Here is a 144,179-nt window from a genome sequence, read left to right as displayed (position 1 = left end):
TGAAGTCTCCAGCTATAATAATAGTTTCATCTATCTCCTTTATAGTCTTTATTTTTATTGATTGATTGATTGAAAGAGTGCATGCAAGAGAGGGGCAAGAGGGAGACAGAATAATAAGCAGACTACACACTCAGCTCACTGCCATCGCAGGGCTCCATCTCATGGTCAAGAGATCATGGCCTGAGCTGAACCCAAGAATAGGATGCTTAACCAACTGAGCCACCAGGCGCACCCATCTTTGTAGTTTTATTGGGTTTGTCTCACACATTCTGACACTGTGTTGTTAGGTGCATGCACATTAAGGACTGTTATAATTTCTTAGAGAATTTGCATCTGTATCATTATATAATGCCCATCTTTATCCCTGGTAATTAATGTTCCTTGCTTAGAAAGCTGTTCTGTCTGAAAATAATACAGCTATGCTTGCTTTCTTTGATTGCTGTTAGCATGGTATATTTTTCTCCATCTGTTTACTTTTAATATATGTGGCCCCATATTTAAAGTGTGTTTCTTGTAGACAAAATATACATAGGTCTTCCTGTTGATCACTCTGACAATCTCTTTAGATCACTGAAATTCAAAGTGATTATATGATATAGTTGGATCATGTCTACCATATTTGTTACTCTTTTCTGTTTTCATTTTTTTCAAATTTTGTCTTCACTCTTATTATGCCTTTTGTGATTTTAGTCAAGTATTTTATATTATTTTCTTTTCTATTTTTTTCTTAGCATATCAGTTATATGCTTTAGTGGTTGTCCAAGAGTTTGCAATTACACATTTACATTATAGCTAATTCAAGCCCACTTTCAAATGATATTCTACCATATCATGGGTAGTGTAAGTACTTTAAAGTAACAACAACAGCAACAAAAAACCCTATTTACTTCCTCTTGTCCTTTGTATCAATGACATTCATTGCATATTTGCTTCTGTATGTATATGTAATATGTATAAGATATATTCTACACACAATATATACAATGCTTATGTAGTATATATATAATTTGTATATATACATATTCTACATACACAACATATAATATATACATACATAAACAAATACATTACTTAAGTATATCTAATTAAATATACAGTTGCTATTTTCTCCAACTGTTATCTGTGGATCAATTAAGAGTAAGATCAATTAGAATTTTTATTTTACCTTAATTTATTCCTTCATCTAGTCTCTTTTCTTTTTGTAGATTTGAGTTTCTGACCTATATTGTTTTTCTTCTCTACATATCTCTTTTTAAAATATTTCTATATGACAGGTTTATTGACAATAAGTTCCTTCAATTTTTGTTTGTTTGAGAAAGTTTTCATCTCTCTTTCATTTTCGAAGGATGATTTCACAGGATGCAGAATTCTAGGTTGTTTATTGTCTCAACACTTTAAATATTTTATTTCACTCTCTTCTTGTTTGCATGGTTACTGAGAAGTCAGAGGTAATTCTTGTCTTTGTTCCTTTATAAAAGAAGTTTGTTTGTTTTTACTTTTCTGACTTCTTTTAGGATTCTTTCCTTATCTTCAATTGTCTGTAGTTTGAAAATGATGTACCTATCTTTAGGGTTTTTTTGGGCAGTTATCCTCTTTGGTGTCCTCTGAACTTCCTAGATCTGTGGCTTGGTATTGGACATAGATTTGGGGAAATTCTCATTTATTATTATTCCAAATATTGCTTTGATTTCTTTCTTTTGTTGCTATTCCTAGTACATGCATATTACACCTCTTGTATTTGTCCCACTCTTCTTGGATGTTCTATTCCATTTTTTTTCAATCTTTGTTCTCTTCGCTCTTCAGTTTTAGAAATTTCTATTGAGATCTCAAGTTCAGAGACTCTGCTTAAGCATTCAGTCTACTAATAAACTTAATCAAAGGCATTCTCCATATCTGTTTCTGTGTTTTTAATCTCTAACATTGTTTTTTGGTTCTTTCTTAGGAATTTTATCTTTCTGCTTACACTAATCACCTGTTCTTGCATGCTGTATATTTTATCCATGAGATAATATTAATCATAGTTGTTTTCATTTCTATGTCTGATAATTCCAACATCCCTGACATGTCTGGTTCTGATGTCTGGTTCTGATATGTGCTGTCTCTTTGAATTAATTAATTAATTTGTCTGTTTGTTTATTGTATGTCTTATCTTTTTTTTTTTCCTTGACAGCCAGACGTGATGTGCTGGGTAAAAGGAATCACTGTAAACAGAACTTCAATAATGTGGTGGTAAGGTGTGGGGGGAGGGGAAGCAATCTGTAGTCTTGTAATTAGCTCTAAGTCTTTAGGTGAGCCTATGCTTCTGGACTATTAACTTCACAAGTGTTTTTCAGGGTTTTTTCTCCCCCTTTAGATGGGAGAGCATGACTAGAGTATGTTGGAGTTGGGGATTTTCCTTCCTCCAGATAAATTATGCTCTGATAATACGGCAGCAGGTTAGAATCTAGTCATCTAGTTTCTCCCAAGGGCAAACCTTGTTGAGAAAATTTGAATAATCCAGCATATTTAAAAATGGCTCCTTTAACCCTCTCCCTGGTGAAAGCAAGAGGGAAATTTTCTCTGATGTTTACCGCGAGGATCTACTAGAACTCCTGGAAGTAAATTTCACAAAATTGTTTATAAACTCTTATGACTGTATCTTCCTGGAATTTTTAAAGCTCAGAGCTATTTACACTGAGCCTCCAATAGTTCCTCAATTACAGTTCAGGTTTTCCTAGGAGTGAGTCTTTTTTCCCATTAAAAGACCCTTGTGCAAAGACCTGGAAAGTGAAATAGAAGCCGGGTTTGTCCCTGCAGCAGTGGTAACCGAGCACATTGCCTCTCGCAGATGATAGAGGTGAGGTTTTGCTGGTAGGCGGTGGGCATCCTCTTCAAATCCCCTGAATGGATGCTGCCAGCAGCTCATCTTATCTTCAGAGACTCCTAGTGATATCTGCCTTTCCTGATTTCTTAAACAGGATTTATAGATTCTTTGACCTTCTCACCTCAACATTTCTCATATTATTTAAGACTGTAATTCCTTATATTACATCCTTGGCAGTTTGAAATACCTGAAGCAGTCTGTTTTCTTAAACCAAATGCACATTCCCTCAAAATTAATAAAAAAATAAAATTTAGAAATAGAAATCCTCACATAATCCAAAAATAATGAAAAACTTTATAGAATATTACTATAAAAGCAAAATTGTATGACCTTTAGAATGAAAGACCTATTTCATTTTCCAAAGACAAATGCTAATTGATGTTCTGCTATTCTAGCTTCACATTGTACTGTAAAATTTTCTGAAGTGATACATATCAGAAAGCATTAATGTGAGAGTCTTGTCAACTATGGATTGATAGTTCAGAGAACCCCATGGATTAAGCTCACTGTCAGGTCTCTATGTCTTCAAAGTGATGTTGACTTTAAATGAGAACAGTTAAAAGAGGCACCTTAGTTGGTTAGAAAATATTTTACATGTTAGATTATTTCATGTGAAACAAACTGAGACGGCTGTCAAATTGATTTTATCTTCTAGAAAATTATGCTACACTTTCTATCACAATACAGACATTTATTATAGAAGCAAAGTGAATCTAGTGCATAGTTGTCATAAGATAATAACTACTCTTGGGATTTACAGATACTTGGTTAAGTTTAGTATCTCTTACTGCCTTAGGGATGTGGTTATATTATGACAAACAGCGCTCATCATTTATTTTTAAAATATATTATTAGTATAGTAGTTTAATACTATTAAATTTTAAGTTTAAATTCCCACAATGGAGCATTCTAGCTGTTAAAACAGTTTAGAATGGTTCCTATACTCTTTAATCTTGCTATAACTGCTATGCTTTTCATAGACTGAGCAGTACAGCGGCATTCTGTTAGTCTAAATTCTCAGTCAGTCCTGGCTGCTGTGTTTTCCACAAACTGCATGCTGATAAGGTTCAAATTTGTTTGGGGAGTTATGTTCAAGCTGGATCCTTAAAATGATACATATATTCAGGATTAGTAATAGCTGCTATTAAAAACTCATTTTCCAAATAATTCCAAATTGATGATGCTAGGACATACCTGAGTGAATGAGGGTGCTGCGTTGTTCAGACCTCCATTAAGTCCATATTCTCTGACAAGCAAGTACTCAATTGTCTTTAGGGCTTTGTATTAGGTAGGATAAGTCTATGGGTTTGCATATTTATAATTAAGGCTGATTTGTTTTCATCCCTGTCACAGAAAGTTCCCTATCAGACAAGTATGTTTAGTGAGGTTGTAAAAATAAAATTAGGCAGGTTCCTACTTCAGGAACCTTGAAAGTCAAGCAAGCACAGTACACTTTTTTCTCTCCTAGTGATTTGGCTATAAAACCTACACAGAGCACATGGGGGAACTAGGTGAGGACTCCAAAAAGTAAATAAATAGTAGCAGACATATTCGGAAGATCAGAATTTCAAATATCATTGAATTCTCACTTTTTCTGTTTTTTTTTTTCCTCAATCTGTTCTCAAGGCAATTCAAAAACTAGACTTGGACATAAGCACAATCAGAAAGAATGGCAGAAGAAGCTGCTCTGTTCAGGCTTAATGTGTAGGAAGAGATTCTTCTGGTGAGGGCAGTAGCGACAGTGGAGGCTCATAAGACCTAAGACTCTGTACGACAGGAAAATTCCTCTTCAATGCAAAAAGCAATCTTACCAGATTTTAGGATAAGTCCCATTGATGTTTTTCTCCCCCTGTCTTTCTGCCACTTTTTCCAGAATGGAGGTGCAGTCAAGAAATTGCACACTGGTGGTGTTCGGGGGTAAATAGTCCTCACTGTCTATCCAAAATACCTAAAACCTGGCACTAGGAAGATGACAGTGAGGGAGCACCTAGGGAAACTAAACTCTTGGTTCATCCCTAATGAAGCATGAGTGACTCTAAATGCTAAACAGAGAGAAATCACTGCTCATTTCCCAAAAGTGGCTACTGGCTAGAGCACACACGGAGCCGGTCAGAATAGCCCTGCAAAATCTCTGAAAATTGAAGTAACATTATAACCAAAACCCATAGGAGCTTAAAAAGAATGTGTTGGCCAAATTCAGCCATGTTCATTGCCAGCCGAAAATAAAAGTGAACATTCCACAGAAATTAAATAAGTCTCAGTATAAGCTGTCACAAAATTTTAATTTTTTAAAAATGTTTTATTTATTTCTAGGAGAGAGAGAGAGAGAGACAGCGTGAGCAGGGGAGGGCCAGAGAGAGAGGGAGTCACAGACTGAAACAGGCTCCAGGCTCTGAGCCGGCAGTCAGCACAGAGCCCGACGCGGGGCTCGAACCCACGAACCGCGAGATCATGACCTAAGCGAAAGTCGGACGCTTAACCGACTAAGCCACCCAGGCGCCCCTGTCACAAAATTTTAAAAGGTCCATGCTGTAACCAAAAATTTCCACAAAAAGAAAAACCAAAAAAATTCTACAAATATCAGAAAACAGACAATCAAAAGATAAGGACAAGATAATACTAATGTTGGAATTCTTTCAAAAATATTTAAAAATAGCTACTTATAAAGTGCTCCAATAATCATTAAGGAAGACTGTTGAACAAGGGTAAAAATGCCAGCAAAGATATCTATCTATCTATCTATCTATCTATCTATCTATCTATCTAAATAGGAGACAAGCAAAGAGTCAGTGCCATTGATATTAAAATAACTTAGATAGATAAAAGATTGAACAAAATAAATAAATAACTGCAGCATTATAATCTGTACAACTATAACAAAGAAATCTAAAATTAATATCAATGAAATCCAAGAAAGAGAGGAGAGAAAGAAAAATGAAAAGAAAAAAAGAATTAATGACCAAAAATACCCCATGTTTAGTGAGAGGGAAAAATCTACACATATATGAAAAATGGGGAACAAACAACAACAACAAGCCAAATACTTGGAACTAAACAACAAACTTTACATAACGTTTCCAAGAGGGACAATTCTAAGGAAAATTAGAGAATATTTTGAATTGGAGACAATAAAAATACAACATATCGAACTGTGTAGAATAAAGCTAAATCAATGTTTATAGGAAAATATATGCCATTAAATGATTCTTGCAGAAAATGAAAGGTCTTAGATAAGAAATGTAATGTTCAATCTTAAGAAATAAATTAAGAAAAGAAGATTGGAAAGGAAGACATCAATAAAAATAGATGTAGGAATAAATGAAATTGAAAACAGAAAGTAGTAACAAAAATTCAGTGAAATAAAGTTTGATTCTTTTATACACTTATAAACTTTTTAACTTCTCACAAAACAGAATGAAAAAATAAAGACATAAATAATCAATATCAAGAATGGTATGGCAAAATCACTAAAGACCACAACTGAAAGCAGTATAAGCATTTGAACTATATTGAAAAGTCTTAAAATTCTAATGTTAAAAATGATTAAGTAATGAAAACGATAAAATAAATGGACTAAATTAACAGAGAGACATTATGAGTCTATTGATTCAAAGATTCAACATAGTAAATAGCTCAATTCTTCCAAATTGATCTACAGATTTTATACAATGTCCATCAAAATTCCAGCACTATATTTTGTAGATATACCCAAGCTGATTCTATTTTTTTTTAATGTTTATTTTTATTTTTGAGAGAGGGAGAGACAGTGTGAGTGGGGGAGGGGCAGAGAGAGAGGGAGACAGAACGGGAAGCAGGTTCCAGGCTCTGATCTGGGTCAAGAACCGTGAGATCATGACCTGAGCCTAAGTTGGAGGCTTAACCACTGAGGCACTCAGGCGCCCCAGCCAAGCTAATTTTAAAACCGCAAACGGAGGGGTGCCTGAGTGGCTCAGTCGGTTAAGTAGCCAACTTCAGATCAGGATATAATCTCATGGTTTGTGGGTTTGAGCCCATTCTTGGGCTCTGTGTTGAGCTGGGAGCCTGGAGCTTGCTTCAGATTCTGTGTCTCCCTCTCTCTGCCCCTACCCCACACGTGCTCTGTCTCTCTCTCGCAAAAATAAACATTAAAACATTTTTAAGTAAAAAACCAAAAGCAAATGGAAAAGCAGAAATACAGAATACAATACGAGAATATAGTTGGAAGACTCACAGTGCTTGAATTGATAACAATATAAACCTACAATAAAAAAGACAGTATAGTATTGGTGATGTGAGAGACACATAGATCAATAGTACAGAATAACACAGATTTCTGAAATTGCTCCACATGAAAATGATCTGTGACCTAGGTGTAAAGGGAAAAACTACTGATACTGGAACAAGTGGGCATAAGTATGTATAAATATGGACCTTAGCAAAATTCTCACATTTTTTTAAAAAATCAACCAATAACAGATAATAATGTAAACCTCCAAATTATAAACATTTAAAAAGAAATCAAAAGGAATTTTCATGATCTATAGCTAGGCAAAGAATTTATAAACATCACACTGATGGTCCAAACCATTAAAAAAATACAAACGGAAGTCCATCAAATATTAAAATCTGTTTTTTCTTCTGAAAGACTCCTTTGGAAAATGAAAAGACAAGCTAAACATAGACTGGAAGGAATCATTTGCAAGCTATATATCTGACAAAGATTTGCATCCAGACTTAATAAAGAACACTCAAAAATCAATAGTAAAAAATAAGCAAACCAATGGGGAAAGAGGAGAGTAGACAAAAAAGACATAGACTCTTAACCAAATAAGACACGCATACATATGCAAGACAAATAAACACAAAGAGAGTGTGAGAATAAATAGAAGGCAAATAAGTAAATTTTCTAAATAAATAAGTAAATAAATAAATAAATAAATGTAATTAATTAATTTATGATTAGATTCTAGTACATAATTGTTTGACTGGCTGAAGAAATAAGAATGATGACAATATCAAGTCCTAGTGAGGATGCAGAGCATACAGAACTCATACACATGGTCCCCTGAAATGAAAATTTATTTAGCCAATATGGGGGCGCCTGAGTGGCTTAGTCGGTTAAGCGTCCGACTTTCGCTTAGGTCATGATCTCGCAGTTCGTGGGTTCCAGCCCCGCGTCGGGCTCTGTGCTGACTGCCAGCTCAGAGCCTGGAGCCTGTTTTGGAGTCTGTGTCTCCCTCTCTCTCTGACCCTCCCCTGCTCACGCTGTCTCTCTCCCTCTCCTATAAATAAATAAAAAATATTAAAAAAAAAAAAAAAAGAAAATTTATTTAGCCAATATGGAAACAGTTTAGCAAATTTTTTTTAATAAAAATTGCCCATACACACACCATATGACTCAGCGATCCTACTTACTACAATTTAGTCAAAGTAGTGGAAGTAATGCTAACTTAAAACAAGTACTCAAATGTTGATAGAAGTTCTATTTACAAGATACAAACCTGGAAAAGACTTAAATCAATGTACTTCAAATTGTGAATGGAATGGATAAACAAAATGCAGTACCTCCATGCAATGGAATAATATTGAATAACCAAAGGGATATTTATGTTTAGATACACCAAATCACTTGACTCCCAACACAAGGTTTTATTGATGCATACAACTTGTGTGAATTTTAAAGACTAATTGAAAGAAGCTGTCTCAAAAGTCACTTACTTTGTGATTCCAGCTACATGGCTTTCTCACAAAGGAAAAAACCTAATGACAGTTAACAGATCAATGCCTGCCAGGGATTAACAAGGCGGCAAGTGATTGATTACAAAGGCATAACAAGAAGGAGCTTTTGGAGGTGATGGGACTGTTCTGTATCTTGATTATGGTGGTGCTAATGTGAATATATACACATGTCTAAAAATTCATAAAAGTCTACTCAATAATAAACTTGATTTTACTGCATTTTAATTTAAAAAGTTATGTGATATTAATTATATATGTGAAGTGATGTTATCATTTTATTATATGAGTAATCTAAAGACTGTCAATTTCCAATTAATATTTCAACTGGGATCTCTTTTCTAAGTTTCACTTTTGAAGAGTCAATTATCTGTTTGACATCTCGAAGGGTCATGGGACTGGGGTATTCATATTTATTTAAATAAAATATTTAAACTCTGAATTAACAAACTATAGTCCCCATTTATAATTTTTCTCCATTCTTGTCCAATTCTAAAAAGAGCAATATCACTACCCAAAATTACACAATAGAAACAGTAAATCCATCTTGGCATCTAGCTCTCTCATCTCACATTGAATCAAAATCTCCCTGGTTACACCTTCATGATAGGCACACACAGACACGAAGTCACACACGCAAACAGTTAATTATCTTCCATCACTAGTATTTATTTTAATCCTAATGACCTATAGTTTTTGCCTAGAGCCTTCTAAGAGGTTTTTGTTTCTGTTGGCTTCATATCTCATTCTCTTTAAATCTATTTTTTAGACAACAGGCTAAGGAATATTTTGATCGTTTCTCAGATATTAGCACGCTAGGGTTTAAAGTCTTTCCATAAATTTCTACTGAGATTTATAATAAAATACACATACACAAATAATAAAAGGATCTAGGAGCTCCTATATGATCTGGCTCCTGCCAGTTTTTCAGGTATCCTTTGATACAGCTCTCTTGACTACTACTTACTAGGCTCTCTCATTCCCTTTTTCATTTTCCTTATTAAAAGAGTTCCTGCTTTCTCTCTCTCTTTTTTTCCCTCTTTGTTAATATCAAAGCCCTCATGTTGGTCCCTTTGCCTATAGGACCTGTATCACCTTCTACACCTCAACTATGTAACTGTTACTCATCACAAATATGTCTGCCTAAATAGTATTTCTGGAAAACCCCTTGACTCCTGCCTTTCAGAGAAGCAACTAATTATGTTCTTTTGTGCTTACCTGTTATTTCCTTTAGAGCCTCATAATTACATGATTATATACAATGTTATGGATTTTTAAAATAACTGAAGTATTAGTGGTTAGTAAGTTCCTATAAGACAAGAATCACAAAGTCTTGTTCTAGCATAGCTCTAGCCACAGTGTCCAAAATCATCTTCATTTAGCAGGTCTTTAATATTATAGTTAATTAATAGATATATTTTAAACATTTGATTACTTGTGTTATAAATTATTATTTTATTTCTTTGGAAAAGACAATAGTGTAGTATATTTTGTCATTTTTCTAATGTAATTTTGCTAAATATAAGTTGATACTATAAATAAATTAATACATAGGTTGAAATCTGCTAAAGCCCCTCCCAGTAACTGACCTGCTGAGTGTCCATGCCAGTTTTCAATGAGTAAATGCTTCTGTGCTTGCAGTTTTCTTTAAATAAAATAATCTAACTTTTATGATGTAAAAACACTCATAAAAGTCAGCAATTTAGAGGTAAATACCTCTTGTGTCTAATTTGATATCTCAATGTCCTTTTTATTATGTATATAGCATGTCATTATGACATGGCATGTAAATGGTCTGCATTTTTTTTTTAAGTCAAACTGGAGAATTAGTTTCATCATGCCTCAGTCAAGAAGGACAGTATATTAGTGAGGATTTTGTGTTTTAAGTGACATAAAACTTAACTCAAAGTACATTAAACAAGTGGAGCATTTAATGGCACATGTTACTAAAACATTTAGAATTAAGACCTTCAACTGGAAAGTTTAAAAACTTTACAGGCTTCTGGATTGTGCTGAGTGGTTCAATGCTTTCACCTCCCAGCTGTTTGTTTCTGCACTTTGCCAATTTTAGCTTTAGCAAATAATTGGCCATCATTTTCCACAAGGGATTAACCAATACAGTGACATTACCTCTTTGCTCGACAAGAAGAGAAAGGGCAATATAGAGAGGAAAAGAAGAGAGGAGGGAAGGAGGAGGAAAGAAGTATGGGGAGAGAAAATGACTCTAATCAATATACTACTACTACTACTACTACTACTACTACTACTACCACCACCACTACTACTACTACTACTATGCCTGCTACTACTACTATACCTACAATTCACTGTGATGGGACCAAACTAAGACAGGCATCCTTACCGAATCCAATCATATGTTTAAGGAAGAACCTTGGGCTAGCTGGGTGAAAAGGATTATGGATTAATATTTAATACCATAGTCTAATGGGGCTTCTCTTAGATCTGAGGTGTGATGAATTTAATTCAAGCTATATGACTGCAATACAATGTGGGTGTTACTTCAAAGAAAGAAAATCTGAGGCATGCAGAAGGGAAGAAATAAAAATATAAATGGTAAAATATAAATGTCAGTCTGGGTAGATGATGCTGCCTATAACAAATCACAGGCAATCTTTTATATATTTGATAAAGTAGCTAATGAAATACTACCTGAAAAATCCTTAATTATATTTAATAAAGATGCTTTCAACATACAGCCATCTATTTTTTTTTCAATATAGCTTTCATTAGGATAGCAACTATGTATTCAAATGCATATGGATTCAAAAGCCCATGAGTTTTGACCCACAAGATGATTGCTTATTCCTTATAAATGCTGGGTTTTCTCTTAAAAATTGCATCTATAGGGGTTTCTGGGGGGCTTAGTTGGTTAAGTGCCAGACTCTTGGTTTCAGCTTGGGTCATGATCTCATGGTTCGTGTTTCAAGCCCCACCTTGGGCTCTCTGCTGACAGCCCAGAGCCTACTTGGTATTCTCTTTCTCTCCCTATCTCTCCGCCTCTCCCAAGCTGATGCTCTTGCTCTCTCTCTCTCTCTCAAAATAAATAAATAAACTTAAAAAATTATGTCTATAAAAAATCATATATTTGAAATTAAACATATTGTATTAGGTAAAAATAACAATAATATTACTCTCTACATCTCCACAAACATATTTCCAATGTATACTGTTACAGTTCTACTTCACATAAAATGAACTATATCACAGGCATCTTGCGCAATGTATACACAGAAAATGATAAAAGCAAAAGACACCCATATAATAAAAAGTGTAATTTCAGTTGTTCTAATTTTGCTAGAGTAAGCTTTTTCTAAAAGGATCATTGCTTACACAAATAACACTATCTACTAAATCTAATTAACTCTGAAAGAAGGTTTTATTGTACTCTTTTATGTAGAAGACTATCCCTAGCAATGATTTGCATGATTCATGTAAACAGAGATGATGTTTCTAAGATTCTCTCCAAAACAATGAGAGATCCGTTCAATACACATTAAATGGAGGACCTTTTGTAGAATTAATCATTCAACATTGTTTGGATGGATATACTTTCTTTCATGCTGAAGACTGGGACCTGAAGACCCTGTAGCAGCTGTTTGCCTTAAAAGTTTGTAGATGTTGGCCTCACACACAATTCAGTTTTGTTGCTATAGCAATCGCTACAGGGAAAGAAAAATAAAAGAAAATTAATCTGCCTTACAGTTTAGGTTCCTAGAGTGCACCCACTATGTGGTGAGTGAAATAATTAAATCTTGTTTACTGTTTTCCTTAAAACCTTTGATGTACCTGATGATATCATCACTGCTTGGTTGATTTTCAGGTAAAGGAAACAACCAAAATTAATTGCCCTAATCTTCACTCAAGGACAACACAGACATTTTAAGCTGAAACAAATTCTGTGTGTGTGTGTGTGTGTGTGTTTTATTTCAGTTTTAAACAGCTGGAGATTTTGAATTTTCTTTTTCATTTCCTTTTCTGTATTATAAGAAAAGACATTCTCAGGGAGGGAAAAATTGTTGTTATCCAGAGGTTGAGATTTTGTATGTGAAGCTTGAAATGGACAGAACAAAAGTGTTTGCTCTTAAATTAATAAAATTTCCCTCCTGATACGAAATGACAGCAGGCAAAGAAAATTCTTTTCATACCAAAAAGCTGTATTTAAAGGTAGACATAGTTTAAGGTGGACCTGATATACTAAATTCTAAAAGCAAATAATTTTTAAAACCGATTTAAATTTTTCCTCAGATTTCTATGTAACATTAGTACATATTTTAATGATCTATGTAAAGTACTATATAGGACTATTCCAGAACAGCAAAAAGAAAAATAACTTACGACATATTATTAGTCTTCTTTTGACTGTACTGCTGTTGTAAGTTTAGCATGAAGATGAAAATTTTCACGTGTCACATCATAGGCATGAGTTTCTATTGATTAATCAAAGAAAGAAGTCTGTCTTTAAGAAAATTATCAACTTTCAGTAGCCAGTTCCATGGCATGCTAACATTTACTGTGATTACCTAAAACAACATAAGATGGTTTTTCCATCCTCCTGTTGATTGTTTCACTCATTCTTAATTGCCAATTTCCTTTTAAACCCTTGATTAATTATTCCTATTTTTTGCCACTATCTTGTTAAATTTATATCCTTTTCATAAAAACAAAGCCTAGCTTCTCATTTTCTAAACAAAATGGAGATTGTTGCTTATGTATTTTCCTACCGTTTGCTATATTGCAATTATTATAGCCAGACACATTTTGTGTCTCCGTTTCTCCATGACACTGGAAATCCCTTCTGCTTTAAGGCAATCTTTGCACCTATTATTGTTAACTTCCCCCCCAACACACCTCAGAGGTTATACCTTCTTCTATTACCCCCTCTCAATTTTAACCCCATCTTACTAGCAACCAACATCCTTTGTTTTATCAAGCATATTTCTAATAATGTTTGCTTCTAAATCCATGGGAAAAAAAGTGCATGTTCCAGAATTTTGTGTTTTCCCTAACAATATTAAATATACTCCTTGTTAATACAGAGTAATTTCTGGTTATACCTTAAGTGTTATTTGAAAATCTCTGCAACCATTTATGTACCTCTCCTCAGTTTGGCCAGTTATCGAGTCTAATTTAAAGTTTACATAAAATGATTGCCTTTTTTTTTCCCTCCTGAATTCATCGTTAACTAGAAGTGGCTTATATTAATTATTTTTACTTAACTCTTGACTTTCCTCCATGTTCTCCTTTCTATCCTCCTGCGTATAAACCCCTCAAGTAAGGAGAAAGGTTTTATATATAATCTTACACTGAGAAAAATCAATATCAATACATCAATATACAAAATGGAATCCAATCTCTGAAAGCAACTACAAGAATATATAGAGGGGTTTCTGAGGCTAACTTCTATTTTTTTCTTATTAGGAAATTGATGATAACAATTAGAGTTCATCTTTCAAACCAGCACACTTTTGAGGAGTGACAAATACTCTTTTAATTATAATGTCAAAGCAACAAATTAACAACAGCAAGTAGTGTGTCTATAATTCTGGGCCTTATATTAATTTCTCTCTAGGTCTAGATGTTCTCTCATACATTTTTCTTCATCAATGAGATTTGTACTAGGATTCCCAGTGTGAACTCATTGTACTTATAACAATTGGTTTTTTATTACATGTTTTTTTAAAGTTTAGCTTTTAAAATATTTTGCATCCATATGTAAAAAAAAATTCTAAAAAGCAAAGGCATATGTATCATGGTGTTTAATATACAACCTCAATAACCTTGTTAGGAGTGTATCATGGAGACACCGTGACCCACAGAGTTATTGAGGTTGAGACTAACAGAAAATTTAAAGCTTGTTTTTCAGGGAACTATTTCCTCCTAATCAGGTATTGTGTCTTTTCAAACCCCACTAACAAATCCATTAGCTGTCTCTGCAGAAGCCTGGACACAAGGTCAGCTGATACACTTCCAGCTTATGAACAAGCAAGGCTCTTCATTCCTGACCCAAGAGAAGGAGCCCAAGTGCCCAACTAGTTTCTAACTGCTCTGGAGGCACGCTCACCGCCCCTTCCCCTTGTCCTAAAAGAACTTTGCCACATCAGGGGCTGAATTTTGCCTTGTTCTGATGCCAAGTCTCTACTCCAAAGTGAGCATATGTTACATACATGTGTGCTCAATGTGCTTGCTCCATCTTTCCTTACGAGTAGTCATGTCACCCCACCCTTTTCATCAATGTTATATAATCTCCATTCTGATTATTACAAACTTATTCGCTCCCTCTTTAGGGAGGTGGATTTGAGGCTTGCTCTCTCCTCTCCTAGTTTGGCTGCCTCTGGAATGAATCCTTTCCTAGAGGCATACCTAATGTCTCAGTGATTGGTTTTGCTCTGCATAGGGGCAGATGGGAGTCACTGTGTATAACAGTCATTAAAATAAATAAACAAGGAGACCATTAGGCTGAAGTGTCTCTAATGCCTTCAAAGCTTAAGTAAGCAAAATGAAACCTTACCCAGAACAAATGCCAAAAAATACGTTAAAATTATGAAATCGCACGCTAAGAATAACTAATCATGAACAGCCAACTCAGCTTTTCCAAATAGGGCAGCCTCTTAAACTATAGTCAATCAGATGATTGCCTTGCTTTGTTTCTGCTCCTGTCAGTAGAGTGGTTCTAGCCATTTTTGGTTTGGCGCCACCCCATTCTAAACCCATGTTTGCTCAAATGAAGTCTTGAAAATTTCACTGTGCCTCCATTTATCTTTTAACACAACATACCTCATAGATGAGATCATATAAAATGGCATGTGATGGCTACCTATAATAGTCTGCAATACTCTAAATGGAAGTGAAAAAAGTACCATTCCAATGATTTTGTTTAATTATTATTTTTTGGATGTGCTTGCCAATGAACTTTTTCCTTTCTTCAAAGGTTTTCAGGCTTTCAGATCAGAACAAAAAAGGTTTCCAATATTTATGTATTGTTTTTATAAGTCTTCTGATTAGCTTCACAGATACAGTTATAGCTAGTTAGCTACACATTTGCAAGCAACACACACACACATATAAGTATATAAGGAGAGATTTTCTTATATATCTACTCATTTATTTTTTAAATATTATTTTTTAAAGTTCTTATTTATTTATTCTGAGAGAGAGAGAGAATGCAGGAAAGAGAGAGAGAGAAAGAGAGAGAATCCCTAGCAGGCTCCACACCATCAGCACAGAGCCCAACATGGGGCTCCAACTGACAAACCATGAGATCATGGCCTGAGCCAAAACCAAGACTTGGAGGCTTAACTGACTGAACCACCCAGGCACCCTTTCTATATATATTTAGTAAGTGTAAACTGACATAAACCAAATCGGTGTATTTACACCTCTGAATTTATATGGCATGATTCAATTTTTATTTGTACAGATGTTGCTAAAATAATATTACATGATAATTAAATTAAGTATGTGTGCCTGTTACTTAACAATTAGGGGTCAGTTTTCTTTTTAAGTTTATTTATTTATTTTGAGGGACAGAGAGAGCGAGCACACACACACACATACTCACATATGAAGTATAGGGGGAAAGGGGTCAGAAAGGAGAGAGAGTGCATCCCAAGCAGACTTTTTGCTGTCAGTGTGGTGCCCAAAAAGCTTGATCTAACAAACCATTAGATTGTGACCTGAGCCGAAATCAAGAGATGGATGCTTTACCCTCTAAGCCACGCAGGCACCCCTAGACATTAGTTTTGTTTGTCAAACATACTAACCAGTTTCATAAGTCCAAATCTTATATACAAACTGCATGTTTTATTTTTTTAATATTTTTATTTATTTCTAGGAGAGAGAGAGAGAGAGAGACAGCGTGAGCAGGGGAGGATCAGAGAGAGAGGGAGATACAGACTCTGAAATAGGCTCCAGGCTCTGAGCTGGCAGTGAGCACAGAGCCCGATGCGGGGCTCGAACCCACGAACCGCGAGATCATGACCTAAGCGAAAGTCGGACGCTTAACCGACTAAGCCACCCAGGCGGCCTGCATGTTTTATTTTTTAACTGAATAAGAAATAATGCAATGACTTAAAAGGTAATAAATTTATCCTTCAATCTATGTAGATGGTCTTTCATGATTTAAAACTTTTTAAGATTAATGTAACAATGTTATATTTTAATATTGAGAATTCATACAGGTATAAGGTACAAAAAGTAAACTTGACTTTTTTCCAAATGTTTATTAGAATAATATTTATCCACTAAAGCTACTTATAAGTATTTACAGATTTTATTAAACATAAACAATTTTTATATCTCAATTGTAAAAAAAAAAGTAGCATGATATTCTGTTTTGAGAACAACCAATTTAGGGACCCCTTGGGTGGCTCAGTAGGTAAAGAGTCCAATTATTGGTTTTGACTCAGGTCATGATCTCACAGTTCATGAGTTAAACCCCACGAAGGATTCTGGCAGTGTGAGGCCTGCTTGGGATACTGTCTCCTTCCCTGCCCCATGAGCTCTCTCCCTCTCTATTTCTCTCTCTCCCTCTTTCAAAAATAAACAAAAAAATAAACTTTTTAAGAAGAACCAATTTAAGAAAAATAGAAGAAAATTTCCTTCATATTAAAGAAACATAGGTAATTTAAGCCACACATTTAAATACATGGTAGGTATCATTTTCTCACACCATGCACAAAAATAAACTCAAAATGGATAAAGGATCTGAACGTGAGACAGGAAACTATCAACACCCTAGAGGAGAAAGCAGGAAACAACCTTCCTGACCTCCACCGCAGCAACTTTTTATTTGACACATCCCCAAAAGCAAGGGAATCAAGAGCAAAAATAAACGATTGGGACCTCATCAAGATTAAAAGCTTCTGCACAGCAAAGGAAACAACCCACAAAACTAATAGGCAACCAACGGAATGGGAAAAGATAGTTGCAAATGACATATCAGATAAAGGGTTAATATCCAGAATCTATAAGGAACTCACCAAACTCCACACCCGAAAAACAAACAACCCAGTGAAGAAATGGGCAGAAGATATGAACAGACACGTCTCCAAAGAGGACATCCAGATGGCCAACAGACACATGAAATGATGCTCAGCATCCCTCCTCATCAGGGAAATACAAATCAAAACCACACTGAGATACCACCTCACGCTAGTCAGAGTGGCTAAAATGAGCAAATCAGAGAACTCTAGATGCTGGTGAGGATGTGGAGAAACGGGCACCCTCCTACACTGTTTGTGGGAATGTAAACTGGTATAGCCCCTCTGGAAAGCAGTGTGGAGGTTCCTCAGGAAACTAACAATAGAACTCCCCTATGACCCAGCAATAGCACTGCTAGGAATTTACCCAAGGGATACAGAAATGCTGAGGCATAGGAGCACATGTACCCCAATGTTCATAGCAGCACTCTCCACAATAGCTAAAACATGGAAAGAGCCTAAGTGTCCATCAACGGAAGAATGGATCAAGAAGATGTGGTTTATCTATACCATGGAATACTACATGGCAACGAGAAACAGTGAAATCTGGCCATGTGTAGCAACATGGATGGACCCTGAGGGTGTTATGCTGAGCGAAATAAGTCAGGCAGAGAAGGACAGATACCATATGTTTGCACGTATAAGAGGATTAGGAGGAACTTATTTGAGGAACAAGGGGGAGAAGAAGGGGGGAAATGGTGGGGGAAAGGGAGAGAGGCAAACCATGAGAGACTCTTGAATGCTGACAAAAACTGAGGACTGATGGATGTGGGGGGAGGGGGGATGGGCATGGAGGAGGGCACTTGTGGGGATGAGCACTGGGTGTTATGTGGAAACTGATTTGACAATAAACTATTTGTAAAAAAAAATTAAAAAAAATAAATACATGGTAGGTTAATGTCTGTGCTTACTGTGTTAGTCATAAAATGCAATTTTGAAAAAGAGACTGGAATCTAATATATCTTGAATCAAATAATAAAAAATATTGTCATCAGAAGAAATACATGAACCTTGATGGTCAATCACATATTTGTTTAATATCTAAAGTATGCTACCTATTGTGCTTAATTTGAAAGCAAAGTAAATGTGATAAAAAAAATTCACTGTGTTTTAAAGAAACAACTGAAACAAATACCAGAACTGTGCCTAAATAAGAGCAAGCTGTGGATTGTGCAGGGGGGATGTACCCATGCTGTGTGTAGAATAATATTAACTAATTCCCTCACAAATATGTATTCATCAGCATCATGAAAGCTTTTATTAATTCCCCACACACCTTACATTAATTCTTAATTAGTAACTAAAAATGTCAAAGCCAAATGGGAGATGCTGTACAAATTAAAAATAAATGAATTATTAGCATTAGTCACCAAAAGAAAACCAGAAGTGTTCCTTATTACATGGTATAGGGTACTGCTAACATTCATAATGAGTTTAATTATGTTTGGATTAGTAAATTTATGATAATTTTTCCAATGGTGAATTGTAATTATGTATGAGTTGGTGATAAAAATAAGTAAGATGATTTGTTATATGAAAATATATCAATCTGAATATCTACAAATCCATGTTAATTTTCTAATAAAAACCTTGGGGACTAAGTAACCTCTTATATGCATAACGTCATTTTGAAAAACAAATAAATGAAAGAAGCATCTAAGGAGGAAATAAGTCTACATATTTGAACTCAAGTGTCTAAATATTATAAATCTACACTATAAGATGTATTATATTTGTGCACCTGAATAAATGTAATAATTTGACTATTTTAAATAATCTTATTAGAAGACACAGAGAGGTGAATTGGCTAAAAGCCAAACAGTAAATTACACTAGGAATGAAAAATGGGAAAAAAACAAACAAGGCAAGAAAACTAATAGTAAAGCAATAAATCTTGAACATCTTAATATATCTGTAGATTCTAAAAGCAGTAAATATTAAATGTGATTAATACAAGGATATTAATGCCAGCGGAAAAGAAGTATGATGCGTACACTTTCAGTCTTGGGCTAGGAAGGGAGGTCCCTGACATACAAAACAGTTTTTAAAGACAAATACTGATGAAATAGAATGCAAATGAATACTGAAAATGTGTGCAGGTAAAGAAATGTATTTAAAAAGGCAATAATCGATTTGGGAGAAAATGTTGCAACAAATTGCCAACAAGAGTTTACATCATTAATGTATAGTTAAGTCATATAAAAACATTTATATATTTATTCATATATATAATATACTTCAATATACTTCTACATATACCGCATACATATGTCCGATAGAAAAAATAGACAAAATCAGAAATGCACACAATTAATAAAAAATACAAAAGTCCAATAAATAAGTAAAAAGATGATATCGTTCATTTGTGCATTATTTATGTGTATTTTACAGATCTTAATTTTTAACATTTAAATGAATACATCAATTAATAGAAAAATCAAGCTCTGGAACATTATGCATACATATTGATAACATTTACCAAAATCATTAGTGTATAAATGTGTGCAACATCAGGTTTTGCAAACCACTGACATAGAGCATCTGTATTAGCATCTCTTTGAATATCTTTGTAGATTTCAGTGTGCAGGTCTTATACTTCTCTGATTAAATTTATTACTAAGTACTTTATTATATTTGTTGTAATGGCTTTAGTTTTGAAATTTTAATTCAATTATTACTGGTCTATAAAAATATGACTAATTTTTGTATGTCAATGTTATATGCTGAGACCTTGCTGAAAAAGGCCTTGTTAGTTCTGGTGGTGCTTTATGACAACTTTACAATTTTAGATATTCAGGGTCATGTTGATTGCAAATAAAAACAGCTCTATTTCTTTCTTTCTGAATAATTTTTAATTTGTTTATTGACTTTTTTTTTTTAACTTGCTGCATGAGGTAGAGCCCCCAATGCAATGTTGATCAGAAGTGACAGGAATCAAAATTTTGCCTCATTCCCAAATTCAGAGAAGAAAATCATTCTTTTGCTATAAATGGTAATGTTAACTGCAAGTTTTTCCATTCTGCTTTTTATCAGGAACAGAAAGTTTCCTTCTATCACTAGGTTGTTGCAAATTTTTATTATGAATGGATTTTGTGAAATGATTTTGTGCACCTGTTAAGATGATCATGCATTTTGTCATTTGTATTATAAATATAATATATTACCTCAATTGATTTCTTTGACCATTAAAGGTATCTTCATTCCTGGAGTAACATCACTTGGTCATTTATATACATGGTCACATATATTAAAACTATGTATAATCCTTTTTAAGATTGCTAGATATGGTTTGATAATATTTTCCTGTATTTTTTCCATCTATATTAATGAGGGAAATTGATCTTTGGCTTTATCTTCTAAATTTCTCTATCTGTTATCCGGATAATATTGGCGTCTTAGAAGAAGTTGAAATGTATTCTCCCTGCCTCCATTTTCCGAAATAGAATATGAAGAATTTATATTATCCCTTTTTAAAATGTTTGATAGAATTCTCCAGTGAAACCTGGATTTTTCTTCATACGAAGTTTTTGTTTTTGTCTTAATAATGCAAACTCTTGTCATAGGTCTATTCATATTTTTCTATATTTTACCTGTTTTGGTATTTTTGTCTTCTTTAGGAATTTATAAATATCATACAAGTTGTATAATTTATTGACAAAAGTTACAGTGTTCCTTTACAGTTTTTGTTTTTGTAGAACATTTATTTATATCCACCTGTATTCTTCATTTTGTTCATTTCTATATTTTTCTTTTTCTATGTAACCAGTCTATCTAATTTGGCAGTTTTTAAAAATTTTTTTTCCAATGATTAGATTTGTATTCAGTGTTTTCTCTCTTTATTTTCTATTGCCTGTTTCATTGATTTCTGCTCAAATTTTTATTATTTTCTTGACTGTATTTATTCTGTGGTTAGATGGCTCTTTTTTGTAGTTCATAAAATTGGATACTTGAGTTAATGATTCTTACTTCTTTTCTAGTATAGATCTTTACAGCTATAAATGTCCCTCTAAACATTGCTTTAGCTACATCTCATAATTTTTGATGTGTTGTACTTTTTATTTCGTTCATCTCAAACTACTCTCTAGTTCCCCTTGTAATTTCTTCTTTGACTGCTTGGTTAATTTTCTTTTAATTCATAAATATTTATAAATATAGTTACAAATATAGCACTTCAGTCATTGATTTCTAAAACCATAAAGATCATACAACATATAGAGTTCTTTCAATATTTTAAAACTTATTGAGACTAGTGTTACAATGCAGTATTATGATTTATCAAGAGGAATATTCCCTGCGTCTTTCAGAAAAATCTTCACTCAGCTGTTGATGTAACAGTGTTCTCCTGATATCAATTAGATCAAGTTGGGTAATTGTACTGTTCAAGTCTCCCATACTATTGCCAATTTTTTGTCCAATTCTTCATCCATTATTGAGAATGTAATATTGAAATCTCCAGCTATTACTGCTAGACTGCCCGTATCAACCTTCAATTTTGCCAGTGTTTGCTTCAAGTATTTTGTAATTCTGTTGTCAGTTGAAAAGGAGTTTGTAATTACTATAACTTTCTGGTGAATTTGTCATTTTATTATAAAGTGTCATTCTTTATCTCTGACAGCTTTTTTCTTAAAATCTATATTGTCTCATAATAGTATAGCCACTTCATGTCTCCTACTGTCTGCTGCATACTGTATCTTTTTCCATTTCAAAACTTTCAATCTGTTCATGTTTTTGAGTCTACATCGTGTCTCTTGAAGACCTCAAAATGTTGGCACTTCCCTATGTTTTTGTTTTTATTTAGTATGGTTTCCCCTCTCCCTTGTGGGTAGGGTATTTCTCCTCACAGTTTGAATGTGTAATGCTGTGCTTCTTCATTTTTTTAAATAAAAAAATAGCGATTAATCATGTGTTGTCCCCTGTAATTGATACATCACTTTTCTCTTGACTTATTCAAGGTTTTATTATTGGTTTCAGTTTTCAAGTTTTGCTATGCTCTACATAGATGTGAATTACTTTCTATTTATTGTAATCAAGTTTTTAAACTTCTTAGATAGGTACATTAATGTTTTTCATCAAATTTGGAAAGAATTTAGCCATTATTCAATTATTTTTATTTTTCTTATGATTTTTTCTCTATTTTCTATTTTATTTTTAACATTCTGAATATGCTGCTATTCTTATACTGATGTACCTGATACTTTCAATTTTCTAATCTCTTCTCATTCATTATTCTTTTTTTTTTTTCCTCTTCTTCAGATAGGACAACTTATATTGATCCATCAAGTTTACTGGTTATTTCTTCTGCCATCTTTAAATATACTTTTTCATTTTTTTTTCATTTATTGTGCTTTTCAACTAAATAATTTTCATTGGCTCATTCAATATTTTTCTTTGAGTCTCTCATTTGATTTCTCATTGTCATTATGTTTAATTTTAAACATCATGTCCTTTATTTCTTTACACATGTTTACAAAAGCTGCTTTAAAGTCTTTATTAAATGCAATCCATGTTTACCCTGCTCCAACTAGGTTTCTGTTAGCTGCTAGCTGCTTTTTTCTTGACTATGTTACCAAATCTGTTTTTTTTTCCATGTCCAATGACTTTCGTTGAAAAGTAGGCATTTTATTTTATTTTTTAATTTTTTTTAATGTTTTATTTATTTCTAGGAAAGAGAGAGAGAGAGAGAGAGACAGCATGAGCAGGGGAGGGTCAGAGAGAGAGGGAGTCACAGACCGAAACAGGCTCCAGGCTCTGAGCTGGCAGTCAGCGCAGAGCCCGACGCGGGGCTCGAACCCACGAACCGCGAGATCATGACCTAAGCGAAAGTTGGATGCTTAACCGACTAAGCCACCCAGGCGCCCCGAAAAGTAGGCATTTTAGATAAATGCATTAAAACTAAATTCTGATCGATGGTAGGTGCCTATGGTGGTTGTTATTTTGTGAATTAATTGTGTTTTAGCTACACGGACTAATTCCATGTAGCCTCTTTACCTTGTCAGAGATAGATGCTGATACCTTTTCAGTTTTAATTTTCTATCTGTGTGTGTGTGTGTGTGTGTGTGTGTGTGTGTGTGTGTGTGTGTGTGTTTTAAGACCTTTCCTTCCAAAGGGTAATTTCTAAGTCAGCTTTTTACTTTTTCCCAGTTTCTATCATGTCTCCTTTGCATTTGCATATGACCTCACACTCTGAAAACAGGTGCTGATTCCTAGGGCACTTTCTGTTCTCTTCTACATTTACAAGTAGAGGGTCAGGATACGTATAAGTTTTATAAAGGTTACCATGGCTGTTTTATGGCCCTCATTTCCCTCTGAATTCGTTGGTTGATCTGCCAGTCTCTTGCTCGCTTTGACCAGGACTGCAACTTCAGTTTTGCTGGGATGTCGGTCTCCCCAGTTCATTTGACATAGAGATTTCAACTGTTTCTGACAAAACCCAGAGGCATCTATTTTTTTGCTACTCTTGCTGCAAATCAGGGAACTCCTTACTGGTGGCAGAGCTGCCTGTTTTCACTGCTTGCCCCAAACTGCAAGAACCACTCAGCTGACAGAGCTTGCTGGGATGGCACTGGGTATTGTAAATAATCAAATTAGACAATAAATTATATTCATAATAATTTTAAAAAACAGAGGTAGGACAACGGGAGCAACCTTCTGTTCTTATTTTCATCATGTCATGTATCTCACGGCTATTGGATGCAAATTCAACTAAATTATCACCAGATTTTAATTTCATTGGGTGTAACACCAGTGTATTAACATCATCGTAGTATATAATAGGTATCTTATAACTATTCAAGGGAAATAATTTCTTGTCATGATCATATGTATTAGGATAACATTCTGGGTAAATTTAACACCAGACAGATCCAAAATTAAAATACACAATAAAAATGGCATTATTCATTTCTGAATATTTTGAAAAATATTTCCAGTAACATCAAAAATTTTCCATACTCAAATATTCCACTCATTATAGCCGTTTTTCCTTAAAAAGTAACAATCAAATTAATTTTTTTTTAATTTTTTTTATGTTTCATTTATTTCTAGGAAAGAGAGAGAGAGACAGCGCGAGCAGGGGAGGGTCAGAGAGAGAGAGAGTCACGGACTGAAACAGGCTCCAGGCTCTGAGCTGGCAGTCAGCACAGAGCCCGACGCGGGGCTCGAACCCACGAACCGTGAGATCATGACCTAAGCGAAAGTCGGACGCTTAACCGACTAAGCCACCCAGGCGCCCCAATCAAATTAATTTAAATATACCTTATTGCTAGATTTTATTCACATGAAAACCTTTATAAATATGCATCTTTCATCACTGCCTTAATTGATATTGTTAAACTTCATCTTCCTTACCTTGAGGATTTTAAATACTCTGTGAGTCATTAAAGGAATCTTATGTTACGACCAGTAAATTTTATTTTTAGTGACTTCTCTTGAACATTTATTGAAAATGACCGAAAATGACCAAAGACTGTATGTTGAGACTGTATTAATCACAGTATCTGATTAACTAGAATATTCAAATTCTAAAACATGCTGGCGACTATGGGTATTTGACTTGACTATTAAACTAGTTTCCTACAACATTTAGAGTTTCATAACTTAAGTCAGAATTTGAGAGCTTAGGTTTTGTTTATTACAATAACCATTTCATACCATACTGTGTGAATATTTGAATTGTTTGGTGAAACAGAAGAGGGGAAACCATCATACATGTGACTCCTGCGTGATTAAGAATGACTTAATAAGTTCGAGTTCAGTTTCATACAATATGCACCTTAGCAAATCATGCATATGAAAAGACTTCTTCTTCTTTAGACTAGGACCTCTTTTGATTATAGGATGAATGCGAGGACAGGAGTCAGCAAATGCCAGTATACATCACTAGAATTGTTGCTACTATTTTTAATCTAACAGAAACAAAATCGATGTTAAGTGGGAAAAATTCCATTTTCCCAGTGCAATAGAGATTTAATATATGAAAATTTTGCATAGGCCTTGAGAATAACCAAACTTCTTAGCATGATGGACACAGAACAATTTGTTTGTTACCCAGGAAGAAGGATCAAAACTGGAAGCTAAAACACAGTCGAAACACTGGAAAGAATCCAGGGAAGAGTGGGTCCAGGCACTGATTTTTTTTTTTTTTTTTAAAAGCAGAATGTAGTTAAAAGAAACTCTAAGATCAGATATTATGGTCATCAAAATTATAAGGGAAATTTAGTGTTTTGTTTTGTTTTATTTTGTTTTGTTCTGGCTTGCTCTGGTGGTACTTTTGCTATGTACTATGTGATATGAATCTTCACAAATGCCAATCAAAGAATTGTTGAGTCAGAATCTTCCTTTAACTAGTATTTTAACATGGCTTCCAGGTTGTATCAAAGCAAATGGCATGTCCAAATAATTACTATATATAATGATATTTCCTTTTTCTTGAGGTGCATTTTCTTCCCTTCTTACTTTTGGAATCATTTTGTCCAAGCCCTTCATCAATCTTGGTCTTGAGGGGTCCTACTGTCAATTCCTGGGCAAGACCTTGAACACAGGTGTTCATTGGGAGGCTGAGAGGGGAGATTACTAATTGCTACTCTTACTATGCTCACATTTTTAAATTCTATCTATGTATAAAATTTATTAATTTAGGGGTGCCTGGGGGGTTCAGTTCATTAGGCATCCAACTTTGGCTCAGGTCATCCTTTCACAGTGTGGGTTTGAGCCCCACATCGGGCTCTGTGGTGACAGCTCAGACCCTGGAGCCTGCTTCTTATTCTTTGTCTCCTTCCCTCTCTGCCCCTCTCCTGCTCGTGCTATGTCTCTCAAAAATGAATTAACATTAAAAAAATTTTTAAGCTATAAATTTATTAATGTATAGAAACTTGGAGATAAAAATAAATTGTCCAGTCGTAGGGTATTTTCACTGGCTATGCTTCCCATCCCACTTCTTTATTTTCTCAGCAATATCCTTGATCCTTGTAACAGATCTGTTTTACTGAGCTTCTAATGTATGGTAGTTTTTATACTAAAAAGTCCTTTGAACATGGTTGGAACATACCTACACCTGTTGAAGAGGATAGCTGTCTCTTATATTTAACAATTGATGAAACCCTTTCTTATTCAGAGAGATTTATTATTAGTTCTTCTCAAAAGTGTCACATGTTTCACAGAGATTTGATAGGTTCAGCTGTACTTCATGTCAGGTTAAGTTTGTTGCGTCCAATGTGAGCAGCAGTATCCAAGAACCAGTGGAGAAAAGATCTTAAATTTCAGATAACACATCTTCCTGATTCTGAGAGATCCTGAAACAAGCAAAACTATGTCAAAAAAAATTTCCCCTTGAAGGTTTAAGTATAGGGCACGGAATAGCCATACCATGACATTTTATCTTGTGACTTTAAAACTCATTTGTCAGAAAAAGTTTGGATTTTAGAGAAAAAAAAATCACCTCATACTTGACGTTTCAATGAACTTATATTTAAATTATATTTTATTCACTCACTGAGCAAAATTGGCTATAAAATTAATTCTGATATATTTTCAGTTGCACAGAAAAATCTGAGTTGTAGATTGTGACATTAACTATATAACACTGATCAGGTTATACAGGGAGTTTCTCAGATCCTTCTTTTTGCAATGATGCTGCATAGTTCTTGCTTTACTGTTCAGATCTGTTCAACTTTCCACTAGGGAAAAACATCTACACTGCATGCTCTATACCATGTCAAGAATATTTAACACAATATCTGGGGCGCCTGGGTGGCTTAGTCGGTTAAGCGTCCGACTTTCCCTTAGGTCATGATCTCGCGGTTCGTGGGTTCGAGCCCCACGTCGGGCTCTGTGTGGAGCCTGTTTCAGAGTCTGTGACTCCCTCTCTCTCTTACCCTCCCCTGCTCACGCTGTCTCTCTCTCTCTCTTAGAAATAAATAAAACATTAAAAAAAAAGAATATTTAACACAATATCTAATGCAGAATCTTTGCTGCAAGGCAAAAGCTTGCAAACTGTGATTCTAGAGGGATAGGACTAACTAGAAATAGTAACAAATTATCTAAAAGTCACCTTTATAAAAGTATTTTGCAATTTTATTGAAAATATATATGTATAAATTGCATAGATCCACTCAATCTTACTGAAAATGAGTTTTTGATGGTAATATTTAAGTATCTGTATGTTTGCCAAACACAACTGTTGAACTACATGTACACTAATGTTCAAGAACACCCGACCTAGAATCACTGAAATAAAGATTCCACCAGGCTCATTACATCTCAAAATCAATGATAATAAAAAATATCCCTGACTCTAATAATATCATATGTACCTTAAGAAGATACAAAGCTTGGTACTCTAAGCTAATATAATGTACTCTAGTAGGACTTTATAAAATACTGAGTATAATAAATTAAGACATCTTTCTATTGTTGGCTCTTTAGATCACAGAAAAAAAAACAGAACTGTGAATAAAACTTTCCCCCATTTTCTAGATATGATGAACTTACATTTAAATTAAAGTAATTAAAATTTGAAAGTTATGTGGTGTCAATAAACATAATTATATTTCCACAGAAAATGGATACAATGTATCTTTTCTCTAACAAAGGTATTTTTCAAATATGCAATTTAAGTTGTATTCTAGCCCAGCACAGAGATTCTTTGTCCAGCATAGTTAGAGAAAATGATAAATCTGAAGAAAAAAAGAAAAGCTATTTTAACTTTAATAAAGAAAGATGATATTGAATAGAAAGTACATTTATAATTGATTTTTGAATCAATTTCACCTTGTGGATATTTAAAACTGAGAGAACAGGTGTTTTTGTATGGCTTCTACTATTAAAATGTGCCAATTAAAATGATTTAAGTGATCAAAGTCCTCTGCACTATGTGGAGTTTTCTCACATAACATGCTTGGGGTTTCTAAATATGAGCCACTTCCTAAGAGAAATGGAATGAAACTATGTTAGAAGCAATTCTTAAAAATAACCATTGTAGAATAAAATAATATAAATTAACAAATACAGCACTACTTTTATATTATAGGAAATGCTTTCATATAAAAACATAACTTTCTTTTCTTATTGTTATTTTTTGAGAGGCAGTGTGTGTGGTAGGTAAGGTGGAGGAGGGGCAGAGGAAGAGAGAGAGAGAATCGTAAGCAGGCTTCAGTTCCAGTGTGGAGCCCAACGTGGGCTTGATCTCACAATTGTGAGATCGTGACCGGAGCAGAATTCAAGAGGCAGATGCTCAACTGACAATATCACTCAGGCACCCCTGAAAACATAATGTTCTTATTATTCCTGGCAGTTCATCAAAATTAAACCACCAGAAAGAATGACTGAATGAGTTTAAAACAATGGGTGTGTTGTTTTCTATCATTATGAAAGACAACACTCTTAAGGATCACCTTGACTGGAAGAATCAGTCTGGATTTTGGATATAACACAATTATTGAAGCTTTTCTTGCCTCATAAAATATAAAGAAATCTTCCAAATGTATCCTCTTAAAAACATGAAAAAAGAAAAAAGGAAATTTGAGAAACATGGAAAATTACTTTGTGAACCCTAGGAGAGACAGTAATTTTCAGATGACAGAATTTTGTGATAAAACTGTTAAGTAGTGAGAGCCATATGTAGGTAGTAAAATTTTAGCCTAAGTTTGTGCCTTTAGAAAGTGTGGAAAGCAAGGATTATTTGTATTAAAAATATATAGTATTGAAAGGATGTAAGACATCCATGAATAATTTCCTGGGTTTCAGCACCATTGTTTTACTCTAATTGTTAGAACAAGTCAGCAAAAAATTAGTAAATATATAAAAGACGTGAATAATACTATCAATCAAATTGACTTCATTGATATTTACATTCCATTCCATATCCATACAATAATATAACACTTTCTTTTTTTTCACTCATTGTATTTTTAGTTTTTTTTATTTTTTTAAAATATAATTTACTGTCAAGTTGGCTAACATGCAGAGTATACAGTACAGTACAGTACAGCATACAGGATGCTCTTGGTTTTGGGGGTAGATTCCTATGATTCATCATTTACATACACATCCATTGCTCATCCCAACAAGTACCCTCCTCAATACCCATCACCCATTTTCACCTCTCTCCCACCCTCCCATCAACCCTCAGTTTGTTCTTTGTATTTAAGAGTCTCTTGTGGTTTGCCTCCCTCCCTCTCTGTTTGTAACTAATTTTTTTCCCTTCTCTTTCCTCATGGTCTTCAGTTAAGTTTCTCAAGTTCCACATATGAGTGAAAATATATGATATTTGTCTTTCTCTGACTGACTTTTTTCACTCAACATAATACCCTCCAGTTCCATCCACGTTGCTGCAAATGGCATGATTTCATGCTTTTTCATTGCCAAATAGTATTCCATTATATATATAAACCACATTTTCTTTATCCATTCATCAGTTGTTGAGTATTTATGCTCTTCCATAATTTGGCTATGTTGAAAGCACTGCTATAAACATTGGGTTCAGATGCCTTTATGCATCAGCAGCACTCCTGTATCCTTTGGATATATTCCTAGTAGTGCTATTGCTGGGTCATAGGGTGGTTCTATTTTTAATTTTTTGAGGAACCTCCACACTGTTTCCCAGAGTGGCTGCAACAGTTTGCATTCCCACCAACAATGTAAGAGGGTTCCCGTTTCTCCACATCTTCTCCAGCATCTGTCGTTTCCTGAGTTGTTAATTTTGGCCACTCTGACCGGTGTAAGGTGGTATCTCGGTGTGGTTTTGATTTGTATTTCCCTGATGATGAGTGATGTTGAGCAGTGTTTCATGTGTCTGTTGGCCATCTGAATGTTGTCTTTGGAAAAGTGTCTAACCATGTCTTCTGCCCATGTCTTCACTGGATTACTTGTTTTTCAGGTGTTGAGTTTGGTAAGTTCTTTATAGACTTTGGATACTAAGCTTTTATCCAGGAGGCACAGAGAACTCCCTTCAGATATAACAGGAATCACGTTTCCATGACATATGATAGTGAAACTCACAAAATACAATGATAAAGAGAGAATTCTGAAAGTAGCTAGGGACAAATGTGCCCTGACCTACAAAGGTAGACACATAAGGATAGTAGCAGACTTATTCAGGCCTGAAACTTGGAAGGCCAAAAGGGAGTGGAAGGAAATATTCAATGTGCTAAATGGGAAAAATATACAGCCAAGAATCCTTTATCCAGCAAGGCTGTCATTTAAAATAGAAGGAGAGATCAAGGTTTCCCCAGACAAATAAAAACTGAAGGCGTTCATTACCCCTAAACCAACCCTACAAGGGATCCTAAGGGGGACTCTGTGACTGGAATGTTGTAAAGACTACAAAGACCAGAGACATCACCATAATCATGAAACCAACAGATAATGCAATGACACTAAATCCATATCTTTCAATAATAATACTGAATGTAAATGGACTGAATGCTCCCATCAAAAGACATAGGGTATCAGAATGGATAAAAAACCAAGATCCATCTATATGCTGTCTACAAGAGACCCATTTTAGACCTGAGGACACCTGCAGAGTGAAAGTGAGGGGATGGAGAACCATCTATCATGCTAATGGAAGTCAAAAGAAAGTTGGAGTAGCCATACTTATATCAGACAAACTAGATTTTAAACCAAAGACTGTAATAAGAGATGATGAAGGGCATTATATCATAATTACAGGGTCTATCCATCAAGAAGAGCTAAGAATTATAAATTTTTATGCACCAAATTTGGGACTATATATATATTAATTACAAAAATAAGCAATCTTATTGATAAGGATATAGTAATTCCAATTATAGCAATAGCAGAATACTTTCAAGTTCACAATTCATATTTACTATCACAGGCCATATGTGGGCTATACAATATGTCTTACTAGATTTCAAAATACTCAAGTTCACAGCAGAATTAAAAGAAATGAAAATAATAAAAAGAAAAAACTGGAAAATTCCTAAATATATGGAAAATAAATATACACACAAATAACCCATTAATCGAAAAAGAAACCAAAAGAAAAATTAAAACTATTTTAACTAAATAAAAAATGAAAACACATTAAAAGTATGTGGGATACAGCTAAACAATATTTAAAGTGAAATTTATGTCTCTAGATTTCTATATGAGAATTGAAGGTCACAAGTCAATGACATCAACTTCCAGGTAATAAACTTAAAAAAAAAAAAAAGTCTAATGAACAGAAGGGAAATAATAAAGTAGCCTCATTTTAAGTGGATAGTAGAAAGACAATATAGATTTTTTTTTTTTAATGTTTTATTTACCTCTGTGAGAGAGACAGAGTGATCAGGGGAGGGTCAGAAAGAGAGGGAGACATGGAATCTGAAACAGTCTCCAGGCTCTGAGCTAGGTGTCAGCATAGAGCCTGAACGCAGGGCTCAAACCCAGAACGGTGAAATCATGACCTGAGCTGAAGTCAGATGCTTAACCGACTGAGCCACCCAGGCACCTCAAGACAGTATAGATCTTAACAGAGATCAGTGAAATAGAAAATGCAAAACAATAGAAAAAATTGATGTCACCAAAAAATGTTTCCTTGAGAAGACACATCACATTTATGGTAATACTTTCTATAATTTAAATAAAAGGGGAAAAATACAGACCACAGAACCGTAGTCAAGATAAAATAGATAAATGAAGATGTTTTGTAGTTATTAAAAATACAATCTTTATTTCAAACAAATAATTCTGTCCAAGCTCCATCAAAATTGTCAGGGGCCAGTTCTGGCCAGGTCCAGGGGTCCCTAAAGGATGGATGGTGTTGGCAAGGGAGGGATGAGAGAGGCCTGAGAAATTATTTCTGGTCACCAGGCAGGCATCTCTGCTCTGACTGGGGCTCAACTTTATTATATAATTGTTTGGGGGATGGCATAGAAGTGGCATTTGCCTTAGACAATGATTTCTGATGACAAACTTCTTTGATATGTAAGAATTTCCCAGAACATAGATTTGTAGAAGACTCCTGCATAACCTTTATCAATAGTGATTGAGGTAGGGGATTTAGATGCTTATCCTATGGGGAAGGAAGGTATCTTTAGCATACCAGCCAATGTTTTTAGCATAAAAATGGTGAAGTTACTTCTTTGTGAGCATGGGTCAATAGCTTGTTTAAGGAGAAGTGTTAAGGAAAACAGGTCTTTCAGGAAACACTTTTGCTCCCATAATCACAAAGAAGAAGTTCAATAGGTTTCTTCACAGGGTGCAATCAGCATTTTCAAGGCCAGAATAAGTCACTCTAAATACTGATCTCAAATGCTTCGGTGGGTGGGGTGTGGTGCTCCAAGCAGAAACAATTGGGTGGGGGTGGATATCTGTCCTTAACTCTAAATTAGGCTCTTTGTCTCAGGGCCAGACTCAATTGTAACTCTTGTGTTCTTAGCCTCCTTTATTATGTACGTCTTGGATCTGCAAGGCCCATAGGAAGAGCCTTTTGACAATCACCCACAATGCTTTCATCTGAAGTCTCTTTTGAAATGGCAGGAATATGCTTTTCCTTATGAGCAATTCGTGTGGGGAATATCGGTCTGATCTGGAATATTGTGAGGCCTGGTCAATACCAGCAGCCTCATTTCCAACATGAGCCAGTAGTAGCAGAAGGAGATACCAGTTTTCGTTTCTCATGGCAGGAGCTGTGCAAACGCTGCCATTTCCTCACTGTGACTGTCATCCAGCAAGGCCAGTGCGGCTCCCAGCACAAAATATTGGGGAAAAGGGACTATTTTGCAGCTTTTTCTATGAAGTCATAATTACACTTATAACAAAAGCAAAGAAGCTATCTACAAGAAAACAAAACCAGAGAGTCTCTTGTATTGATGCAGATGTGAACATTTACTTCAAAAGAAAACAAAAAAACAAAAAAAAACAAAAAAAACCTCTTATAAATAGAATACAGCAATAAATAAAACAGGGTGATTTTTCATGACAATTAGACTTTATCACAGTAACGAAAGGTTGCTTTAATATTGGAAATATCAATGTAATTCATCATATTAACAACTTAAAAAGGAAGAAATTATGTATATTTATATATATATATTTTATGACAACCTGTTTCATAAGGATCAAAAATGTCTTTACATTTTAATATAAATATAATTTATATTAAATTATAAAATGTTCTATTTAAACTATATTGATGCTCATATTATTTACTCAAAAAGTATGTAAGTATAGATATAAGTATATGTATAAGTATAGATATATTAAATACAAAATTATCCATGAGATATTTTCATAATTATGCATGTTTTACAACATAGTGTCTTTTTTAGAAAATGCAAACTTTTAGGGCTATTTTGATGGTATTAAACATATCTAAAATGTTTAAATATTTTAAATTTAAAATTTAAAGCAGATAAAATAATACAATTTTATGATTAAAAAGCATATAAAATATAAGCTATCACACCAGTTTTTCAACTGCAGACCTTGAAGACATTGGAAGCTTCCTGGGGGTGCCATTGGTGCCATTTTGGAGGACATGGATATTTGATAAACTCTAGACCCCACCACCACTTAACAAGAACAATCCATCTTGTGTTTATTTTATTAATCAAATGTCTCTAAAATTATCTTAAAAACATTTTCTACTGTTAAAATCCTGAAAAACCGCTAACCTAATGCTATGACTCATAGGTTGGAGCAGTTGGCCAGAGTGGTTGTTTCATGGCAAACATCTACCAGCCAGACAGACAAGGAACGAGACCCCAAGTTCTTGATTCATGGTTCTGGGTTCCTTAAATTTTAGTTAAATGAAAAAATGTCATTTTGTTATTATTTGAAATAATTACTAAGATTAGCAACTATTGAGTATTCTATTTTAATAATTCTCATCCATTAGGTTTTTGCTTCCTCTAGTTTTGAAAAATAAACCAGACCATTGACGTAGAAATATAAATGACAATTACAACTCTAGGAAACAATTACAGTTGTATTTCTGTGCAGTATATTAAATCAGTAAGATCTTTCTAGTATTTAATTATCCTCGAGTCATAGTCGGTGAACCAGATTCTGTAATAATATTTGCTTTCTTTGATCATGAAATTTTCTATTCAGTAGAGTAATAAAATAGCTTATTAAGAATATCTCCAGCTTGAGGGAAAGACAATAATGAAACTTGTTCCTTAAGTACATTATGCACATACACCATAAGACACTGGAAAATAAATTGCTTCCTTTAGGCTACCAGGTTATTACTTAATAATGCACCTTAAACACTCATGACTTTATTCAACACATATTTATTGAATGTCTGCCATGTGGTAGGCAGAGTGCAAATCACCAGATACACCAAGCCAATCCATATAGGCACAATGCCTACCACCATCCTCAACCTTGTATTTTGAGGGAACAGGATAAATGAACATGTTAATATGTAATTGCAATTCAATCTGTTAAGTGGCCTATAACATAAATGCAATGGTTATCAGCACAGATGGGGCAGGAAGTGAGAATTTCTGGACAGAAAAACATTTCTGGAGGGAATTGCTAAACTTAGAAATAAAGGAGCCTGCCTTGTTGGGCAGTATGTGTTGAGAACACTGAGCCTTTCTTCCTAAAACATTCAGAAATCTGTCTTTATATTTTCCATTTACACATAAGACAGAGAGAGACTGGGAAACATGCCCAAGGTCTCACAGCTCCTAAGGGTAGAGTCTGGAGTCTCAACCAGGACAATCTAATTCTGGAATCTTACTTTTTTCCTACCACTTAGCAAAACACAAGAAGAGAATAATGATAGTGTGTAACAGTAAAACATAGCTAGACACTCACTGAATTATATGTGTGTGTATGTACATATATATATATATATATAGTATTATGATTACACTGATATCAGCAGTTATTTTCATTCTTATTACACATATTCACATTCTATCAAATTACTTTTATCGCTTAATTACTTCCAAATGATTACAAATAAGTGGATCAAAAAGTATTCATTGTTTCATTAATTCTGTGTATTGCTGTTCATAAAGTTGCTTTATGTATATTTAGATTTCCTTATAGATGTTCATATTTCTCTTACTTCTCCAACAATAGATTTAAAGAAAAGTATGCCAGAATAGCTTATTCTTTTTTTTTTTTTCAAGTTTATTTATTTATTTTAAGAGAGAGGGGGAGAGAGCAGGGGAGGGGCAGAGAAAAAGTGAGAGAGAGAACAAGCAGGCTCCATACTGTCAGCCAGAGCTGGAGACAGGGCTCCATCCCATGAACTGTGAGATTATGACCTGAGCCAAAATCAAGAGTGGGGTGTAGCCTACTGAGTTAGCCAGATGCCCTAGGAGAGCTTATTCTTGATTTAATAGAAGGAAGTTTATAAATGTAACAATTATGTAAACTAGTGAGCCTTCTATTCTTCATTGGACATGACTGTAAGAGCCACTGTTCCCTGTGGTATTTCTGACCTCGTAAAGAGCCTCTGAATCTTGAATTCCACATCTACCCTGAGAGATATCCTTATTCAGCCTTTCAAAGAGCTGGAACTATAACTATGGGATTTGATTTTTAGCCTGATTAATTATTATTATATTTACCCAATCATAATAACAGAACATCAGATATAATTTCCTAGAAAATCTAAACTAATCTTTATTTGCTCTAGAATCTTTTAGCAGTAGTGCAAATTTTATATATTTTGTGTAAATAGAAGGAGCACCAATGGACTTTTACTGTCTGCTTCCTTTCCTGGAATTCAACAAAAAGTCTCCCTTTCTGACTTTCTGAACTCATTCTCATTTTCCTTTTTCTCATAAATTGCTCACTGTGAAGCAATCTTTCATTTATTTATTTATTTATTCTTTACTTCAAATTGAATCATTTTAGTTCAGTGGATAATTTAATAATGGCCATACATACAGGATGATAAGCCACTGTTGGGTCTTAAGGGCTAAATCGTGCCACCCCATTACCAAAATTCATCTGTTGATGTTCTAAGCCCCATTACTTCAGAATGTGACAATATTTGGAGATAGGATCTTTAAACGAGTAATTTGTTTAAAATGAGGCATTAAAGTAGATCCTAATCCAATGTGACCATGTCCTATAAACATCATAGGTACATACACAGGGAAGATGATGTGAAAACAGGGCAAAAATGACTATCTGCAAGCCAACCAGAGAGGCCTCAGAAGAAATCAAATCTGCCAACCTCTCGTACTTGGACTTCAAGCCTCTAGAGCTGATAGAAAATAAATTTCTGTTCCTGAGCCACCCAGTATTTAGTACTTTGCTGTGGTAGATCTAGCTCACTAACACATTAGGAGAAGGGGAATATTATGTTCTTTTCGATCATAGCCACTGCTTCGCTCCCTATTGAAGTTTGCCATTGTGAAAAATGCATAAATGTTAGTCCTGTAGCCAGCATTCATGAATGTAATCAATATTCATGCCAAATTATAAGCTCTGCAATAGCATTTATATTAACCGTTCTCACCAATTTCCTCACAAAATGAACATGTGAAAAGAGATCAAAGTGAAAATAAAGAAGCATGTGAATTTTACTTACCTATAATTTTCAAGTGTCTGTCTCTTGACTTTATCTCCAACAATTAGTGCTCATCTAAATTAAAGAAAACAACAGCCTTTAAAATGCTAGTCCTTTTGCAATGCAGGAAGATAAACTTGTGGTTTAGGTATATTCACATTGATGTGATCACACTTGTCAAACTTCATGACTTAAAAAAACACAAACTATTATATGCGGCTCCTTATGTATGTTATGTTTGTGGTGTTCTTTGGATACTTTTCACAAGTGTCTTGTAAATGTCGTAGTCTAGAGGAAGTGTGCAGGCAGGAAAAGGGGATGTTGAAAAGAAAATTAGGCCCACAGAGACACTGGTTCTGATATTTCAAATTGAGTCTACAACTTGAAAAGTTCTATAATTCTACTGCCACATTACACTATGTGAGGAGTTGCTGTAGTTTATATACCGAAGTAATGGAGGAAAAGCATAAATATTTCAACACTTCAATTAAATATGTGCTAAGTCTAATTCTTATTTTTATCTTTTCCCCTGGAGATGTCATCTATTATCTTAGTAAATAGGATTTATTTAAAATACTAATCTGAACAGCAGTCAAATAGGTTATAAAGCATTCAGGTAATTATGCTAGTAACATTGATTTTAAAATAAAGGACTAGAAATAAAACAGAGACAAAAACAGAAATAAAACAAAGACAAATGAAGTTCTGAAAATGTAAGCAAAATATTTCAGACATCTAATAAAATATTAAACAATAAAAGTTGCATTAATAGAACACTAATATGAACAGTTTATTATTAGGACGTTTTGTAAACATGCTATTTCAGAAAGGACATTTTGTAAAGATGCTATTAAATGTTATTGTAAGCAATCATATATTTTTGAAAAATGTATGGGTTTCAAAGACATTGCTAAAAGATATTTGATGCTGGTAATTATTTGATACTCGCATATTTAAAGTTTCTAACACTACCTACAGATTAAATTATTCATTTTTAAATGAAAATGAGTAGGGCGCCTGGGTGGCTCAGTCGCTTAAGCGTCCGACTTCGGCTCAGGTCATGATCTCAGTTCGTGGGTTCAAGCCCCGCGTCCGGCTCTGTGCTGACAGCTAGCTCAGAGCCTGTGAGCCTGTTTCAGATTCTGTATTTCCCTTTCTCTCTGGCCCTCCCTCCTCATGCTGTCTCTCTCTCTCTCTCAGAAATAAATAAATCACACACACACAAAAATGAAAATGAGTAGAAGTACGTAGTTTTATTGTTTCATATAATGATCAAGCAATAATAACAAAATATTATTATTTTTAGTTTTTATCTAAATTCCAGTTAACATACTGTGTAATATTAGTTTTAAGTGTACAATTTAGTGATTCAACACATATATACAACACCTGGTGCTCATCATGAATGCACTCCATAATCCACATCACCTATTTCATCCATCTCCCCACCAACCAAATTAATAATAATAATGAATATGTACTGTAAGTTTTTGATTGACAAACAATTCATGAAGTACTTATACAGATTAACTTAATTACTTCACAGGACAAATAATGAAGTAAGTCATTATTACTATCAACATCTTTTTAGATGAGGAAACTGAGGCACAGATAGATGTAATATCTTGCCCAAAGAACACACAGGAAATAACAGAAATAGGAATGGAACATTACACTTTACTTTTTTATCATTTATACTACATTTCCCCTCTAATAATAATAATATACACACATATATACATATATAAACAACTACCTGTCTATATCTATATATACATGTTTATAAATATGTATACATATATATGATACTTTATACATGGAAAGAGTGTATTTTGTGTGTTATATACAGAACAATGCCGTGCTATCGCTTGTTCATACAGTTATATTCATTTGTTTATAAAGCTAATGAACTGAAATGAAGATATGTAAATGTGTGAATAAGTACAGATACATGAACATACATGTAAAGTATTTATACATTTAACTAGTGAAAATGACTCCAGGCGATTTTCTATTTTAAAAAGGAAACATGTAAACACACTGTGCTATCACATTAAATCATCATAATCAGAATTATTTTAATCACCCAAAAAATACTCAAATAATCTTTCATCCAGTCGATAGTCAAGATTTATAGAGAATATAATAAAAACTAGTCTAGATATGAGCAGTCTCTTATTATTGTTCTCTACAATGAACACACTTTATATAAAAGGGATTTTATTTCTAATACATTTAATATTAGGAGTAAAAGCCAATCCTGATATTTGATATTTGTAAAACATATTTTTCTTGTTTTCATATAATTCCTTAGAGCATTAGTTGTTATAGGCAGCAAAGTTTTCTGTAGTGTTCTTACTAATTCCAATATTTTCTTCAAAAAATTTTTACCGCAAGATAGCCAAGCTGAAAATGATGCCCTAACCAAACTACATTCCATTCACTGATTTCTCCTAAAAATGGACTCATTTCTTCTTCCTCTTTGTTTAATGTTTAGTTTTGAGAGCAACAGATAGACAGAGTATGTGCGGGGGAGGTGCACAGAGAGAAGGAGACACAGAATACGAAAGGCTCCAGGTTCTGAGCTGGAGAGAGGTTCTTAGCGCAGAGCCCAATGCAGGATTTGAACCCACAGAGCAAGAGATGATGACCTGAGGCGAAGTCAGAGGTTTAACCAACAGAGCCCCCAGGCACCCCTGGAATCATGTCTTCTATAATTTCTTTTGATATCAACCTAAATCAGTGGAGGAGTATCAATATCTTTGCAAATTTTCACTAAAAAAATGAGAGTATATATTTAATGGGAAGACTGAATTATTTTTTAAACTTTATTATCTTTTTGGATACCAGACACATAAACCTTTGATTAAATATCAGATAAACAATTCCATAATAAATAGATTAATGTGTAATATCTGTTGATTTAAGAAGCGTTTATGGTAAACCCACTTACTAGTTGCTAGTTTTTAATAGTGTAATTATTTTCCATTTATCATAATGATAATTATTAAACCACACAGGCCCTGTGAAGTCACATTTTACTGCAAAATGACAGTCTTTAACTCCTATTGCTGTACTATGGAGATGGTTAATAATGCCAGATTAAAAAATAACCAAGGGGACACCTGGGTGTCTCAGTCAGTTGAGTGTCCAATTTCAGCGCAGGTCATGATCTCCCGCTTTGTGGTTTGAGCCGCACATCAGGCTCTATGCTGACTGCTGATGGCTCAGAGCCTGGAGCCTGCTTGGTATCCTGTGTCTCCTTCTCTCTCTGACCCCACACCCCTCCTCTCTCCTTTCTCTTCTGTCTCTCTTTTTCAAAAATGAATAAACATTAGTTTTTTTTTAAGTAACCATGGATAAAATAACAGTTGAGTGTTAAAGAGAACATTTCCATGCAGGCCTCTGAGCAGAGATCTCTTCTATGATTAAGAGTCCTCTAATGAGACATCTTATTTCTTTTCAAATTGGTTCTTTGAAATTCACTGTGTATTTTACACTTCTAGCATATCTTACTCTATATTAGCCAGATTTCAAGTGCTCAATAGTCACATGGGGCCAGGGGTTACGATATTACAGAGGACAGATCTAAAACTAAGAAAGCCACCTTCCTATTACAGACTCCTCCAAAAAGGATGACATTTAGCAGTATCTAGCAAACAATGACTTAAACCAAATCACAGGGAAAAAAAAATCACCATTTTAATTAAATATTTGATATCTGCCTAGTAAATTTTCTAATGAAGAAGAAAAATACAACAAGTAGTAAGTATTCTTTAACTATCATTCTTGAAAAGAGCTGGATACTAAGACTATAACACATTAAAAAGTTAAAGTAACCTTTTAAAGTAACCTATTTCTGGGGCACCTGGGTGGCTTTACGTTGAAATGATACTTTGAATTTATTAGGTTAAATAAAACATGTTGAAATTAAAAAAAAAAAAAAAGAGTTCTCTGCCATCAGTTTCTGCAGTACAGGCTTCTGTTTTATGAAAAAGAACATGTGCCCAACAAAGCAATGGGATTACAAATCATGTTATACAAACAAACAAACAAAAAGCCTATAGATATACTCTGAAATTTATTCTAGATAAACTGTGTTTTATGAATATGCCTTATTTGTATTAATAATATTATTATGAAATGTGCTGTAGGCCTACAGCTATGCTGATGGAGCTTTTGAATTTTTTTTAAATCTGCTGGTAGAGAACGATATGAAATTGTTCAAATCCTGCAATTCTATCAAATGCACTTTTAAGCATCAATAAGCCTCCATTTTCTCAAATTCATTCTGATATTTTTTCCAATGGTGAATAAAATAGAATAAAGTTAAGCAATCATCCTAAAAATTGGATTAATAGGAATAAAAGGAAAGAATGTTGTTGCTGATTCTATGTGGGGAGAAGATTTCAGAACAGGTTGGAGGGGGTGAACATATTAGGAATATATGTTGTTTTGTGTTTATGATGAAAAATAAACCAAATTATTTTTGGTATGTAGGAAAAAAAATTTGTATGTTGAAGTAAGCTGCTATACCTTAGAGATTCAAAAAATCAATCTGTGAACACAGTCACTTGGTCTTTGATCTATTTCTACCTTTTCTATACTCTCAGCATGACAAAGTGAAGGAGAAGGAACACTTTTTTAATGGTAATTTTAACACTGGTGTTTGCGTGAAAAGCCATTTTGGACATTTCAAAAAAAAGTAGGAACTGAAATACTGTACTCGACTACTGAAAATTTGTAATTAATGTCATATTTAAAATAAAACTAACATAAATCAAAATTTCAAAATAATAGACATATTCCCTGAAAAATAACACACACATATGAATTATTATGTACTTTTTACTTGTCATTGGCAGATATGACTGCTCTAGTCAGTAAAGCTCTTTTGCAGTGAAAAATGATTTATTAATTTTTTGCTCTATTTTTTGAGGGTGCTATTATAAATTCTGAATAGAAACATAATTGCAACTTTCTTTTTTCTGATGGGTATATTAACTTAATTGCAATAATCATTTAACAATGTATACATATATTAAATCATCAGGTTGTACTCTTTAAATATGTATAATTTTATTTGCCATTTATACTTTAATAAAGCTAGAAAAAAGGCAAGAGTATTTTTCTTGTGAAGAAAAGTTTATTATCACAAATTTTACCTGCTCCTTTAATGTATACACTGTATTATAGGCTTGGGGGCTTTCTAACATTGAAATTTATTTTTCTATACTATATATGAGAAAATGAACAATAAAATACTATAGTACCATGAAACTTAAAAAAATATTTTTATCCTCTTTTAAAAACAATCACGGAAAAGCAATCCTCCATGTTATGGTGGGTAATGTACTTCTAAAGAATATATTCTAATATTCTCTTGGTGTCAAATTAAAAGGTATTGGTCAGTAATATTTGTGCTTTTAAAACACAAATTAAAAAGAAACTTTGATTTGTACATTTCAGAAATCAAGAATCTTCACCAATACCACACACTTCATTCTATCTTTATCCTCCACTCGGAGCATTTAAAATCTTCCTAACAGAAGTACCTATGTCTCTTAGTTCACCAGTACACTTAATTTTACATGGAGCATAGTGTTTTTACAGACCTATGGTCATGTCACTTCCTAGTTTTAACCGATTTAATTAGTTCTCTTTGCTCTTTCATTAAAACCCAAAATCCAACACGTTCTATAATGCCATAAGTGACATAATTCAGTGTCTGTCTATCAAGCCTCATCTCCTCCACTTCTGCCTAATTCTAACTGCCCCCGTTGGCAAGAGTTAAATTAGTTATTTGTGTAAGTGGCACCATTTCCCTTACATTTTTGTATTCTGAGAAGACATCCTAATTACTCTTCAGAACCGAAGAAAAATCAGCATGCCTGACTATTAGTAGATACATTTTCTCTCATCTTTGGAAAGAATATGTGAGCATCTGTGAGATGTATATTTTATAGACCACATAATGACAGCTATTTTTCATAGAACCTTCTAACCTAACAAGGATATCACTGATTTAAAAGGAAACTATGTGAATAATTCCAATTTTCTCAAGGAAAAACTTTAAAATAGAAAATGAGTTAACATAAAAAATACAAAATATGCTAATCTCAGATTTTTGAAAAATATAAATTTTATATTTGCAGAATGTATTCAGTTTTCAAATACTGTTAGAATTTCCCCATAAGATGAAGGGAAGCCAAAATATGTTTGATTTGATCTAGACTATGTTAAGATTACTGAATACAGAGAAACAAGTTTATATATTATAAATAATAATGGATTTATAAACATTCAAAACTTATGACATCTAAAACATCTGAATGATTTTATTTTCAGATTAATAATACCGTTTCTTTTTTAAAAGTTTATTTTTAAAATGTTCATTTAGTTTTGAGAGAAAGTAAAAGCACGGAGACAGAGGATCCAAAGCAGGCTCTGCTCTGACAGCAGAGGGCCTGATGCGGGGCTCAAACTCATGAAATGTGAGATCATGACCTGAGCCAAAGTCAGATGCTTAGCCAATTGAGCCACCTCCAGGCACCCTGATTTATAATACTGTTTCTTCACATAAGCAATGCTACGGTCTAAATGTTTGTGTCTCTCCAAAATTTATTTGTCAAAATTTAATCCTTCCTCAGTGTGATGGTATTTGGAAATGGGGCCTTAGGAAATTGTTCTCTTCACAACCTTGATGGTTGTTAGTATCATTTTTAGATACTGGCATTTCTTATCACTTCCATTTTGGTCAATGTCACACTCATAATTGATTTATCACAAATGTTACTTTAAAATTCATTTGAAGAGGTTGAGGATGGGCAAATGGATGAAGAGGAGTGGTACACACAGGCTTCCAGTTATGGAATAAGTCACAAGAACAAAGGGGACAGTATAGGAAATAAGGTCACGGATACTGTAATAGTGCTGACGGTGACAGATGGTAGCTACACTTGTGGCGAGCATAGCATACTGTATAAATTTGTCAAATCACTACATTGTACAACTGAAACTATTGTGACATTGTGTGTCAACTACACTCAAATAAATAAAAATTATGTGAATACCACAAAAGAACTTTAAGTATATATTTTTACTTTTTTTGGCAGTTGTAGTCTGTCTTGCCATAGATGATTTTTTTAATCACTGACACTGTTTAGAATTACTACTCCAGGGTGGTAAAAAGACACACTTCTAGTCTTTATCATCATCATTATTATTTATCATTACCATTTTAAAGTCTCTCTATACAACATATCTAATTCTTATGTACACTTGAGGGCAGACTGCTCCCACCAGCCCAAAAGTATTACATCCTCCTCACAATTTATTCTTTTTTTGTAATGGCTGGCAACCACATTTAATATCACCTTAAATTTTGACAATTTTTAGAATTATTAATGCATGAAAACACATTCATGAATCTGTGAAATAGAATATGTATATTATAAGGTATAATATAGGGACAAAATTAATGTTAAGATATGTGTGTATATATATGAGCTATATTAAATGACCTCATGTATGATTAGTTTTACTAGAGTCACATTTTGTAAATTTGCATCATACAATTTTATAGGTAAAACATGTTTAAAAAGTAGTGGATAGAGATGAATTTATAAATAGTATATTGCCCAGCACATTCCAAAATTACAGAGCATTCATAATAACATAAGCATTTAACAATATGTTCTAATGGGAATTAGTAAATTTACCATCATGTGAGATCTATGGAGTACATGAATCATTTAAACTAACATAGCAATCCTTTTGCTCTTCATATAGTTAATTCTTCCAATTGCATATGATTTTCAAAACCATCTAATTATTTTAAGGGAGGATATGTGTTCATTACAATAGAAGACTTCTCTTCAACAAACCGTCTACTATTTGTAAAGTTTAGAACCTATTAAATAAATTTTAATTTTATTACTATTTTATTATCTTAATTTTATTGCTATTTAAGCAATTCCGTAAGCAGTAAGTATGAGCTTTCATAGCTTTCTTCTATCTTTTGATTTTTGCTATTTTGAAAAATAAGAATATGTTTAAAGACATTTAATTTCCCTACCTCTATGTAACTTAATGTGGATGCATCATATTCAAAAGTGGTTTTGTGTGGTTTTAAAATTTTTCTCCTACAATGTTAAATTTAATTATGGAAGTTCTGCCAGAAATACAGTTGTAAAATCATGGCTTGAGGTAATTTCCAAGTAAAAATCTTTGCTATACCTTTTCAGCTAACTCTGTGGTTTTTAAAGTTGAAACTTTACCAGAAGAGAAGTTTTAAGTAGCTAAAGACGAAGGAACACATCTTTAAACAAAAAGCCAGATATATATAATTCCAGACAAACTAAAGTTAACCTAACATTCTCACTCTTTTAGTGGCAGAAAGGGGCAGACGAAATAGCCTTTAAAAGTAGAGAGCAGCTGAAACTTATCAGGTATATCTTGATTAAAATGATCTAATAGTAGATCTAAAATGATCTACTATACTGCCAAGAAACTGGCAGCCTTGAATTGCTGTTCAGATTTGTTGTAGTTAATAATTCTGAGTGTTATAGGGTCATCTTTGAAACATATTAACTGTACTACACTATTAAATGCCTATAGATGAAATGCATGTTATTATGAATGAAGAATATGGGTCTATGAGCATTTAGGGAGTAATTTGGTTTCTTTCGCCATGATTTATATGTATGCATAGAGATAACTTAATCCACAAGAGATGTGCAAGTAATTTATTTCCGACCATTGAAGTAAAACTGGACAATAATTTATATGACTTTTAATGAGATGCTGCAGCCAAGGCAAATATGACATTGAGTGATACAGAACTATTGTCACTGCACTGTTTATCTTTGGCCTGGGGCACTTGGACACTTTTGTTGCAGCATCAAATTATTCCCTTTTCATACAACACACACACACACACACACACACACACACACACACACACACACACTGAACATGTGCATTCTCCTGGTTTGGTTTTCAAAAGAAACTGATTAATATTCAGTGTTGGCTGTTTTTACTTACGTTCGATAGCTACCATATTTCAAGGGAAAAATTTATTACCACATTATCAGGCGCTGAAACAAATAAATATTGGTACACCGTCTAAACAACAGATTTCACTTCACAAAAGGTATGATTTTTTTCCTTTCATCCTGAGGCTGTTGTAGAATTTTACTCACAATGTTGTAAAATATTTTTTCTTGTGAGCATTATATATATGTTTTCTTCTATAAGAATGATTATGGGATATTTATATTTGATTTTATTATAGTTATTAATATTTTGAATATTATAATGGACAAAAGAAAATATGAATTAAGTATAATGAAATTTTCAGGAGAAAACATCATTCAGTTTTGTATATAATTAGTTATCCAAAAAAAATACAAATTGAATGTTGATTCCGGAAAAGGGATGCTATTGGTCCAAAAAGAAGGGAGAATTCACCACTGGTCCCTTATTTATCTCATTGTATTACCACAAGAGAAGTACAGTACAACAGTAAATACTGCACAGTAGTCATAGTATATTATTACACTTACCACAGTATTTCAAGGATGGAGTATACTAACATGAATATCAAAAAAGTAATATAGAAAAAATACTATTTTATCCCTTTATCTAAACAGACAGTACAATAAAATATTTGAACCTGAATCCACTCCCATTCTCTTCAACACTATTCCTGTTATAATTCTTCTTTTTTAAGTGTTATTTATGTATTTTGAGAGAGAGAGAGAGAGAGCACACAAGCAGGGGAGGAGCAGAGAGAAGGAAAGAGAGAATCTTAAGCAGACTCTGCATGGTCAGCACAGAGCCCAGTGCAGGGCTCAAGCCCATGAATCATGAGATCATGACCTGAGCTGGTATCAGGAGTTGGATGCTTAATCAAATGAGCCACTGAGGCACCCCTATTCCTATTATAATTCTGTGTGTAGTAATAATATTATTACAATATAAATGTTACCAATTACTTGGCATCTCAGTTCCTTTAACTTTTTTTTTCTCCTGTGTTCTTGTCTTTTACACTGTCTCAGTTATTTCTTCCTGTGTTTACATCTTAGGTGTTAGCAATCTCTCACAATTTTCGCTCTTGCCACTCCAGCCTCTGAACACTGCATTCTATGGCTCAAACTCACTTATTCTGATACATCAATCACTAAAATATATAACCCTATCGGAAACTTTAATATAACCTTAAGCCCCAAGTCTTTTAGCTTCATTCTACTATTTTGAGTAAACCAAAATCCAGCCCTAGACTATTCCCTGCCTAACCCATATAGGTGAATGTGGCTGGAGTAAAATGCAAAACCATAGTAATGAACAAATTGTAAATTCACAACAACTAACTTAAGTTGTGCCCTAATGTTTTACTAGAATCTCCCTAGCCCCTTTACTATCTTACTTCTCTTTATTATCCCACTCTCTAGATATTTTTTGAGGATTATCTTCTTCCCTTAGATCTTTGCTGAGTTTTGTTCAATGATGACCTTGTCACCTATTTTACAGAAAAGTGAAACGTTCAGGAGACAACATTTGCAAGCCCCATTCATTAAACCTATCTATCTGCATCTGAGGCCATGCTGACTTCTCTTTTGCTACTATATTTCTCCAAATTATCTATACTTCTGGAAAAATCTTTACCATCACACGTACTTAAAAATTGCATCTCCTTTATGCAACTCCAAGAGTTCACATTGACAATTCTCCAGTTTGCCTCCTGCAACATTGTTTTATTGACTCTATGGGCATTTCTATGATTCAATAAAAAGTTATTAAGTTTTTAATTTTTTGCTAGTTTTCTTGAGGAGTGATAGACGAATAAAAATTGTATATATTTAGGCTGTACAGCATGACTTGGTAAGGTATAGAACATGATTTATTTACATATACATTGTGAGATTATTACCACAAACAAGTAAATTAACACACTATCTCACATGTGTGGTAAGAACACTTAAGATCTGTAAGCAAGTTTCAAGTATGCAATACAGTATTAAATACAACCACCATGCTGAACATTAAGCCCCAGAACTTACTCAGCTTAAAACTGAATATTCGTATCTTTCCACCCATATCCCCTCACTTCACCTACCTCACAGCACCTGGCAACCAACACTCACTCTACTCTTGGTTATATGAGTTTGACTTAACAGATTCCATGAATAAGTGACATCATGTAGGGTGTTTCTTTCTGTGTTTGGCTTATTTCACTTAGCATAATGTTCTTCTGGTTCATCCATGTTATCACATATGGCAACATTTCCTTCTTTTTCTTTTTTTCAAGGCCAAATGCTATTTTGTTGTGTGTATATATCTTAAAATTAAACAATGACGACAACAACAAATCACCCCATGGTCAATCTTTGCCATTCTCCGCACTGCTTCCAGCTCTGTGCATACAAACAATAAATTTTCTTAAAGATGCTACCTAAACTGACTTTGTCTATTTTTCTCGCACTATTTTATTTTCAACCAGTTCAAATGAAGCTGACACTTTCCTTCATCACTGCATTGATAATGCTTTGTTAGGTCATCAGTGACATTACTACTCTTTAAAAAAATTAATTCTTATTTTTGGAAGAGAGGTGTAGAGTGAAAGCAGGTGAGGGGCAGAGAGAGGGAGACACAGAATCTGAAGCTGCTCCAGGTTCTGAGCTGTCAGCACAGAGGCTGTCACTGATCTCAAACTCATGGACCATTCATGACCAGAGCTGAAGTCCTACGCTTAATGGACTAAGCCACCCAGCCACCCCAATGATACTACTACTCTTAAACTCTATTAAACTACTGTCAAGTCTCAGTTCTCATCATTATTGACCCATCAGCTGTCTTTTAACACAGCTTAACATAAATATTGGGACGTTTCTGATACATGACATGAAATACATTTGTCTTCTTATATTTATTCAACTACTGTTCTTATTAGCTATAGTACACAGTCTCTTTATTTTGATGAACATTAATAAAATGATTCAACAAAAGAAAAATCAATATGACTTAAAATATCCTTGAAATAAATGTTAACAGAATTATGTATTGTGAATATACATAAATATTACTCAGTGTGTTGGTTCTTTGTTGATTTTATACTCAAGGCACATTGTTTTCTGGCAGGAGAAAAGGTATTAAGAATGGCTTTTAGTAATTGGAAAAATATTCAATAGTTATCACTTGGATGTCCTTCAACATTGTCAATAAGGTAACAAAAAATAATTGTTTTTTACTATGTTGTTCATGTTCTTGTGTGTAAAGCTCGTGTTCTTGTGACCTTGAAAACACAAATTTAATATCACATAATACCTTAATAGTGGATATTCTGATCAAAAAGCAAAACAACAAAAAAACACAAAAAACCCAAAAACTACTATTTAAATTCAGCATATTCCCTGAGCTTATAGTAAGTATATGACTGTACTACAAGTCTTCACAAAATATTATTGGAACACATCAATATAGGTTACTTATGCAGCTAGTAATCTTCCCAAAGACTTAATATTATCCGACTGCTTTATAGTATCATAGTATAAAGTAAAATAAAAAATCGGGACTATAAAATCAAGGTTTTCAAATTTTTATTTTATGTTACACATTGTAAACTACAAGGTCTATCTATCTATCATATATCATCTATCTGTCTATTATCTATCATTCATCTATAGCTATATATATCTTTTGCCATGTATAAGAAAATGTAAAAATTCTGTGTATTTCTACAATGGAAATATCAATATAGTCAATGGATATTTCACAATACACATTTCCTGATTTTAATGCAAAATAATTCATAACAAATCATTAATGATTTTGAAATAACCAAGCCACTGGAAAAAATATCACATAACCCTTATTATCATGGGTAGAACTATGTGTCATGTTGCATGAAAGAATTACTGGAGTATGTCACCCGATGCACTCTGAGAGAATGCATAGCCTTAATTTTAATTTTCCCTTTTTAATCTAAATGCATGATACTAAAAAATGTGCAGAACTATTAAGCCAAAATGTGGGGATAGACTTAGTAAAGGAAATAAGTGGAGATACTAGTCTAGTATAGTGAAATAAAAGAGAAAGTATAAAAATATACTTCATTAAACATTATCCTATAAGAGAAAATGTATCTTAACAATAAGTAATGGATGTAATATAATCTCAGGAAAAAAATGCAAGTCCTTTGCATGTATTATAAGCTCAGTCGAATATCTTTTTCTAAATAGTGAAAATTCTATCACGAATTGCTATTGCCATTTCTGAACCTTTACTCTTATAAACTAAATACTAATAATTAATACATTTGTTGATTCAATAATTTGTTTAAAAATATATATTCAATGTCTCATATGTACTCTGATATCTACTAGACTCTCATCATTAAAAATAATAAAAAACAAGAGTCAGAAAAATATATTCACTATGATATCTGCTAGACTCTAATCATTAAGAACAAAATAATAAAAGTAAGAAACAATATATTCCCCAGTTCAAAGGACTTCAGTTTCATAGATCACTAGGCCAAATCTATATTAGGGTTCAAATTAGTCTTTATATTAATTCCTTTCTAGGAAATTGTTCATTACTTATTATGAAATACATAATTCCAGGCAATAAATATGTCTTCAAAAATTTGCAGTTGAATAACAATATATTTGTAAATCTTTATTAATATACTTTGTTGTTATTTTTAGAAAATGAAGTTCTCAGATTCATAAAACTGACTGACTTATACCTTTCAAAAGCCGAAATGAAATGCTGCTTTCTTTTAGTTTTAGTGATACTAATTTATATAGCAGGTACATACATTGATGTAAACTAGCAAAATATGTTGAACTTCTCTAGTAAAATACTAAAATTCTGAAAACGAGTCAATAAAAAAACAACAACAACTGCCCTTTGAAATTTTACCCGGCTTTGTTAGGCTCAAATACAGGGATCTGAAGCTAAACCTTTGAAGTTTTGTTTACTTAACTTCACATAACTTGATTTCTTAGCACTTGAAGTCATGCCAATCCAGCCATTGTAATCAGCCTGATACACAGTTTCAGTTTGTGTGTGTGTGCGTGTGTGTGTGTGTGTGTGTGTGTGTGTGTGTGTTTACAAGATTACTTGCAAGTGAAATTCATTTCTTATTTGGTAGTGGATATTACTGAATTATTCTTTTCAAAATGTATCCCGAGATATAGAGTAACAGCCTCAGTTTCTTTGGTCTTTAATACTTCCTTTCCTTTTTTTTTTTTTTTTGTTAAAATATCAACTTCTAAAAGGTTTCTTATGTTTTAAATGAAACAGTAACAATTTTGTTTGTACTATAATGAATGTATGTCTGTCAATGATCTATAAGAATTTTTAAATCTCTTAACTTTCTTTCGGATACCATCATGGAGAGAATTAAAATATTTAATATACATGTGTTAAGTCTTTCTAATGCAAAATCTATCCTAAATATATTAAGAAAACATAAAAAGCATGTTTAAGTACAGAGAGCTCTTTTGATATAAAGAATGACAAGTCAAAGTACATTTGAGATAGACAATATTTTTAATGAAAAGAGATCTTTAAATAGTAAATATATTAATTTCTGAATATCTATCTTTCAGTTTGATCTCCTTATAGGGCCTGGACACTTTTATTAAGTCATTTATTATGCAGATGGAATTGTGTCTTAGTTTACTTCAACTTTCATAATATTAGTACATGTCTAAAGTAAAAATAAGTAAAAGTTTTAATGATAATCTAATTTAAATAGTCAATATAAAAATATGTCAACATAAAATGTGGATTATTTTACTCTTTGAGATAAATTATGTGGTTTCAAGTTTAGAAAGAGGAAAACAATGATTTATAGTTTAACCAGAAGAGTGATTACAGATTTCTATACTTTAAAAAATTTAAGTGTGTGAAAATAGAAGCTTTTCCACTAAGATCTGGAACAAAGCAAGAATATATCTTGTCGCTATACCTTTTCAACACTGTACTAGAAGTACTAGGTAATGCAATTAGACACAAAACAGACAATAAAACAGTATGATAATAGAGATGGAAGAAATAAAACTGTCTTTGTTTACAGGTGATATGATTTCTCTGTAGAACATCCAAAAGGATCAATAACAAAAAATCTCCTATAACTAATAATCAATTACAGCAAAGTTGCAAGATATTGGGTTAATATACAAAATATACAGATGTCAATCAACTTTCCTATATACCAGGAATGAACAAATGGAATTTGAGTTTTTTTGAAAAATACCATTAACATTAACACTCAAAAAATGAAATAACTAGGTATAAATTTAACACAGTATGTACAAGATGTATTTGGAAGAGAACGACAAACCTCTGATGAATGAAAATCAAAGAGGAACCAAATAGATGAAGATATAGTCCATGTTTATGAATAACAAGGCTCTCTATTGTCAAGATGTCACCTCTTTCCAACTTGATATATAGTTTCAATACAATCTCACGAAAATCTCAGCAAGTTATTTTGTGGATTGGAATCAACTGATTCTAAAGTTTATGTGGAGAGGCAAAAGGCTCAGAATAGGCAAAAACAATTGAAGAACAACAAAGTTGCATCACAGACATTACCCAACTTCAAGACTATATGTAAAGGGTGGCATGTGTGCAGAAATAGTGGTGAAAGAATAGATAAGTAGATCAATGGAAAGAATAGGAAATACAGAAATAGACCCACATAAATATAGTCAATGATACATGGTAAAAGAGCAAGGCTATATAATGGAGAAAAGGCAATCTTTCAACAAATGATGTTGGAACAAATAGACATTTATATGTAAAAACTAAGTAAATAAATCTAGACACAGAGCTTACACCCTTCACAAAATTAATTCAAAATGGAATACGGATCTAAATATAAAATGTAAAACTATAAAAGCCCTAGAAGTAGCATAGAAGAAAATTTAGATGACTTTGTGTATGGTGATACAATACCAAAAGATTGATTCATGAAAGAAATAAATGATAAATTGTATTTAATTAAAATACAAACAAAACAAAACAAAAAGCCTCTGCTCTGCAAAAATAAAACAAAAAACAAAAACAAAAACAAAACAAAAAAAAACACTGTTGAGAGAATGATAGGCAAAGCCACAAAATGAGTGAAAAGTGATTGCTAAAGACATATCTGACAAAGAACTATTGTCCAAAATATATAAAGAACTCTTAAAACTCAACAATAGGAAAACAAACAGCCCACTTAAAAACTGGAAAATAGACCTTAACAGACACTTCATCCAAAAACAAACAGATGATAAATAAGCACATGAAGATGCTCCAGTCATACATCATTAGGGAAATGCAAATTAAAACAAAGAGATACACTACACACCTATTAGAATAGCAAAAATTCAGAATACTGACAACACAAAATGCAGGTGAAGATGTAGAGCAGTAAGAAATCTTATTCATTGCTGGTGGGAATACAGAATGCTACAGCCACTTTTCAAGACCATTCGACATTTATTTATAGAACTAAACATACTCTTACAATTTGATCCAGCAATCACACTCTTTGATATTATCCAAGGAGTTGAAAATTTCTATCCACGCAAAAACCTGCATGTGGATGTGGATGGTAGCTTGATTCATAATTGCTAGGCTGCCTGCACCATTCAGGCCATGATTTTTTTCCTTTAGATTTGGTGGAACTATGGTCCTAAGCTTAAGAAGCCTTCTGAATATACGTGTATTTTTTAGTAAAACCAACAGAGAACAGATAAAGCAGATATCATAGGTAGTTAGACATCAATATGAGCTTTAATCGTGGTCTGCCAGTTATTGACCGTGGAGCCATTTTGTCATAGGTTAAGATCTTATTTCCATTGGTTAAGATCCAACCTATTTCCAACATGGAAATTGGTTGTATGTTTATTTATTTTCTTTGCCTGAAAATCCTCAATAATTGGTTTGAATCTTCTAAATAAAATAAATTCTCATCATTTTCCAAATCATTAGGTCTCATTTCAAAAACAAAAAACAATCCTTGGGGTAGTCAGATGCAATTTTGTTTTTAGGAGTACTTGCGACTACTGTTTTTCTAACATTTTTTAAAATGAATATAGCTGATGCTTTCACACCATACCAGTCTTGGAAAATAATGAATTCCTTTCTTCTTGGCTCCCTTTTTGCCCACTTTTGTAAGGCACTTATGAACTCAGATATTAGTTCATGCAATAGTTTTTTAGATTCATGCAATAGTTCAGTATGGTACTCTGAATAAAATATCAGAAAACAATCATGCTACAATTCAAAGAATAGCAAGATTTTCTATTACTTGATAATTTTAAGGCAACTATATTGAAAAATATGTACTATGTTCTTTTGTGATGGGTAGTTTTTTAACATAAGATGTGATGTTTTTTATGGGTTTAAGTATTTATTCTACTTATCCATTTACTAATAACTTTAAATTTTATTTTATTGCTAGCATATCATTTCAATTTTGGGCATTTAAATAATATCTTTCTCTTTTCCATGTTATTCTAATTAATTGTTTATTTGTATTGTCCATTACATGTTTCTGGCTGTTGTGCACATTCATCACTTTTATATTCTCTAATTAATTTTACTTTGTTTTATTAAGTTCTCCTTGAGGATAATTAGAATATTTTTGCCTGAAAATAAAATAAACTATGTTTCAAAAATGTTTAAACACTAAGAAAAATATACTATATCTCTTAAGAAATCTAGATAATTAGTGAGTTTCAAGTTGATTGTTTCACTAACTCAAAGATTTCAAGAAACCAAGTTCTTTCAATTCCAACATTATTAGTGGTCCTTTCATTCCCTACACAGTAGCAAAACAAGGGAAATTCCAACCTTTGCAAGTAGAATCAGTGGCATTATGACCAAAAAAATGCATGCTTTCTTATAGCTTTTCTTAGCATTTTATTAGCCAGAACTGGCACATGTCCATTCTGCAACAAATAAGCGGCAAAACAATTGGAAATACTTCGTATTAATTCCACCCCTAAAATTGGCTGTGAAGCCAATTATTTTGAAACAAAGAGTTCCTTAAGGAAGTAAAAAATAGCTGAAGCATGTGCTACCATGGTAAATGCTAGATGTTTGGTAGCTAATCAATATTATCTAAAATATTTTCTTTTCCTATACTTACTTTGCTATTATGTTTTTCAATTTTTCTGTTAATGATTACTTGATAGACATCATCAGTACCATCAACATCATTATTTGTTATCATTGAAGAAAAGTTTTAGTTGTCATTTTCTAGTGAGTAAATTTTAAGTTGTGGATTTCAATATATAGTGCTATAATTATTTCCAAATAAATCTTTAATAATAGCTATGACTACATATTATGTGAAGATTCATTTTGGATAGTGTGATTATTAAGATAGATAAATAGACATATATAGATATACATGTATGTAAGTGTATGTATATACATACCTTTTTGTGCGTATAGTAAGCTATATGTGTATATATCTCTACTTGTAAAATTATTTTTATAACTTCATAGATATTGCATTTCTTGTGTTTTGCAGTATATGTTGCTTTAACTACTTAATATTTTATAAATTTATTAGGTGTATTTAATTTCTAATTTGTAATAATTATTCTAGATTTTGTGACCTAATACAATACAATACAAAAATATAATCTATGTTAGGAATGTCTCAGAAGTGATTGAGATAAAGGGGTCATCTCTCTTTCTCCAAAGACAATGATGTATTATGCAGAGTCCATTATAATGGTGACTGAAATGGGAAAGTCCAATTTCTATCCTATTTAGTTCCAGAGCTATTCTATCCCTTAATTTCAGGTGGAATCCATCTTGTCTGCTCTTCAGCAAAGGTAAGTAGGATCCTAAATAAAATGGCAATTGGACTATCCACAGGCAGGGACTCAGCACTCCCCTAGATTTGTGGTGTTGGGGATCCTCTGAAAACAACAGTTTCTTCCTTCACCCTTGGCCCACACTATATTCCCATCTTTAGAACCTCCAGCATGCTTACTAACACATTCTGTATAATTTTCCTTTATAATATATTTAACTACAGTAGGGGCCACAGAAAATTCTTGATGTAGTACTATGTCACTCTGGGGTTAGGTAGAACTTAAGCATTATTTGAGAATAAGAGTTTTCTCACAACTCACCTCACATCAACACACTTACACCAATTGGTCTAAGTTGCTATACCATGAAATCCATGGAGAATTTGCCAATTCAAGGTGCAAATTCTCTTTGCCCTGAAGGTAATAGCCTATAGGAGGGCTCTTTAGTGGCCTCTGACTCTCATACTCAGGCCAAATATTAACAGGAACTAGTGCCCACATGTTTGTATCTTACTATTTTATTTTCTCTGAAAACCAATTTATTTCTCCAACCTTTGAAGATAAAATTGTGTAACCATGCTAAACACAATATTGTATTGTGCCTTTTTATAAGCATGTTTAATCATTTCTGTTTTAAACTTGGATAATGACCTTAGAAGCTAAGATATGCACCATATTTGTTTTCTGACAGCATTACCCTGGAAAAGCTGCAATCTCATGTATCATATCTATAATTATTTGTTCAGAAGGAAGAGTGGGAGTAAAAAAGAAGATAACAAAGAGATAAAGAAAATATATAATTATTCCACAACATTCTTCTTTATGTAATATAAAATTAAGTATCAAAGACCGATGTTTAAGGATAAATGTTTTATTATTTTTTAAAATTTTTAACGTTTATTTATTTTTGAAAGAGACAGAGACAGAGTGTGATCCGGAGAATGGCAGAGAGAGAGGGTGTCACAGAATCTGAAGCAGGCTCCAGGCTCTGAGTTGTCAGCATAGAGCCCAATGCGGGGCTCAAACCCATGAACCATGAGATCATGACTCAAGTCGGAGTCAGCTGCTCAACCGACTGAGGCACCCAGGCACCCCTGGATAAATATTTTAAAATTAAATGATAGACCCAGAATTTTTCCCGAGAAAAATCCCCTCAGCTTAAATGATGAATCACTGAATTCCACTCCTGAAACCAATATTGCACTGTATGTTAATTAAAATTTAAAGTAAAATAAATAAATAAATAAATAAAGTACAACCCCCATACTGTTTAGGAGAGAAAGCTTGAAAGGGAAGTGAGCATGTGCACAGGGATTAGATATTCTGTCTGTACCATACGCCCTCACAGTTGACTCCTGTATCTGGATTTTGAGGTGGCAGTAGAATTGTGACCTACTTTTAGGGATTCTTTAAGAAGAAAACTACAAAATCAGACACCTGTTTTATGGCAGTTTTGAAGGAGCCCTAGATATCTTAGGGTTTCAGGGAAGATATCTGTAGAAACTGAACCCAAGCATTCATTATAAAGGATACAGTAATTGCAGAACCAATGACCCATCCACACTGCGAGGATCAAGAACAGAATCTAACTGTATGAAAACTGTACTTCAGATGATGTTGAGTGAGCAGCATAGGAAGCCTCTTCCATCATAGTTAATGTCTAGATAGCGGCTGCTATGAGACTTTGAATGATACTATCTGGTGAATGTGCTCAAGAACATTGAAATCCAAAACTAACTGAACCCTTTGAACATATAGACATGTCCTCTCCCAACTTGCCAGAGGATGGGAGCACCACATTCATGCCTGAGAACTGTTTAGAATGTCAGCTGGACCCATGTCTTAAACCAGCGCATGACAGTCTCAGGAAACCTTCGCCTGGTGTGGCAAAAAAGCCTCCCCCAAAACAAACAAACAAACAAAAAAACAAAAACCAAACAAACATCAACAAAAAACAAAACAAACCAAATGATTAACACCAAATTTACATGGCCTGACTTGGAAAGAGCGTGCTTAAGTAATTCAGCCCCTAATTTTCTAAAAAGCTTTTCTTTTTTTCCAAAGTGTGTCTAGTCGCCTTGCAAGACCTTAAATGAAGAAATGACTATAATATTTATCCTGAAGAAGTTTAAAATTTTTGAGACTGATTATGACATTAAATAGGAAAATGTGTCAGAATTCAATTTTCAGGCTTAATCCTTGAATCATATCATTTAATCCAGACTGAACTTGCCAGATATAAAGCAATTAATTCTGAAATCAATTTTATTCTGAAGTCCACTCTCTCCATCCACAAACTCATCATTTCAAGGCATTTGCTTTGCTCCCTCGAAAGCTCATCTCTCCCCCACTCACAGCCGTCCCTAAGCTGCTTGCTCAGAGGCCTTCTCTGATCTGCCTTCTTGAAAACAGCTATTACTATCAGCCTTTATTCCCTTGAATCTCTTACCTGATTTTTCTTTATAGCACTTATACCCTCCAACTCTTGGTTTTTATTGTTAGTTCTCCTCACTTCGTTATAACCTCCATGAGAACCATTTTGCATGTTTTATGTACCTTCAACTCTAACACTCAATGGCTAATCAATAAACATTTGTATTTAATAAATCTCTGCTTCAGTATTTCATTTGTTTCTCAAAATAGCAACTTTGGTTCTATAAAGATCCGAGACCTTTTTTATTAAAATAAAAAAAAATAATTCTGGTGTTCCTCAGTTCAGGAAAAATCAGCAGTTCCTCCAAGCTGACCATTGAAAAAATAAGGAATTTATCTCAAAATTTTCATCTTTCTAAATTTACGCTCATTCACCAACTTTTTAAAAATTTTTTTTAACATTTTAAAATTTATTTTTGGAGAGAGAGACAGAGCAGGAGTGGGGGAGGGGCAGAGGGAGAGGGAGACATAAAACCTGAAGCAGGCTCCAGGCTCTGAGCTGTCAGCACAGACTGATGCAGGGCTTGAACGTATGGACTGGAAGATCATGACCTGAGCCAAAATTGGAAGCTTAACCAACTGAGTACCCAGGCACCTCATATCTTCCACCAACTTTTAGAAATTTTACTTCCTAGTATCCATCTGCTTGCCCACACTGCAGCTAAGCAACCTAGTAATTTATAATCCACATGGTAACTAAAGCAATACTGAAATGATGCACAGTGGATTGTTACCCTCCCTACTTAAGTTCTCAGATAGAATCCAAAACATGAATATATGTGTCACATGATATGGCCGTGACTATCTTATCTAAGCTCATGTTGTGAGAATCATCTTCTTTCTTCTTTGATTCACTCTTTTTAAGTTTCTTTCTGGTCTTTGGTATTGATGTTCTCATCCAGTTTTCAACCTGTCAGTATGTTTTATGTCTAGAATGCTTATTCTCTCCTATCTCCAAATCTTTGCTCATTCAATTCCTGTTTTCCTTCTGGTTCAGCTTAAAAGACATTTCCTCTTTGTACAATTGCAGATATATGATTAATTATATGTGGTATTTTCTTTATGTCTGTTTTTCTCTCTTTAATAAGACACAGAAAGTTTTTTCTTTGTTCTCTAATCTTTGGTGAGTATTAATTACAGTGTATAAGAAATGCTCAATAGTTCTTTATATTGTTACTAATCAAGATAATGTGTGCTGGGAATCCTGAATTATTCAAGTACGGCAACTACATTTATTAAAATAAAATTTATTGCTCTCAATAGTCACTTTTTTGGCATTAAGATTTCTTACATTTATCAGTCTTTCTTTTCTAGAATTATGTCATTACAAAGTAATTTGTATTATTAACATAAAATACACAGTGTAAAATACCTTGGAAATTAAGTATGTGATTTCTTGATGTGGGCGATGGGCAACTGAGAGAGCAATAAACTGCATCTTCTATGCTGCCTTGGGAAAAATGGAACTTTAACTAGAAATATGAAGCTATGTGAGAAAAGAAATGTTTACTAGCTGAACAGAGAAAACATTAATGTTTGTGTATATAATATAATATGTCTTCAGAAAAAGCCATATAATAGACTGCGGCAGTAATATAAATATACTAAAGAGTAAGTCTATAAACAAAATTCACACTTGGACATTTGTTCATGAGGACCCTAAAGCAGAGCAGAATTCAGAGACACTTTAAAAATTAACATAAAGTTGGGCACCCGGGTGGCTCAGTCAGTTAAATGTCCGACTTTGGCTCAGGTCATGATCTTGCAGTTCATGGGTTTGAGTCCCAGAGTCAGTCTGTGCTGATGACAGCTCAGATCTTGGAGCCTGCTTTGGGTTCTGTGTCTCCCTCTCTTTCTGCCCTCCCCCACTCATGCTCTGTCTCTGTCTCTCTCAAAGATAAATTAGCATTAAAAATTTTTTAAATTAACGTAAAGTGACCTATAATTTCAGTCATTAAAATTAATATAATTTGGTGACTATGTGACAAGCCAAAAATGTCAACAAATATTGGTCATGGTCCTTCACCAGCATAAAGCACAGATGTATATACTGGTTTATTAATATGTGAGTGAGACATAAACAAAATGACACTAAGTGTTAGTGAGAAAGGCCTGTGGCTTGTAAGGGATTAACTATTGCCATATTTCAGACAATATCACAACTTCAGTTTAACATAAAAAATGCTGATACATGAATAATTTACAGTATTCAGAGTGATACAACAGCAGTGTTTCCAGACCACTGCAAATCTAAAGTGAACGATTTTAAGACTTAATGAGGATAACTTAATCTGCTTGAAAAGAGTACTTATGGAGTGCTCTCATAATTCCGTAACTCAGAAAAGAAACATGATCCTTTCAACAGTCATCTTTTTTATTTTATCAAATCACATTATACCTTAATCAATTATGATTTTTAGTCCTTATCACATTCTGACATATATTGTGATTAGATGTATGTATATTCTTCTCTGAGTAAATTGTGAGCAACTTAAGGAATTGAACTATCTTACCCATTTTTCACGTCACAGAGTTCTTTAAAAAATTCTTTTTTTGAAGTTTGTTGATTTGTTTTGAGAGACAGAGAGAAATAGGGAGAGAGAATCTCAGGCAGGCTCCGAACTGTCAGCATCGAGCCCCGTGTGGGATTTGAACTTACATACCGTGAGATTGTGATCTTAGCTGAAACCAAAAGTGGGATGCCTAGCTGACCAAACCACCCACGCGACCCCAGAGTACTTTTTATATGGAAAGGGTCAATATATTTATTTTAAATCTGGAAAGAAATAGTGTTGAATTAATGATATTCCAAGATGCAAATAAATTTTATAAAAGATTGTTTACCTTCCCTTCCTTCCTTCCTTCCTCTCTCAGTCCCTCTTTCCCTCCTCTTCTTTCTTCTTTCCTTCCTTTTTCTTTATCTCTGTCTTTTTTGTTTCCTTTTCCTTCCCTTCTCTTCCCTTCCCTTCCCTTCCCTTTCTTTTTTCTTTTTCCTCCCCTCCCCTCCCTCCCTTCTCCTCCCCTTTCTCTTCCTTCCTTCCTTCCTTCCTTCCTTCCTTCCTTCCTTCCTTCCTTCCTCCCTCCCTCCCTCCCTCCCTTCCTCCCTCCCTCCTTCCCTCCCTCCCTCCCTCCCTTCTTTGTGATTTTAACAAACTCTTATGGTGCAGACTTTCAATAGATAGCAGTGAGAGAGCTACTCTGGTATGTAAAAAACCTGGAAAAAATTCTGTGTTTAAAATAATGGCATTACAATAACATTATCTCCTCTTCTTTGAATCCAGTGAAACTGAATTTAACATACACTGCAATTCCATCTTAATGAACAGTAGGACAAACTCTCATAATGAACATAAGAATAAGAAGAAATGGTGAGTTCAGTGAAAAAAATGTATTGCAGAATATGAGATGATACAGTGTGGATATCTTATACTTTAAAAATAATGCAATACTGAGTGAGTAGGGGATTTTCCAAATTAGGTATACACTCTAGAAAACCAAAATGAAACCTCCATTACTTGAACAGATAGATCAGAGTGAATGGATCTGACCAAATAGAATATTAGGGAGAAGCTAGTGGAGAAGAAAATGGGTGGAATAGCCATTTGACAGGGCAGAGGAATAACTGTGAATGGTAAACTCTCTAGCTGATATTTGTTACTGCCAGAAAGTAAAGGCTAAATACACACACACATACACACATACACTGGGGGGCAAGAAAAAAAAATGAAGATTTCATAAACAATCTTATAGGAGATACTTGAATAATAATTTAAAAGCAATAACAACTAAACAATTTATTGTATAGTCAGGTTAAAAGAAAATGAAAATTAATCCAGAGATCTAAATGTGTTAATATCAAGATATACAATAGAACTTAAAGTGTTTTTGTTCAGGTTTTATTTAAAATAGTTGTAACAACAAGGACAAATCACAGAATAAATTACACAATGAGCAAATAATCCATGTATACAAAATGTCAAATGCAAGGCAGGAAAAATAGTGACACATATCCATTCTCAGCTAACTTATTTCAAATTGTAAATTCCACATGTGTTTATTTTTATGTTTTATTAACTTATTGTTTATTTTTCTAGTATAAAACCTCATTTCTTGAACTTTTTGTCTTAAAATGTTTTATCAGTTTTTATTAGCCATTCTTGATTGTGTCTGTGTGTGGAATTGTATTCTATTTTCTCTCTTTGAGCCTTTTAAATGACATTAAAAGGACAACTTGTACAAATATGCCTTGTACAATGAGGCATAGTCTTAGGAGTATTTTGCACCAAACTTAACCACGGGGCAAACTCTTTTTATTAAGGTAAAAACAAGGTAATTTAAAAAAATCATGCTAAAACATTTAGACTTCTTATTTATGACTACTTTTAAACATACTAAAATTAAAATGTTAAAGTAATATCTTTAATTAGTTGTGTTTAATTTACTTTCTGAATTACCTTCAGATTTATTACAAAATCTATGAATTAAGAAGGCCATGCTACACAGTAGAAAGTTAATAGTTGTCCAGGTTAACTGCCCTGGCTTTAAATTTTAGATCACTCACTCTCTTTGAAAAGTTGGAAATAATTTTTAAATATGCTATAGTCTCAATTTTTTTATCTTCCTTACTGGCTATTATGACAATTAAATGACTCAGTGCATGTAAATATTTTACCATAGTGAATAATATAGCATGGCTTAAAAATATGAGATAATTGATTGATTTTTATATTCAGTTTTGAAAAAGTAGCATTTTCTTCTATACTATTCTATTTTAAAACTCTATTGTATTGTGGCTCAACACTCCCACAATAAGAAGAAATATCACAATTCTTTATCAACCAGTAAAGTCCAGTAACCTATTTAAGAGCTTAGAGTGAGATTTTAGGTTTACTTTGAACCCAGAATATATTCTTGATATGGCCTATGATTAAATGTGCTACTGACAAGTCCTCACCTCTGATGAAACAAGGAGAGAGCAGTAGTCCCAAGAGATGCAAAGGGTAAAAGTTTTTTTGTTCTTCTTGATACTGTTAGCAATCCCACAGGAAAGGTGAAGGTCTATAACCCTCTAAAAATGAGTTCACACAAAGGGCATTTGGTATGAAATGTAGCAAAGTTTATTCCTGTAGAGTGACTACTCCAGAAAAATAGAAAACTTCTATATATAATCTTTCTTTAGCTGAATCCTTTTAGAAATATTAAATTTATACAAAACTATCACTTTATTTGTTTATGAATCTCTCATTCCAAAGTATTATATTTATTTGAAATCAAATTAAAGGTTAAAGGAATAGGACAACCTATAAACTCGATTTTAACCCATAATTTTCTGAAATATGATTTTCAGTATATATGTACATAGATGATGTAAAAAAGAAAATAAATAAATGTTTACTGAGATTATATTTTTACCGAATGAAAACCAATCTTAGTTGAATAGTCCTCAATTAATTATAGCTTCATATACTGGAAACAGCAATAGTGTAAGTTTGATATTGTGATTTATAAGAGAAATATATATTTCTATCTATTTGGTCTTCTTAGGTGATTCCTGGCTTACAGCTGTAAAAACCCTGGGAACTGACAAAGAACGGAGAGTGATAAAGGTATCTTTTATTATTCTAATGAGGTAACTTTGGGAATGCCTACCAACCATATGATTATAGGTTGTAATTTTCAGTTCCATTCCTCAGCCTTCAGGGAGGAGTTAAGGGCTTGAGATTGGGTTCAATCACCAATGGTCAATGATTTAATCAATACTTTTATGTAATCAAGCCTCCATAAAAACCCCAAAAGGACAGGGGTTCAAAGAGATTCCTATTTCGTGAACACATGGAGATTTGGGAACAGTGGCATGCCTGGAAAGGGTGTAGAAGCTCTTGCCCCATATGTACTTTGCCCTTTGCAACTCCTCCATATGGCTATTCCTGAGTTATATCCTTTTATGATAAGTCAATAATGTAAGAAGTAAAGTATTTCTCTGAGTTCTGTGAGCCATTGTAGGGGGGTCATGGAAACCTCCAATTTATAGCCAGTAGGTCAGAAGTACAGATGATTACCTGGACTTGCAACTGGCATCTTGAATTGGAGTGATTGTTGTAACTTCCAATTTGTAGCCAGTGAGTCAGAAGCATAGGTTATACCCTGGGCTTGAGACTAGCTTTAAAGTGAGATGGTAGGGGGCCTTACGTGACTGATCCTTTAACTTGTAGAATATGATGAGAACTCTGGGTAGAAAGTATCAGAATTGAGCAGAATTGAGGACACCCAGCAGGTGTACCAGCATTGCTTGTTGGTGTTGTCAAATTTTCCTTTACACTCACGCATATTAGAATTGGGTCCCAGAATCCAAAATAATAAATTTTTAAGGATATTTAAATAAGGCAATTCACTATCTAAATATATTTTTTTTATTATTTTTTTTTAAATATTTTTATTTATTTCTAGACGAGAGAGAGAGACAGCGTGAGCAGGGGAGGGTCAGAGAGAGAGGGAGTCACAGACTGAAACAGGCTCCAGGCTCTGAGCTGGCAGTCAGCACAGAGCCCGACGCGGGGCTCGAACCACGAACCGCGAGATCATGACCTAAGCGAAAGTCAGACGCTTAACCGACTAAGCCACCCAGGCGCCCCTATCTAAATATATTTTAATAAAAATCTTATAAAATAAATAAAAGGAAATATTTCCTATACAAAATATACAGCTGATAAAGTCATAGCAGGGAATAAATCTGATTGGAAACTAGATAGGTAGCAATTTAGTGTTTATTTGACCTCTCTTTGGAAGAATTATAAGCTATACTATTATAGTTTATTCACTTTACACTAAGCCTCCCACAGTTATTGACATTCTACTTAAATCATTTGTTCTTTGATGTCACATTCATTAACTTTTTACAAAATAACTAAATGCCCAATGTACCTGGAAAATTACTGGCAGTCATCCATGGTTTTGAAAAATTAATTCTAATGATGCTTCATTGCCATGCACTGCACAATGAGGGAGTAAAATGAGCTTCATGATTTCTAGACATCCTCATGTATACATTGCAGACATTTATATATCTTTCAGGGAACTGAATAAATTTTAATCACCTTACAGAATCTCAAATCAGTAATTTGGTAGTATATTTCAAATCAGCAATATATTTCTTTCCTTATTCTTGAAAAAATACTATTTTAAATATTGAAATTGGATTCTACTGTATAATTTAATTTTAAAAATAAAAAGTCTACTTTTATTTTGTGGCTTTGCTACACTTATAATAAATTAGTATGCAAAGTAAATTGTCGTTATCTATGTCATTATCAGTTGCCTCAACCAACACAAGTAGCAACTGAAACAATGAAAATAATGGTCAAATAATATTTTTTAATTTAAAAAATATTTCTATTTATTTTTTGTAATTGTAAAATACAAAATAAAATTTGTCAATTTAACCATTTTTTAAAATGTTTTATTTATTTCTGAGAATGAGGGAGCATGAGCAGGGAAGGGTCAGAGAGAGAGGGAGACACAGAATCTGAAGCAGGCTCCAGGCTCTGAGCTGTCAGCACAGAGCCCAACTTGGGGGATTGAACCCATGAACCATGAGATCTTGACCTGAGCCAAAGTTGGATGCTTAACCGACTGAAACACCCAGGCGCCCCAGTTTAACCAGTTTTAAGTGTGCAATTCAGTGCCGTTAAGTGCATACACATTGTTGTGCAAATATCACCACTATCCATCTCCAGAACTTGTTTCATATTGCAGAACTGAAGCTCTGTATCCATTAAACAGTAACTCTTTGTCCTCCTCTCCCTCCAGACCCTGGCGATCAAGATCTCCCCTCTGTGTCTTTGAATGTGACTAGACTAGGTACCTCATATTAGTGGAATCATACAGTATTTGTCCTTTTGTGAATGGCTTATTTCCTTTAAAATTCGTTATTTATACCATGGAATACTACATGGCAAGGAGAAACAATGAAATCTGGCCATGTGTAGCAACATGGATGGACCTTGAGGGTGTTATGCTGAGCGAAATAAGTCAGGCAGATAAGGACAAATATCATATGTTTGCACGTATAGGAGGATTAGGAGGAACTTAACTGAGGACCATGGGGGAGAAGAAGGTGGGAAATGGTGGGGGAAAGGGAAAAAGGCAAACCAGGAGAGACTCTTGAATGCTGAGAACAAACTGAGGACTCATGGGTGTGGGGGGAAGGGGGAGATGGGCATGGAGGAAGGCACTTCTGGGGATGAGCACTGGGTGTTATATGGAAACCAACTTGACAATAAGCTATTTGTCAAAAAAAAATTAATGTTCTTATGGTTCATCCATGTTGTAGCATGTGACAGAATTTCCTTTCTTTTTAAAGTAATACTTTTTAAAAATTGTTTCAGGTGTATTTATTTTTGAGAGAATGAGTGCAAGCAAGAGAAGGGCGGAGGTGGGGGTGGGGTGAAGGGAGGGTCAGAGGATCCAAAGCCCACTCTGTGCTAACAGCAGACAGCCCAATGCAGGGCTCAAACTTACAAACTACAACATCATGACCTGATCCGAAGTCAGAGGCTTAACCATCTGAGCCAGCCATTCATTTATCCATCAATGAACACTTTATTTGCTTCCACCTTTGGGCTATTCAATTCTTTGGGGAGTATACCTACAAGTGGAATTGCTCAATCATATGTTAACTCTATTTTTATTTTTTAGGCATTGCCTTACTGTTTATAGCAACTGCACCTGAAAATATTTTTAAATTAGATTCATAGAATACGATGAGTTCTCGAAAGTAAAAAGTTATTTCAGAATCAACTGAAAAAGATATCATAATGCCACGTGAAAGAAAGATGGCAAAACAGATAGAATCCAATGGAGAAATAAGTAAAAGGAAAAGATACATACTAAATAGAAAAGAAATGAAAGGAGTAAAAGGTAAAAGATGTAAAGCTGATACAGATAAAAGCCACCTGCATGTTCATTTATACATATTCCTATTAACATATGGGTGTTATTTAAGGTAGAGTTGTTTACAAATATTTTATGTAATATAAAGTTATTTCCAACATTTTAAAAAGTTTTTCAATAAAAATACTTTGCAAATTTTTCACTCACATTTGGAGATTTTTTTCATTTACTCTGCATTTCCTATTATCACCTCCAAATGGAGAATATGTCTCTCTTTTATACTCTTTTTTTAAAAATTATTTTTAATGTTTTATTTATTTTTGAGAGAGAGAGATAGAGACAGCATGAGCAGGGGAGGGTCAGAGATAGAGGGAGATACAGAATCTGAAGCAGGCTCTAGGCTCTGAGCTAGCTTGTCAGTGCAGAGTCCGATGTGGGACTTGAACCCATGTGATTATGACCTGAGCCGAAGTTGGATGCTTAACCAACTGAGCCACTCAGGCGCCCCTCTCTTTTATATTCTCCACAAATTCTATACACATTGCAACTATTTCTGCCATTAATGCATGATTATAACATTATAAACACATTTTACATAGTCATCATAACTACTGAAAAATTATCATTTCTATATTTCAGTTATTAAATTGAATGTTAAAGAAAGTTGGCAACATCCTCGGGGTACATAACTAGTATCACTTTTTTCTTATTCAAACACTATATTTCATTTCTGTGTTTGCTTAGGAATACATTTTAGCCAGGGTGGAAATATTTTAAAAAATAAATATATTAACTAAAAAATAAAACCTATTTCATCATATAAATATCAAACTATTCATGCATTCAATTACATACTGAAGTTATTATATGAATTTGTAAAATTTAATCCTATAAAAGAATGCTAAATTTCAATATACTAAAAGGTTTGCATAGTAAAAAGAGTCATACTATTTTGTGTTAGAGACCAACAACATTTGCAAAGAATCACAGTAACATATAAGTGGGAGCAACATGGCTTTTTTCTGGTGTTGGAAAAAGAAAAAAAAGAAGAATGGCATCCTGTATGAGGTATGAGTATCGTTACCAGTATGACTATGAGTATAATTACCAGTAACAGCAAAATAGATATGAGTGTAGTTACCAGTAACAGCAAAATATATTCAATTACCTAAGCTAAAGGGAAAAGTGTTTAATCCCTCTGATGAAATACAGATGAATATTTTTCCAATAAAACAATTATGTTAGTTTTTAATTAAGCTATTTTAATTAATTAGTTTTTAATTAAGCTATTAGTTTTCACAGCATCCACCATTATACAAGGTGTATGTGCAGGAAGTCAGGTATGATGATCTCCCTCCAAATCTCTATTGTTGTGTCTCTGTCCCTTCACTTATGTGCAGTGTCACTTCTACAGGATCAGTTAAGGAACATTAAAGCTTGAGACTGGCGGGGTTCCAAAGTCAGGAAACATTAGACTTTTAGTCAATAGTCATCAATTAGTGGGGGGAAAGTGTATATTTTTCACTACACTTCTCTTTCATACAAATGAGAATTTGAGTAACAACATAAAAGCGTAGGTTTGTATTTGGAAGTTCATCAGGTTTTATAAGCACAGTTGTAATTATTTTATTAGAGTTTGACTCTACTCATACTATTTATGAGTTCAATGTTTCTACTTATTGAAGCATTGTTATGACACCCTACCAGAAAGTACTATGAACTCATACTATTTATGAGTTCAATATTTCTACTTATTGCTGCATTGTTATGACAACCTACCAGAAAGTTGAGAAAATATAGTTATGTCTCATTTAAGAAACCATTGAATTTCTTCACAGTACACTGGGTGTCTTACACATTTGTTTTTTGCATACCTACTCTAAGAACAATGCTTACTACAAAGTTTGTTTAATGAAATGTTTACTAGGTAAAGAAAATATAAAACAGATCAGTATATTTCTTTTTAGTTATTAATCCTTGCATGTTATTTGAGTGTTCTTTGTTGAAATTTTGAGAGAATGATAAATATTGATATATTTTATTGAAAAGTTTGGTAAATTTTTCTTTCTTAAGTTAATTTGAGAGAGAGAGAGCAGGGGGGAGTAGAGAGCACACGTGTGTGTGTGTGTGTGTGTGTGTGTGTGTGTGAGAGAGAGAGAGAGAGAGAGACAGAGAGAGAAACAGACAGAGACAGAGACAGAGAGAGAATCCCAAGCAGGCTCTGAGCTGTCAGCACAGAGCCTGATGTAGGGCTCCAACTCATGAACTGTGAGATCATGACATGAGCCAAAATCAAGAGACAGAAGCTCAACCGACTGAGACACCCAGGTCCCCCAGGAAAACTGATAGATTTTTAAAATAGTAATATATTTTATTGGTGTTATTCTATTGCTACATCAGTTGACTATACATGTGTGTCTATATATTATCCATATCTATTTATAAATATATATTAAGAATACATGTATATACAGTTACTATACATGTAAATATACATATACTTTATATATACAATGGCCTCTATTGTAACAAATGCCTATTTTTGCCTTCGACACCAGTGAGACCAATCAATGGTAGCATTTCCTATTGTCAACTGTGACTTACAAGAAATAGTCACTGCTGAGCCTCTCAGGCATGCTAAGTTTTCTTTATCATGACTTTCTTTACTGATTAATAAAGGGGTGTCCTTTGGGTTCTGTTGGGGAACATAGGCAGATTCTTGGTTTTGTGGTCTTACATAACCAATGCATTCTAACATGCCTACCTATCCCTTAAGCCTCCTATCCCCTTCCTTTATTTCCTGCCATTGCCTTCTGGCATCTCTTTCTCATTTGCTGTATCCATAAATATGTCCATGTTTTAAGGAGCAATTCCATCAACAAAATAAGACCATCCTCTCATGTTTTTTAAAAAGCCATTAATTCCTGATTAATGAGAAAGTAATCATTAATGAGAGAGTAATCTAGATGTTAATGACTTCTAGAAATATATAAATTCTGAGACATTCTTGAAAAAGATAACTCAGAGATAAAATAAACAACAAATTTGTGAATCAATACAAAAATAAAAATAAAACACAGGTGGTGAATGCTTAACCCACTTAAATATATAATTATAATTTATCAACTATTAAAATATTGGCTACCAAGGAGAATAAAAATGTTTTACATCTTTAAACACAGATGTGTTGATAATATTGCATAAATAATTTTACAATCAACATCTCAAAAGGAAAGGGGGTAGGAAGATGTAAGTAAATGCAATCTCATGTTTAAATATGCCTTTCTCTATATTTCACACAGAAAATTAATTTTTAAAAAGCACATAAACGTTTTTGGTACCTTAAACCCTGTTGCATGGTATAAAATCATGTTTTAGGAAATAATTCCTAAAGGAAATATTTTTAAGATTTTCACAAATTCTTTTAATTCACAGAAGGGAATTTTTATAAGTGGTAGTAGTACAATTAACTTCACTATTTCTTGGTTCAAATTATTTGGTTCTTTCCTTGTTTTGGGAAGGGCTATTTCTGGTCAACACTACCAACCCAGATGCATTCATTTGCCCTATAAAATAAAGGATAACACTAGGGTAACAGCAGCAGCAGGAAGCAGGAGCCTGGGACACCTCTTGTTGTCTCATGGTCAAAATGGTGACTCAGCAGTCAGCTACAAACAACAGATTAGGAATATTGGGATACACATACCAGAGTGGTTCCCTTTTAGAGGAATACCCCAATGTCAACTCTAAAAGGCAAAGATTTTTTGTTTGTTTGCCGGGAGCCGCACCAGCCTCTCTGGATGGCAGTCACAGCAAGGAAATGGCAGCGTTTGCACAGCTACTGCCATGAGAAATGGAAACTGGTATCTCCTGCTACTACTGGCTCATGTTGTGCTGGTATTGACCAGGCCTCACAATATTCCATATCAGATCAATATTCTGAACACAGATACCTCAAGGAAAAGCATATTCCTGCCTTTGAAAGAGAGATTTTAGATGAAAGCTCTACGGATGATTGTCAAAAGGCTCTTCCTAAGGGCCTTGCAGATCCAAGACTTAGGGTGTTAAGAACACAAGAATTACAACTGAGCCTGGCCCTGAGACAAAGAGCCTTATTTAGAGTTAAGGTACAGATAAGGGCAGAATTTAAGTTAATACTTACACCTTCTCCTAATTGGTGATGTATGAAAGTCCCTTCCCCAAGGCCTACTTTCTGCAAACACCCTCCCTTACAGGTGGCTGGGATGAGGATAGATAAGAGTAGCTAAAGCATTGCCCACAAACAAAAGGCTGACACATTTAGGGCCTCCATGGTGTTCACACATTCGGCATCAAATAGGTTTCCACAAACAACTTATTAACCAACTCAAAAACATACATTTGAGAGTCAGACAGAATGACTCTTAGCCCATCTATACACTTAACCTATGACCTAACTGTAGCGTTACTAACTTAGAACAAATATGTATCCTGTCTTTTACTAAGAATACCCTGCTAAATCTTTAGTTATAAGATTTACTTAACCTTGTTATAATTGGAATAGTTCTGCAAGAATATTTCTGTAAAACCTGCTTCTGTACACTTTCCAAAGCATCTTATCACAAAGAGTTATCCATTGTAAAAATTCCTTTTTCTGATGTCATGTTATCATTTAACCTATAAATAAAGACACCAAAACTGACAGGACAGAGATGCCTGCCTCATGATCAGGAAGAATCTCTGGGGCATCTCTCACTCTCTTTCTCTCTCTTGCCAACACCGTCCATCCTTCAGGGACCCCTGGACCTGCTGGAGCCGGCTCGGCCTCCAGCATTTGTTTCCCCAGCTTTACTGAAGTATTATTGACATATAACATATGTAAGTTGTAAAAGTGATGATTTCATACCTACATACTTTGCAAATTGATTACCACAATGAAGTAGTTAACAACTCCACCTCCTCCCCAAATTACATTTTTTTTTTTTTTGCATTTGTGATGATAACATTTAAGATCTACTCTGTTGGGGCACTGGGGTGGCTCAATTGGTTAAGCATTTGACTCTTGATTTCTGCTCAGATCATGACCTCATTGTTCATGTGTTCGAGCCCTGTGTCAGTCTCCATGATGACAGCATGGAGCCTGCTTGAGATTCTCTCTCCCTCTCTCTCAGCTCCTCCCCATTCAAAATAAATAAACTAACTTAAAAAATCTGCTTTCTTAATAACTTTCAAGTATCATATACACTATTGTTAATTATTGTCACCAGCTATGTATTAGAATCTCAAACTTATTCATTTATAACCAAAAGTTTGCAGCAACAAACCTGACCAACAAAGATTGTTAAACTCCTCCTCCCTCCTACTTCCCTGGGTTGTAGGTGGTCTCCTCCCCTGGGTGTCTTGTTTGTGTTCTCCTGCTATATTCACAAAATATGGGTTATACCTTTCTAATAACTATAATTTCACCTTAAAAACTCATTCTCTGCTCATATTCAGACACTTCCCAGCAATGTCAAATGCAAAAAAGACAAAAGTGTTTTCATAATAAGAATTAAATGTAGGGGCACCTGGGTAGCTCAGTTGGTCGAATGTCCGCCTTTGGCTCAGGTCATGATCTCACGGTTTGTGAGTTAGAGCACTGAATTAAGCTCTGTCCTGAGAGCCCAGAGCCTGGGGCCTGCTTCAGATTTTGTGTCTCCCTCTCTCTCTGCCCCTCCCTGGCTGATACTCTATTTCTCTTTTTCTCAAAAATATATAAACATTAAAAATTTTAATAAACAAATTTTAAAAAAAGAATTAAGTGTGAATCCCCTAGGCCTAGTAGGTGTACCAACAAGGACAGTGTTAATAAATAAAATAATTAATTAATAATAAATAAATAATAAGCCAGCCTATTCCAGGGTTATCTGAGTCATTTAACACAGTCTTGCAAATAAATATGACAGGGAAATAAGATGAGTGCATCACTGGGAAGATTTTAAATGATTTGGGAGATAAGAATTGGAGAAGATAAAAGTCCACAACTCAACAGGTTACCTTTTTCCCATGAACATTTGCTTCTCTCTGATCCAATGGACCCAGGCACAGATTTAAACTTACACATGATAAAGGAAAGAGATACATCGATGTTCAAAATACAATATTGCTATCATTAAATTTGAGTTTATTTTCTTTCTTTCTTTCTTTCTTTCTTTCTTTCTTTCTTTCTTTCTTTCTCTCTCTCTCTCTCTCTCTCTCTCTTTCTCTCTTTCTCTCTTTCTTTCTTTCTTTCTTTCTTTCTTTCTTTCTTTCTTTCTTTCTTTCTTTCTTTCTTTCTTTCTTTTGAGAGAGAGAGAGACGGCGTGAGCAGGGGAGGATCAGAGAGAGAGGGAGACACAGAATCTGGAGCAGGTTCCAGGCTCTGAGCTAGCTGTCAGCACAGAGCCTGACATGGGGCTTGAACCCACAAACCACAAACAAAAGCATGTGAGCCGAAGTCAGATGCTTAATGGACTAAGCCACCCAGGCAGCCCCTTGAGTTTGTATTCTTAAAGGTATCTTAGGGTGGGCCATTTTACCCATGGAACCAAATTAGAGCTAACCATATTGTGGCCCCATTACTAAGTGTCAAGGGCATAACCACAGAATTTCCTTTTTCTGTGGTATCAACAAGTGTTAGGAAGACTGCTATTATTCTTGCCCTGATACGAAAACTTTTTTCTTTTAACTGAAAGGGCAATAAATGGAATGAGAGGAGGCATTAGTCTTCTGAACTTTGTTCATAGTCGATTGTTACTTGTGTGATTAATATATCTTGTTTCCTTTCACAACAGTTCTAAAGTTGAAACCAGCATGTATCAGAGTTTATTTCTTATCCTCATTAGATTGTTTGTAGATGTTAGAGTCTCAGTTTTATGTGGCAATCTCCTAGGCCACCCCCAGGAACAAGACATAGCTTTATCGCATGAGCTGGGTGCCAGTGCATTTGTCAAAAGCAGCTCCAGTTCTCAGGCACCGAACAGAAGTCCTCAGGGCAAAAACTGGTGTTGCTGCTCTTACTGCCAGTGAGTCATGGTTTCAATTTATTTTTCATATCTGTGGTTTCCTTACTTTTATGCCAAATCACCACTGAATTTTAAAGGAGACTTTAAAATACTCTATCATACATTTTATTTGTGGTGATCAGAAAGGTCATTTAGTGAACTTCGTCCACAGAACTGACAGGATTAGAAAACAGAAACTCATTTTTATCTCCTAATTCACCTAAATATCCTTAATCACCTTTATTAAATTTTTGCATGAAATTGTAATAAGTAGTATTTCTTATTTCATTAGATACTTCTAGTTTAACATGTGCTATTTTTTTCTCTGGGTTCTGGACTATAATGATGGATGAGACGTAGAAAGTCTTACAAAAATTCCTGATATATTTTGGCACATGACTGCTCCCTATAGAGAAGTGGAACTACTTATTTTAACCTAACTTTTAACTAAGATATTTAAGTAGATACTACAACTTAAACATATACAATGTAACACTAGAATTTCCAGACTTAATTTTTAAATGAAATCATTTTAGTAGTAAAAATATTTATATAGACCTAACATAGTAAGAATCTACAAAAGCTTCAGTATAGGAACATCATGATCTAAATCAAGGTTCTCAGCTAGAGGTGGAATCCCACCCCCCACCCCACCATCACCCAGAGGCATTTAGTTAACATCTGGAGACACTTTTGCTTGTCATTGGTTTGGAGGTGCTAATGGTTCCTAACGGGTAGAGAAAAGGGATGCCACTAACCACCCAATAATTCACAAGACAGTACTCCCTTCCTACTTTCATGTACCCCCAAAGGAATTGTTAAACCCAAAGTGTCAGTATTGTCAATGTTTGGAAAGCCTAGCATAGATTTATATGACAGATAACCAGACAAGACTTAAGCAACATGGGGCAAACATAAGCAAAGAGGGAATGAAGATGGGTTAAAAACTAGTGAAACAGAGAAGCAATGTTAGCAACTCTAAGGAAGAACATTAAGACACAAGCTGAAAAATGATAGCAAAAGTAGAGAGAAATCATCTAATCAGCCCCAAATTAATACATATATAAAACAAAAGATAGAAAACACAATCCAGAATTAACATAAATTAATTAAAGTAGACTTTTAGCAGTTTTGTTTTTGACTCTCTGTGTATATTTTTACCTCCAAATTTCAAGCTTTAAGAGAAAAGACTATTTAAAAAGTTATCCAAAATCTGCACAGTAAGAAGAAACATAAGAAGGAAAACCAAATTAAGAAGCAAGAAACAATGATTAAATGCTCTATTCCTCTACCAAATGAAAGCAATAAATGAGTATCTCTATTTCAAATATAATTAGTTTTTTCCTCTACAAACTCTATTGTTCAGCATTTCATTTTAGTGCAGAGTATGTTAATGTGTCTTAAAAATTCCTTCAAAAATTGGCTTGGAGTTATATCAGATTTAGTAAGAATATTTTGATACGTTGCTTCTTTCCTATAAGCAGCAAATGGTCACTAGAATTTGCAATCATCAGAATAAGCTCACCTATATCTGTAACTCTAATCCCTTTTATCTGAGATTAAAATGTATGTTTATAATTCTGTGCTTTATAAATTGAAGGTTAAATCATATTCAAAAACATATACTTTCTAAGCTATATTTACAATCAATGACTTTAATCAGTATAATTCCAGTCTCAATAATTTTGTAGAAATTAAATTGCTTTCTACTTTAAACTGCTTACTTCTTATGTTTGGTATACACGTCAAAGGATGAAAATAGCCTCCTTCATACACAAGAAAGTATTATAAGGGGTCATCCTGATCTAGGGCCAGTAGGAAAAGTAAATTATCCTTGCCATTAATGCTGATGTTACGGTGGTAATTACCACATAACATCTAGTGAAATTATACGTGAGAGTAATTTCCTACTGAGTTGATTACCACCTGGATTCTCTGTTCTCTAATTGGTTAAGTAGTAGCAAGCAATGGTTGAAGAAAATAGAAAATAGCTTGTATTCATTTAAGGACACACAGATGATTCAATCCCTGAGAAACAAAAACAGACATGTACTGCCATCTGGAAGTCTTCAATCATGAAATATGTGTATATGAATATGAAAATTATAATTTTAGAATGTACATAGTAGAAGATGTAGAATCATCTTAGTAATGAAATATTTCTAATGAAGTTAGAAAAAGAAATATAACTTTGAAAAATATATTTGGCTTAAGTAGTTCATACAGATGACTCAATCCCTGAGAAACAAAAACAGACTTGTACTTCCATCTGGAAGTTTTCAATCATGAAATATGTGTATATGAATATGAAAATTATAATTTTAGAATGTACATAGTAGAAGATGTAGAATCATCTTAGTAATGAAATATTTCTAATGAAGTTAGAAAAGAAATATAACTTTGAAAAATATATTTGTCTTGAATAGTTCATTACCTTATAGATAGTACTTTTTGAAAAACTATTTGGTTTTTTATTCTTTGGGTTTTCTTTTTTTTTTTTAATTTTAATTCCAGTTAGTTAGCATACTGTATTATATTACTTAATTTCAAGTGTATAATATAGTAACTTAACACTTCCATATATCACCTGGTACTCATCACAAGTGCACTCTTTAAGCCCCATCACCTATTTAACCCATCCTCCATCCACCTCTCCACCACCCACCCATCAGTTTGTCCTCAATAGATAAGAATCTGTTTCTAGATTTGTCTCTCTTTTTCCCTCTTTGCTCCTTTGTTTTGTTTCCTAAATTCCACATATGAGTGAAATTATATGGTATTTGTCTTTTTCTAACTGATACAGTTCACTTAGCATAATATACTCTGGTACAATCCGCGTTGCTGCTAATAGCAAGATTTCATTTTTTGATGGCTAAGTAATATTCCATTGTGGTATAGGTATAGGTAAAGATATAGGTATAGGTATGTATGGACACTTGGGCTTTTTCCATAATTTGACTATTGTTGACAATGCAGTTATAAACATTAGGAGCATGTACCCCTTTGACCTGTATTTTTTTTTATCCTTTGGGTAAATGCCTAGTAGTGCAATTGCTAGCTCATGAAGTAGTCCTATTTTTAAATTCTTGAGGAAACTCCATACTGTTTTCCAGAGTAACTGCACCAATTTGCATTCCCATGAATAGTGTAAGAGGATTTGCTTCCCCTTTTTCTGAATTTTTGCCAATGCCTGTTTTCTATGTTGTTAATTTTAGCTATTCTGACAGGTGTGAGGTGATATCTCATTGTAGTTTTGATTTGTATTTCCCTAATGATGAGTGATGTTGAGATCTTTTCATAAGTCTATTAGCCAATTGGATATTTTCTTTGGAAAAATGTCTATTCATGTCTTCTGCCCATTTCTTAACTGGATTATTTGTTTCTTGGGTGTTGATTTGACAGGTTCTTTATAGATTTTGGATATGTCCTTTATCAGATATGTCATTTGCAAATATCTTCTCCCACTCTGTGAGTTCCTTTTCAGTTTTGTTGATTGATTCTTCTACTATGCAGAAACTTTTTATTTTGATGAAGTCCCAATAGTTTGATTTTGCTTTTGTTTCCCTTGTCTTATATCTAAAACATATCTAAAAAGAGGGTGTTATGGCTGATGTCAAAGAGATTAAGTTCCCCTCTAAGATTTTTATGGTTTCAGGTCTCATATTTAGGTCTTTAATCCATTTTGAATTTGTTTTTATATTTGGTATAGAAAAGTGGTCCAGTTTAATTTTATGTAAGGCTTAATTCATTTTCTATTTTCTTTAAAGGCTATTTCAAAATTGTTTAAGAAATAAGCAATGTAATATATAAATGGAAAGATATTTGATTATAATTTTAAAAACACTTACATGTTAAGGTACTGGAAAAACACTGAAACTATTTGCCATTAGGGACTTTCAATAATCACTAATGTCATATTGATCAAGAGGAACCAGGTAAGTGATTTACATCTATATCTACACTTTATTGTGTTTATGCTAACACAACAAAAATTAAATAACTGATATAACCTTTGCATGCCATCCAAGCATGTCTATAAATATCTATTACTATTATTATTGTTATTGCTATTATTATCATATCTATCTATGCATAAGAGAATTATTTACATTAAGTTTGAATCTCACTTTATAAACACTCTAAAAGAAAAATAGTAACATTTTTTGTAAAATGCTGATATAAGATAAATACTTTAATGTAAGTTATTATGTTTTGTGAGAAGTTTTTGGTATGATATATAATGATTCAGAGGAAAAAGAAATTAGCATGCTTTGGATACATTTTATGTATCAAAAATTAAATTAGATAATTTGTATCTACTAGATATATCATATAGATCTGACTGAACAAAGATAACTATCATGCATTTAATATGTTTCTTGAGTATGTAAATTATCTTAAATGTTAATTGAAATTTGCATCTTTGTAACTAAAAAGATACAAAGATTTTGTAATGGTTTGATATGAAATGAAAAGAATTTCTGCTTTAGCTTTGTGTGGTATAGTTGAGGTCCAGATAAATTTAGCATGAATTTCTACATAATAATCATATATAATATATTAAAATATATGTTAATATATTAAAATAATATATATTAATTTTAACTTGAGTACTTCTAATTTCAAACATTTGGTAAACATTATTTTGTTTCATTTTTATAATAATAAAATATATAGTGTGCAACAATATATTAAGTAAGTTAATAATATTGACAAATATATCAATCATCATAACACTTTTATATTTTGTTACATTAACCATACACATAGAAAGGTTGTTCAGGGTCACATTTGGAGACATAACATCATTAAAACTGCACCAACTTGAAAACAGGTAAGAGATATGTGCTTGAATTTAGGTATATCGATTTTTAGCATTATGTCTTTGGGCAGGAACACAACCACTTTAATCCTTAATTCACCTTTCATAAAGTGGGCTTTTGCTCATGCATTATTTTTAGAATGAAAAACATTTAGGGGCACCCAGTAACTCAGTCAGTTAAGCATCTGACTTTGGTTTCGGTCATGATCTCATGGTTTGTGAGTTCGAGCCCCTCATTGGGCTCTGTGCTGACAGCTCAGAGCCTGGAACCTGCTTCAGATTCTGTCTCCCTCTCTCTCTGTCCCTCTCCAACTTGCTCTCTCTCTCTCTGTCTACTTTCTCTCTCAAAAATAAATAAACATTAAAAGAAAACATTTACATAGAACTTGGAACTTAATAAAATGTAAATAATTAGTAGCAAGTATAAGAATAGTAAAAAAAAGAAAATAGAACAAACAAAAAGAAATATATCTGTTTTTATAAGTTAAGAAACACTTATGTTTGGATACAGGCTTATAGTTACAAGACTTTTCACATATTTGAGTACATCATGGCTATCCATGTTTGAATGTATTGCTTATGTTAACCTATGTCATTTGTTAAGAAAATTAATACCAACCCATGGCATATTTTATAATTTTCTTTCATTTAATGCTAAAGGACTATAGTAAAATGCTACTTAATTATAGCTTTAATTTTTTAAGGGTATAAGTACTAATGGTGTAGAGTAGACAACATGGACTTCAGATTATGTTATTTTAATTGAATATGCATTTCTTTTTTTTAATTTTTAATTTTTTTAAATAGAGAAAGAGAGTGTGCAAGTCGGGGAGAGGGGTAGAGAAAGAGTGAGAATCCCAAGAAGTCTCCGTGCTCAATGTAGACCCCAGTGTGGGGGCATAATCCCATGACCTGAGCTGAAATTAGGGGATGGATGCTCAAACGACTGAATTACACAGGTGTCCTTGAATATGCATTTATACAGCAGCTTGCACACATTTTTAGCAACATTAGTCATGTTTTAGTTATAATAGGTCCTTGATAATATAATAGACTTCTTTATAGTTTGAAGTTTTGAAATTGGATGCATTTAACAATAAATGTGAAAAACAACTTTCTAATTTCCAGGCAGAGGATTGTGCTGATACAGAGTTGTCACTGACTATTCAAAGAATATTCAGCCATACGTGGAAAACTCACCTTCTTATGTTTTGGTTTTTTGATATAGCATACAATGGAGTTTCAATTTAACTTGGTAGTTTAAAAATTGATTGTCAACATGATATTTTGTGACAATAGTTGATTAGTACATACAATAGAAGGCTGACTGTCAATGTAAGAAAATTTAATTGAGAATAGCATAAAGTGCAAGATATTTCAGCATTGTGTGTGTATCATTTAAATATTGTGATAGAATAGAATTTGGGCACTGAGGGAACTTCAACATGTCAGAAAATCTGTTAAATGCCTTTGTTTAAATATAAATTAATTAAATAATTATTTAGAGAAGAGCAGCAACTATCTTAAATACATAAGAATTAAAGATCTATGCCAGGCCTTAATATTTTATTGTCAATCTAAAGGCTCTAAAGAGATTAAAATTGTGAACTGGATCACAAAAAGCAGAAAATTATTTCAGTGTGGATCCTACTTGACTTTGAAAATGAAGTAACAGAAGACTAAGAACTCCTCAAATCAAAACCTAATTGGGGTACTTAAAAAGACATGAGCACATAATTCTATGGAGAAGCGGAGATCATTTTGATTAAAAACAACACAATAAATGAACAGCAAATAAGACAGTATTCTATTTTCTCTGTTCATTAAATCAATTGTGAATTTTAGAATCAATTTTGCCAAGTAAAAGAAAGACAGTATTTTCAGTAGGTGTGTTTTCTTTTACACTGAAAATCATATGAGATAGGGAACATATTTGACTTGATTATAAAAATTAGCATCAGTACAATATAGTACCTGACATATATACATTTTTGCTGTAATTTTTACACCAGCATCAAAAAATAAAAAAAAAAGAAGAAGAGCATAACCCAGCATACAAACTCTTACAACCATTTACAATAGCTCTTTGGTACAACCCTATAAATGTATTAGAAATTTCAGTTGAAGCAGACAGTCCAACCTGTTCTTTCGTGGTTTGTCAGTATACACTTGACGTTCATGTAAATTATTCTTAGTCCATTCAGTCATGGAGAGAGCACTATTATTACTCACCCCACCACTGGATATTTACATAAATATGTTTATCTAGTTAGGATCATAGGATCATATAAAATGTAGTTTTATAGTAAATTTTCTGTGATATTATATTATGAGCTTTTGCTCTCATCATTATAAATTTGTTTCAAGTATGAACTTGGTAGTCTTATAATATTGCGCTAAATGGTTTGGGGAGTTTTATTGAGATATAATTCAAATATAACATACTAGTTTCACATGTAGAACATAATTATTTCATATATACATACATATATATGGTGAAATGATCACCACAATGTCTAGCCAAGATCCATAATTACATTTGTTTCTTGGGGTGAAAACTTTTCAAATCTACTTTTCTTGCAACTTTCAAATATACCCTACAGTACTATTAACTCTAGTCACCATGCTGTATGTATATTATATCCCCTGGAAGATTATACCTTTTGAGCATCTTTATTCATTTTGTTTACCCCCAATGTCTGATACATATATTGATGATTAAGAATGAGTATAGGAAAAAGAAAAGAATGAGTATAGGAGCAATTGGGTGGCTCATTTGTTTGAGTGTCTAACTTTGGCTCAAGTCATGACCTAGCAGTTTGTGAGTTTGAGCCCCACTTTGGCTTCCTTGCTGACAGCTCAAAACCTGCTTAGGATTCTGTGTCTCCCTCTCTCTCTGCTCCTCCCCCACTCACACCTGTCTCTCTCTCAAAAATATATTAAAATTAAAAGAAAAATAATGAGTATAGATTTGGTTTCCTAAGTATAAGAAAATTATTGAAGTATTTTCAGAAGTCAATGCCATTTTAAGATCACTTTTGATGCTACAGGAAGTGGTTTTGGAGGGTACAATAGAAAAGCAGAGATATCAGGAAAGACGTGCCTTTACAATTCCAGGAATATAGCATAACTGCCAGAAATAAGGAGATGGAGATAAACTATGAAAATATGTTGGATTATAAATATATTTTAGATGAATAATGAATAATCAATATGTAATAGTGTTGTATCCAATATGAGAGGAACATGAATGAAATGAGTAACCAAGCATAATTTCTGTACTTCTGAATTACAAAGAATTTAAAATCTGTGTGTGGGACCGGGCCATTGAATATGATGGAGATCGTTTAGCAACTCCAATGTAAATTGGAGAATGAAAATTTAGGGAAGAAACAGAGTTCGTATTTGGATATGTCAAATTTAGATATAATGTGCAAATGAGGGTTTACATTTAGGAATTGGTAAAGAAAATTTAAATATTTGAAAGTGAGATTTCAATTTCCAAATTTGGGGAGAAAGTATGATAATAGAAGAAAATCCATGTTACATTTTGGAAAAAATGCAGGTGAGATATAAAAAGAGGTGGAAGGATATTGAAAAGAGGTGTCCACCCAGGATATTATTAGAGATGCAGAATTCTCTCTCTCTGGCTCTGAAGGTGATAGGAGAAAGAGATGTTATTGTAAAGGCAATGTAGACTCAATATAAGTTAGCTTCAATTTGCTTAGTTTTAACATTAAGAGAAATTAGACCTATTTACGACGACGACAATGATTACAGAAGTGAGCTAAAAGGAAAAGAGTACACAGTATACATACAAAATATATTTGATTAGATTCTGAATGGACAGACAAGTTCTTTTTTTTCCAAATTAAATTGTGGTTAACACTGTGGATTCAGTCTAGGTAAAATGCCACGGATATTGGTAATACTCCATTTATGCATAAAACACTGAAAGTTAGACAAAATACCTTTTCATGTAAGGTATTTAAAATAAACATATACTAGGGCGCCTAGGTGGCTTAGTCGGTTAAGCGTCCGACTTTCGCTTAGGTCATGATCTCGCGGTTCGTGGGTTCGAGCCCCGCGTCGGGCTCTGTGCTGACTGCCAGCTCAGAGCCTGGAGCCTGTTTCAGAGTCTGTATCTCCCTCTCTCTCTGATCCTCCCCTGCTCACGCTGTCACTCTCTGTCTCTCTCCTAGAAATAAATAAAAATATTTAAAAATAAATAAATAAACATATACTTTTTAACTTAAATTTTTATATACAATAACTGAACATACAGAACTCTATCCTAGCAAATCAGTACTGAAGTTGTTAAATTCAAAGAAAATAGACTAGGAAACACAACATAACAAAACCTCCAATTAAAAAGAATAGATTTCCAAATATCTCCAAATTTCCAAATTTTTCCAAATATCTCCAAATCTCCAAATATTTCCAAATTTCACAATCATCTGCCCTGAAATATGGACACCAATTTAAGACACAGTTGCTGGAAGGGAGGTTGTGGGAGATGGATTAAATCGCTGATAGGTATTAAGGAGGGCACTCGTTATGACGAGCACTAGGTGTTGTATGTAAGTGATGAATCACTAAGAGCTATACCTGAAACTAATATTACATTGTATGCTAACTAACTGGAATTTAAATAAAAACTAAAATAAATAAATAATAAGATAATGACAGAGATTGGTAAAATTGATTAAAAAAAACATGACCCCACAATATAATGTCCATAATATATTAATTTCATATCTAATGATATAGACAGATTGAAATTAAAGGAATACAAAATATATCTTGTATAAAATGTAGTAAAAAGAAACAAGGCTGTGGATATATTAATATCAGATAAAGTAGACTGCAGACCAAAAAATAAATAAATAAAAATTTCCCAAAGAAAGAATGGAAAATGAATTCTTTCAATAAATAGGTCAATCTCCAAGAAGACATAACAAACTCAAAACTGTATGCACCAAACAAGATAATATGTGAAGCAAAGCTGACAGATCCTATAGAAGAAGACTACAATTATATATGCAGACTTCAGCACCCATCTGTCAGAAACTGCTGCCACAACTAGACAGAAATTGGCAAGTGGTATATAATAACTTATCAAAACCATCAAAGAATACTATCATTTATAGAACACTCCACCCAGCACTAGCAGAATATACATTTTTTTTTCAGGTGCCCATGGAACACATATGAAAATAGACTATCCTGATGCATAAAACAAACTTTGAATTTTTAAAGAAATGGAATCATATATAGTATATCTGATCATAATGTAATCAAACTGGAAATAACAGAAATGCAAAAGGAAAGTTCTCAACATATGCAGAACAGTTTAGTGACCATGAAGAAATAGCAATAAATTATATGAAATAAAATACAGAAAATAAAAATACAAAATGTAAAGCAATAACAGTATCAAAAATGAACAGAGTATCAGTGAACTATAAGACTACTCTAAGCTAAATGGCTTTTTATATTCCCCACATAAAATCTCTAAATCTATAGATCCAAAAAAATGCACTAACACTAAAGCACAAGAAGCACAGAGTAACATGGCAAAAACAGTTATAAATAGGCAATCTTCAAAGAAGCCAGAGAATAAACAAACTTTACTTCCAGAGGAACAAAGATAAGTACGACCTGTATGAACACAGATGACCTCATCACACTGACATTTTCTCCCTGATGTCCTCCAGTACTTTTCACTGGCTCACTCCAGTCCTTAAAATATCTCCTGCCTTTTGTTCCAATAGGGTTGAGTTCAAACTCTCTCCCCTATTGAAATGGTCTTTTGATTGCTTATTCATTTTGAGAGAGAGAAAGGCAGAGAGAGAGAGAGACAGAGAGAGAGAGAGAGAGACAGAGAGAGACAGAGACAGAGAGAGAATCCCAGGCAGAATCTGCACTGACAGAGCAGAGTCCCATTTGGGGCTCAGACTCACAAACCTTGAGATCACTGAAATCGTGACATAAGCCATAATCCAGAGTCTGATGCTTAACCAACTGAATCACCCAGATGCCCGTCTGTTGAAGGAATCTTCAATAAAGTCTTCCTGTCTGCTTACTCCATCCAAAGGAGTTTATCTCTGACATTACAAAAATATTTTTAAAGCAGAGGAAAAAAAAAAACAAATAAAAAGCCGTTTTGAACACTGGCTATAAATATGTACATATGGTATTAATAAAATTAGCAGTTTTAATTTTTTTTTTTAAATTTTTTTAATGTTTTATTTATTTCTAGGAGAGACAGAGAGACAGCGTGAGCAGGGGAGGGTCAGAGAGAGAGGGAGACACAGACCCTGAAACAGGCTCCAGGCTCCGAGCTGGCAGTCAGCACAGAGCCCGACGCGGGGCTCGAACCCACGAACCGCGAGATCATGACCTAAGCGAAAGTCGGACGCTCAACCGACTAAGCCACCCAGGCGCCCCTAGCAGTTTTAATTTTTAAGTGACAGATTTAATGTGATATAATTCGCATACTGTAAAATTCATCCGTTTACACTGCACAAATCAGTTCTTTTAGTATATTCATAGAGGTTGGAAACTTTCAATTGAATTTTAAGATAGTTTCATCACCCCAAAAGGAAACGCCAAACCCATCGGCAGTTGGTCCTAATTCTGCCCTCACCCCAGTCACTGGCATTCGTGGATCTCTGGATTTGACTATTTCTGGATATTTCATATAAGTGTTATCCATATACGATTATTTTTGTGACTGGATTCTTTCACATACCATAATATTTTCAAGGTTCATCAATGTAACCTATTAATACTTACAAAGTTTGTTACTGAAAGATACTATAAAATATTTTTAAAGAATTTCACTAGATCTCTATTAAATACTCCCACATATTTCATTCTCAGTCAATTCCCACAGTGGGATGGCACAAAGTGTTTAATTTGTATTTTAAATAGAAAAGGAGAAATCAATGCTTATCATCAAAGAGGGAGAAGGAAATAGTTACTGTAAAACTTGAGATGTATGACTAAATCAAGTTTGAAGAAAAAGTAATTCAGTTTATCTCTATATGCTTTCTACTTATATAAATCCTTAACTGTATGTTTAGACAATTAGACTGAGCCAGTTCATTCTTGGATGAATTAAAGCAGGTAGGAAGAAGTGACAGTTCTGGACACATCACCAATATCCAGAGATCCTGACACTTGGGTAGTTCCTTCACACTAGAAGACATTAAGAATTAAAGTGAACATTGCTGTAAAAATCACAGTATAACATATTTTGAAAAATTTAGGAAAAATTGCTGCACAGTGCTGTTAGCAGAGAAATATGCCTCTCTTAGTAAATAGAAATGATTCCTATTATGGCTTAGTATTGCCAATTCATTAATTTCTTTTTTTTTCTTTTTTCTTTTTTAATTTATATTTGAGAGATAGAGACAGTGTGAACAGGGTACGGGAAGACAGAGAGGGAGACAGAATCTGAAGCAGGCTCCAGGCTCTCAGCCATCAGTGCTGAGCCTGATATGGGGCTCGAACCCACAAACTGCAAGATCATGACCTCAGCCAGAGTCAGACACTTAACCAACTGAGCCACCCAGGCGCCCCCCAATTCATTAATTTCTAAACATTTTCCAAACCTATACTCCAATAATCCATTGCTTTCTCTTCCATTGTACCTTGCTAGTGCACAGATCCCTAGATACCATTATCACAAGAGACAGCTCAGAGCCTATTTTTTTAAAAAAATCCATATCTTCCTCATTCTCACCTTAGTTTATTGCCAAAAAATGTCTTTCTGTTTTATTCTTTTCCTTTTAACAAAATGACATCTTTAAAAATGTTAGCATTCCATCTGGATGTTACTTCTAGTTTCCTCTATTGCCTAGGTAACAAAAGAAAAGTCTAGTATTATTTGATAAGGGTCAACAGAGAAGCTAGTGCAACTGATAACACACACATGCTCACCTACATTAAAACAGCTTGTATTTCAGAGTAGCATATTCTCAAACGCAACTTTGTTTTAAGTTTACCAAAGCAGCTAATAGAGTAAGCAACTCACTGAAGCAGCAGCTTAAAAACCTTAGCACTTGGCATAGAATCTTAGACCAGCTTCTAACAACAAAGGAGACAAATACGTTTTAGAACAGCTGCTTCTATGATTTCTCATGGCATGGCTGAAATGAAAAGCAAAGCCCCACTTCCCTGAAAAGCTCTTCTCCTTTGGCTTTATACCATTGTGTTTTCTTTCCTGTCCTCTTCATCCCCTTTCTCTCTACCTCTCTACCATTCTTAATAGAAATCAAAGTGCTTTTTCTAGTCCTAGACTGACTGTATTCCCTAGCCTGCACACCTGGTCTCATGACCACTATGCTGAAGCCAGATAAGCCCCACTTCCCAAACTCCTTCATTGAAGCTTAAAAAACAAACAAACAAACAAATGTGTTTCTTATATTCTGGGAACTCTTGTAGGTGCCTTACATGAGTGTATAATTCTCACAGCAACTGTATACAATATATACTACTGTTATCCCCATTTTAGATTATATTTACAGGAATATTAAACTACTGAATGGGTTAAATAACTTTCCCAAGGTCACCCACTTAGTATGTTCCGAAGTCAAGATTCAAATCCAGGCTGTCTGAATACAGATTCTGTGCTTTGACTATTACTCTATGCTGCCTATCACTAGGGTAAGTGCCTTTCTTTGTATTCCAAATCTTCAGATACATTGTAGCAGGATTCTCACACAGAGAGTGCTGACTCTGCGGCTTTTCTTTCCAGGAAGCAACTTTATTCCTCCCAGCACCACTCAGTTGGGTTTGTACCCAAAGAACTGAGCCCCGAATGACAGGTGGCATAGTTTTTTATGTATCTTTTACTTCTTTGTCTCCCATATATGGTAACACACAAACATGCAGCCTGATTAAGTGGTCTCATATTTCAAGATGGTGAGGGATGTTGTCACATACTCCTATAGCCAGGTTGCCTTGAGATTTTTTTTTTCTTTCCTTAGGGAGAGGACCCTACCACAACATTGCTGGAGACACTGTATTGTTGACACTCTCTATACTCCCATCTTGTATTTTATTTTATCAGTGCACTCTAATGACCCATGATAGATTTTTTTTTTTTTCATCATTTGGACTGCTTCAAAGCTGACTATAAATTGACTACCTCATGTTCGCAGCATATAACCCTATGGTCCATCATTCCCCTTACCTGTATTCACTGCATTTATACTTGATCTCACAATAACTTGCATTTTTCCTATTTTCACTGAGTTATCAATCTAGCTTATATCATATGCTTATGTGGTCCACTATTTCATCTAATCTCTTGCATCATTCTTACAATATTTTTCTACATCAATCATGTGAATTAATCGCATCCCAACTCCCTATGTTTGTTAGTCTTATCTGTATCTGGATTGCTGTAAAATAGTGGCAAAAAACAAAAACTAAATTGATTGTAGTAAAAATTCATGTTTGCATTTATATACAGGGTTACATTAGTGACCTTGGGCCTAATATACGCAGTTTCTTACTGGATGACTCAAAGGCATGCCAAAAAATTATTTTAATTCTATGAACTTCAATGTAGAGATCTCATGGAATTGGAGAGTCTAACATGGTCAAAAACCCATCAAAAATACACTAAATAAATATAAATATAAATAATAAATTTAATCTCTTCTAATTGCTTATTATGTTGATGTGAAAACTTGAATCCTTGAGCACTTTTGTGAAAAGGACTATTAGGCCATGCTTAAGTTAATATCCTTCTTATCTCTCCCACTTCATCTTTTCTTTCCTCTTACTGACTATACCTTATACGCCCTGGTCCCTCAGTTTATCAAGCATAACTCTGTCCTTCCTAAAGTACGTGCTCCCACTTCCCCAAGTATCCTTTCAAGCATGCTCAACTACCTTACCTCCACAGCAACTTCACTTCTCAGCTTAAATATCACCACAGTAGAGAAGTCTCCTATTTCTATTAACCAATAATGTTCAGCAGAGTGTCTGGCAAAATGAACACTCAACAAAATTGGAGTAAACAATAAAGTCAGATGAAATGACACCTGACCCACCCCTGTAGCACTCTCTTAGAACCAAACCTACCACTTGTGCAAAACAGGGAAGTCCAAAACATTCACTTCCTGGCTTGGAAATGGACCTACCAATTACATTCTGTAAATGTGACCCTATTTGCCTATTATTCTTTTTCTTTCAGTGAGTAAATATGGGTGTGAAAGGACCCAACACTTGTGCCAGCAGTATTCTTGTGTGGTACCCTCCTGTGATGGCATTCTTACATGCTCCGTTTTTTCTTAAATAAGAACTCCATGAAGTCATCATTGTAACCCATTTTGTAATCCATTGTGTGATCCACTGTGCCCTGAACACTAGGTTATTCACAGGATCACCCTGAAAGTACAGTTGAATACATGGCTTTATCTGGTTGTCTTTCAAGTTACATATGTAACAGGCATTGCATACATAACATGCAGACCAAATGTTGTCCCTCTGAAAAGAAACAAATAGGGGCACTTGGGTGCCTCAGTTGGTTAAGCGTCTAACTCTAGATTTCCACTCAGGTCATGATCTCGCGGTTTTTGGGTTTGAGACTCAGATCAAGTTCTGTGCCATCAGTGCAGAACCTGCTCGGGATTCTCTCCCTCCCTCTCTCTCTTCCCCTCCCCTGCTCAAATGCTCTCTTTCTCTCTCAAAATAAAACTTTTTTCAATTAAAAAAATTAAATTAAATTAAATAAAAAAGTCTCTTAAAAATCCAGAAAGATTTTAGTAATATATTCATAACATAGGTACAGACATATACATGCCACACAAATATACTGCATGCTAAATTATTTGGTTTTTTTTTTTCATTTTTTGTCTTCAGATTTCCATGTTTCTTGCCATAACTCCTCTTCAGATCATTCTTGTTTCCAAGTGATATCATTTTTATAATTTGATTATTTAGATAATTGTTTTGGTCCCTGTTAGCAGATTGTCTTAGATGCTGTTGTCCTCTATAATAAGCTAACTTTACTTGGAGTTTTATTTATTCTTCAATGCTAGGTCTCATTAAATGCTTTTTCATTATCTGTTGATATAAGTATATGATTCATTCCAATAAATTGACAATTGATAATTTTTTTCTAAAATTTTTAATGTTTTATTAATTTCTAGGAGAGAGAGAGACAGCGTGAGCAGGGGAGGGTCAGAGAGAGAGGGAGACACAGACTCTGAAACCGGCTCCAGGCTCTGAGCTAGCTGTCAGCACAGAGCCTGATGTGGGGCTGGAACCCACGAACCGCGAGATCATGACCTAAGCGAAAGTCGGACGCTTAACCAACTAAGCCACCCAGGCGCCCCGACAATTGATAATTTTTAATGGCAAAATGTCAGTATTAAAAATTCTTGATTAGGCTCTATATTTTTGTTGTATTACTGGATTTTTTCCAAAGATTTCGTTTATTTATTTACTTATTTAGTTATAGATGTTTATTTATTTTTGAGAGCGAGAGAATATGAGCAGTGCAAGGGCAGAAAGAGAGGGAGACAGAGGATCCAAAGCGGGCTCTGTGCTGACAGCAGAGAGCCCAACGTGAGGCCTGAAATCACCAACCAGAGATCATGACCTGAGCCAAAGTCGGATGCTCAACTGACTGAGCCACCCAGGTGCCCCTAAACAGATTTTATTTAGAATTTGTATCAACATTCATAGCAGAGGTTGATTCTTAGATCGATTTTTATTTCACATATAAGGTTTTGGTATTATTGTACTGCTTTAAGAAATTTCACTAATTTCATCTATTTCTTAGTCTTGGAATAATTTAAATGGTTTTGGTATTATAAGTCTTTTCAAGGTTATATGGCTATCACCTGTAAGCCATCTAGTCCTAATAAACTTTTACATGTACATCTCTAAACAGGTTTCAGTCTATTATAATTAATATTTTCTAGTTTTCCATTTACTATAGGCCAATTTATGTAATTCATTTTTTTCCAGGAAATCATGCATTACCTGTGATAAAGATTCCATGTATTTGTGATGGAGTACTTAGTCTTTTTTTAATATTGTATATTAATATGAATACATATATATAGATATATATACATGCATGCATATATTTGAATATGTAAATATTAAAAGATTAATGACTTTGTTATTCATATATTCAACTTTAAAAGTGTGTTTTCTATCTCTTAAACATTTCATTTTCTTAGAAATTCAATTAACTTTCAATCATAAATGGGCTCTCATCTTTTTATGCTCCTTAAAAAAACGTTGATATCAAATTTTTGTCATAAAAACAGATTATTACATGTTGAAACTGTCTTAAACGGTATGCCAATCATTTTGATGACATGTTTAAGTCATAACCCATATTGTTCTAATATTATTACTGTCTTCTCCATTTTTTAGTTATCTGGCATCACTTTCCACAGGTTTTATTTAAAACACTTTTTAAATTACTATAGTGACTATTTTATGTATATATTTTATTAAATACATATACTTTTTGTATTTTTATTTTGCATTTATATATATAAATGTTTATTTGTCTTAGAGAGAGCTCTCTCTATATATATTTTTAATGTATATATAATGTTTGTTTTTGCAAAAGCAAGGTGCTCTTCTCCATGTATATATATGTATATACATATATACATAATTTTTTTAATGTTTATTAGTTTTTGAGAAAGAGTACAAGCAGGGGAAGTGCAGAGAGTATCTTATATTTTTTCTCTTTTCCTTTCAATTACAGATTTCTATCTGTCCTTTTCTGTGTACGTTTTCAATGAGTCCTCTAGAATCTTAGTGATATTTTTCAACTTCAGGTTTAAATCTGTTTTCAGTTGAGATCATTTTCTCCTAATTTTTTATGCTTTTGCTTCTCTCTTTTTAATTTCTGCTTTTGAAACTCTTATTCTTGGTGCACCTGGAGGACTCAGTCGGTTGAGTGTCCGACTTTGGCATAGGTCATGATCTCACAGTTCGTGGATTTGAGCCCCACGTTGGGCTCTGTGCTGAGAGCTAGCTCAGAGCCTGGAGTCTGTTTCAGATTCTGTATCTCCCTCTCTCTCTGACCCTCCCCTGCTCTCTCTCTCTCTCTCAGAAATAAATAAAACATTAAAAAAAAAAAAAAGAAACTCTTATTCTTCTTTGTAATGTAAACTTTGACAATTAGTTTCTTTCCTTCTGTAATGCAAGTGCCTGACTGAAGTTCTGATTGCCAGACATCCATTTCAGAGAGGTATCTACACCAAAGACTACTGTCTTGAATAAACACACTGGCAGCCACAAGTCTAGGTAAAGAGCCAGTCCCTCCCCATGTGGGGCTCCTATGCTGTAGGGATTTTGGTTGATTTTGATAACTAACTCTTTGGGCCACTTTTTTTTTCCCCTCTGTCTCCCCCCACCCCCCGCTTTAAATTCCCACTCTTATGTTTTAAGTTCACCTATAAAGGGTGAACTCATAAATCCCTAGGCCTTTACCCTCGACCCCAATGCCAGCAGAACCCCAGGTCCCTGAGCTCTTTCTCTTTATCCTTAACCTTGCTATGTGGCTTCAGGTGTGCTGTGTAATTTCCAGGTCTTATAAGTAATAAATCTTTACTTTTTCAAAGTTTCATGATGGTTATTGCTGAAGGTTATCTTGCAGGCATGATAAGACTCACAAGGGTTAGCCCAACCACAACTTTGGTTAGTGACAGGCTGAGACCTGCACAAAGCAATCTTTAAAAAATGTTTTGTATTTATTTTCGAATTCTCCAATCTTTTCCTTCACAGTTTATATTTTATTGTATTTTGGCTCAGTGCTCTTAACAAATCTGTTCTTGATCTTCCAGGTCACTGATTAAGGACTCAACTTTGAATAACCATATTTTCCTTCACTTTAGGTATTGATTAAAAAAAAAAATATATATATATATATATATATATATCAGCTTGCTTTGATGCCAGACCAAAATATATTATATTTGAATCTTCTTTAACAGTTTTGTCCTCTGCAGTTTTATTCTTACTTCCTGTCTTCTTCTGATGATCTTATTAGTTCTTAATCTCTACGGGTTTAGATTAATTCATTTTTATAATTTTTTTTTCATTTGCTAGAAAATGTAGTTGATGAATTACTGTATTACAGCCCCAGAAAATGAAGTTGCTTCTTGCACATATGTCTTGGTACAGTGGCCACTATTCAACCTTGGGAATTCAGGAAGAATTCTATCTGCTGCCTGCTCTACCTGAACTCTTACTCTAGGAGTTAGATGGGTCTCCCTACTCATTTTAATGATATGCCATTTTTCTAATTCAACATGGATCAGACAAAATTCTTTCTCTAGGTTGTAAAGTATCTGTTGACCAACCTTGCCTACAGTTCTGCTTCCATTCTTTCCTGACCCTCCTCCATGAGCTCCTTGATGTGAGGCTGTCAGTACACAAGAAAGAAAGCACAGTAGCTTGTGTTGTTCAGGTCCCTACAGAGCCCTATTCTTCACTCACGCTTATCTGTCTTCCAAATAAAATAGGAGCTTGACACAAGAGATGTAGATAATAGGAGATAGCGGCTGGATAAAATCCAGAACCATCTCAAAACTTTACTCATTTCTACTTTTTAATTTTCTTTTTTACATTTATAATTTTGATCAGTGTTTTCATTTTATTTAAATTTGGAGTACATTGCAATTACTTACCTATGTGACTACACAGTTTGAATTTCAAGGGAACAGTATCAATGGACTTACTACTGCTATATCGTGGTACCTTGTACTCTGCTGAGAATTTTGTGTATGTATAGTATGATATATATATAAAACATTCTACTTCACATCTGGTTTCACAGGATTTTACTGGTATGAAGGTAATGTTTATTTTAAAGTCTATATTTAATTATTTGAATATTGGTTGATTTAACAAATGTAAACATCATATTCATCATTCAGATATAAAATTATGGCTTGTCATTTGCTGAAATATGGAAATGACTAATTGTATTATTTTTATTGAGGAATATTACTAAATATAAACAAACAATGTGATTTTATTATAAATTTTTAAATATTTCCCCAGTGATGAGAAAAATTTTAAATGAGTCTCTGGACTTTTTCAGTTTTGTAGGTTATTAGAAACACTACATATACCAATTTTTTCCAATTTATAAAATATGTATGTTTTTGATAGGTAAGATTCTATTTAATTACAAAAATATGATTTTTGCATACTAAGGTGATCGTTAGAAACAACAATCAAATATATGACTCTTCTAACCTTTTAAGACCGTTGAAATAATGTCAGTCTTTAATATTTGCTAGGCATGTATAATGTATCACACTGGAATCTCTATAGTAACCTCTGAAGAATTATTTTTAAACTGGATAATAAAATCCTTAACACAATATGTAATAAATTTATTTTCCTTTCTGTGGAACAATGAAAAAAATGTAATAAAAAGGGATAAGTGCTTAAAATAATCAACATTTTAAAATTAAAGGCAATCCTTAAATAGTGATTATTTTACCTATATTTACCTAAGTTATGTGATTCTCATGTCAGTTACTTTGGGAACATATTATTAGTAATAGTAAGCTATTAGGGAATTGAATACTTTTTTGCAGGTCTGTAATGTTGGTTGTTCAATAACTATTACTATACGAAAAGATCTCATCACATGTGTGCTATAATAACTTATTGTGATTAATTTCTAATTTTTACTAGCTTTATTGAAATATAATTGACATATAATATAGTGTAAGTTTAAGATGTACAACACGTTTACCTGATATACACGGTTTGCAAAATGATTACCACCATTGTATTACGTAACACCTTCATCATGTTGTGTATTTATTATTTCTCTTTGTGGTGAAAACATTTAAGATCTGTTCTCTTAGCAATTTTCAAGTATATAATATAGTATTATTAATTGTAATGCTGTACACAAGATACCCACAACTCATTCATTTTATAGTTGGAAGTTTATACCCACTGACAGACATCTTTCCATTTCCATAACCCCCAGCGCCTGATAACCACCACTCTATTTTCTGTTTCTGTGAGTTTGGTTTTTTGCTTCATGTAAGTGATACCATGCAGTATTTGTCTTTCTCTGAATTACTTCACTTAGCATAATGCTCTCAAAGTCATTGAGTGTTGTCTCTTGAGAATAAGGTTTCAATAAATATAGGAGCGCAGATATCTCTTGGAAGATACTGTTTATGTTTCCTTTGGATATACAGGCAGAATCATATATGATATATGTTGGATCATATATTGATTCTTTCTTAAATTTTTGAATAATTTCCACACTGCTTCCCATAGTGCCTGCACCAATTTACAATCCATCAACAGTGCATGAGAGTTCACATTTCTCCACATCCTCACCAACAGGTATTATCTCTTCTTTTTGATGATAGCCATTTTACATGTATGACATAATATCTAATTGTAGTTTTGATTTATATTTCCCTGATGATGAGTGATATGGAGCATCTTTTCATGTACCTGTTGGCCATTTGTATTTCTTTTGAAAAATGTCCCTTCAGATCCTTTGCACATATTTTACTTGGATTGTATGAGACTTTATTTGTTTGTGTGTTTGTTTTGCTCTTGAATTGTATGAGTTCTTCACATATATTTTGAATATTAGCCCCTTTTTAGATATATAATTTGCAAATATTTTCTCCCATTCATAGGCTGCTGTTTCATTTTGTTGATAGTTTCCTTCACTGCAAAGAAATTTCTTAGTTTGATGCAGTTCTACTTACTTAATTTTGCTTTTGTTGATTTCGATTTTGGTGTCTTATCCAGAAAATTGTTGCCAAGGCCAACTTTAAGGAGATTCTTCTTTGTTCTTTCTTTCTCATTAGCTCCTTCCCTAGTTTTCTTCAAAAAGTTTTATGGTTTCAGGTCTTATAATCAAGTCCTTAATCAATTTCAATTCATTTTTTTGTGAGTGGTGTATGATGTAAGCTAGAGGTTCAATTCATACTTCTATATGTGGTTATCCAGTTTTATCAGCACCATTTATGCAAGAGACTAACTACGCTTTCCCCATTAAGTATTCTTAGCTTCTTTGTCAAATACTAGTTGACTATATATGTAAGTACTTATTTCTGGGCTTTCAGTTCTACTCTATTGCTCTGTTTTTATGCTAGTACCATACTTTTTTGATTACCATAAATTTGTGGCATAGTTTGAAATCAGGAAATGTGATGCTTCTTGCTTTTTTTAAATGTCCTTCCAGAGTCTTATCTACCTACCAGGTCAGGATTTGGTACTCCACTCCAGTCCATCCAAACTCATTCTTTGGTTCCAGTGATGCTCTGGAAACTTGAACTTCCACACAGGCTCTTTCTTATCTATAGTTGATTCTCTAAAATTGTTTACCTGGGGCTCTTCAGCCATTACCAAGAAGGGCTAGAGCCAATTCATAGGCCACTTCAGGATGCATAGCTAGAACCAAGGTGATTGCTTATTACCCAATACATGAATGGTTGAAACTCATTCCAGGGCCCTTGGTGTATGATGTTGGATTCCACAGCTCCTTCAAAGATACCTCTGTCTGTGGATGCATGCTGAATTTCTGTTATTGAGGAGGGTAACAAAAATAAGGGATGTCTGATGCTGCCACGATGCTGATCTCATTCAGATTACCACTAGTTTTGATGTTTCATGGTCTCAGGTCTTATGTAGACCTGAATATGTAGAATATGTAATAACATATTGCCTTGGGTTTTAATATCTAACGTTTACAGACTCAAGCATAATTTTATTTTTTACAAAAACAATTGTAGAAGCTCAAACATTTCAAAACATATAATAGTACATTTTAGTTGAATAATTCATGAGTGCATGTATATGAAAAATATTTTGCATAATATTTTAGAATACCTACCTGCCATGAAAAATGATTATTTTGATTCATACCAATTACACAAAACATTATTAAAAACTACTCTGTTGGAATATATTTATAACGTGCTTGCTACTCATCAAATAAATAACTTATAATTGCTCTCTTCAAAATAACTTCTTAATCCCCAGCACAAAATATACCAAGACATAGATATTTTTATTTTCAAGTGTTCACTTAAATTTCATATATTTATGTCTTAATCATGGTATAACAGTGCATCACTTAATAGCTTACATTAAAGCATATGGTTTGGCTACTTTGATATTTAACTTTAGAGAACATGATAATTTAAGGAACTACCACAGGACTTAGTATTAAAATTTTGATTTAACCATGTAAATTAAAATATTTTCCTATTTTAACAGACTAAACTGCCTTTAAAAAGGTTTTCACAGATAAAATAGCTATCAGATAAAATTCAAGGGAATTTTAACATTTTTGTTACAAATTCTGTTAGACACTGAGTTCAATAACTCATTCTCATTAAACTTACATTGATTTTTAATATGATTATTTTACTAAGAAAACTGTATATAACTTATTTAGAACCATGCAACTGTAATACAAGTTTATGTCTTATTATTTTAAATTCACATTTTACTACTCACATTTTATCTCCCTCACAATCCCCCCACACACACACTCACACACACACATACACAAAGAACTGGAGAAAGCATGATGAAAATATTTAAAGAATTTTTGAGACATTATTCCTCAGGATTCAACTTATCTTTTAACATGCTTACAAAGGAAATAAAGAAACCATATTTGAAGCCTTTATTTGGGTTGAGTGACTTTTTTTTAAATAACGCTTTAAACAATTATAAGTCTTTCAATAAGACTAAAATATTGTTGCAAGCCAATAATGGCCTACCTGATGAAGGATCAGTTTTTGTTCAGTACTTAAGAAAGAACGGTATGTGTTACTTACTTACTGCCTACTCACTTATTCATTTCTAGCTTTACAAGAAGAATTGCAATTAGATAAAATTAATGGATGGTTTATGCAGGAGGATAAATGCCCAGGAATATTTTGAAAATGTTTAAAAAGAATACGGAGAAATGGGTTATTTTACGGTATGACAGAAGACTTACAAAGTCTCATTGTTTAAAACAGAGTAATATTGTTTTATATAGTATAGATAAACCCATGGATGGAAAAAAAATATCCAGTTATAAGTCCTAGTGCATGTTAGATTTTAACATAGAATAGTCAGTTATTTCAATTCAGATGAAAATCAAAAATGTACACAATAAGTTGTACTTACAATGATGAGCAAACCACATAGAAGAAAGTAAGCTAATACTTTCTTGTTATATCACAAATTAACTAAATTTACATATTAACATATTTAAAAATGTTAAAAACCTAAAACAATGTAAATGCCACAAAAATTATTGGTTACTAGCAGATAATATAGTAAATTAGAAAAATGAGTGAGAAAGAAATAAGGAACAAAGAAGATACATATAAAACTTTAGGCTTATTTGACTATCCAAAATTTACAATTTTTAGAATAATACCAACACATCAAGGCTAACTGGTATTCAGAAGAATTAGTGTGCTTTGAGGTTATAATGCAAAATTATGACAAAAGATGCAATGGAAGAATTGAAAAAAATATTTAAAAAGTGTCAGTAAAGATGGAAAGAATAAAAATTGGGCATCTTCAGCTAGTTACATCACAGAAATTTTGCAAACTCTTTCAATCAGTTGTAATGTCTCCCTCCATCATAGCACATTTCTCCAACTTTTACATTCTGATTTTCTTGTTGACTGTATTTTTATAGTCATTATTTAAGCATTAAGGCGTTCACAACTAATAAAATATGTTTAATTTTCACTCTATTTTATTCCTTTTATTTCATTATGGAAAAATTAAACATGTACAAACATACAAAGAATAGAATAATAAATTCACACTTTAACAGCTGTCTAGTCATAGCCAATCTTGTTTCTTTTATATTCCCACTTAATGCCCACACTGAAGAATATTTCAAAGTAAAATCCAGATGTGCTTATAGCTTATATTTATCTATATACATTTTACATTTATTTTAAAGAAATAAAGCCTCTTTAAAAATATCATAATCATAACATTGTCATTACAGCTAACATAATTCTGTAATGCTATCAGATACTGAGTTAGTTTTCAAATTTTCAATTCGATTTCTCCACATATTCCTATTCCTATTCCCTTATATCCTTCAAATGTCTGTCCTCTTTATGTTAAGTGAGTATCCTCTGGAAAACTATAAAGTGGTTTTATATTCATGCAGCTGGATTCTCAGAAGGAGATAAGAGCAGGACTGGAGTCAAGGAGAAGTAAAAACAAAAATGAAGTCATAATGACTGAAAATTCTCCAAATTCAATGAAATATGTAAACATACATTTCTAAGAAATTCAACATGCCATAAACAACATAACCTGTGAATATGAAAAAAAAAACCTCTTGATTTTAAAATCAGTAAACCAAAACCTAAAAAAAAAAGGTAAAATAAATATATATCGCATAACAGAACTGAGCTAATTCATCTGCATCAGAACTGCACTATAAAAATGTTCTGGAGGGGGTGTGGCGCCTGGGTGGCTTAGGTGGTTAAGCGTCCGACTTTCGCTTAGGTCATGATCTTGCGGTTCGTGGGCTGGAGCCCGGCGTCGGGCTCTGTGCTGACGCTGACGGGCAGGCCAGCTCAGAGCCTGGAGCCTGTTTCAGCCTGTTTCAGCCTGTGACCCCCTCTCTCTCTCTCTGGCCCTCCCCTGCTCACGCTGTCTCTCTCTTTCTCCTAGAAATAAATAAAACATTGAAAAAAAAAATGTTCTCTGGGGGCACAAGGGTGGCTCAGTCAGTTAAGCATCTGAGTCTTGACTTCAGCTCCTAGATGTGAGAGGAAGCCCTACATAGAGCTCTGCACCCACAGCATGGAGCCTGTTTGCGATTCATGGTATTTTCTCTCCCCACCGCCCTGCTCCTCTTCTGCTCATGCTTTCTCTCTCCCTCCCAACCCCTCTCTCTCTCTCAAAATAAAAAAAATAAATAAATAAACTTTATAAAATGTTTTTTCAGCAGAAGGACAAAAATACAAATGAAAACATGGATCTAACAGAAGACTTTAGAGGGTAAGCAATCTTCCTATGATCAATTCTTAGGTCTAGGAGCACTTTTTCCTAGCTTCTTTCGAATTTTCTACATAGACAATCAGGTCTTTCATAAGAACAGTCTTATTTCTTTAGTCCAATTAGCATACTTTCTTCCCTTTCACAAGCGAGGACTTTTTGGTACAATGTGGAAAGAGTGTGCTGAGAAAGGATAAAATTGCCTTATTCTCAATTTAGTGGAAGAATGTTCCATTTATCACCATTAAGTATGATATTAGTTGTATAATATTAGTTGATATTTTTTGTTAGGTTTCTTCTTATGTGGGGAATGTACGTAATGACTTCCTTCCCAAAAGTATAGTCTAGAAAGGGTGAAAAAATAGTAATTTTACATTGCAGAAATCTGACACTATTACCCACTGAATGTGGGTAAGTCTACCATCAACAATGATATGTGCTCTCGATATGATGTGATGGAAATGGTACTTTACTTATGTGGTATTCCTCTCTTAAATCCCTAACTCCAGTGTAATCATGAGATGATTATCATACAGGTCGCAAGTGAGAAGCATTCTGCAAATTACCTGATGAATGCTCTTTAAAACTGTCAGGGTCATCAAAAACAAAGGAGAGTCTGAGAAATGGTTATAATCTAGAAGAATCTAAAAACTCATGATAATAAATTATAATATGGCATCATGGATGGAACTTTAGGTAAAAAGTAATTCTAAATTGGGGCACCTAAGTGGCTCAGTAGGTTAAGTGTCTGACTTTGGCTCAGGTCATGATCTCATGGTTCCTGAGTTCCTGAGCACTGCATCAGGCTCTGTGCTGACAGCTTAGAGCCTGGAGCCTGTTTCAGATTCTGTGTCTCCCTCTCTCTGTCTCTCCCCTGCTCATGTGCTCTCTCTCTCTCAAAAATAAATAAACACTAAATTTTTTTAAGTAATTCTAAATAAAAATATAGATTATAGTTAATATTAATGCACTGATATTAACTCACTAATTATAACAAATGTATAATACTAATATAATCTGTTAATGAGCAGGGAACCAGGCTGTGAGGCATATGGGAGCTCTCTGTATTATATGTGTGTTTGTTTTGTAAATATAAATTATTCTAAACATAAAGTTTGTTTAAAACTTCTCAAAAACTATTTTTAGTCATTATATGAAATTCACACCTTACTAATATGAAAACTTAATTGTCATTTTTGTCAGATAATGCACAGTTTGAACGTTTTTAATTAAGCAATGAAGGATTTATAGAAAAACAAAATTATAACATTTCTTATAATCAAGAAATGTGTTTTTATTTTTGCGGTGTATGTGTGTGTGTGTGTGTGTTGTATGTGTGGTTTTTATTTATTTCTTAATTTACGCCTTCCCAATTTAGTATCAACAGTTTTCAAAGAAGTGTATGTTTAAGACATACATATATATATACATATTATAAAATATTATATTTCTAAGATCTTTCATTGGAATATTGGGAGTATTATCCTTAAAATGTTCATTTTCTGTTAAAACACAACATTATGTATTTTACCCACTTGCTTAGCTATGTCATTCAACCTAAATTATATAATTATGAATTTTATTTATTGCTTAAATAATATAATGTTTTTCTAGATACAATTTTTTGTGAAACTAGAATTTAATATTCAACTATTCCCTGTTGTACATGCAAATGAAGGAAATTTTGTAATAATAAATTGACACATTCCCTCAGGAAATATTCTTTTGGGGGTTTAACCACAAATTGGAGGACCTTTGTGAAGTTGTTACTACTCTGAAATAGTGTGACCTCCTGATATTTTATAGGAGAAACCTGAGTACAAGCTAATAGCTTTTCACTCTAGAAATGCTGGGAACAATTTGAATCTGCATATAGTATGAGCACAGTGTGAGGAAAGAGTTATTCCTTCTAGGCTGGTTTAGAATCCAGCTCAAGAGAGGAGGTGGACACAAAGTACGTTAGAAAGTAATCCAGTTCTCTGCCCAAAATGGAAAGAGAAATGGACAACATGGGATACAGGATTAAAGATGGAACACAAATATTAGGACAGAATCCCTAATGTTGGCCTTTTGCATAAAATACTGTGATGATGGGATTTAGAGATTGACAGAGAGAAAATTGATGAGCTGCCAAGTTCTCAATTATAGAAGATGTAGGGGTGAGGTCATGACCATGTGTAATCCAAAGGGAACTAAGGAATTCTGAAAACAAAAAAAATTATAAAATAACATAATAAAAAAGGCAGCTTGGTCTGCAATGAAACAACTGAAAGATTTAGACAAAACATGCCCTGGGAAGTAGGTCATTCGAGTATTAAAGCCCTTCTCTGTCATTGCACCATCTTCCCTGGAAGACATTAAGCCCACTGAGTCCTCAGAAGAGGGCAAAAGATGACACCCATGATTTTTAGAAATATTGAAATATAAGTATTGACAAAACCTCCCATGGCCCTCAATATCCTTTTGTAAACTTGATCCTAATCTGCTATACAACATGCCTATATCTAGTGGGAGCATTTTCCAAATTAAGAATGCCAAAAACGTGTCCATGTACCCTACAATCTTCTTCCCTTAGTACCCAGGGGCATCACTGGATTATATGCTCTAGTACATGTGAATCTGAAAGGGAAAATCTCAGACATTTCTGGGTTTCCTGGTCCCATTTATCTAAAAAGAGCTTTTAATCTGTTCTTTTCTTCTGAAAGAAGTCTTTAATCTGTTCCTTGTGCTTAGTGGAAACCAATTGTCTCCTTAAGGGGAAAAAAAAATGTTTCTTTCGCCCACTATCTCAAAACTGACAAGAGTATTCTTCAGGGCAAAATCATTTAAGGGGGGATAAACACTGGAAAACTATAAAAAAATAAAATAAAAGAATATATTGTATCCAACGAGACAAGCCTGGATCCAGATGCCTTAGTTAATTCCATAATATGTGTATATTCACCCAGTAGTAAAAGACATGGCCCTGCTAACTTCTTCATTTAAACTTAAAGGGAATCAACTTAAAGAGGTCATCATCTACAGTATTTAGTATCTGAAAAAAAAAAAATAAGGTACTTTTCTTCTTGTTCAAAAGAGATTCATCAGAGTGCTTTAACACTCCATCAAAATAATAGTAAAGCATTGTCATTGTTTTGTCTTGGTTATTTCATGTAATAGGCTGAACTCTGGCTATAGCACAGCATCCATAGATTGACTAAATACTCATTAATCATAGGCCATTGCCAATGGCCTAGAGTGGTTGGTCTCTAGGTGATCCAAAGTAGGATTGCTAAAAGCACTATCATACGGCTTATACCTTATGAAAGAAAGTACAATAATCAAATTATAAACTAGAGCTGATATTCCATATATACATATATTGAAAGCTGCAGTACAACATACAGAATAGGATCTGGAACATACTCAGCATTGCACACACATCATGCAATTGATGATGCAAAGGTCCATGCCTAAAACCACTATGGTTACAAAAGTAACATGAAATTTTTGGATTTTCAGGAAAAAAAAATACTGTACACATGAACAAGATCTAATGACACTTACAGAGGCTTGTATTTTGCTATATATATGAATATGTAGCCCAGGGTGAGTTGGGTATATTACCATAGTACCACTGGCCAGCTTACAAGTTATAGATATATTTATTCAACTCTCTACCACTGCTATTATGGGTTCTATAGAATGATTTCAGAATATGAAAGTGCTGTTTTCCTAGCTGGGGAAATTGCACAGGTACTTAGGCACTGAATGATGATCTCTGTCACATAAGATAATATGATATACACAGATTTGATGCGATATAAAATTTGCATTACCTTCTCAGGTACACCATTACAATTACACCCAAATATGGCAAGTGTCATTAAGTACAGAAGTGGTTAATTCAAGGACATAGATTTTTTAAAAAATTCCTTAAAAGATGAATACAGACATTCTGCAAAGGCCTCACTACTTCGTTAAACTCATAGGTATCCAATAGTTTGAGAATGGAAATTTAAAAAAGGGAAGCCCGCTTGGTGTAATAGAACTTAGAGTGGCTAAACATCAACAATATTCTCTTTTTTCTTTTTTTTCCCACTCTGATCCTGGCTAAGATGTGCTACTAGCAAGGCTGACTGAATGGGCACAACTTGTTTTTTTTTTTTTTTCTTTTTAATTTCACAATTACACCTGATGACCATACACACTGAGAGATAACTCTGACTTTATCACTGTCACCCAGTGATTCTATAATTCTTCCATATACCCCATCCAAACTGATTTTTAAGCCTTCTCTTTTTTTAGGGGTCACTTTTAGTGAGAGAATGGTAAATCCTTTTTCAATTTCCTAGGTTAAAGCCCATTCTTCTAGAAAAAATGATCATCTGGCTCCTCTGAGAAGTAGATGACAGATCTTCACTAGTGAGATGAAGGACACTTGTGACCTTGACATACAGACTCAAGCAGGCAACCTCAATAACCTCCTGTGATTGTCCTAGCAGTTTCAGAGAATACCATCACTCTGTCAGATTTGTCTTCATTAAGTGAATACAGTGGTGGAAAACTTCATTATCATCCCACTGCCAGCATTGACTTATGAACTAATACCAACCTGGAAGCAGCTGTCATCATTCCTGGCATAATTTGATGTGCTCAGTCTAAAGCATCAGCTCTCCAGTGTTACTGATGTTATAGGGTCTGGGATGGGTGCACTCATAGAAGAAATCTTACAAGCCCTTACTGGCAGTTCTTTGCCATTTACTTTATGTCTAGTTAAATCATTCTTTTTAAGATTATTTAATTCAACATTCACAGAAGAAATACCACTATGGCCACCTGACTCCATAAAGTCAATCTGATCCAGATAGCAGACAGTTCCCTGTGACTAGTTAGACTTTTTTTCCCTGTCTGGAGGACAAATCTTTGTATTCTTTCGCGTCTGCACAATAGAAGCACCTTTAAAGGAATTGGCTATAAAGTAATGAAGCTTAATCTTCAAAGCTTATCACTTCCACAGTGATCTTTCTAAGGTCTTTCTAATACCTTGTGGGTAAGAATTTCTCAGTTACAATTTTGTATTATTTTATTATAAAATCCCACTAAATTGTGTAAGTGGTGAGTTCCATAAAACTAAGAAATGCTGCTAGTTATTAGAGTAACTGAAGACCTAGCTAGTTTGACTCCTATCCATTCTGTTTGTTATGCATCCATAACAATGTACTTAAGTGTACGGAGACAACTTTTTATCAATTTGTAAAAAATTCTCTTGTGGTCTATCGAACACAAAACATATCATGCATAGCCTGGCTACCTCCCGAGAAGAGGGTGCCAATGAAAACTTCAAGATTCTTCTTATTTGAAATTACTCTGTTCAGAAAATGTATCTTCTATTTTTACCAAACAATGCTAGATTCTCTCAAAGTCGACATAATCCATGTCTCTCACAAGAAGTTCTAGTGTTTGGGTGTCAGAAGAGACTGAAGTAGGAAAAAATAATCCTGAATAGCTCTGTTAACCCTGAAAACACTCATTGCTTCCCTCAAGGAGTCTGAATAAATGACCTTAGAAGTGCTTCAAAGTATTGAGTTGAGGGGCACCTGGGTGGCTCAGTTAGTGCAGCGTCTGACTGGGCTCAGGTCCTGATCTCACTGCTCATACATTTGAGCCCAGTTGAGCTTTATATCGACAGCTCAGAGTCTGGAGCCTGCTTCAGGTTCAGTGTCTCTCTCTCTCTCTCTGCCCCTCCCCTACTTGCACTCTGTCTCTCTTGTTCTCAAAAATAAATAAACATTAAAATTTTGTTTAGGTATGCAGTCAAAACTATCATGGATATGCGCTTCACCAGGATACAGCCTAAGAAAACAATTGGTTGTCACTCCAAAAAGAGTATAATTTCATTGCAAAGCTTAAAGTCTTATGGATTCACCAGTGTCACTTCTCACATGTTCTTGTTATGTTGGTCAAGCAAAACTAATATGTTCAGACCTGGTAGAGAAAAGGACAGCACTTCTTTCAGTCTTAGTAGTGTACCAAAATAGGGAAATCAAAAAAGGCTTTAAGTCCTGCGGTGATTTTAAAGTAGACCTTGTGAGGAGAGGCACTGGTTTTAATTCTCCAACTATGTTATTACAGTTTTGAACTGGGGGGCCCAGAAAGGTGACGATCCTAAAAAGATTCTTGCTCTTGATCTTCTAGAGCAGGAATATTCTGGAGCAAGAAGATTATGTATGTTTGGTCTTAGTCCTATGTAGCAAAAGGAAAGAAAGGTTTGCCTAGTTTCAGGGACTGAGATTTATGTTGGTTTCAGTTTTCACCAGAGACTCTGCCTACCTTTCAGTTTCCCCTGTTTATGTATGGGAACAAAGAATTAGGATCTCACGTCTAGAACTCAGTATGACATGTCAGTAGTGATCAAAGGTAGCAATGCTATGAGTCTGAGTATTTGCATGGATCTTGATAAGCATGCTATTATTAGTTTCTGTGACAGTCTGCTTTGGAATAGAAAAGAAAGAACAATTTCCTTTGGAATTTCAATATGTGCCATCCATTGCTTTTCCCAACATTGTATAAAAGTCAAGCACTCCATTACTGTAATTCCAGTTCTTCCTTTGTTTCTCTAGTGGAGTTTTTACTGCATCATTCCATCAAAATTATTGTTACCAGTCACCTCCAAATCACAGTTAAAAATTAATGTTCCACCTTCGTCTTTGTTCTGTCAACAATATTTGCAAGTTAATTAATTACCTATTCCTTTACAAAAACTTTACTTTGGCCTCATGTTTTACAACTTTATTTTCTGCTTCTTCATTCTCTCCTTTAAAATTTTTTCCTTATGTTTACTATTTTTATATAGAGATGTGCCCTAGGCTTAATCCTAGAATTCACTGCTTCCCTGTATACTTTTCCTCTCTGGTAATCTCATCTATTCCTAGTTTCAATACTATCAGTGTCACAAATTTTTACCACTAACCCAGTCTGTAACTACATCTGTATTTAGATATAAAATGAACATATCAATCTTGCCCTTAAATGAGCTTCTCTTCTTCCTTCCAAATCCAAATTTCCCACAATTTCTACCATCTCATGCCAATGAACTGTCATTCTTAATTCTTTGAACTTGTCAGCAAAAGTACATTTGTTCTACTTTTATAATGTATTTGTAAATCTAACCAGCTATTTGTTATTATTGGTGTCTTATTTGGATTGTTACACTGGCCTTCTCTCTGTCTCTAACCCTTTTACTGGCCATTACAGTAAGGCAGAGAATGCCCATTAAGAGTGAGTTGCATCATTAGGAGTTCCCCATTTCATCTAAAACCCTCCAAAAGCTTCCTATTTCAATCTAAGTAAATATTGAAATCTTTGCAGTTGCTGTGAAGTTAATCATACTTTAAAGTACATACCTCCATCCACTAACTCTGTGACCTCAGATCATTACAACACATACAACACATGCTTTGTGTTTCTGGAATATTCTTCCCTCATACTTATGTATGTTGATGTCCTTCCTGTTCCTCAAGACTTTTCTCATATGTTACCTTCTCAGGGAAGTCTTCTCTCATTCTGTCAGAACATTTTAAATCCCTGGACTTCCTTATCCTCCGTTCCTCTTTTCTTTTTCACCATAGCATTTTCACAATTTGACTTTCTATATTATATTTTATATTTATTTTGTTGCCTATCTCTTCCTTCTGAGATAAGCTGCAGCATTTACCCCTTACCTTAAATGTTGAGCTTTTCATTCTTATTGACTGAATGAATACATGAATGAACAGACTGATAGGTGGTGGTCCCATTAAACTACTGCTGGTAGTCCCATTGCTGTGTTCACATAATTATAAAAATCTTTCAAGAATCTTCTCTTCATATACACAGTACACAAAATTAAAGTTTCCAGGAGAATTATCTGATTTGTTGAGATAAGACTCTTTGGGTACCCCAGTTTTACCATGTAAAAGGAAGAAGATATGTTCCCCTGAGTGTTAAATGGAATTTACCATCCCACACTAACTTTACAAGATGGCAAGAAGTGATTCTTAGTGGTAAATCCTGCACTTATGAGGAATACAGAAGATGGTGGCCATCAAAAATATCTCCATTTACAATATAAACCCAGCACAGTTTTAACGCATGGAAAATCAATATTATTTATTGAATATTTAGTATATACAGTACAACTTACTAAATAATAATGTGCATTATAAAAAAGCATTTATCAGGGTGCCTGGGTGGCTCAGTCGCTTAAGTGTCCAACTTTGGCTCAGGTTATAATCTCACGATTTGGTTCCTGAGTTCGAGCCCCACATTGAGTCATGGGGCTGACAGCTCAGAGCCTGAAGTCTGCTTTGATTCTGTGTCTCCCTCTCTCTGCCCCTCCCCCACTTGCTCTCTCTCTCTCAAAAGTAAATAAACATAAAAAATAATAAATAAATCATTTATCACAACTTTATTGATAACATAATATTCTTATTTCTGTTTTCTAGAAAGAAGGAAACTGGTTCTAAGTTTCAGTAAAAGAATTAAAATTTAAAAAACTGCCTATCTTAACCCCCCTCCTCTCTCTCACTTATTAGTCAAATATTTGTAGACTACTCTTTAAACAGTATTATAGATAATCTTAGAGATATAAATTAAAAATACATGCTTCTTCAAGATCCTGATATCAATTCTTTTAGATCATTGCACCACTATTACAATAGCCAAAATATGGAAACAACTCGTGTCCAACAATAGACGAATGTATAAAAAATGTGGTATATGCAAACAATAAAACATTATTCCATTTTAAGAAAATAAAAGAAAGAAAGCCTTCCATTTCTGACAACACAGATGAATCTACAGGATATTCTGCTAAGTGAAATAAGCCAGGCTTAGGACAAATATTTCATATTCTAATTATATGAAGTATCTAAAAAATTCAAACTCATAAAAGCAGAGGCTTCAATAGTGATTCTAAGGGATTGAATGGTGGTAGAAATAGAGAGTTGTTATTCAGCGGTTATAAAGGTTCACTTATGGTAGATGGGTAAGTTCTAGAGAACTGCTATACAACATAGTGCCTATATCAACAATATGCATTGTACTCTATAAAATTTATTAAGAGGGAAGATCTCATTAAGTATCTTTATTAACACATGTAAAAAATCAGAAGAAAAACAAAGAGATGCATTAGTAAACTATGAGAAGTGTTGGATACGTCTATTACCTTGATTGTGATGATGGTATCACTGGTATTTGTATAAATCCTTATGATTTGAAACTATACATGCTAATTATTTGCAGTTATTTGTTTATCAATTATATCTCAATATATCTGTTCAAATTAAGAATACATGTTAAAAAGTCTCTGCCATCCCAGAATAGTCTACAGAAAGCATGTGTACAACTAGCTATAATGTAAAAACTATAAAGTTTATATAAGTACAATATAAGTGATCCAATATATTAAAAGTTTATAAAATAAAAATAAAACCACTGGATGAATTAATAAGAGAAATAATTAATGGGAAAATAGGTAAACTATAGAGGGTCAAATGTTTGGGATAAAAATATCTCGGGAAAATATTGTATAAGAGCAATAGCATAGTGGCGATTTGGGCCACATGAGACTTAAAAAATGAAAACAAACCCATTTTATTGAATTTAGTGATAGGACTTGAAATTTTTGGAAAAACTCCAGTTCTAAAGTAAATAGCTAAACATCAGACAGTCGGTAGTAAGTTCTTGATCAAGTATAGAATCTTTTTACAGAAGCATCCATTTACCATTAAAATGAGGAAAATAAGAATCTTGAAGGCTGTGGTAAGGTCTGGATAGAGTGCATTTAAGGCATCTGGCACAGCTCCCTCAACAGGGGTGTTCACAGTGTTTTAGCATAAGACATGATCTGATTGAGGTAATATTCTAAAAGAGTGAATCCGAAGGTGATGACATAGGACTGATATATGAGGAACTGCTTTCAAGATACTCTTATTGTAACAAAATTGTAGCATTTTTAGCAAAATTCTCAAATGAGAGAAAATAGAAACAGAAGATTGGTTCCTTAGAAAAATGCTATCCTCTTTTCATGCAAAAGCACCAAAAATATAGAACGGCAGTAGAGGAAATAGAGAACCAGTATGTTATCTCAGCAGATTGTCCATTAGTTACATTTTTCTACTAGCTTTTAATGTGGAACATCAGCAGAATTTTTTTTAAGTATCCTGGAATAACTGCCAGAGAATCAGCAAAACTAAAACTAAAACAAAACAAAAACAACAAAAAAGTACCAGTTTAAAACTAAGATGAAATGTTTACTCTATTACAATGGGCAGTAAAAAAAAGAAAACATTACATTTTGTTTATCACAACATCTTGCCTTCTAAGAATGATTTGTAAAGAGTGAACGCCAACTACTGTGTCCATACCAGAACCTCCATTGTCTGATCAATCGGTTCATCATAAACTGGTGACACTGCTGCTTTATAGCAGAGAAAAAAACTGCTAATTTGGCTATTACTCTACTGCAAAGCAGCTGTGATCACAACCTCCTGAGTGCTGAAAATACTTCCTTCCAGACTCACGTAAAACTTTCGTATGGAAAACTTCCAAAAAAGCTAAATATGCATATTTCATAATTTACTGAGATATATTTTGCATCATGCTGTTATATTCTGCAACTCAGCAAGAATAAATATCATATCCTGGGACTTTTCCACTCATAAAGTATGTAACAACAGTCAAGTACAAGATATACCTTTTTTTATAATCAATATAGTTCTTTTGAGCTTAAGCGGCAATCTGGGGGGAGAAAATAAAAAAGAAAAGCATAGCTAATCAAAGGCTTCCAAAAATGTCATCTCCCCATCCTCCATAAAGTGTATACATTTTAATTTGCATAGCATTTTCTTATTCTTAATTAATTTATCAAAATTCTCAAAAGTTTTATTTTTAAAGTGTTAAGATGTTTACATTTGAAATATATCTCAATGGTATTAAAAAATATTGAAGGAATGTTATGATTTTGAGAACCTAACTTTGGAAATAACTACTACATATAGAAATTGGTATGTGGTAGGGGTGCCTAGGTGTCTCAGTAGGTTGAGCATCTGACTTCAGCTCAGGTCATGATCTCACGGTTTGTGGGTTCAAGCCCCACGTCGGGCTCTGTGCTGACAGCTAGCTCAGAGCTTGGAGCCTGCTTCAGATTCTGTGTCTCCCTCTCTCTCTGACCCTCCCCTGCTCACGCTGTCTCTCTCTCTCTCTCTCAGAAATAAATTTAAAGAAAACATTGAAAAAATTAAAAAAATACATTGGTATGTGGTAAAAGCAAGCTTTATTGTAGTGAGTGATAACCAAGGATATCTTTCTGAATTTTAAAATTGAGATATTAGTGAAAATGGCCTTGTCACAGAAAGAATACTCTCTCTGTTGACAAATAATTGAACCACATACTCTTTTCAAATACTTCTTTGGTTTTTAAAATTTTTGCCTAAGTAAATAAAAGTTCAAAACTATTCATAGATAGGTTAGCGCCATCTTCTCATTTCCTCAATTGTACATTTATGGAACCGGTAAAGCCATATTTGTTTGCGGTAAAATTTGCACCAAGGTCAATGTGTAGGCAGTAAAACCTCAGCATCAAGGTAATTGAAAATGTTGGTTGTTTCCTTTTCAGAAGACTGTGCTCATAGGAAACTCTGTGAACTTATAATTTATCTGAAGACATTAGTAGGTTTAGTGGGCCTAAAGATTTTAAGGTGTTTTAAGTGTTTAAGTCATTGTTGTAGATACCAATACTGATGACCATTTTATGATAACTTAGGTCAGGACACAAACAGAATCCTTTCATATTGCTCTGAATGCTTAATATTTATCATACACAGAGATGATGAGAAATAATATAAATCACAAGCAATTATTGGATCATAGAAGTTTCATATCATCTCAAAAGTATCTAATATATAGTGTGTAATCACCTGACGCTCTGTGCCTGAATGTACTCAGTGGTCTCCCGCCACCATTATCCCCCCATCACAGTCTGTGAGCCTTTTCATTGACTTTACACATAATCTCCATAAGGGCTTTGAAAGGCATGGAAACTGCCATTTTTTTTATTATTATTTTTTTCCCTAAATAGTTTATTGTCAAGTTGGTTTACATTTAACACCCAGTGTTCATTTCAACAAGTGCCCCCTCCATGCCCATCACCCCCTTTCTCCTCTCCCCCACCTCCCCTCAGCCCTCAGTTTCTCAGCATTCAAGAGTCTCTCATGGTTTGCCTCCCTCCCTCTCCCCAACTATTTTTCCCCTTCTTCTCCCGCTTCATCCTCCATTAACTTCTTCCTAATCCACTTATATGTGCAAACAAACGGTATCTGTCCTCTGCCTGACTTATTTTGCTCAGCGTAACACCCTCTAGTTCCATCTATGTTGCTACAAATGTGGAAACTGCCATTTTGACTCAGAAAAACATGAGTGGTCAGTTTAGATTTTAGAGAATCCAGTCATGGAAGTAATAAATCCCCTTCCTTTTTGTATCTTCATAATAAAGTTTCAATCTTCCTGTATATGCGTTTGAATCCAATCAAGCTTCACACAGTCTAGGATTCTTCCCCTTCATTTTGTACCATGTTTAACTCACATTCTGAATCCCCCTTTGCAATCTTCTCTGTTTACATAAAATTGTACGGCTGGATGGTGGGGAGAAATTAATGAAGATAGTCAAAGGGTACAAACTTCCAGCTACAAGATGAGTAAGTTCTGGAGATGTAATGTACAGTATGGGTGCTATAGTTAACAATACTGTACAGTACATTTGAATGTTTCTAGGAGAGATCTTAAAAGTTCTCACCCCACACAAACTCTTACATGTTTCTGTATTTATTGCCTCTGACCATAATTGTTTTTTTTTTTCTTTTTCTCTGACGGATATACTTATTTTTCATGGATATGTCTATGTAAAACTTTGTCAAAGCTTTTATCCCTACTTATCTGGAGATGCTGCCTTGACATTAAAACAATTTTTCCTTTGTCCTTCTTTCTGTACTCATTACAATGGATTGCACTTCTTCATCATGCACTTTTCTTGCCAGAGAGATTGAATACATGCCAAGGGCAAAGAGCATGACTTACTCTTCTTTGACTTTTTCTTAATGCCTATCACATTGCTGACACATAATAGCGTTCCATAAATATCTACTGAATAATTAAACACAATGACTTATTTGACTGCCTTGTTATTGTCTAGCTATATAGCCATTTTGTAAAGCCTGTAAGGGGAAATGAATGAGAAAAGACACATTCAAGATTTTTACTACCCTTTTAAAGGTACTGGGATACTATATATTAAACCCTCTCACTAAACAGGAAGTGTTAATACAGCTTCCCGAACTTAAATTTGGCACTTAGAATTACAAGAATCAGATTATGAATGATTTTGTAAATTTTCTTTCTGAATATGATGGAGGAAAATTTACAGTTAGAATATTCTATATACATTTAAAAATCCCATTGATTTTCTTGTTAAAAAATTTAAAAACATAAGTTGATAGACTAAGTAGTAAATTTTCAACATATTATAATGATGTGAAATATGAAATATAATAAAGATACTGGATTTTGCTGTAATGGTTTTATCAAAATATTGATAGTTGAATACACATAAACAAATTGCATGACAAAATAGCTTGATTATAATTAAATAATTTGAAATTATAAAATAACTAAGATAGGAGGAAGGTATACGTTAAAAAGTTTTTGAAAAGGAAAATAAGTTTTATTTAATTCTTTAATTTATTCATTAAACATACTTAAGTGCATTTACTATTTGTCATTTGGACAAAGCATTGGTGATAGTTCATGAGAACTGGAATTAGGCTTTGCCTTTGTAAGGATGTCTTTATTAAAAAAATAAATAAGACATTATAAAAAATCACTCAAATATATTTCCAATGATAATTGTTGATTTTTTAATTGTAAAACTTCTCCATTTTTAAAATTTATCAACTGAGGTATTATTTACATACGATATTATATTAGTTTCAGGTATACAGCACAATATACATTGAAAAATAGTGACAATAATTCTGCTATTGGGTCTGCAGTTCTTGTTCCAGATGCATGAAAGAACTGGAGGCCCAAGACCAGAATGGGTAAATGCAGTTTATTGAGTAGATAAGTATAGTACACTTTCAAAAGTGAACAAGGGCCACTGCCAGAGCAAGAGTGGCAATGGCATCGAGAAACTAGCTGCATCCTTTTAAGCTTGCTTTCTGTAATTTGGCTTTTATATACATATATATATATATATTTATATATATATATTTGTTCATATAGAAAATTTGGCTTTTATATATATATATAACTATATTTGTTTTATATATTTATTTATTTGAGAGAGAGAGAGAGAGAGAGAATGGGGAAGAGGATCAAGGGAGGGAGAGAGAGAGAGAGAGAGAAAGAATCTTAACCAGGCTCCATGCACAGCATGGAGACGTGGGGCTTGATCTCATGATTCTGGAATCATGACCTGAGCATAAACCAAAAGTGTGGCTCTCAGCTGACTGAGCCACCCAGGCATCCTTGATTGACATTTTTTATTGGCAGATAATGTTTATATAACGTTTTGGCTTACACACATTCACCTACCCATGATGAATTGTTATAATTTTATTTATTTATGTAATGTATATTTATTAGTGTCTAATGAGCTTTTGCTGTGAGCTTAGAGGTACTTAAGGGCAAGGTGCACGTTTTGTGTGCATGCTCAGCTCTCAGAATTCCCCCTGTGGCTTTTAAACCAGCTCCGTAGCTAGCTAGTCCTTTCCTTAGAGGCGGCTCCGAAGGTGTGGCTGTTAACCCTCCAGGTGGCTCCAAAGGTGTGGCCAGCATATGCTTTATCTCTCCTCAGGTACATGTAACTTCCTAACAAGTTTAGTTACCTTCTGCTACTTTACTAAGATAATACAATCGACTACATTTCCCGTGTTGTACATTACATCCTCATGACTTATTTATTATATAATTGGAAGTCTGTATTTCTTAATCTCCTCTACCCATTTCATACCACTCCCACCCCCCACCCTACACACATTTCTTTCCTCTGGCTACCAGCAATTTATTCTCTGTATCTAGGAGTCTGGGTTTTATTCCATTTTGTTTTGTTCATTTGTTTTGCCTTTTAATTCTACATATAAGTGAAATTATGCAGTATTTGTCTTTGATTTATTTCACTTAGCATATAGTATCTTCAGAGTCTATCCATGTTGCAATTGGTAAGATTTCTTTTTTTTATGGCTGACTAGCATTTTATTATATGTATATACCATATATTATTTATCCATTCACTTGCTGATAGAGATTTAGGCTGTTTTCCATCTTGGTTATTGTAAATAATGTTGCAGTGAACATAGGAGTGAATATATATCTCTTAAAGTAGCGTTTTAGTTTTCTTCAGGTAGATTCAGTTGTAGAATTGCTGGATCATATGGGAGTTCTGCTAAGGCCAGTTTAGTAGGTAATGAATTCCTTTAGCTGTTGCTTAACTGAGAAACTATCTTTCTTCCAAATCTGAATGATAACCTTGCCAGTTACAGTACTCTTTGTTGAAAGTTGTTTTTTGTTTTTGAGGTTTTTTTTGTTTATTTTGTTTTTGTTTTTGTTTTCCTTTCAGCACTCAACATGTCATGCCACAACCTTTGGCTTACAAAATTTCTGCTGTGGAATCTGTTTGATAGCCTCATGGAGTTTTTATTGTATTGCAACCGTTTGTTTTCTTCTTGCTGCTTTTAAGATCTTGTACCTTTAACTTTTGACATTTTAATTGCAAATATCTTCGTGTAACTTTAGGTTCATTTTATTTGGAACTCTCTGAACTTCCTAGACCTGGATGCCTATTTCCTTCCCTAGGTTAGGGAAGTTTTCAGCCATCATTTCTTCAAATAAGCTTTCTACCCCTTTATCTCTTCTTCTGGGACCCCAATAATGCAAATGCTATCTTGCTTGATGTTCTCTCAGAGGTCCCTTAAGTTATCTTCATTTTTTTAATACATATATTTTTTGTTGTTGTTCTGTATGGGCTAGTCCATTGCTTTATTTTCTAGCTTGCTGCTCTGTACTTCTACTTTCATCCAATCTGCTGTTGAACACTTCCAGTGTATCTTACAGTTCAGTTTTTGTATTCTTCAGCTCTGTGACTTCTGTTTGCTATTTTCTTATGTTATCAATTTCTGTGTTGAAGTTTTCACTGCATTCATTCATCTATTCTTCCAAGTTCAGTGAACATTTTTATGACCATTATTTTGAATTCTTCATCAGATATATTACTTACTTCTGCATCTGTAAGAACTTTTTTCCTGAATTTTTATCTTGTTCTTTCATTTGCAACCTATTCTTCTGTTCCCTCATTTTGTTTGACTCTGTGTTTGTTTCTATATATTAGGACAAACAGCTATTTTTTAAGAAGTTGCCTCATGTAGAGAATGATCCTTCTCTTTCAACTTTGCCTTAGGTCTTGGTTGTCTCTCAAACCTCTGTAATTGTCTAAATTGCCTAATTTATTCTTGATATGTCCTCGTTGTTGAGGGTGTGCCAAAACCTGTTGGGATCCACGTGGAAATTTTGCGTCTACATTCATAATGGACATTGGTCTATATTCTCCCTCCCTCCTGTCATTCCTCCTGCATGGTTTTGTCCACTTTTGTTACACGCCAATTCCGACCAAATAAAATGAGTTGCTACCACTGTAGGATTATTATGGAACTGGAATATGAGAAAATGGAGTAAAACAACAACAAAAGTAACTATATTACTGCACTATAATATATATATTATATATTACAAATATTTTCCTGTTTATCTCCTCAAGCCAGAGTTAGAGGACTAGAACTAGAACTTACGATGCCACTGAGTTCACTTCAGATTGTAGATTGTATTACAGTCAGACTGAGTATAGCTTTCCCTTCTTTCCTGGAGGGAAAGAAAGGGTAAATTCATGACCAGTTTGGTGATATTTTGGATCTTGATGCTTATTGCTGCTTCACACACTATTAACTTTGCATGGTCCTCAAATAGTTGCTGGATGCATTCCGTCCCATTTGTACCACTGTTATTAAGTGAAAGAAGCAGTTGGAGTGCGCAAAATCCATATTACTCCAAAACAGAACTGCAAGCTACTGTTTACTAGGCTGGAGTGTCATTTGTAATGCAATTCTCTTAAAATACTCAGAGGCTGTCAATCCTCTGAATCCTAGACAGATATAAACACTTTTCAAATCATGGTCCAGAACTCTAATCTTTGCTTATTAAATTTACATTTTATTTAGCAAAATGCTTTAGTGCCTTGCCAAAAGCCACACGTCTCAGCTCTCAGCTTAGAATTTGTCCTGAATGAATATAATGGATATAGCTAAAGTTGCAAGGTAACTTTTATTCCCCCTTGAAACCCCATTTTGCAACTAACCTAGGTATTTAATGGGAAGAAATTATTTCTTTCATTAGGTAGGAAATAAAAACCAGCATGTCTTTTTGAAAGTCTTAGAGGATCAAAATGCCCTCGAGTCTCTGTGTTTTCCCATATCCCAATATTATCTTACATAGTTTTATCCACAGCCATTGGTCAAGGTGACTTTATCTTAGGGTAAAAAAATAAAAATGCTTATGCAAGTCAGTAAGTCATATGACTAACAATGATCTATTTTGAATTACTCTACACTAAAAACAGGGCAATAAATTCTATGTTCATACTTTCTGGACTTTAAATACCCTAGAATGTAATTAAATACACCTATCCCTCGCAAGGACAAGAGGTATCCAACCTATTCAACATCCTGGTAATATTTCTATAAATTCCTGTTAACTTCAGCATTGGTGAAAAATAATCTGAGGCCCAATGTACCACAGATAAAATTTCAGCTTCTTCACTGTGGGTTAAAAAGGATTTGCTATATTCAGCCAGGTATTACAGGATCAATATTGCACCTAACCAAACTCATAATCAACTAATACCACATCATTAGACAGTACTTGAATAATTTCACTTCCCACTACAATTTAAGTAATAGAGCCATTTATGAATGGCTAAACTACCTTAGGCAATCAAAGCAAATCAGGGTTCTTTTATTCTAGTATCCTTGGAACTTTCTTTCTTTCTTTCTTTCTTTCTTTCTTTCTTTCTTTCTTTCTTTCTTTCTTTCTTTCTTCTTTCTTCCATTTTGTTTTTTAAAAATTTTAAATTTATTTTTGAGAAAGAAGCTTAGCAGTACAGAGTCCCACATGGAGCTCCAACCCACAAACTGTGAGATCATGACCAAAATCAAAGTCAGACGCTTAACTGACTGAGCTACCTGGGCACCCGATCCTTGGAACTTTATTTGGGCCAGTTTCTTTCCCATTCCATCACTCATTGCTTTTAGGTTTGATAGGGTCCTATGACTCTGCAAATCATCTATCCATTCTTGTGTCAGTGGTGATGGGTCCTACAATTTACAGATGCATCAGAAACAAATGTATTGGGAGAGGATCCTTCCATTGAAGTTAAGAATTATAAACAAAACATTCTCTACTCAGTGTTTCTCTATTTAATCTGCTATTTTGTGCTGAAAGAATGCTTGAAGATTTCTCATGCATTTTCTTGTTTTATTGATGTTTTTAATTTGTCTCCCTATATGTAAAACTATATCTATGTATGTACCCATGTATTTTAGTTAATGCTATTCAATATGTTGTGTATATTTTTAACTTCTATATTGAATCATTTTTGTATCTCAGAGCTAGGCTTGGCATTCTTTCTATGACTATACTTTCTTTTTTTTTTTTGATAAAAAATTTAATGTTTTTATTTATCTTTGAAAGAGAGACAGAGCATGAGTGGGGGAGGAGACAGAGAGAGGGAAACACAGAATCTGAGGCTGGCTCCGCGCTCTGAGCTGTCAGCACGGATCCCGATGTGGGGCTCCAACTCGTGGACTGTGAAATCATGACCTGAGCGAAGTCGATGCTTAACTGACTGAGCCACTCAGGAACCCCTCTGTGACTATATTTTCTAATGACTTTACTCATATTTCTTGAAGTGGATTATCTGTATAACCAGACTTTCATAAATTAACTTTGATAAAAAAAATTAAAATATTTGGTTATTCATGAATCATCTGGAAAATAAAGTTAATTATCAGGCCCTTACAAACCAGAATGTTGATAGTCAAAAGTGATGCACTTTTATTTTGTCACACAGTATTGACATTTTTGGTAATTTAGATATTCTAATATATGGAAAGAACCTTATCATTTTCTATTGGAATATCAAAGGAGTTAATATTGTGTTAAAGGGAAGGTGAAATTTCACTAAAAAATAAATGTATTTCAACTTTTTGATAGTATTCTCTTATTAATCTTCTCCAAACATCTCATACCTATATTGCATTAAGAGTGATGTTAATCTTATATATCCTTTGTTATCACCCAACTGTACCACTGAGACTGCTTCTTACTCTGCATGGTTGCTCATTCTAAGTATAAGTACAGCATAAACTGTGCTTTGATCTCCTTCCTTTCTTGGTACCTTGAATCTTTGTGTTTCTTGATGATGTTAGATCAGTCAAGATATTATGTTTGATATTTCCATAGATTCTTCTCACCACAAATAGTTGGCTTTTAATGAGAGAGGTATCAGTTCAGTTTGGCTGATGATTCTTCTGTTTTCCAGGTCAGTCTTATCTTCATATTCAAAGACCCAAGAGGTTGGTCTTCCATTCTCATATCTGGGTCTAACAGTAATTTGATTAGATTAAATATCCATGTCAGGAGATTTAGGCATGTACTAATTAGGATGTCTAATCATACTTTAAAAGTTTTATTCTCCAATGAAAAACCATTTTCATCTCATCATATGCATATTTCCCTCAACAAAACTTTTCAGATCATCCTAGGTTGTCTAAATCATAATGAAAAATATTAACGAAGACATAAAAATGTCTTCAGAAATTTTTTGACAAATTTAGAGGGTATTTTGGTTTGATCTAATTTTAAATATAGACTATAGGAACCATAAAAAAAATCATTTTGTAAACTCTTTACAAATCTAGGCAGTCTCCACCAAGAAAGAAAATCCAGGTACAAAAACAAGATGCATTTGAATGCAAACTAGAAACAATGAGAGTTACATAAATATTTCATCGAAAACAAACTAAGAATGAATTGAAATATCAAAAGAAATTGAATAGGCTGGCACTAGAATTGCAGACATTAATTTGTGATCAAGTTGATTCCTGCTAAGTAACTCTACATCACATGTTCCAGAGTGAATATATTCAAGCATTTATATAATATACAATGTTGATGGTTCATGTAAGCAAACTTAATACATATTATCTCAAAACAATGAGCCATGTTTAAATAGTCACTAAAATGTGTAGCATTTGGGGACACTAGAGAAAGAAAACATAGAGTTAAAAAAAAGTGCAAGTATGAAATATTCAGAGTAATGCAGTGCCAAAAATGCTGTTAATGCTTCATTATACTTTTCTCATACTAATGCAAATTATGTAAAATTTTAAGGCTAAAGTATACTCTTAATTGGTTTGCTTTAAAGATAATATTTGTATAAGCACGATATAAATAAGGTTCTTTTTTTTCATTTTGGCAGAAATTTTGCACTCATTTTGTACCTCTATAACTAACATTACACAGGATGTGTCACAAAATATATATAGCTCAAACTTCCCAGAGATGCTGTGCTTACTTCCTTGCTTTAATGAGTATTTCACTATCAAATGGATTTATTAACAGAAATAAGTACATTCTAAACAGATGGTTGTCAAAAATCTGCTTACTTCAATAAAATAATTGAGAGTTAACAAACATTTGCAGCTTGGTGTAGTATAAAGCATCACTGCATTTAGTTGCCTAAGGAATGAGGCACATAGAGCATTTTATAAAGATAACTCATGTTTATGTAGTTTTGATTTCAGTAATATTAAATACATAAAGTGCATGTGCAAATGGGTAACTCAAAGCTATAAATAATATTCATTAAACAACACCTATAATCTTCAAAGCTTACATAAACTCTGCTGAAACCCCTGTAAAAATAGGATCAGCTCTTCCAAAATGGGGATAGATTAATTGTAGTTTTTAACTCCAAAAAATAATAAGCCAAATATCTGAATATTTATGATTGATTTCCCTTGAAACTTTTTCTCCAAATCTCTTTATCATAAAATAAATAACTTTGAGAATATCTAAAATATCTCAAATGCAATAAAAAGTGTCAGATAAAATGCAATATTAATCTTTCTGTATCATATTAAAATTCAGTGTAGCTAGTAGCATGTCATTGCAGCATATGAAGGTAAGACATTCTGATTAAGATAAAGCAAAGCTAGACAAACTTAACATTTAGTAGGGACAATGTTTAAAGTTAAGGATTGTGTTTTAGTGCTAAAGAAAATTAAAGGATAAAGTAATAAAAATCACATGAAATGATTATGCTCTTCTTCTGAATGCATAATGTTTCTTTTCTAAATAGGGGATATCGTGTCTGTTCTCTGTGATTCTCTGACTTATTCTACGTTTTATTTGCCTACCCATTTAGTCTATACAACAGTGATTAGGTAGATATATTGATGGACATAAGTATATATGTATCAATCTATCTATAAGTGTAGAGATATGTATATACACACATCTATATTAACTTACTGTGCTTAGTTAGGCTTATCAATTTCTTAGCATTATCAATTTAATATTTTAAAGTTCCCCCATAAGACTGGAAGCAATATTAGATTTCAGTATTTAGATTTACTAATGCCTCAAAAAAGACAAACAAGAAGAATTGGGATAAATGAGTAAGTCAGTGGAATATATGGAGAAGAAATTAAAAAAAAAAAACTATGTGAAACATAATTCATGAAATTTATTTTGCTATAAGGGATAGATATAATAATAAATTATTTTACTCAAATTACACTGAGAATTGCTTCCTGTTTTATAATTAATAAGAAACATGGGGCATCTGGTGGCTCAGTCGGTTAAGCGTCCGGCTTCGGCTCAGGTCATGATCTCACAGTTTGTGGGTTCGAGCCCCACGTCAGGCTCTGTGCTGACTGCCAGCTCAGAGCCTGGAGCCTGTTTCAGATTCTGTATCTTCCTCTCTCTCTGACCCTCCCCTGCTCACACTCTCTCTCTGTCTCTCCGAAATAAATAAAACATTAAAAAATTTTAGAAAAAATAATAAGAAAGATAGTGTAAGGGTGCCTAGGTCACTCAGTAAGTTAAATGTCTTACTCTAGATTTCATCTCAGGTGATGATCTCACTGTCTTGAGATCGAGCCTTGTGTCAAGCTCCATGCAGGATGTGGAGCTCACTTAAGATTCTCTCTCTCCTTCTCCTTCTGTCCCTCCGCCGCTCTCTCTCTCTCAAAAATAAAAACAAAAATGAAAACAAATATAGTCTAAATCCATATAAATAGTATCTGGTAATTAAATTTTCTTGTTAAAAATGTAATGAATGTTTTTCATTTCTGTGTTTTAAATCGATAAAAGGAATAAAGTCAATTTGAAAGGCTAAAATTTCTGGTCGTGGTTGATTTCTGTATTTATTCTAAAATACTGATAAAAGTTCTGGTTTTGAGAAGGTAGACTGAGTACCTTGTCAAAAATCAGTCTGGTGTTTTAGCTGATTTTGTTTAGGAATGTTAGAATTTTTTTCAAGCTAATAACTAGTAATAATAAATTTTGATATTGTTTTCTATTTGCTCATCTACACTCTTGGTATCCATCTTGTTATCTTGCATGGTGGACATCAGATGTCAGAGGAACTAGAGAGCCTGCTATAGTAATCTCTTCTGAGTAGAAGGGTAGAATGGTCCTCTACCTTTGCGGCCACACACAATTACTATCCTGTTTACCAGATGAAACTGTGTAGTCAATGGAATGACTACCATTCATCATTTGCCTAAAATGGTGATCGCATGGTTAACGTGATTCGAATAATGACAAAGTACATTTTCTGAAAGAGGTTTAAAAAAACAAATAATGAGAAAAGCTATCTGGGCTGAAAGAAATAAACTGTCTTCCTGTCTTCCGGTTAATTGGTGGAGTACTGTAAACCAGCAGGGACCTGCTCCTTTTCCACAGAAATAGTTCTTTACTAACGTCCTCCTGTTTTGTTTTGTTTTTCTCCAACTTCACTTTTGTGATAGTCAGCATAATGAACTTATGTTATAGTTGCTTCAGAAGAGATATTCTTAGTTCAATTACTCCTCAAAGAACACTATGTATGAATGTCACGTACATTACCATTAAATTATTTTTCTGGTTAATTTAGTTGAATTTTACATTTTTTAAAGAAGCTTGGTGATACAAAATACTGAGAAGAAAGTATTTTTTTATGGAGGAAAAGGAGACAAGAAGATTTGGGTCTCATGAAGTGCCAAAAGCAGATGTTAAATAGAACATAGGTTTGGCAAGCAGGAGACCAAGTTTATAGAAGGACCATAAAGTTTAACCAAAAGAGGTCAAAGATGGCAAAGATACAATGATCATCCACTTCTAAAAATGTGAGATTAAATGCTCTAGAAATAAACAGATACATCAGTAATTGAGAGCTATTCCTAACTGGAAGAAAATAATGCACTAAATTAAATGCATTCATTTTTTTCTTGACTTAGCCTTCTCTAGTGCCATACTGGTGTAATGCCCTGCAAAGTGTGACTGTTGGTTATAACTGAGTTTACTACATGCAAGTGGAGAAATAGAAATTAAAATGTTTATTTTTCATTGAATGCATATCATCCTTTTATTTATAATATTACACATGCTTATTGCTTTTATGAAATACAACTTTTAACTTGAAAATTAAATCATCTTCATTTTAGTCATGAACAATATAATGTGCTTTGAAGGAAATGGACAGAAATAATGTTAGAATCTAATATTTAGTAAGGACAGATGTTTAAAATATTTTTCACAAATATGGTAATGGTTTTCTATTACAAACAATGTTTTCTGGCAAAGTTTTAATAGTACTGTATGATCTAGTGATGTCATTTTCACAATATAACTGAAACCTGAAATTAGTCTACTTAAACTAAAAAATACAAAAATGCAGTGACTTTCATCATTCTTTTCCATTTAATGGTAGTAAAAGTAAATGAAACAAAATTATACTATAGAAAAATTACTACTTCTATCATTAGAAGCTTTACACTTTGCCTTCTATAGATTTACTTGGAAATTCAGCAGAATAAAACAAAATCATTACCAAAATATAATATACTTTTGAATACTTTGTGCAGCCAGTATATTATAAAATAAAAATATACATTTAAAATTCTGTAAAAATATTAAAGCAATTCAGTAGAATTGAAATAATTGCATAATTACTTAAAAATTTTAGAGGTGCTTGGGTGGCTCAGTCAGTTAAGCATCTGAATTCGTCTCAGGTCATGGTCTTGCAGTTGGTGAGTTCGACAACACGTCACGCTTTATGCTGACAGCTCAGAGCCTGGAGCCTACTTCGGATTCTGTGTCTCCCTCTCTCTCTGCTCCTCCCCCACTTGCACTCTGTGTATGTCTCTCTCTCTCTCTCTCAAAAATAAGTATTTAAAAAAATTTTTAAACTTAAAAAAATAAATACCTAAAAGAATTACTTTGATCATATAATTTTTATTTATTCAATTGAATTTTATTATATATATTTAATGGTTGATACTTTCAGTTATTTTGTATTAGTGCCAAGTAGTTTACCTAGATTTCTTTCTTTTCTGTGTGTATTATTTGTGTGTGTGTGTATTGTTTCTATTGACCAAATAACTTTCATATTATGCTTTTTTTTTACATTTACTATATTTTTATGTATCTGTTTTTAAATATTTTTATTGTTTGTCCTAGGGTTTGACCATACATCTTTAATTTACCCCAATCTATGTAATAGTTGAGTTTAAGTTTCTTCTCTTTCTGAGGCATCTTGGAGTCTGTTTTAATGATGTAGTAGCAGTGTCATAGTCACATTTTCCTACTTCTCTGCATGTCCAGTATTTTGTCAACTGTGTGTTAGACATTGTGGATGTTAATTGTGTTATCTTCTTTTAAGTATTATTATGGCATGTGGCCCTTTTATTGGTGGATCCTCTTGATCTTTTCAGGTATGATCTTATGTTTTGTTCTACTGGTGTATATCAGCTTTCTTTTAGTTGGCTTTGTGCAGTTGGTTTCTAGTAATAGGTTGTTACCTATAACCTAGGATGTGGTCTTTATTTATTTGCCCTCTAGCTTGTCTAACCCGAATATCTGAGATGTTAAACAAAATCTATTCACTCTTCATTCAGGGAATTTCAATGTCCCGAACACTACAAGATTCCTGTATCTCTGTTAGCTATCAGCCTCACATTGTCTTCTTTCTGCTAGTCGGAACTTTGATTTGAACATACAACACCCAGCTCTCAGTTAAAACAACAACAACAACAACAAAAAAAACAAACAAAAAAAACGCATGAGGAACTTAGACACAGACTTCCCTCACCACCCTTCCAGAATCACTTTTCTCTGATAGTCTGTCCTGCAAATTCCACAGGTCAAGAACTAGGTGGATCAGCATAAATGTGGTGGTCATTTCACTGTTGAAGGAGTCACAAACAAAAGGTTTATGACCTCAGGGTCAGGAGATAGCTGATGGGGAGAGCTAGGAATGAAAATATACTGAATAATGAGTCAGGGAGGGTCAAAATGTCATTAAACTTTTCTCCTCTTTCCCACCTTGGGCAAACAAAAGAAATAAAAAAAATCATCGTTAGTACACCTTAGCAATAAATTTGCAGATAAGATCTCCTAATAAATGTTAAAATTAATGGGAAGAAGATATGGTGTGTGTGTGTGTGTGTGTGTATATATATATATATATATATATACACACACACACCATATATAGAATGGAGTATTACTCAGTATATGTATACATATATATATATATATGGTATACTATATATACTATATATAGAATGGAGTATTACTCATATACCATATTACCATATACGATGTGTGCATATATAATACACGCACACACACCATATATAGAATGGAATATTATTCAGCCATAAAACAGAATAAAATCTTGCCATTTGTAACAACATGAATGGATCTACAGGGTATAATCCTAAGTGAAATAAGTCAGAGAAAGACACAAGGTTTCACTCATCTGTGGGATTTAAGAAACAAAACAAAACAGAAAAGAGAGAAAACAAAGACAAACCAAAAAATCGAACCTTAACTACAGAGAGTAAACTGATGGTTGGTTACCATAGATGAGGTAGATGAGGGAATGGGTAAAAATAGGTGAAGGAGACTAAGAGAACGCTTATGATGAGCACTGAGTTATGTATAGAATTGTTGAATTGCTATATTGTATACCTAAAACAAACATAACACTGTATATTAACTATACTGGAATTAAAATTTTAAAAATAATAATGGATGTTTAGATACAGCAACAGGGAGGTGGACCTTAAGGTCCAGATAGGTTTAGGGAATAAGAGCCTCCTGGCCAACCAGCCCCAGTGATAGCACAAAAGAAAGAGAGAAGACTTGCCTCAATTCAGTCATTCACCACTCTTGAGACTCTACCATCTTTAGTTTGTATCCCAGAATCCTAACGAAGGGGCTTGCGTAAAGAGCCCTACCTTATCTTATACCATAAATAAAGTATACTATACCCAACCAAAAATATAAATAATGGGCAAAACTTTAAAAAGAAACAGGGTATTTGTATAGTCTTAATGGTGTGTCCCAAATAATATTTATTAATCCAGTGTTCGTTTTTCACACATGTTTTTAACCTGTTTTAACATTTATTTTCACCTCTATTCCTTGATATTTCTCTCTTCCAGTGTTGGAGTTTAATTTGCATCCCCTGCATCCCCGTAGACTTAGAGACAAAGTTCTAATGAATATAGTGGGGACAAAAGTATAGATAGGAGTATTGTATGGAAAGGGAAAAATAGTAATCTGACAGGCACAACCTTAATCGTGATTAGTGTTAGCATCACTAATAAAATTCATATTGACATCATGTTCTCATTTGTATAATTTAATGAGAAGGCACTTCACCTGTGTGAAATTTTAAAAATCCATAACCCCTGAATAATCATGAGAAAATATCAGGCAAACCCAAATAGAGGAACTTCTACAGAATACTTAATCTGTACTATTCTGTGTGAAGGTCAAGAAATACAATGAAAGACTATAAAGCAGTCATAGACTGAAGGATACTAAGGTGACATAACAACTAAGTATAACATTATATTCTGGGTTGGATACTGGCTTAGAAAAAAATTACACTGGAGGAAATTCTGGTAAAATCCAAATAAAGTCTGTAGTTTAGTTAATGGTATTGTACCAATGTTAATTTATTAGTTTGGTAATTGTAGCACAGCTATGTAACACACAAGAAGGCTGGTAAAGAATCTATAGTAATTTATTACAGCTGTTGCCAACTTTTCGCTAAATTTAAAGTCACTTTTAAAAAAAGTTTAAAATACAAGCATATTGATTTAAAGGAAAGGATGTTCTTTGATCTCACGAAATCCTTTATATTCCCACATTAATGAGGAGTCATTTTGACACTAGTGTATTTTTGCCTTCATATCTTTTGAACATTGTTCTTAATTTTTCTGGAAACTTGAACTTGTTCGATTGGATTTGAGATAAAATGTGCCAAACTCTAGCAATAGATATTCAATTGTTTCAACTTGCTTTGATATTCATAGGGTTCTAGTTATTCAAAATTTAAATTCAAACAATATTTTGTATGCATTGTTATTTCAGTTAACAATGTGGTATTGAGGCTATTTCAGTGTCTTTCTCTGAATTTACAAAATAACAGAAACATGGCCTATGGCATTAACAAATAATGCACATAAAGAATTATAAGATTTATAGGAGAATTGTGGTTGGTCATGAAGGAGAAAGCACTGGTTCTATTTGGTGAACAGAAAGAAGTTTTCAAGAATATCTTCATGGAACTATGTTTCAAGCTAACAAAATGCATATCTATATAAAGTACTGACTTATTGTTTAATAGAGTTTTCATTATAAATTTTGTTAATTTTTTAATTAAAATCTCTTATTTTTGGCTAATTTCCGAAACTAAAATGGAAATTATTTTCATATATAAAAACATATGCAATTACACTTGACTTAATAAATATATATGATATCAATTGTTTTAGGCATATATATTAGGGATATGAATCATATTAATAAAATCTTGTATTCTTACTTTCCTATATACTATTTTCTTCACTTTGGAACCTAAATTATAATAACTAAATCACATAATATCAATTTACTTCCATCATGTGCCTCCTGATTCCAGACTGATTTTGAATAAATTGTTTAGCATTGCTTGATATTCATTATCTGAATGCCATTGACTAACCTATTTGATTCAGAGGTTGGTTTCATATTGCACTCCTGAGTTTGCTCCAATTTGTAACTATATTTTACCCACCTGCATTTTTTGTATAGTTCGATGAATAGTTTTCCATGTTTTTATCAACTTGATAACATAATTTTAGATATTCTTTGATTTTTTCAGGTAGTTTTAATCATGATTTTGGTGGGACTTTTATTGTATTTGTGGTAATCTTTTGCATATCAAATTTATTTTTAACTTACATGCGTATGTGATATTCTCCATATAAGACTACCTAGTAAAACTTATTAACGTAAATAATAAAAGGGGCGCCTGGGTGGCTTAGTCGGTTCAGCGTCCGACTTTCGCTTAGGTCATGATCTCGCGGTTCGTGGGTTCGAGCCCCGCGTCGGGCTCTGTGCTGACTGCCAGCTCAGAGCCTGGAGCCTGTTTCAGTCTGTGACTCCCTCTCTCTCTGACCCTCCCCTGCTCGCGCTGTCTCTCTCTCTCTCTTAGAAATAAATTTAAAAAGTATTAAAAAAATGTAAATAATAAAAGTATTTTGCTTACAATAATACAGACTTTACCTTACCATCTGTTTTAGGATAATACTGTGTTTACTCTTTTATGAATTTATACTTTCAGGATTTTACAATAATTGAAGATCTTTCTAGAAATATAGTATCAAGAGTTTTCAAGAGAAACCAGTTTTATTTAATGTAATAAATACAGGGAGAATGTTTACTTCTTGAATAATTTCTGTTAGGAAACTGAAATGCACTGATAAATAAAAACAATCTGTGATGTTACTTTAAATTAACAATGCATAAACTGGTACATTTTTGAGATTCAATCTTACTGAAAATTTTATTTTCTATTTCTTACACTTGAAAAAATTATTCCAAAAAAATTTGCACACAATATGAAGGTTTTAAAAGAGCATGCATCATATATAAAAAATTTATGTATTGACATAATCAGCAATTGTTGTGTTGTATATAATATTTCAATATATAATCCTGTAACTTATTTGAAAACATAGCTAAGCACATTTCAGTATGAAGAACAGACATATCTTTTTAAATTTATTTATTTTAGTTTTGATGCTTGTTTTGCTATAAATATCATGTATTTATCTCACTTAAATCCTCTCTAAGAATATAAACATAAAATGTTCTCAAGTAAGTTTCCCCATCTTTTGAGGCCTAATAATTCTCACTACCTACCTCAAAAATATGGATTAAAAAACAGCAGAAAAATGTAATTCTCTGAGTAACAGAAATTATTCCAAAGGACAAAAAAAATGCAAATTCTATTCTTTGTAGCTCAAATTGATTGATATTTTTGCAAATATGCCTTTTATAACTTTACTGGGTTGTTTTGAGCCCAATTGTTATATTTATTGATAATATAATTTTAAAATGATTTATATTTTCACAAATAAAAAGTAACATGGAAAAGAACATTTTGTTGGGTATTAGAAAAGTAAGATTGTTACCATATTTCTACTTTTAGTAACTATACATAAGTACTTTTAAATTATCTAAACATGCCTCTTTGTTTGTAAATATAAATATTTGCCTTAATAGTTATTGCAAAGGAGAGAATAAAAATGTATATTATGGTGAAGCACAACACATATAACCACTTTCACCCAGAAAAAAAAACACTTTGTTTCTTTTCTCTTCTTTATGATATCTTTTGAAGAGCAAGTTTTTAAGTGGAATTTGATATTGTATTAAATTGTCATATTATTTTCTTTTTTGGATCTTGCTTTGATGTTGTATCCAAGAAATATTTGCTTAAGGCAAAGGCAATTTGCCTTTCTTCTACAAATTGTGGCTTTATCTGACAACAATGTCTTTCATTAATTATCCGATGTGCTTAAGATGGAAAGGAGGGAAAGCAGGCAAAATTGATCTAACATTGAATATCGACAGGGATATTAGTGATTGTTACTCTATTTTTACTGGTGAGGAAGGCAAGTAAGTGAAGAGAATGTCAATTTTCTGGAAGAATGGAGAGGAGTAATTGTCCTAACTCCCTTCTTGGACTCATTGGGACAGAATGCATGCTCATTTTCCTTTTTCTATTCTCTCACAGTGCCAGTGCCAAGGACAAATACATGTTCAGTGAAAAACTGCTAAATGGAGATGTGGTAGAAGAGTGCTACACTATTAACAGTCATTGGAGGAAAGCTTAGGACCAATTTTTGACTTGGCTCTGTAAGGGCAATTATAATAATACCATATTTATATCTTATTATGTCTTATATATAATATCTCATTATATTATATAATGATGCATAATAATACATTATCTAAATAATGTAACAAAGAGTTGTTTGGTATTATATTTTGAAAGATGATAATTTAGTTATTCCCTCATTTCCTTTTTGTAAATACCCTATCATTTAGATATACATTCATAACTTTGACTTCCTTAAAGGATGACATTTCATATCCCAAACAGTGTGCTCCTCTAATTTTAGAGTAATGCTAATTGATATGTCTTTCCTGATATTTCCTTTAAAAATAAATGAGGTTTAGCAAATACCCAAATTATTTCCCACTTGTCCTAGGTTTTAGTCACATTTTAAAAACAACCCCTAAAATACTCTGAGTATCTCATAATATTTCCAATGTGGTTTTACAAATTAAAACATAAAACTGACCCTGAGTTTCACATATAAAAAACATATTTTTCTATCAGAATACAGCTCCTGGATGGCAGAGAGTAAGTATACTGAACTTCAGTAAAAGGTATTGCAAAGAACATCCTGCTTGTTAATTTAAGCAATCCGATAAACTGGCCTGTCTCCTGCAAGGTGAAGGACGCTTCAGAAACCTTAATGAACATCTTTCTGAATAGCAGTTACAAGCTTAGCTGCTCACCATGGAAGACTGATTAAGTTAGGGAGGATATTACCTTTTTATCCAGTCTATCCTCTCACACACTTTGCCACTGAGATTGAACTAGCTAGTGTCTGCAGTGCAAAGATAGCATTGCTCAAAGCATATGTGTCCTGTAAATCCACAGATAGAATCGTTTATCCTAGAAGCTCGTTATCAAAGTTCTGGCCAATGATTATATAGTTGTCCCATACATAAAAGTAAGTATTACAACATATCTAGTTCAATGGAGAAAGTGATGGAAATTGTTCTTGGATAAAATTCTATACCAAAAGAAAATAATGATTCTTTTATTTCAATGCATTTGAGTGTAAATTATGATTTCCCATTAGGTAAATCAAGATCTCATTATATTTGGAGAGAGTAATTCAATTATCCCTATTAGATTTATTCACATTTCAAAGTTTTAATACTTAATAGCGTTTGATAGATACAGTTTTAAATTTTCTAAGTTGCCAAATAAAAGAACATCACAAAATACTAAAAACCACATTATAAATTAAAATATGTGCCATATCTATAGAACAATAGCGATTTAAATATTATTTGAGCTGATCTCCTTTATATGATACGTGCATCATTCTCAAGCAGGCTCTAATAACCTCTTTATATTTGCCTTTGCTATACCTGGGTAGACCCGCGTTGGGCTCGGTGCTGACAGTTCAGACCCTGAAGCCTGCTTCGGATTCTGTGTCTCCCTCTCTCTCTGCCCCTCCCCTGCTTGTGCTCTCTCTCTCACTCTCTATCTCTCCTTCTCTCTCAAAAATAAACTTTAAAATTGTTTTTAATAGAAAAGTGTTGATAATGGCCGAACTGAGGCCCTCATATTCTCCTTCCAAAGAAAGTGTCCCTCTCGTATAAAGAAAAGAAAAATAATATCCAGCATCTCATGTCAAATATTATCTTATTTTTTTAACAGCGTTTACATATATTTAAGTAAGTCAAAACTATATTGCTTGTTTTTCTAGTTTTTCCCTGTGTTCTTTTTCTCATTTATAATGGAATTATACTGGTAACAGTCAATGGTCTATGGGTACAGCCAGGTTTTAATTAATATTTACTCATATAGCAAATAATAAGTACAAATCATGTTCTAGGCTACATTCATAGCTTAAAGAATATATCAATTCAAAAAAGAAATAGAAATCAATAAGGCTAGCATTCTATTCCAACTTTCCCTCAGATTCTGTCAACTCTCGAATACCTATTTTTTTTTGTTGTTGGAAAAGATGTTAATACATTGTCTTAAACACATCAGATTAACATATTTACAAATAATTTCCTGACACTCATATCTTCTTGATCTTCTTTAGTATTTTTAATTTGGGTTAATATTACATCTATTCAATCAATCACTCAATCTGTAAGTTACTTCTTTAATTCTATATATTCAATAAGACATAATGTTAAGGAAGTTTTTAATTATTTTTCATAATATAACACTAGCATTCACAGTTTGTGCTTCTGTAAGTGTTGATATCTTGCACCAGATATACTTCCCTAACATTTCCTGCTAGAGAAATCCTACTCATCCATACTAATTAAACATTCAGATTTGTAACAATGTTTTCATCTTCTACTCTGTCACATTCTTTGTGTTAACATATGTTAGCATTTATTAAATTGTATCATGATGTTTGTCTACTCATTTGATAACTTCCTCCTTAAGAACAAAGGTCTGCCTTATTCAGGTTTGGATGCCTATGGCTTAATTCAGTGTTTGTAATACAGTAACACTAAAGCAAGTATCCTCATATAATTGAATGTTGTGCTTTATACACACCCTAGCTCCCCATGTTACTAAGAATTTGAAATGTGCTCTGCTAATTTCACCAGTATTTTTTATATTTAAGAGGCAGATGTAGTCTTCAAGGGATATAAATGTATAGTTATAATCATAAACAAAACATGAAGGTGACTGCAGGAAAAGTAAAATCTAAAATGAGATGAAATGGAGCCATATGACTTGAAAAACTAAGAATGAATGTTTGGGGGAAATATTTCCTGAAAGAAAAGAATAATGGTTTGTTTAGAATCTATCAATAAAAGTCATATTCCATGAGATCAAATGGTTGTTTGGTGAATTATTCATCTAAGAGTTATTTAATGTGATAATTCATCACTATTTGACTATTCAGTATTATGTCATATGATATATGAACAATATGCCACACATAGCAAATATCCTTACCTTTTGCAAACCATGAAAATAGAAGACAACAACCTCCCAGGAGAAAACCCCCAAACCTGCTAGTCTTAATAAACACTGTGCCATTCTGCCTGTGATGGAAGATATAGCTCTTATATCCAAAGCCAACAACACCAAAAGGAGCAACTCCTTTCTGCGTTGTTAAAAAACTGTGCTTCCTCATATTTGTATTATTGTAATGTATTCTCTGTTTTTTTTCCCTATCAACAATGACATAATGCCTGCCATTTATTATGCCCTCTTCTGGTGTCAATATACTTAAAGAGAGACATAAAATCTATATTCTTATCAAACTTACATTTAAGCTAAAAAGAAAGAGAAAACATAAACATAATTTTACACCTGTATGCACTATACTAAATATTAAACTATAGTGGGAGGATTGTGTGTGCGGAAGACTTGCGTAAAAGGATTATATTTAGATGGATATATGAATAATGCTGCTCTTAAGAGCAACAAGAAAACGAGTCAATAGATATAAGGAGTATATTTCTTCAAGAAAGGTTATGTTTGAAGATATAGAACACTAAATATACATACTTATGTTAAGTAGAAAGGAAAGAAAAAATGAGATAAAAATTCTAATTGGAAGAATGTTACTTGTACTCAAGCAACCATTCTTCGAAAGCTGTTCTTTATTCTTCTCTAATCTAAAACTCATTACTCATCCATCAGCTTAAATATTAGTTATTCAAATATTAAATGATTACATAAATTATGAGCATTAATGTGTCACCTTATATTTTAAAAATACCTCATGAATAGGTATAAGGAGAAATAAATGAATATTAAGCCAACATATCTACATCGATCACTAATTCTATATACATGGTATTGTCTTTTCTCCCTTATTGGGACATTTCCATTCTTTGCTAATCTTTATCACCTTAGAATCTTAAAACTCACCTAAATATCCTGTATTGCTTTCATTAGAATTTTGTAAATAGCAAATATCCCTTAAAATGAAAATTGATCCACTCTAATTTGTTTAAAATATTTGTTTGATGTTCCAAAATTATTTTAACATTGTGGATTAAAAATAAAATTAGTCTCCAATGTAAACAACCTTAATTAATTAATATGTTTTAAATGTAATTATACACAATCTCACAAAATCATAAACTAAAATGTAACAAAAATTTAAAATGTGTGAGTGCCTAACTGGTAAAATAAGTGTTCCAACCATATCAGATAAACCATGAAAAGCAGTCATACAAAACCTAAATATTTTAGGTATAGTATCACTAATTATAATCCAAGTTTTAAATGTTTATTTATAATGTTTCAAAAATATAGAAAGAATAAAGTACAGTATTCCTAGTAAAATTTCTATAATTTTTATACAAACTCTTTACAGAAATTTATATTAACCAACCATTTGAAAAAGACAAAAGACACTATAAAAAATGTGAGAATAAGATTTTTTAAATTAAGAATGTCATAAATATATACAATTATGATAAAAATGGAAGAAATGATCATGATAATAAGTAAACACAAACTTTAATCAAGGAGGCAGGTACAAAAAGACTTTAAAATTCTATTTACCCTTTATGGTTATCATCAAAATGAAGCACAATAAAAACAGGCTAGAGTAATAATTGAAACATTTTAGTCTAATGAGAGTTTTTCTTTGGCAAATAATTTATTAAATCAATAACTTTTGCAAGCTTAAGATATTTTTTATAAAGTATAGTTGCATTTATGAAACTTTATTGTATTTTTTTGCTTTCACATTTTTATTTAAATTCCAGTTAATTAACATATTACATGATATTAGTTTCAAGTATAGAATTTAGTGATTCATCACTTACATATACACCCAGTGATTATCACAACAAATGCCCTCCTTAATCCCCATCACCTATTTATCCCATTACCCACTTACCTCCCTTTTTTTTAAAATTTTTTTTAATGTTTTATTTATTTCTAGGCGAGAGAGAGAGAGAGAGAGAGAGACAGCGTGAGCAGGGGAGGGTCAGAGAGAGAGGGAGTCACAGACTGAAACAGGCTCCAGGCTCTGAGCTGTCAGCACAGAGCCCGATGCGGGGCTCGAACCCACGAACCGCGAGATCATGACCTAAGCGAAAGTCGGACGCTTAACCGACTAAGCCACCCAGGCGCCCCTAACTATCAAAAATCTTAATGCCCTCTTGGGGCACCTGGATGGCTCAGTCAATTAAGCCTCTGACTCTTGATCTCAGCTGATGGTCTGAGCCTGCTTGGGATATTATTTCTCCTTTCTGCACCTCCCCCATTTGTGCTCTCTCTATCAAAGTAAATAAACTTAAAAAAAATCCTAATGCCTCTATAGTACTAAAACACTAATAAATAGTTGATATATAAGAAATTATATTGCTGACTTTGAGGAACATATGAAATTAAAATTACACTACAACATTTTCAATATTATGCCAAAAATAAAGTAATATTGCACCATATTTCTAGTTATTTTACCAATACCTTGTCATTTGATTTAATAATCACAAAAAGCTTATGAGTTTGGTATTACTATCTTCATTTTAATATTTTAATGTTTTTTAAATTTATTTCTGAGGGAGAGAGAGACACAGAGTGAGAAGGGGAGAGTCAGAGAGAGAAGGAGACACAAAATCTGAATCAGGTTCCAGGCTCTGATCTAGCTGTCAGCACAGACCCCGACATGGGGCTCGAACCCACGAACTGTGAGAGCATGACCTAAGCTTAAGTCAGAAGCTTAACCGACTGAGCCACCCAGGCGCCCCTATTATCCTCATTTTAGAGATTATTATGTACTCAGAGATTAACAGATGTTCCACTTGATTCCAATCTAGTAAGCGGTGGAACTAACATTTGAATGAAATTGTCTAACTTAAAACTTGGGCTCAAGATAAGGTTGAGCATTTTAAACACTGTAAAATGTTTAAAAGTTTATTGTAAAGTCTTAAGAGACTGAAAAACAGAACCACTTACATAAAAGAAACATGAATTTTCCAAAATGTGGTGTAGATGTGACCTGATTAATTGCCTCTGTGGAAGACTATTATATCCCTTTAAAAGTAAGTTGAAGAAGATATCCTGAGAATTGAAAGGTACCTTGCTCTTAAGAAAAGACTGAGTATTTTATTATTCTGGTAACAAATCAGCACCAGAACTAAGTTAAAACTTGTCTGAAAAATCTGACAACTGACTTTAGTAAATACAGAGCTGGAAGCTAACTAAGGTAGCATGTCCCCCTTACCACCTTTTTGAAAATTTGCCAGTTTGGCAGAAGATGAATACAAGTGTGTTACTTTATAAGGCTGATATCAACTCATTCTTTCTCCCTGACTCTAACTAAAAAAGCCTCAAAAGGAATGCTTTCCAAAAATTCAATAGAAGATCGGAAGTTTGCTCTGCTTAATGAAACCATACCTATCCAGATTAGATCTTCCTTACATAAGTGAGTACCATAATTCAGTTTCATTTTAGATACTATGTAATGGAGATATTAAGTAATAGTTTCATTCTCAATACTATAAATACCCACAACATATGGAAGGATGATAGTGGAGTCTAGTCTGACCATTGTGAGGAGGGTAGATGGGAATGGCAAAAGATAAAATAAAGATATCTTCTGTACAGATCCTTTAGGAAAGATAACCAAACAGGGAACAGAATTTCGTGCTTATCCCTAAATCATAACACAGTAAGCATATCGCATGATACACCCAGACATCAACTGAGTTTAATAGTCTTTGCTGCAAAACACACAAAGTGACACAACTTAGTGGTTAAGAGTATAATTGGAGCGTCAGAGAAGTGAGAGAGCTGCTCCTCTTTTACACATGTTATGTTGCACAAACCATTTATACTCTTGAGGTCCTCCTTAGGCCTTAGTATCTTGAAGTATAAAATGAGAATAATGGTTAACTTTTCAAGGGAATATTAATCATGATTGAATATTACAATCACTAGCCATTATTTTTCAAAAACTCTACTCCCCAGAATTTCTCATTTTATTGTCTAAGAGGTAGCACAGGCACTGGTATTCTCCCTGGGAATCTGTAATGTACAAGCAGTGTTGAGACCACTAGAATAGAATTATAATGTTTATGCTTGGTGGGTACGAAGAATGTCTGTATAAAAGTGCTTACTACATGATATTTTTGTGGCTACTGTAGCAGCATTGATAGTATTATTAGTTATCGGCATAGTGGAGGTTGTTTTGGAGATGTTGGTAGAGTAGCTATGAAAATTCCTTCTACAAGATCATGTTAAGCCCTGCATCTCTCCTTAGCATGTGAGTGGATTTATCTCTCTGAAAATTTAAACTATAATAAATCTAAAATTATATTATCCATTAAATTGGAACTAAAATATCTAGAGATATATAGAATATCAGAGAGAATCCAATTTCCATCCCACACTGGACAAGTACAGATATCCTTCTAAAAATATTTTTTAAAAGAGATTATGACTGAAATAATGTCTATTGTAATAATGTAATTTATTAAAAAGGCCCATAATATCCATAGTAATATATAATGCCCATAACTATATAAAAATAATGTCTAATAATGATAAATCAATGTCTGCTAATAAAGATTGAAAATAATAGAAAAGGTATAATTTTAGTTTTCAACAAGAACACATCCAGGAAATTAAACAAAAAATGTTGTCAGTAAAAAAATCATTAAAGTAAATAAAGATGAGTATTATTAAGTTTAAAATGTCCATGCAAGTGGAGAATTACATCGTTAAATATAATGTTACCATACTAAATTTTTTGCTTCCATGATATTGTTTACAGTTTTTGTGTGCTAAAAAATAAAAATAAAGTTATTTCTCACTTAAAAAATCCTCAGTAATTTCTTCTAAACTTTTACTCCTATGTTCAAAATTTAATTCATCTGGAACTATTTTCTGTATATGGTTTGAAATTAAGACTCAACTTCACTCTATTCCCAAACACTGTTTATCTCAAAAACATTTATTATTCTAGACTCATGCTACTAACCCTGTTCCACCATTTTAATATATTAAAGACTTTACACGTGTTAAATCAAAATATATTCACTTGAGTACTGTGCTATTGAACTACTCACTTGTTTTTGAACTACTATTTTAATGATTTTGGAGTTCTGGGATTGCACTGGGATTCCAGGTTCTGCTCTGAACCCATTAGTCTTTTTAGATATTCTGTTTTGTTACATAATTGTTAAAATTATGTAATAATTGTTACATACATACAATTGTTAAATTACAATTAAAAATGTAACTTAAACACATATGTATACATTTTTGTTTGCTACAGGATTAAATGTCCACTATAGATCATTGTTGTTGTTGTTTTTTTAATGTTTATTCATTTTTGAGACAGAGGCAGAGTATGAGTATGAGGGCGGGGAAGGGCAAAAGGAGAGGGAGATACAGAATGTAAAGCAGGCTCCAGGTTCTAAGCTGTCACCACACAGCCTGATGCAGGCCTTGAACCCATGAACCATGAGATCATGTGCTGAGCTGAAGTCGGACGCTTAACTGACTGAGTCACTCAGGCGCCTCCAGATCATTTTTTTAAATTAAAGATATTTTAAAGATAAAAATATCCTTCATATAAATCAATATACAATATTAACCTTGGTTCAAAAAGGAAATAAAATGGATAGTAACAAAAAACATCAAAATAGTGGCTATCGCCAAGATAGATGCTTTTTTTTTTCAGAATGGAAAGTTCTGGACTTCAGCAGACCTGTACTATCACTAGATATTATCACATTCTTGAGATTTTTTTAATTTTCCACTATATCTCTTGGTAATCTGCATGCTTATAATTATATATATAATATATATATAAGCTTAGAGATCCAGCCACCATCTCAAAATTCCAAGCTGGGGGCAATAAAAAAATAAACCAATAACATAAGAACACATAGGAACAAAATCAGCCCTTTGTTAAGTGCTTCACCAGAAACCACACCCAGTATACTAGAATTAGGTTGTCCAGATGTATACCCTAAGACCCTTCTTAGCTACAATAGGCAATGGTCATTGCTAGGTTATAGTTGTCACCATACTGGCCCACAAGAACATAGAATTATCTAAGAGGGAATGAGAAAACTCAGTCTTTATCACAAACACTATATATTTATTTTTGCGACCAGTAGAATACTCACATCACTTATATTGTGAAACATTAATGGGCAATTTTATATACAAATAAAAATTATATTTTGGTATTTTTAACATGGAACTAAGTTACAAATATTTATGTTGATTCTCCAAAAGATAAAATGTATCGAAAAAATTTTTAGAATACTGAAAGAATATAAATAGCAGAAAATGTTTTTGAGGTTAAGAAATTCAAATCTATACACATAAAGAAAGAAAAACCCAGATTATAGCAATGAACGACAAGGATTTTGAAGTTTGTGAACTCCATCTAATATTTTCAAAGTTTAATATTTTTACTTTTAGGTAACTAAATTAAACATAAGTGGTAAAAATAATATATTTTAAGTTTTCTACAACAATTCTCTATGTTCCTAGAAGTTTCTTATGTTCTTCCTTTTCCATTAGGTAAAAATAACCCTCGCATTAAGACTGAACACCTGTAGGGGCGCCTGGGTGGCTCAGCCAGTTAAGTGTCTGACTGGCTCAGGTCATGATCTTGTGGTTCGTGGGTTCGAGCCCTGCGTTGGGCTCTGTGCTGACAGCTAGGTCGGAGCCTGAAGCCTGTTTCAGATTCTGTGTGTCCCTCTCTCTGACCCTCCCCTGCTCACACTGTCTCTCTCTCTCCTAGAAATAAATAAAACATAAAAAGAAAATTGTTTAAGACTGGACACCTGTATAACTTATTAAAAGAATTTACAGTGACAAATACTATTTATCAAATGACGGTTGGCTTTGTGAATATATTGATAGATATAAAGAGTAGTATCTTTTCATACTGTTGACAGCAGCTCATTTTGTACACATTTCCACTGAATGCTCCCAAAAATCATGCCATATTTTATTTGAAGTGAAAAGATGAGACCAGCTGGCACATACTGAGATTGTAATTATGAAATGATAGATTTTAATCACTTAAACAGAACTATTTTTGGTGATAACATACATAAATATGACAGTAGAATAAAAGTATAAAGTGTGTAAAAGCAAATAATCCAAAATGAAAATAATATCTGAAAATCATCTAAATAAATGCAGTTGAAGTAATAAATAAAAGAAACTTAATCATCAGTTAATTTAAAAATATGTACCTAAATTTGACTAATAGAGCCTGGAGAATTGAAAAAAAAAGTTTTATTTTAAGTTATGTACTTATTCAAATTATATACTTTATCTATCCATCCTTTTATACAAAAAAGTTTCTCATGATTTATATCTACAGAAAAGAAAAACTCAAATAAGATTAATCACACTTAATTGACTGAGCCACTCAGGCGCCCCTTGTAAATCTTTTTATTAAAACATATGATACACAGGGAAAAGGACACAAATGCTAAGTATACACCTTGATGAATATTCACAAAATTAACACATCGACATAGGCACCATCCTCATCAAAAAATAGAATATTAAAAATATCTTAAAAGCCTCCTTGGGCTCCTCCCAGCTAATATTCCTTCTCCAAATATAAGCATTATTTTGACTTTTGTTATCATAAAGTATTTTTGTCAATTTTTGGATTCTACACATATAGACTCATAAGGAATGCCTTTTCTTCTTGTCTTCATTTGCTCAATATAGTATTTATGATATTCGTATTGTTGCATGCAGTAGTTATTCATTCATTTCATTGATATGATATGGTATTCAATTGCATGAATGTACCACAATTTAGTTAACAATTTTATGATTTATTGGTATCATTTCCAGTTTTGTTTCTCTCAAGTTTGGGGCTAATACTAAGAACATGATGTGAACATTCCTCTCCATATATTTGGATGAACTTATGACTAACTTCTGTGAATTATATACCTTGTACTAGAACTGATGATTCAAAAGCTATACTTATTTTCAGTATGTAAATCCTGTCAAATTATTTTCCAATGTAGAGTTACATACATTATATTATTCAGTATTACAATCTGTTTTTAGGAAGTTCTATAAATTTAATTAAAGGGAAAATACTGTAAAATTATAGTTTTTAAAATTTTTAATGTTTATTTATATTTGAGAGAGTGAGAGAGACAGAGTGCGAGTGGGGAAGGGTCAGAGATAAAGAGAGACGCAGAATCCCAGGCGGGCTGCAGGCTCCAACCTATCAGCACAGAGCCTGAACTCACAGTCCGCAAGATCTTGATGTGAACCGAAGATGGATGCTTAACTGACTGAGCCACCAAGAAGCACTCCCCCTTTCTTAAAAAAATAATGTTTCTATATAAATTATTTTTAATATGTGTACTATGTTTTGCTAAGATACAAATATACATAATTAAAACAGTCTATTTAGTAACTTCCATGTTTCCATATTATTATATATTAGTTACTGGTATCACTTGTACTTTTTCATTAAAAAAATCCCAGTATGTCAATAAATTTGAGGAAGTTACAACATATTCTTAAAATGAGCCAGTACACTGACTGGCATTAGCTTTATATGTAAGTGATTCACTATGACTAATATGTATTTAAAGATCCTCATTAAACATTGTTTATAAATATTCATGTAAAACATTCTGGTTTGTACTTGCTGAGCAATGAATATTAATAGACAGGATACTAACATGAAAACAAAAAGACCGTTATAAAATCTGAACAACTTTTAGAACAGTGCATTTCATAGAGTAGTGGTTCAATAAATTTTACTATTTTTTTTCCTTTTTAAATATTTATTTATTTGGGGGAGAGTGCAAGTGGGGAAGGGACAGGCAGAGAAGGAAAGAGGATTGGAAGTGGATTCTGTTCTGACAGGCTAACAGCAGAGAGCCTGACGTGGGACTCAAACTCAGGAACTGTGAGATCATGACCTGAGCCAGCCAGGCGCCTCTCAACACATTTTTTTAAATGTAGTTTTGGTATTAAGCTATAGCAACTCTCTTTTATGTGAATACACTATTTTTAAAAATCAAATCTTTCTAAGAAATGCTTTATATTGAAGTTGTATTTCTTTGTGGTTAGTATATAACACTAAAATTTAAGGGTTTGAAATGTCTAGGCACACATTTTAAAGGACATGTATCAAATTTAATTGGAATATTTTATTTATTTAGGTGATTAGTGTGATGATATGACTGTGATTGTTGTGTTGGTCAGAATATAGAATCAATTTGTAATAAGTGCTCTAAATGCAATATTTTTATATATGCATATCCTGGCTGGTTTCATAAATGGTTTTAGTACATTTGGTTCTTTATTTTATCAGCATCAGACTTAATTCATGACAATTATCCTATCATAATAGAAGACTTTAACATTAAAAGTGCCTATACATAATGTGGCAACAGATAATACAACAATCCTCTCCTGGATGTGCCTAAGAGTGATTTTTTTTCCAATAATTACATCAAATTCATGAATATGTTTATAAGTAAAAACTTCATACTAAGAAAAGAATAAAAAGACTACATTTATACGAAGAAATATTAATAAAAGCACTGGAGTCGTTGACCCATGTCACAGCTAATTAGAATCCATTGATGCAAGGAGAATGATTTGTTGCAAATAAGCTTCAAAGGCACTATTTAAGACTTTTTTCCCCCTTAAATCTCTAATCTGGAGTAGTACTATAGTGATAAACGTATGTGAGTGGTATTTGGTTATATTCATTTAATCTTTCCTTGGAAAAGTATAGTTTTATTTTTTCAACTTTCTTACATTTCAAAGAAGAAAACTAATTAATATATTAGTGAAAGCATTTCTATATTTTACTAAATATTTTCCCCTGAATATTGTACTCTTGAAATAAGTCCTGTAAGTTAATAAATTTAAGGTGACATAAATTTTTTTGCAATAAATCAATATGCTGAATGTAAATAGATATATAAGTATTTTTTATTTGTTTTTCTTAAGTGATCACTTCCATTATCTCTATCTTTGTCTATATGTACATGAGGAATAATTTCATTTCTTAAGCCAGCACTAATATCAATACATTATGTGTGACTTCTGCTAAAAAATGCAATAGAATTAATTTTGATCAGTTAATTGCTATACCTTTATATCTCCATTCCTTTGGAGGACACTAAGGACTTCACTTATGGAAAATGTAGACATTCATCCAATGATACAACATATTTTTTAGTGTCTTTTATAATAGACTCTATATTGACTGAAAATACAAGATATATAGTTTGTCTTTTAGAAGCTTATGCTAAACAGGAACCCAAAAGACAATGATTTAACCATAAAACAATAACTTTTTTAAAATAAGGATATACAGAGGGTGCTAAAGGGATTGAGCAACTGGGTTTATTTCTGAAAGTTAGATCTTTCTAGGGTCTAACATTGTACTAAGATTTGAATAATGGTAATTAATTTTACAAATAAGAAATCAGTGTTGCAAGGGTACAGTAGGCAAATAAAACAGGATCTATTTAGTCAGTCATCAAGAAAATAATAAGCATCTACCATATTACCAGAGGTAAGGATATATTGGTAGATAGATGAAACATAGATACATAGAGGCAAACAAGTGTAGAAATGCACATGC

The sequence above is a fragment of the Hyaena hyaena genome, unplaced genomic scaffold (assembly GCF_003009895.1).
Source record: "Hyaena hyaena isolate Hyena2069 unplaced genomic scaffold, ASM300989v1 scaffold_1028, whole genome shotgun sequence".
In the NCBI taxonomy this organism is placed as follows: Eukaryota; Metazoa; Chordata; class Mammalia; order Carnivora; family Hyaenidae; genus Hyaena; species Hyaena hyaena.
The sequence above is the reverse complement of the archived record's forward strand: the minus strand, read 5'-3'. Positions refer to the sequence as shown.